This window comes from Zootoca vivipara, chromosome 10, assembly GCF_965207765.1.
Source record: "Zootoca vivipara chromosome 10, rZooViv2.hap1.1, whole genome shotgun sequence".
In the NCBI taxonomy this organism is placed as follows: Eukaryota; Metazoa; Chordata; class Lepidosauria; order Squamata; family Lacertidae; genus Zootoca; species Zootoca vivipara.
Window position 1 is genome coordinate 25,609,635 of NC_142593.1, and position 121,896 is coordinate 25,731,530.

At 41.1% G+C, this 121,896-nt stretch overlaps 2 protein-coding genes and 1 long non-coding RNA gene across 8 annotated transcripts; 1 reads left to right on the forward strand and 2 right to left on the reverse strand.

The window, feature by feature from the left end:
* Nucleotides 1-9,801: 9,801 nt before the first annotated feature.
* On the reverse strand, nucleotides 9,802-16,952 carry LOC148684401 (uncharacterized). The gene is made up of 2 exons (XR_015946077.1): nucleotides 16,703-16,952; nucleotides 9,802-10,172 (listed from the first exon to the last, which is right to left on the reverse strand). It is a non-coding gene; the product is annotated as an uncharacterized LOC148684401 (long non-coding RNA).
* Nucleotides 16,953-55,385: 38,433 nt separating this feature from the next.
* LOC118076897 (uncharacterized) lies at nucleotides 55,386-108,927 on the reverse strand. Of its 5 annotated transcripts, none has more exons than XM_088653326.1 (13): nucleotides 108,790-108,919; nucleotides 98,739-98,864; nucleotides 96,394-96,531; nucleotides 94,941-94,990; nucleotides 94,284-94,383; nucleotides 93,161-93,249; nucleotides 91,267-91,381; nucleotides 84,624-84,743; nucleotides 77,518-77,748; nucleotides 67,689-67,847; nucleotides 62,427-62,574; nucleotides 62,089-62,232; nucleotides 55,386-58,169 (listed from the first exon to the last, which is right to left on the reverse strand). In XM_088653326.1, exons 1-13 carry the CDS (start codon nucleotides 108,838-108,840, stop codon nucleotides 57,910-57,912), a joined length of 1,731 nt encoding a protein of 576 aa, XP_088509452.1. In that variant the 5' UTR covers nucleotides 108,841-108,919; the 3' UTR covers nucleotides 55,386-57,909. The 5 variants fall into 5 exon arrangements, with proteins under 5 accessions (XP_088509452.1, XP_088509450.1, XP_088509451.1 ...); XM_088653324.1 differs by lacking the exon at nucleotides 55,386-58,169 and adding an exon at nucleotides 58,190-61,070; XM_088653325.1 differs by lacking the exons at nucleotides 55,386-58,169; nucleotides 98,739-98,864 and adding exons at nucleotides 58,190-61,070; nucleotides 102,272-102,349 and having other exon boundaries at nucleotides 108,790-108,849.
* A 591-nt stretch (nucleotides 108,928-109,518) lies between these two features.
* Nucleotides 109,519-120,953, forward strand: RIOK2 (RIO kinase 2). Of its 2 annotated transcripts, none has more exons than XM_088653328.1 (10): nucleotides 109,519-109,856; nucleotides 110,341-110,479; nucleotides 111,194-111,310; nucleotides 111,628-111,803; nucleotides 112,836-112,924; nucleotides 115,413-115,604; nucleotides 115,843-115,935; nucleotides 116,937-117,455; nucleotides 118,388-118,484; nucleotides 120,721-120,953. In XM_088653328.1, exons 2-10 carry the CDS (start codon nucleotides 110,347-110,349, stop codon nucleotides 120,880-120,882), a joined length of 1,578 nt encoding a protein of 525 aa, XP_088509454.1. In that variant the 5' UTR covers nucleotides 109,519-109,856; nucleotides 110,341-110,346; the 3' UTR covers nucleotides 120,883-120,953. The 2 variants fall into 2 exon arrangements, with proteins under 2 accessions (XP_088509454.1, XP_034955993.3); XM_035100102.3 differs by having other exon boundaries at nucleotides 109,519-109,663.
* The last annotated feature ends 943 nt before the right edge of the window (nucleotides 120,954-121,896 follow it).

The window sequence follows — 121,896 nt, forward strand, 5'->3', positions numbered from 1 at the left end:
CGCATGAAGGCCGCAAATGTACTACAGCTCCTGTAAAGGCTGCCGCAATTAATATCATGTCAAATGGAGTCAAAATGGATCGTAAACAGGAAAAGCCATAAGATGAACCAACCCAATTTAAGATGCCATTTCTGGAAATGCTTCTTGTCAGCAGCCTATGGAATTTTATGTAGCAAAAATGAGGAAGACAAAAGTGAAAAGTGCCTATTCTGAATTAGGTGCTTCCTCTCTGTGGTCGGGAAGATTTCATGAAATAAACATTTCTTCTGAATTCTAAGGGTGCTTCCAAATGGGTGTGGGATTGCAGGGGTAGTTCGTTCAACAAATAAAATGTGTAGACGAAAGGGTAGAGTCACAATTGGGAGATAGAAAGAACATGTTCTCAGAGCAGATGGTATTAGTTTTAGCACTGAAAAGGAAGCAAATCTTGGGCAGAAAGCAAGGGGAAGGGTCAGAGAAGGCCTTGGTAAAGCATCAAAGGTTGAGAAGATATGCTAAGGATTCTTTGAGGAGTTGTGAATGAGAGAGAGGTGTAGATAGATGGCAGGTGGGTGGTTGGATAAAGAGATTCCTCGAAAGACAACTTTACAATTCACATTCTCCGGGGGTTGGACTAGACGAAACCCGGGTTCCCTTACATTACTACGTGTCTATGATTCTTCTGCATGACAAATGTTTTTCTTCCTCTTAAGAGGAATACTAATAAAAAAAATTATAGTTACTTTTATTTATTTTTATATGCTTCATCTGAGATTCTTAATGCAGCAGCACAACACCATCCTGGAAGTGCCACCACTGCTCTTTCAATTCCTGAAGGCAGAATTGCTTGGCTTCACCTGACAGAGAAGGTCTCTATAATCTCATCAGCTATAATAACTTCAGTCCCCAGTTGGCCATTGACCTGCTTTCATTGGCAAGAAAGTGGTACAGAATGTTCTCCTTACTGAGCTCAGGTGAGTACAGACTGTGTGGCGTTTTCACCACCAACCAAACACATACCTGCTTTTTCTGACTTTCGGTGTAATTAAAAGTGGTTGCTGATATCCTTGGTCATTGTGCTGATTTTACTTACTTATTGTTGATTATTGGCTTTATTTTATTGAAGAGGACTTTAACTAAGTATTGCTTTCATTGGATATTGCTATGTTTTATGTCTGAGCCGCTTTCATAAATACCAAGTGGTATAGACATATTTTAATAAATATAAAGTAAAATGAAATGAGATCACAAACCATTAGAAATCAATAGGAGGGAAAGCCAGAAGCTGCTTCTGAGTTTATATTCCCTGTCGAATCAGGTGGGGACCCCCTGGCCACTTTTCCCTTGCCTCTAATGACACCTACGACTTGGTTCATTTCTCTCCCTAAGAATTTGTCCAGAGAACAAACTGTTTAACTTTCCGATCCATTAAGTGAAAACTGATTAACACAAATAGGGGTTTTTATTATCATTAACCATGACTCTGTGCAGCCCACAAATCTATTAATCCTTCCCACACTGGCACCAAGCAATTTCATGGAAGGCTCTCTGGTCCACTATATAATCAAATCAACTCTGAACATTCGCCTCAGTCTCTAAGTAAATTCCCTTCTCTACGCATTGTTGCATGGAGATAGACGCTTACTGGAAAGAACTGCCCTGTTTAATTGTATCAGTTTCATGACAGTTACATTAGAAGGGAGGTATGAAGGTTGCTTTTCCAACTGTTTTCTGCATCAATGTTTATATTTTAAGAATTTGAAGGACAGAGCCTTTCCAGACGTATCTGTTATAACATTATGGCTGTTGTTATCTCTAGATTTTCCTGCATGCTTCTACATGACTTGGTTATCATTCCATTGCTATTCCGGAATACAGCAGTCATCAATTCTCTTTTTTTTTTCTATTGCAACAAAAATCACATTTGTGAAAGATGAAAAGTTATGAGATACTTTCATAGTGTGGAAGGTGTTTTGCATTTTCCAGCTTCCATACGTGCTAAGGGTCTTCTGTTTTGCTCCTTTCCCCTGTCTTTTTTGACAGGAGACTTGCCACTGCAGTCTCTAAAATGCAGTCTCTAAAATGGTGGACAGCTCAGACCTTCACAGCAAATTCAAATAGTTCTTGCTGTCTGTTCTCCTAATTTCCCACAGGGTCAGAATTCCAGAATACCAGGTGTTGTATGCCTAACCCTAGCCCTGCAAACTGGCTAGCGATAAATACGGATGTATGAACATGCCTCAAGCCTTTCCAATATCCATCCACTTGTTCATCTATTGTTTTCCATTCCACTGAAATTAGTTCATTTTGCACAAGTCTGTGTTCCACTGATGCAAAAGTTTGTTTTTAAAATGTGTATATACACAATAGACATGCTTATCTCAGCCTTCAACAGATATTTACAAATCAATTACCTTCCCTGTGTGAGCCTTTCAAAGTTAACTAATGTCCGACAAAATGCCAGACTGAGAAAGGAAGAGGTTGTACAAATCCTTGCTCCCTAAAAGACATTTTTCTCAACACACACATTCTACTCATTTATTTGCACTTAAGTGTGTTGTACAAGGTTACATTCATATCTGAAGCATACAAAATGTGGTATATGGAAAGGTAGTATCAGCTGGGAGAAAACTGAAGCAACCGTACCTGTTGCGGAGTTGCTTCACTCTAGCAGAATGAGTCCTTTCTGGAAATCGGACTCTTAGAAGAAGAAAAATCAATAACTTCCCAAGATAGTATATATCAAGGGACACAGTACGTTTAAAAGAAAATTAAACCCATGTATCTCTTGAACCAGTTCAGAAATCTTGAAGTAAACTTTTTACATCCAAGTTCTCCTTCCCAGTAGGGTGTTGGAATCTGAATAGCAGAAGGAAGGGGAATGAAACACGTTGTCATCGTGAAGTTATTTTATGAGCTTTCAGGACACGCGCTGGAATTTGTGTCAGCAAAACCAAACAAAAACTGATCCGTGGTGCTATTTTTCTGTTCAACACCATTTCAGAGGGTTGTGGGGGTTTTTTTACAGTTGTACGCTTTTATCACCCATCTGTTAATGCTTGTTGGGTTTTATGCTGCCATATTTGTGAAATAAATTTCCAAGTTTAGCACCATGTATGATTTGCTTTGACATTTATTTGTCGTTAGAAAGAAGGAGAGTGACCACAGTGAGCTCTTCCTGTTAACTTGGCAGTATAAATAGCAAGCCATTTTTAAAGAAAAAGAAGAAATAGCCTTCTCACTTTGATATGGCCATTATTTATAGAGCGGCTCCCCCCGCCCCAAGCTATTAACTAAAACTGGCTGACCCTGTAAATTACTTTTGAAAGCATATCTGACCAGGCAGTCCAATAAAGTCTTGCTCCCCCTCTTGCTGAACAGGAATCTTGCCTCCAACCCCTAGAAGACATCAGGGGGTGAGCACACCATAGATATAGGGGGTATTCAATTTGGTTCATATTTAAAGGCAAATCTGCCAAACTCCTGTTTTCCAAAAGAATATGCAACCACCCCTCAAAAACCGCACTACTTTCAATTTTGTACTGGTTCTGGAAGTCTGTACTTAACCTGAAGTGTACTTAACTTGAAGTGAACTTTCCCATAGAAAGTAATGAAAAGTGGATTAATCCGTTCCAGACGGTCCGTGGAGTACTTAAACTAAAGCGTACTTAACCTGAAGTGAACTTTCCCATTGAAAGTAATGGAAAGTGGATTACTGTAATCTGTTCCAGACGGGTCCGCGGAGTACTCAACCTGAAGCATACTTAACCCGAGGTATGAGTGTAATTGGTTCCGGAAGTCCGTACTTAACCTGAAGTGTACTTAACCTGAAGCGAACTTTCCCATTGAAAGTAATGGAAAGTGGATTAATCCGTTCCAGACAGGTCCGCGGAGTACTTACACTCAAAATACTCAAACCGAGGCGTACTTAAACCGAGGTATGACTGTACATGGGGTCACAAAGAGTCAAACACGACTAAACGACTAAACAACAAAATGAGTACAACATATCTTTAGATTCATGCCATGTAATGTTTAGATTCAAAATTTACTCAGGACCAAATTATAAATTAGGAGCAGATGTAATTAATTTATAATTTCAGTGCTTAATATATTAAGATCCAGTTTAGGAAATAAGCATGCTGAAAGGATTAATCTCAAACATGACCCAACTATTGCATAATGCATTAAGAAAAGAAAGCTCTTTGCTGTTACAGCTAAGAGAGACGGCAATAATTTTTAGTAAGTGATTTATGTCAGTTATGGAAAACACATCTACGTAACTAATAGTCCACTTACTAATGTTCTATATTTCTATTATAATGTTATTTTAAAAATAATAACCTTGACAGGGGAAAAAATAATGTGCCATGTAGTTCTATTTGACATTTCAATTGTCTTAAAAATACAATAGGGTGTGGAATAGGTCACACCTCCTTATGAAGTAAATATACTTTACATTTCTGCATTATTATTATTTTTTTAAAAACAGAAAAATGTTGACTCTCTATAGGAAGAAGAACCCAGCATTCACCTGCCCAATCCCAACACAAGATTTCCTTGCTGAGAAATGCTTTTGACTTCATGGGCAGATTGTTTGCCTGCTGTTGTTTAGTAGTTTCAGTTCTAACTGACTACCATTTCTATCTGCTCTTTTGGTACATTTTTTCCACGTGTGGAGGGCAGGGGGGAAGGTTGAATCAGAGAAAAATCACACACCCTTCTATTACATGCATAGATGCCTCTGCTGGATCAAAAACCATTCCATGAGCAGACTATAGAAAGTTTAGAAATTAGTATTTTGAACATAGATTGAAATGTAAATAATAAAGACAGCAAGCAAGAATCCTTTTTTTCTGGGACTCTTTTAAAAGCAAGAGGACGATAAAAACAATCCTGTGGCCCTGATGTGAGCACTGCAGCTGCTATATGTGCTGAAGTCTTCAGATAATTCTCTCCAGAAGAATCTTCCTCAGTTTGCTCGTAAACTAAAACAAATGTGTGTTTTCATTTTGCTTGGCCTGAGCACACATTTCCTGCCACTTGGGATCCCATTCAACATGTCTGCACATCATCCTACAAATAACATGGTCCCCTGGCCCCAGTGCTGGTTCTCAGAAAACCTCTAGGAATTGCAATATTGTCTTTGATACGGAGCATATATCGTACATGCATTAGAAGGAAAATATCCAGGATACGCCCCCACAGGAGCTCTCAAACTGCAGGTGGTTCTATGCTGGTCTGGTGTGGGGATTTGTAGAGATGGTCTACCATTTAATATTATATATATATTCGCCTAAGGTGAATATTCACTTAGCAGAAACCATTGTGTTCAGTGCTAGATAGAACAGAAAGCTATACATACTGTATACATATTTTGAGCGAACAACAGCAAGTTCTCTGGAAATCATAAACCTATCTTTACTGCTAGTGCTGTCTTGTATACACTGTTCCTGATCCAAGGCAGATTTATGCATACACATCAGGAACTGTACGTATAAATCAGATGCCCACCCGTGTGCAAAAACTGACTTCCCATGCTGCATTTCTTTCAGTTGGATGTGCATTTCAATGCACATTCTCATGACAATCCTTATCCAGCCATTAGTTCCTACTGGAACTAATAGATGACTTCCTTTTTTAGGTGTGCATGCAATTTATGGTCATAGTTCATGATATACCGGCATATGTACAGATTAGCTTACTTGCCTCAGGAAATAATTGAATCCCATGAGCATCCCATTCTCCAGTCACCTGCGGATTGACAAGGTGACTCAAGTAAATTCCTACAAAAATGGGAATACTAATAACCTTTCCCATGGTGTGAGTGTAAGGAACAACTTGGGCCCAGAATACCATAAGCACCGCCTTACCCTCTGTGTCCCAAGCCAATCAAAGAGATCATTTGGGAAAGCATGATTAGTGGTCCCATATGGACTAGAAACAAGGCTCCATGTCCATGAGGAGCCATGACTTCAAAGTACTGGTGGGCTCAGCTCTATGGATCTCTCTCATATTTTGACTCATGCAGGAATCATCCCTGCTAAATTTCAGGTTCCAAAAATAATGGACCCACAATAGCTCAGTGGGTGAAAGGTGAAATATGAATTCCTTAAATAAATAAGACAGGTGTGGGATAACCAACCTTACTAGATGCTTGTGAAACATGGACCACTTATAAATGCCATCTCCAACTCCTCGAAAGATTCCATCAACGGTGTCTCCGATAAATTTTACGCATCACTTAGGAAGACAGGCGAACTAATATCAGTGTACTGGAAGAAGCAAAGATCACCAATGTCGAAGCAATGATTCTTCAACATCAACTTCATTGGACTGGTCATGTTGTGCGGATGCCTGATGATCGTCTTCCAAAGCAGCTACTCTATTCCGAACTTAAAAATGGAAAGCGTAATGCTGGTGGTCAACAAAAGAGGTTTAAAGACTGTCTCAAGGCAAATCTTTAAAAATGTAGTATAAACACTGACAACTGGGAAACATTGGCCTGGGAACGCTCCAGTTGGAGAACAGCCTTTACCAAAGGTGTCATGGGCTTTGAAGACACTTGAACTCAGGATGCAAGGAAAAAATGTGCTAAGAGGAAGGCACGCTTGGCAAATCCACACTGTGATCAACTCCCGCCTGGAAATCAATGCCTCCACTGTGGAATGACGTGTGGATCCAGAATTGGTGTCCACAGTCACTTATGGACTCATTGTTAAAACCGTGTTCATGGAAGGCAATCTTATTTGCTACGAGTGATTGCCAAAGAAGAAGATATTAGTAATCTCTTAAACTCAAAGTAGACGAGACACCCTGATTTTCCAGGGTTCTAAAACCGGCAAATCAGAGAGGACAGCAAGGGTGTCCTTGTCCCCACAGTCCTCCCTTGCATGTTTACTTAACTCCCATGTAGAACATCTAAAAAGGACTAACAAAGAGAGAGCAAACATGTAGAAGGTAAGACAATTCGGGAGCAATAGAATGAAACAAAGGGTACTACTCTCCCGGTTTCTGTTGGAGGACTCAGGCAAACAGCTTGCTCTACAACATGTGCTGACATTTGCATCTGCTATGTGTTGACAATTAAGTGGGACTACTTGGTTTCAGTGCACAAGGGACTCCAAAGTCAAACCGTACATTCACAGTTCATCCAAGCAACATTTGCCGCAGAGTCCATCATTCAACAAACTGCTTCAGGCTAGTTATTTTATCACGGGCATGCTTTTGTGAAGATCAACAGCACAATCCACCAGGATATTTTTCTTTGGAGGTTTGTTAGGGATGAGGGAGAGGGAGAGCTTTGCGAGAGGACTTTGTTGTTGTAATACCACTATGTTTCCGAGCATCTTCCATTCAATGCAAAGGCTCTTGTGCTTCCTGGGAGATTGTGCTCAAATGCAAAGCTATCATTAAAGTACATTGTGTTGTCTATGGAAGGCCAGGGAAAGGCCATATACTTTCAGATCATAGTAGCCTTTTTTGTTCAGCATGGGGCCCTTTCACTAGTTGCTTCACAAGGTATCAAATTCACAACCTTTGGGGCATATGGTATGGCTGCAGTGTGTTGATCTTGGACCAGCAAGCCCCATAGGTGCTGAGTGTTAACTGTGGCAGACATGCAAAACTACAGCCAGTATGCTGAAAGCCCTTTCAGTAAAGACAGCTGGCTTGAGGGAATTTCCCGTCTTTTTACTCCCTCTGAAAAGAACCCTTATGCATCCTCTGTTTAACAGTGCACTTGGTTTTAAAACAAATTTGTGCTTCTTAGAAACAGAAAACCTTTACTATGGATAGGTTTTTTTAAAAAAAACAGGAGGGAAATAAGAGTGAGCTTACAGAGAGGCAAAAGGAGAAACTCCTGGCTGAACTATTTGCCCCAGAAGTTCAACACCATGAAATCATAGAATCAGAAGGCGACCTCAAAGCTGATCTAGTCCAAAGCCCTGAAGGACAGGAAAGTCACTGTTACAGCATCCCTAATTGGTCAGCATACAACCTTTAATTAAACACCTTCCGTGAAGGAGAGTCCATCACCCTCCTAGGCAGCTGGTTCCACTATCGAACAGCTCATTCTATCAGAAAGTTATTTGAACACCCCTTTCTTGTCATTTGACACCGTTGGCTTGAAACCGTTGGCTTGAGTCCTTTCTGAGCAACAACAGCAAAATTGTTCCATCATCTATCTGACAGCCCTTCAAATATTTGTAGAAAGCCGTCATATCACCATTTCATCTCCTTCAGCCAACACGGACTCAAGTTTTTCAACCTCTATATAATCACTTAAGTTTATTTGAAGTAGTAATACAATATCGGTGAGTAAAAAAAAAATGTGCAAGCTGTCCAACCATGGTGCAGAGAAATGCAAGAGGATGAAACTCATCCTTTAGTCAAGTACCTTGTCATAAGGACACCCTGTACCTATGTGATTCCCTGGCAATTGATCGTCAAATCTTTACTAAGCAATCTTTGAGCTAGCAGCTTTCATCATCTTGTGGGTTGCTCATATCATCACAGAACTGCCATTTTTGTTAGACTTCAATTTGAATACGCTGTTGCAAAATTACCATAATCGTAATCATTTATTAGATTCCTCACCTGCCCTTTGCTGTGAGATTCCAGGGAAGGTTACATCAATTAAAAAATGCAACATGCTAGAGCAGAGGTCTCGGCACTGCCACAAGAGAAACTTTGTTCTGTTGCTGTGAAACAGCTCCACAAGACTGTCACACAAAGGAATGGTTTTTTCCACAGCAGATCAATCCCTGAGCGATCCCAGGTGGGGCTGGGAAAGATTTGCTGAGCTGTTGCCAGACAAAGCTGAACAAGAAGAGGGACCAGTTGGTCTCAACTAGTATAAGGCAAATTCCTATCTATATTTTTACACAATAATTATCCTTTTTCAATTCCTGCTCTCCTTCTTGGATAGCAGATATAAATAGAAACTTCATGCAATCCAACTCTAGAAATTATACGTGATTCTTGTAACTTGATCAGTATTAGTACACCAAGTGGTAGTGGACAGTAGTATCATTAAACTTTCACACACACACATACACAATTTGTTTCTGTTAGTCTTAAAATACTGAAGATTACCTGTGCATATTTCAACTAGTGCTAAACCTGTATATATTTATCAAAATATTTTTAGTTTAGTTTTTATTAAAGATTTTTTGTGATACAAATAAATAAACAGGGAAAAGTACATGTAGCATCTCTGGTTTCCCAGACCTACCTAGTTGTTTAATTCCCATTATTTTTTTAGACAAGCCAGTCATTCTTTTATATATATATAAGTTTATTTATAGTTTTCATTTATATACATGTCAATAGTTTAACAATAGTTCTAACATTTCAAACCCCAACTTCCTTCCTCCTCTTTCTGCTGTTCCTTAAATTTATTTTATCATAACCTGCATATTCTAAATTAACTTCTTCTTTTATTCATTTGGTTTGTTTCTATATTCTTTTGAAACTGCGGGTTATTACAGCAATCCTGCCAATGTCTTTAGCTGTTTACAATTTGTTTGTAGATATTCAATAAACCATTTCCATTCTTTTATTAAAAAAAAGTTTGTTATCTTGATTTCTCATTCTTCTGGTAAGTTTTGCCATTTCTGCAAAATCCGTAAGTTTTTGTATCCACTCATCTCTCGTCGGGACTTCATCTTTCCATTTTTGGACAAGTAACATTCTTACAGTTGTAGTTACATACATAAATTTCTATACTGTTTGGGTAGTTCTACACCTATAATTCCCAAGAGAAAAGCTTCTGGGGTTGTTGATTTTTTGTACAAATGTTCAAACCAGTCATTCTTGGGATTATTTTGTACTGTTTTAATTTACAGTATTTTATTTTTGCAGTATTTGCATGTGCTGCTGTGCACTGCCTTGACCTGTTATACAAGTGGGTGGTGTAAAAAATACTTTTGTAAATAAAGCAAATGAATGCCAGCAACAGCAACATAAAGCAAAACAGCAAAAGATTTTACAGGGACCAATGAAATTCAATAAAATGCACAACAAACAACTGGGCACACACTGAAAACGCACAGTGGTTGGCACACGACCCTTGTTTCCATGGCAGAGCCATATGGTGCCCTGTCCCTGAGGTCTTTTGATGTCACGACTGGGTAGATTGCTGCTGTGTTCAGGTCCTGCTTGTAGGCATCCCATAGGCATCTGGTTGGCCACTGAGAAAACAAGAAAACTAGACTAGAAAGGGTGCCTTGCCAGATCCAGCTGTGCTCTTCTTATTTGCTTATGAAAACAGTGAATTTACAAAGCGGGTGGGGAGTAGCAAGATGGCAAACAAACCCTACAGTCGCCGTTAAAATAAGATGTTTATACATTTAATTCTTTTTCGGTCATTTATTCTTTTTATCTTATAATAATAATAATAATTTATTATTTATACCCCGCCCATCTGGCCGGGTTCCCCCAGCCACTCTGGGCGGCTTCCAACAAAACAGAAATTCTAAAATACAGAGATCCATCAAACATTAAAATACAGAAATCCATCAAACATTAAAAGCTTCCCTAAACAGGGCTGCCTTGAGATGCCTTCTAAAGGTCTGGTAATTGTTGTTCTCTTTGACCTCTAGTGGGAGGGCATTCCACAGGGTGGGTGCCACTACCGAGAAGGCCCTCTGCCTGGTTCCCTGTAACTTGGCTTCTCGTAGTGAGGGAACCGCCAGAAGGCCCTCGGAGCTGGACCTCAGTGTCCGGGCAGAACGATGGGGGTGGAGACGCTCCTTCAGGTATACCGGACCGAGGCCGTTTAGGGCTTTAAAGGTCAACACCAACACTTTGAATTGTGCTCGGAAACGTACTGGGAGCCAATGTAGGTCTTTCAGGACCGGTGTTATGTGGTCTCGGCGGCCGCTCCCAGTCACCAGTCTAGCTGCCGCATTCTGGATTAGTTGTAGTTTCCGGGTCACCTTCAAAGGTAGCCCCACGTAGAGCGCATTGCAGTAGTCCAAGCGAGAGATAACTAGAGCATGCACCACTCTGGAGAGACAGTCAGTGGGCAGGTAGGGACTCAGCCTGCGTACCAGATGGAGCTGATAAACAGCTGTCTTGGACACAGAGTTGACCTGTGCCTCCATGGACAGCTGTGAGTCTAAGATGACTCCCAGGCTGCGCACCTGGTCTTTCAGGGGCACAGTTACCCCATTCAGGACCAGGGAGTCCTCCACACCCGCCCGCCTCCTGTCCCCCACAAACAGTACTTCTGTCTTGTCAGGATTCAATCTCAATCTGTTAGCCGCCATCCATCCTCCAACCGCCTCCAAGCACTCACACAGGACCTTCACCGCCTTCACTGGTTCTGATTTAAAAGAGAGGTAGAGCTGGGTATCATCAGCATACTGATGGACACCCAGCCCAAACCCCCTGATGATCTCTCCCAGCGGCTGCATATAGATGTTAAAAAGCATGGGGGAGAGGACAGAACCCTGAGGCACCCCACAAGTGAGAGCCCAGGGGTCTGAACACTCATCCCCCACCACCACTTTCTGAACACGGCCCAGGAGGAAGGAGCGGAACCACTGCATGACGGTGCCCCCAGCTCCCAAACCCTCTAGACGATCCAGAAGGATGTTATGGTCGATGGTGTCAAAAGCCGCTGAGAGATCCAGCAGAACAAGGAAACAGCTGTTACCTTTGTCCCTAGCCCGCCGGAGATCATCGACCAGTGCGACCAAGGCAGTTTCAGTCCCATGATGAGGCCTGAATCCTGACTGGAAGGGATCCAAATGGTCCGCTTCTTCCAGGCGTGCCTGAAGTTGTTCAGCAACCACTCGCTCAATCACCTTGCCCAAGAATGGAAGATTTGAGACTGGGCGATAGTTGGCCATATTGGCCGGATCTAAAGATGGTTTTTTAAGAAGCGGTTTAATAACCGCCTCTTTCAGCGGGTCTGGGAAGGCTCCCTCATGGAGAGAAGCATTTACCAACCCGCGAAGCCCATCGCCCAGCCCTTCCTGGCTAGCTTTTATAAGCCAGGATGGGCAAGGATCAAGGAGACAGGTGGTTGGTTTCACTCGTCGAAGCAGCCTGTCCACATCCTCGGAGGTAACAGATTGAAATTGATCCCACAAAACTTGACTAGACAGGACTCTAGCACTCCCCCGCCCCGGCCCTGCTCCCACGGTGGAGTCTACCTCTTCCCGAATCTGAGCGACTTTATCTGCAAAAAACTTTGCAAAATCATTGCAGGAGATCATGTGGCCCGTACTGGGCCCGGATGGAGCAGGTGGTTCCGCTAAATTGCGAACCACCTGGAAGAGTCTCCTGCTGCTGTTTTCTGCAGATGCGATGGAGACGGTGAAGAAGGTCCTCTTCGCTGTCGCCATTGCCACTTGGTAGGCTCGAAGTTGAGCTCTAGCCCGTGTCCGGTCTGATTCAAAATGAGTTTTCCGCCACCGGCGCTCTAGCCGTCTCAACGACTGTTTCATCGCCCTCAGCGCCGGGGAAAACCACGGGGCTGTCCGGGCTCCATGCAATCTGAGAGGGTGCTTCGGAGCCAGACAGTCAATAGCGCTGGTTAACTCCGCATTCCAGCGGGCCACCAGGGAATCAGCTGAAAGGCCATCGACATGGGATAAAACATCCCCTACCACTCTCTGGAAGCCAATTGGATCCATTAAGTAGCGGGGGCGGACCATCCGAATCGGTCCCACCTCCCTGCAGAGGGGAAGGGTTGCGGAGAAGTCCAGTTGCACCAGAAAGTGATCTGACCATGGCACTTCTTTTGTTTCGCTTTTACTTAATGTCAGATCACCAACATCCATAGAGGTGAACACCAAGTCCAAGGCATGTCCGCGGCTATGAGTTGGGCCAGACTTATTCAGGGACAGCCCCATGGTGGCCATGCTTTCCACGAAGTCCCGAGCGGCTCCTTGTAAGGTTGTGTCGGCATGGATGCTAAAATCCCCTAAGACAACCAAGCTAGGTGTCTCCAGGAGCACATCCGACACGACCTGAAGCAGCTCGGGCAGGGAATCCTTGGTGCAGCGGGGAGGTCGGTACACCAAAAGGAATCCTGTACTGCCCCTATTGCCCAACTTCCAGAACATGCACTCAGAAAACTCCGTCTTACCAATAGGACGCCTGGTGCAAACTAATGACTTCCTAAAAATCACTGCAACCCCCCCTCCCCGCCCAGATGGCCTGGGTTGCTGTGCATAAGAGAAACCTGGTGGACAAGCAGCGCCAAGAACGGGCCCATCGGCTTCATCCAACCAGGTCTCTGTCACACATGCCAGGTCAAATCCTCCATCCACAATCAGGTCGTGAATGGCAGTGGTCTTATTCATCATCGACCTGGCATTGCACAGCAGCACCTTCAGGTCATGTGGGTATCCCTTGCTGATTCCAATATCCGTCCGGTCAGGACCAGACCCGGAGGCAGGGATAGTCCTCAGACAACGACTAAGTCTGCCTCCTCGGTAACGACATGGTCTGGTCTTAGCGTAACTCCTCCTCCTACCCGTGACCACTGAGATCGGTTGTCCCAGTGCATCACCCCCTGTGGAATCTGCCCCAGCCATTTTGCTTGCTGGGACCCCCTCCCGGGCAGCCCTGACCCCTCCCCTTAAAAACAAAATAAAACCTCTGTAAAAACAGCAAAGAACAGAACAAAAGAAAAACACAAAAAACACAATAAAACAATAAAACCAAAAACAATAAAAATTACAAATACACTAAAATTTAACAGATTCCCACACCCGACTAAAAATCCCTCCCTAAAACCTATGTAAATCAAAAAATACAGTAAAACAATACAAAGACAGAAAATTACAAACTAAAATTGACCCCTCCCCTTAAAATCAAATTTAAAACCAATACAGAAAACAAACTAATGCAATAAAACAATACAAACAAAGACAGAAAATTACAAACTAAAATTAACCCCTCCCCTTAAAATCGAATTTAAAACCAATACAGAAAACAAACTAACAGACTAAACGATAAACAAAAACCAAAAACAATAAAAGTTACAAACACATCAGAATTACAAGAAAAGCAGCAGCGGCACTGTTTCAGGCCTCCTAGGAGCCTTAAAGCTGTGGTAGAGTATGGGTCCCGCCCCCGGGCCCAAGGTGGAAGTGGGCTTCAGGGGGAGCAGTCCTCCCAAACACTCCCTGGCAGGGCAGCAGCAGCAGCAATGTTCCAGGCCTCCCAGGAGCCTTAAAAGCTGTGGTGGAGTGGGGGACCCGCCCCAAGCCCAAGGTGGAAGTGGGCTTCAGGGGGAGCAGTCCTTCCAGTACTCACAGCAGCACTGATGTTCCAGGCCTCCCAGGAGCCTTAAAAGCTGTGGTGGAGTGGGGGACCCGCCCCAAGCCCCAGGTGGAAGTGGGCTTCAGGGGGAGCAGTCCTCCCAAACACTCCCTGGCAGAGCAGCAGCAGCAGCAATGTTCCAGGCCTCCCAGGAGCCTTAAAAGCTGTGGTGGAGTGGGGGACCCGCCCCAAGCCCCAGGTGGAAGTGGGCTTCAGGGGGAGCAGTCCTCCCAAACACTCCCTGGCAGAGCAGCAGCAATGTTCCAGGCCTCCCAGGAGCCTTAAAAGCTGTGGTGGAGTGGGGGACCCGCCCCAAGCCCCAGGTGGAAGTGGGCTTCAGGGGGAGCAGTCCTCCCAAACACTCCCTGGCAGGGCAGCAGCAGCAGCAGCAGCAGCAATGTTCCAGGCCTCCCAGGAGCCTTAAAAGCTGTGGTGGAGTGGGGGACCCGCCCCAAGCCCCAGGTGGAAGTGGGCTTCAGGGGGAGCAGTCCTCCCAAACACTCCCTGGCAGGGCAGCAGCAGCAGCAATGTTCCAGGCCTCCCAGGAGCCTTAAAAGCTGTGGTGGAGTGGGGGACCCGCCCCAAGCCCCAGGTGGAAGTGGGCTTCAGGGGGAGCAGTCCTCCCAAACACTCCCTGGCAGGGCAGCAGCAGCAGCAATGTTCCAGGCCTCCCAGGAGCCTTAAAAGCTGTGGTGGAGTGGGGGACCCGCCCCAAGCCCAAGGTGGAAGTGGGCTTCAGGGGGAGCAGTCCTCCCAAACACTCCCTGGCAGAGCAGCAGCAGCAGCGTTGGAGGGGGGTGGGGCAGAGAACAAGCTTCCACGAATTCCATAAAAATACATTTAGAAGATTGAGTTTTTCTTCTCCTTAGTAACATGAGTTGTTCTAGTTAAGAAAAGCTCCCGCTTCCAGGAAGAAGAAGAAGAAGAAGAAGAAGAAGAAGAAGAAGAAGAAGAAGAAGAAGAAGAAGAAGAAGAAGAAGAAGAAGAAGAAGAAGAAGAAGAAGAAGAAGAAGAAGAAGTAGTTTTAAAACTAACTCTTCAGTGGTGTAACCTCTGTTAAACCTCTGTACTAAATTTAGACAGGCACTTAACACGCCTAGGGATTGAAAAACAGAAATCCTGCATTTTTATTCAGTCCTGGCATCACTAAAAAAAAACCTGGAAAGAATGTTGATTCTGCAGAAGTCTGCAATTATTCAAGCTACTTTAGAGCACTTGACTTCCCTCTTCTACCATTTTTACATTACTATTCTGCTTTTACGCACGCAAGTTTGCTTTGTGCGTTCAGCGAGTGGCAGCCAGGCCTGATCACAGGCAGATGAAGGAGATCGCTTTGCAAATCCAGAGCCAAAAAAATCACAGTCCCATTGATCATATAGTCCCATACATGTTGGAAATGTATGTCATCAACCACTTGGGCTACCCTATGTTACGCCGCTTTGAGAAGGATCAGTTTTGGCAAGTACAGCAAGTTTTCTATGTTGTTCAAACGTACAACGGTTGCCATCATTGGCACACCGAGGACGAGAGCTTTATAAATGGATGGTCCATTGGAAATTCCAGTTACTTAGAATTAAGATTGCCAGGTTGCAATCTGGAGAGTCACTCTTTGTCCTTAAACCAGCCATTTACATATGAGGAGATTTAAGAGCTGTGATTTATTTCCTCTTAACTCCTGCCGTCTTACTGTGTGGCACTTCAGTACCCTTGTATACTACAACAAATGGTGGAGTGGGTGACAAGAGGTGAATGGAGAACCCATGGCTGCCAGGTTTGGCTTCCATTTGGATAACATAGGCCATGATGTCCTTCTGGAGATTCTGGTCAATAGGGCTTGGATAACGCCATTGTTATGACGGCTACAGTCCTATCTAGTTGGGTATTGTCAGGGACTGAAAGGATGCTAGAAGCGGGGCTGGAGTCTGACTCTGGAGAGGGGGTCAGTGATTTGTGGGGAACTGTTCCAAACAGGGCTTTTTTTTCCAGCCAGAAATCACCGGAACTCAATTCTGGCACCTCTCAGTTGGGCGTCATTGCCATTATAAGAGAACACGGGAGGCATTCGTGATGAGTTCTGACACCTCTTTTTCTAGAAAAATAGCACTAGTTCCGGCCAAGAGGCAAGAGTTGGAGGCTAGGGGAAGCTTCCAGGCTGGAGGGTGGAGTACAGGATGGGTTGGAAGAAGAGGCAGATCAGGCAAGTGAAGGGCCAGATGCTTCCCCACCCTCTCCTGCACCACTATCTCCCAGAACCAGAAGAGGATTGAAAAGGGATGAGCAGAGGAAGCTTCCATGCAGACACAGCCTCTGGCTGCATGCACACAGCCCATCGGAGGAAGATACCATATTAGGCTGAATATAAGCCACACCCAAATATAAGCCGCACCCTTAAAATTGGAGGGGGGGAGGAAAAAAGGAAAAATACTGAAATATAACCCACTTTCTTCCTTGCTGCTCCTGGCTGCATACTGCAGGGAGGGAAGCTGCGCCGTGTTGCTGGCGGCCTTTCCCCTTCCTCGCTCTCTCCCTTTCTGGCCTTGGGGGAGAGGACAGGGGGACTACGCGCGAGGTGTGCACTGCTTTGCCACGCTCCTGCTGGTGGTTGCCCTGCACAGTGGCATAGTAATGGGGGGCGGGGCGCACCGCCCTGGGCGGCAGGCTGGACGGGGGGCAGCAGGCTGGATGGGGCTGACCACCTCTGATGGCCGCCGCCATCGAGGAGAAGCCCCAATGCAAGTGAGACTGCCTCCCTCCGCGGCTTGCTCGTGGGGTTTGCCACGACGCTGCGTCATATGCCTCCTGTGTGTGCATGCGTTGCGTGTGTCATCTGTCGTGCATCATGACACATGTGTCATGCGTCATGACACATGCGTCATGATGTGCGCCGCATGCGTGCGACGGACACACACCCCTGGCGGGGTGCCTTCGGGTTCGCCGCCCCGAGCAGCCAGGCGGCTAGCTACGCCGCTGGCCCTGCGCTCCTGCCTGCATACTGTAATGTCGCAAATATAAGCCGCACTTTCACTTTTCAAGGTCAGAATTTGGGGGGGGGTGGCTTGTATTTGGGCCAATACGGTACATAAACTGGTGGAGAAGTGGTCCCCAGTTTCTAGGGAACGTCTTGGGACTCTTTTCTGTTCCCTGTGACATAATTCCCTGCTGCGAAAAGGCATCAATATATATTTTTTGGGGGGGGGGGTTGCATGCCATCACAATGCTGATGACATTCAGTTCTGTCTCTTATGTGCAACGAATGGCATGGAGGCTGAACACAAGCCTGGATTGAATACAATTACCAGTAACTTTCTCATCATTTTTGCACCCGTCAAATCTGATTGATATGTCCAGGCCTTTGAAGTTTTGTAAGCTGATTTTTTCCTCTATTGTATTTAGGGGAAGGTTGGGTTTTTTTTATAGCATATATCGTTGTTATTACATTATTTGGTTGGCTCTTTTAATTCTGTGCTCTGTATCTAACCCTGCCTGTGTCTGTGTTGAAGGCAAATCAATAAATAAATCCAGAACAGAGGTGACAAACTGGGCCAGTTTCCAAAGTCTCAAACCAAGGTCTGAACTGAATCTTGGGGCTGGCGCACCACCCCTAATACATACAGGTATCTAAACTGGCTGCTGTTATGCTGGAATGAGATTATTTGACATGCACGGCCTGCCAAAAACAATTCAGGTCCAGACTATTTGCACGGAAACACCAATCAGGATTTAAATCACATCGCAGTTCTGCGGCCAAAAGGTTATTTGCAAAAGAAATTAAATTAACTGCAAGCTGCGGATGCCTTTGAATGATAACTTGTGTAGCAGCTTTCTTCATATTATTGCCACAAAAGGTAGAATGTTTGGCTACTCATGTTTTATATGCAAGTCAAACAAGCCAGACTTCTGCAAAACTTGGTTCATTCTGCTCCATTGCCTGAAGTTCTGCTTCCCCAAATGTTTAGAGCATCTGATTAGGTCTCTGAGGTAATAGTGACGACACCGTACCTTCAGACACAATGTAAAGAACACCGAGAACTCTGAAGCTTCTCATCTGTTGGTTTCCCCTCCCCAAATTTCGAATAATGACCATATTTATATGCAGGTGGTTTCAAGCTTTGTATAATTAGGAGAGGGGGGAGGGAAACACACCCAGTATTATGTGTGCATACTTTTTTCATTTAAGCGCATTAGGGCATTCAAGTAATTTATATAAAATGAATAATGCATTTCAGGATAGCTAATTAGCAAGAGGAATGCTGTAATTTCATTACTTTATTCTATGAGTGCCTGCTGAGAGGGAAAGCAATTTGCCGAGCCCCAGAGTTTTAGATTTTAAAATAGGCAAAGGGAGGAAGCCTGAAAACAGCCACGAGGGGATACAATACCAAGACGATGTATTCCGTGTGCGCACTGTGCGAGTCATCTAAATGAGAGGACAAATCTTATGTACAAGCTGTCATCTTTCACTTGTAGTTCAGTACTCTGAACTCAAGAAACTGTGTGTGTTTGGTTGGTTGGTTGGTTGTTGTTGTTGTTGTTGTTGTTGTTTGGGATGCTTGTGTATCTGTTATGTACTGAGCTGAATCATAGAACAATAGGATCCAGAATCAGCAGTCTGATTGGTCCGCAGGAGCCACCCAATCCAACTCCAGGTGGAAGTGAATCCGCAACCTGATTGGCCTGCAGGAGCAGCCAATCAGGCTGCTGGGAGAAGTCAATCCACAAACTGATTGGCCCACAGGTGTAGCCCTGAAGTAGCCAATCACGCAAAGCCCATTGTGTAAATAATGTATATAAGCAGATGGGTTTGGGGAAAGGGCATTCTTCTCTTCTTCTCCTTGATGACTATGACTATGAGCTGAATAAAGAGCATGAAATTCACTCTCGACTCCGAGTATATTTCAGTATCCTTCCTTCCAATGAGGCTGGGGAAGAGCCACAGCTCAAACAATCCAAGGTTCAGATTCTGACATTTTCAGAAAGTTCTGGGAAAGACCCCTATCAGACACCCCAGGGAGCCACTACCCGACAGACTGGACAATGCTGGGTTAGATGAGCCAAGGATATGATCTGACATAGGGCAGCTTCTTCATGGCTCCATCATCAGCTGCAAGCAATGTTCATATTTAGATGATGGGTTCTGCAGCACGCCAGGCCTTGGGTTCATTTTTGGAACAGCAGTCTCACGTGGCACCTCACTTTTCAAACTCTCACGTGCAGATTGCACAGGCTTCTTCACATATTGCAAGGAACACAGGCGCAAGCTGTCTCTACACATTTACAAGTGTTTGTGTGAAAGGGTGTACAGCTGCCTATTTGTGCAGCTCAAGGGTTGAGTGCACACAGGTACACAGACTCATTGAATGCGACGTGCAAACATTCTTGATATGATATGGGGGCTCTGCTGATCTGTGGGTTTAGTTTTCCTGGAATTCTTTCAAATGCGCTGCCTCCCCCTCAAATCTTCCGTATATTCCGATTTATCTTTGTAATCCTGGCAGCTGAGGGAAGTGGAAGATGAGCTCATAGGCCATATATAATGTGCACCCTGAACTGCCCACCCCGTTACTAAGACTCAACTCAAGGTTATAGCCAACAGCTCCGATTGTCAAGAGCTGTTTGTATGCTGAACCTTTCACATCACAAAGGAATCACATTTATTACACTGTAATTGTCAGCCTCGGTCCCCAGAGAGGCTGAGCTAGCATGGAGACTTAATAGCCTATCATTATACATACCCACTAACATGAGAATCTTGGCTTCTCCTCTTCAATAAATAAAAAAAAAGCACCATGCGGTTTCACTGTGTGTTTTTCAGGATTCATTAATTCTTTGCATCCTCTCTCTGCAAACGACTCCCATCTCCATTTTCAGTCTTGCGGGTTATCATTTGGGAGAGGCACCTAGCTATACATATTTGCTGCACAGCTGTAGACAGGTGCTATTTTACCATCCCCAACTGCACCGAACGAGATGGGAAACAACAGATCTTACGAAAGGGGGGGGGGAATTGCAAGAAGGAGCCGAGGACCTCCAAGAGGAAAGGTTGCAGGGGAGGAGAGAGAAAGAGTCAGATGAAAGATAATGAATGCTATACAGGCTGCCTAATGGCACACTTCAGAGCTTTCGCCCCCGCCTTTGTAAGTACAAGGAATAAGATGCCACGTTCAGAAGGCAGCTGGGATGTGCCTAATGTAGCACTTGCCTGCTGAGCTGTCATTCAGCAGCCACTGTGAGAGAGCAGCAAAAGGCTGTCTCACAAAATTCCACTGTGGTGGCTGTGGAGGGCGTGACAATGCCTGAAAACAGAGAGTTTGGCTTCACAATCTGCTTTTTACCTGCTTTTTAATTTTATTTTTAAAGAAAACTTTGACACGATTTTGAAGAAGCAAATCTCTACTGCCACCCCTTCTACTGCTCACACAAAGAACACTGTGGCATCACCTTCTGACCTTGCCGCTGCCGTCACCTGTCACCTAAGCTCATGTCACTTCCTCTTCCTATGATGTAGGGATGCGGGAGGAATTCAGTTCGTTCCACATTTTAAGGCAAACGTACGTCGTCTGCACCATCCAAAACAAGATGCGGACTGAAGTAATTCGCTCTTCCTCAAATTTTGCTGTGTACTTCTCCAGTCAAAGAGCGTGGACAATAAGGCATAATAATGTACATGTTTTTAACTTCTTTCATATTGTTTGTATGCATTTTTGTTGTAAACTGCTTTGATGCTTTTTTAATGAAATAGTATTCTATGTTTTAATATACAGTGGTACCTTGGTTCTCAAACGCCTTGGTACTCAAACAACGTGGAACCCAAACACTGCAAACCCGGAGGTGTTCCGGTTTGCGAACCTTTTTCAGAAGCCGAACGTGCTCCGTTTTTAGTGTTACGCTTCTGAGTTGAGTGCCACACTTCCGTTTTGAATGCCACTCTTCTGCTTTGAGTGTTACGCGGAGGTCTGTCTTACTGGTGAAACTCGGAAAATTAGAATATTGTCGAAAAGTGCATTTATTTCAGAAATGCAACTTAAAAGGTGAAACCAATATATGAGATAGATGCATGACCTGCAAAGCAAGATATGTCAAGCCTTTATTTGTTGTAATTGTAATTATTTGCCATTAGGTGGGTCAATTATAAATGGAATGTGACTAATGAAATGTAATAGCGATGTTTATTTTTGTATTTTTGTAACTATTTGTTTTATTACTGTAGAAATTCCAAAAGAAAGCATTTGTAAAAATTAAAAGAAAAAGAAAAATAATAAGTTGCATTACTGAAATAAATGCACTTTTCGACGATATTCTAATTTTCCAAGTTTCACCTGTATTTTCCTTCTTGTTTTTTTGCTTTTCTGTTTTTGCGGCTCTTTTTGTTTTGTTTTTGTGACTGTGTGGAACCCAGTTCAGCTACTGATTGATTGATTATATGACTGCTGTACATTGTTTATTACTTTTATTTTATGGATCAATGGTCTCGTTAGATAGTGAAAATCATGTTAAATTGCTGTTTTCGGGATTGTTTTTAAAAGTCTGGAATGGATTGATCCCTTTTTGGAACCAAGGTACCGCTGTATTAAAATAACATTCAAAATGCATATTAGAGGAAACTGCTTTGCAAAAATGTGTACATTCAGCGAAATTGCATACAAAATGTGCATCTCTGGAGGAATTTGCACTAAAATACCAATGAGTTTTTGAAAAGCAATAATAATGCAAGCTGATGTGGAAATGTGGGGAAGCAACTTTATGATTGGAAAAATGTGAAACTGTGAGAAAGCGAAATTGAAATTGAAATTCAGCTATCAATACTCTCTCTCTCTCTCTCTCTCTCTCTCACACACACACACACACACACACACACACACACACACACATCACCTCCATTTCTGGCAGCTGTCCTCTAAAGCCAGAGAAGCTGTCACCAGGGCCTGCATCATTTCCCTTTGTTAACAATGTTTTTGTTTTATGCATCTCACCTTTGCTTGCTCCGCATCATTTTCTCTTCAAGCCAGTCACTCAGCGAGTGGCAGGAACTAATTTCACCCACCCTTAATTATTCATGGCTATTTACAATCAGACATCGCCGAGGATATGAGATACACATTCTGCTAAGGAACTGCACCCTCACTTCCCACTTACAGCTTTGGCCGTAAAAAATGAAGAGGCCTGATTATGACATTCATATAGCAAAGAATGAAATTATACAACTCATAAAACCGAGAGATCTCCCAGGATATCTAGCTAGAAACACCAAATGCAACAAATTTATGGAAAACATGCTGGGGGGGGGATATGACTCAGTTGGTTAGTGTGTGGTTCTGACAACACCAAAGTTGCAGGTTCGATCCCCGTATGGGACAGCTGCATATTCCTGCATTGCAGGGGGTTGGACTAGATGATCCTCAGGGTCCCTTCCAATTCTATGATTCTATTTTTCCTATTTTACTTACAAAACATTTCCATCAGGGCTGCAGTTCTTAGCAGTCTTAACAAATGGCAATTCCCAGGACTCTTTGGGGGAAGCCATATGTTTTTAAATGTGCTTCAAATGTATTGTGTGTGCACAGCCTTACTGCAAAGCTGTTGATCGATCCGATCCACAAGGGCTTGGGCCCCGAGTTCCTGTGAATGGAATGAGACACACAGAATACTTCCTGCTGGACGAAAAGTGGGCTGACGTGGCTTTTTTTGTGTCCTCCTCCCAGAAACCCTGGAACCTAATAAACAAACAACCTATCTTCCTTACAAGCTGGCTCCGGACGCATTTCAGTGGAATGAGACTGTCCAAATTGAAACAAAGAGTGAATTTGGGAAGGCAATCTCAGTAACCATTTCTGACCTAGAGAGGATGAGAAAGTTTATTATTCTATTGAGGAGAAATAAAAAAGCAATCCTCATTATCCTCTTCAATCCACTAACTTTGTCGTCTATCCATTTCAGACCTGCAGTCCTCCTTTAAACCCATCCTAGTAATGGGACCCAATTCCATTTTAAAAAATATATATTTGCTTTTCTATTATATGTTCCACATTTGTTTGTTCACCAATATGACAACACATTACTTAGGAGTTCCCTTCCATGGTCCCTTCAGTTTCCCATCATCATCGCATATTCAGAATACTCCCTATCTTCCCCCCCACACACACACACACAATCATTTTATGTCAGTTTAACTTATTCTGTTGAATCTATTCTAATCCTATTTACCTGTTTACACTAACATTTCAAATAATCCATAAATATCCTCCTTATATGATGATGTCCCAGCAGATGTCAAGGCAATAAGTAACTATTTTACTTTTAGAAGACAACTGAAGGCGGTCATGTCTAGGGAAGTTTTTAATGTTTGATGCTGTACTGTTTTTAATATTCAGTTGGAAGCCGCCCAGAGTGGCTGGGGAAACCCAGCCAGATGGGCGGGGTATAAATAATATATTATTGATGTTGTTGTTGTTGTTGTTGTTGTTGTTGTTGTTGTTGTTGTTGTTGTTGTTGTTGTTATTTCTGTCATCTTGATCTCTTATCCTGCTAGCCAGTCCTGCTAACTCTGCATATTCCAACATCTTAAGATACCATTCCTCCTTATTTGGCTCCTCATCAGTTCTCCATTTTGGGGCAAACAAAATTCAAGCTGCTGTATTTGCATACATAAACTATTTTTTCTGGGTCTTAGGGACCTCTGTCCCAATTCTATTTCTTGATCATATACACCCAACTTTCTCCTCTCTTCCATTCTTTTTTTTTGGGGGGGGGATATTGGAAGCTTGGTGGTGTCATTGGTATGTATGTCTCAGTTTAGGATGGGCCATGATCTCATTATTGGGCATGATCCATCAGTTGGCCCAATATTTTAAACTACTGCTGCAGCAAACTAAATACATTTTATCATTGTAGTGCAGACTCTTTTTTCAACTGTAGAAATCCTAATGGAAGACAATGTAAGGCTTTGGGGGAGAGAGGAATTGCACTGATTCCCCCCCCCCCAACATTTCCCATTTAAAAATATAGTCTTTATAAAGACAGCAAATCTTCTAGAAAAATAATTAATAGCCAATTTACCTTGCAATTCATTTGCCATGGGCTGAGAGCCATGGTGAGAATGTTAGGCTAGGACTTGAGAGGCCCAGGTTCAAATCCATGAAGCTCACTGGGTGATCTTGGGCCTGATCTTACCTGTACAAAGGATAAGATATGCGGGTAAAGAGGGAAATCACATACACTACCCTGGCTGAGTTCCTTGGAGAAAAAGGGAAAACTGTGACCAGCACAATTCTGATGGAATTCTGGTAGGAGCTTAGGTGACAGGTGACGGCAGGTGACTTTCATGGAAAAGAGGGCCTGGTCCTTTCTGAGTGTTCACGAGGACCCATGTTGAACACAGTTTTGCCTTTAACCTGCCAGTGCAATAACTTTTTGGTGTGCAACTGGAAGACTTCCAACAGACAGCCGGAAACTCACCAAGTAGCCTTAGATGTAAAATAGGAATAATACATCTAAGGCTACTTGGTGAGTTTCCGGCTGTCTGTTGGAAGTAAAATAGGAATAATATGCTGACGAGAAAAGCCCCCCTCTAGTTGGATGGGAGGAGTGCCTGGACGCGTTCGGAGGATTTATGAGTTGTGACGCACTTTGAATTGGAGCAGCGACCTGAAGCTAAGTTCAGCTATAGGGCAAGGAGATCCATTAATTTACCAAGAGTCTATGCATGGTGTGAGGTCTGGTTCTTCTGCCTGGAAAAGCTGTAAATTTTATAAAGATCATTAATCTATGAGAGAAAACGAAAGTGATTTGAGTTTCTTTAAGATGGCGCTGCTCCGTGTTGAGAGTCGACGCAATAGGGACGCTCCAGACCAAGAAGATTTATGGGGAGGCTGGACTGATTAACTCACACAGGAGAAAGAACATTTGTGAAACTTTGTTTGACATTTATCTCAGCAGCTGGGAAATAATCGGTTGAAAGAGGAAAACATCTATGTGACTGTAAGGGAAAGATCTGGATTATTATGAACTCGGAGAGACGATTTGAACTTTAGAAAAAAGACGGCAGTGGACGGTTGCGAGGAATCCCCAATTTCTTGAAGCATGGGAACCCAAAAAAATTTTTCTAGATGATTTGGCATAACATTCGGTTTGATTGATATATATGTGTATAATTTGAAATAATGAATGTGATATAATTGGTTTTAATTGGAAAATTAATAAAAATATATTTTTTAAAAAATAGATGTAAAATAGGAATAATAGTCACTTTATGCCCTATAATATAGGGTGAACAAGCAGTGGCGGAGCTTCATACTCCGGCACCGGGGGGGCTGGCGCCCGTTCTGGGGGTGGGGCGCACCTCCCGGAGGGGCAGAACGTGTGTTCCAGGGGTGGGGCGCACCTCCCGGAGGGGCAGGGCATACGTTCCAGGGCTATGGCGTGCCTCCCGGAGGGCTGTGGCACACCTCCCGGAGGGGCGTGACAAACATTCCGGGGGTGGGGCGCACGTTTTGGGGGCGAAGTGGGCGCCCGCGATGGCGCCCCTTGGAGCCCGCCGCTCGGGGAGGCCCGCCCCCACCGCCCCTATCTTCCTACGCCCCTGTGAACAAGAGAACAAGAAAGGGACTGCAAAAGGTTCTGCACAATTGAAATGATGATCAATGTCCAGGAAATTAGAGCTCTCCAATTACCTTCTGCCTCTGTTGAAAGCTACTGCTTTATAAGTCAATGGCAATCTGCTTCGAATTGTTTTGACAAATTCCACCAGAAATATTATCTGCCTCTATTCCCACAACACAATCTACACCAATCATTAAGGGTACCATGAGCAAGTCCTACTGTTTGTAATAAACGTTTTAACTCTGAACACCAAAACAGCTCCAAAGGAACCATTACAGCAGCTGCTTCAAATGTATATTAAGAATGAAACGCAAACCCCATAGGCTTTCACAAGATAACCCATAAGCGACTTTAAGGACACATTACAGACTATTGTATCAAGCAGCTCTGCAATAAAAGAACTCCTCCTTGGCTTGTATATATGCAAACATAGATTCCCATTAGAGTAATATTGTGCACATCTTACACGGCTCAGAGTTTATAAGTAAGTCAATCCTGTTTTTTGCCAGACCAATACCACCCTTAGGATGATTATGGAGAGTTTTATAAAGAATTGCCTTTCGTAGGTTTACCCTCTTTTGAATATTTATTTGCCTTAGTGTAAGAGAATCCTAAAATACAGATATTAATTGATTTTTGAATTGGTTTTAATTAGCTGATTTTATTGATGTCTTACCTGCCTTTCTCTGTGTTTGCTTTTACATTGCAGGTGAAACTCGAAAAATTAGAACATCGTCGAAAAGTTCATTTACAGGTGAAACTCGAAAAATTAGAATATCGTCGAAAAGTGCATTTATTTCAGTAATGCAACTTAAAAGGCAAAACCAATATATGAGATAGATGCATGACCTGCAAAGCAAGATATGTCAAGCCTTTATTTGTTGTAATTGTAACTATTTGTCATTAGGCGGGTCAATTATAAATGGAATGTAACTAATGAAATGTAATAGCGATGTTTATTTTTGTATTATTGTAACTATTTGTTTTATTACTGTAGAATTTCCAAAAGAAAGCATTTGTAAAAATTAAAAGAAAAAGAAAAAATAATAAGTTGCATTACTGAAATAAATGCACTTTTCGATGATATTCTAATTTTCCGAGTTTCACCTGTATTTCAGTAATTCAACTTAAAAGGTGAAACCAATATAGGAGGTAGACTCATGACATGCAAAGCGAGATATGTCAAACCTTTATTTGTTGTAATTGTGATGATTATGGATTAGAAGTCACTGCTTGTAGGTGGTCGATCTGGATCTGAGGTTCCCCACACCTGCTTTAGGGAGAGTTTTTAACCACTCATCTTGGTGAACTAACCATCCACCAACTTGTCCTGTCTTGATTAAGTCTCGATTTATTCATCCCCATGCAGTCCACTACAGTGCCTCACCTGCATCTGATGTTAAAAGAGATAAATCTCAGTGTCCTGGGACACCTCAGACCAAAGCAGTTTCATGTTATTCTTCTTTTTCTTTGGCTATCATTTGTAGCCGAGTAAGATTGTCTTCCATGAACACAGATGAGTTTCTGGAAGACGCCTGTGCCTGAATTTGTTTTATATGTGTGTACATCAGTGCACGCTGACCAACGCACAGTCTTCGCAGTAAGACTCTATTCCGATGGCCTGAATATCATGACGGCCGGTAGATTCTTATCTGCTGCAACCTTCATCCGCCTTCACAGCCATTGTAACATACCGCTTGTTATCATCCACCGGAGGACTTCTTGCATCATTCTTTGTCTAGCTCCTTCCTTTTAACCTTGCTGCCTTGGGTGACCCTGCTGGGGGTACGAGACTCCCGACGGCTTTACTCACAAGGGTCGTAGGAACCTGCAAGCTACGACAGGGTGATGATCCATGGGGAAAAGGATAGGACTCTGAGAGAGACCAGAGCATATTTGCCAGGAGGTTGAGCCGTGGTCTCCAAGCACCGCCTTCTGGATTGACCCCCCCAGTTGGAGTGCTACCTACAAGCAGTGACTTCTAATACAACTCAGAGAAGCTTATTAAGAAGGGTAGTGTGAGGGGTGGTGTTGAATCCATAGAGAGATAAAAAAACAACAGGGTCACAGTCCCTCCATCTCTCTCTAAACCTGGACCAGGTTTAGAATTTTTGCCGTTGATTTGCAAAGCTGTAAACAACCTAGGACTGGGTTTCCTGAGGGACCACCTCTCTTATTCTTTGCTTATTCTTTGAGATCTTCAGATGAATCCCTCCTGGTTATTCTGCAGCTGCTGAAATTAACCTTGCAGCAACCTGACACAGAGCCTTGTCTCTGATGGTGTCCATCCCTCTTCTGGAATAGGGCAAGTTCCAACTCTCATGCATTTCCAGCCATTGCTAAAGCCTGGTTTGTTTCCCCAAACATTTTGTCCTTCCTAGCATTTATCTGGTTTACCAGATGTATTTGTTTTTAAGGTATTGGGGTCAGAGTATATCGATCTCAATGAGACGGTATGTATGTGGTAAACTGCCCTTGAATTTTTCATGAAGGATGGTATAGAAAAGTTCTAAATAAATAAAGCAAACTCTACAGGACATAATTGCTTCTCGGTAAGTTATTCTAGTGTAGCTTTTGCCAGGCTGACAAACTACAGCTTTCAAAGCTGTGCTGCCTGGGGCTGCTGGGAGCTGTAGTTCATAACAGGTGGATGGAAGCAGCTTGTCGAAGGTTTTTTCTTGTGGGTTGGGATACTGTATTGCATACAAACAAGACGGAGTTATTGTTATTTGTCCAGGGTCTGAACCGGGGATGCAAAAGTTGGCGTTTAACCCACTGTCTTTTTTTGTCTTCTGAGAGGGATCTTGAGCATACAAAATCCAGCCTTGCGCCTGGGTAGAAAGGTTAAGTAAGCGTCGGACTTGTTTCTAAAGATGTACAGCAATGATACAACTTATTGGAATTTCCTTTCTCCCTGAAATGGAGAAGATCATTTCAGTTATCCTTTGGCTAGAATCTGATTGAATGCAGATAGTTACTTCTTAAGCCGCTGGTGCCTTATCCTTTTGACCATTTCTCTGAACATCACGGCCATTAGAATTACTATACAAAAGTAATTCTAATTATCATAAAGAGAGAGAGAGAGAGAGAGAGAGAGAGAGAGAGAGAGAGAGAGAGAGAGAGAGAGAGGCATGCAGACTACATTTGTGCAAAAGCAACACTCTGCTTGCGGGAAGAGCAAACAGATCCATTTCATCTTTTAAGGACAAGCTCCCTCAAGGTTTAAGCTCTGTCATATCTGATTTTGCAAATGCCAACTCTGCCTAATATAGCCTTAATACAAAACACAGCTCAATCTGCAGTAAATAAAAACTGCTTATCTCTCCTGGGCAGCATTATAAGGATGTCATATAGGCACAGATAAGCTCTGCATGCGTCAAAATACCTCAGGCATTTGGGGCATCCATGATATTAAGAAAAAACCTTTGCAAAGTGCTCCAACTTGATACGTCTTTTCAAATAGCATTTCTTAACCAGACTTACATGAAACATAATTTCACTTCTGAACTAAATACCCAGTGAGAGTTCTTTCAGAGACAAAAAAATACTCTATTTCAGGCCTGTCTAATTAATTTTTTTAAGGGGGGGGGTCAGAGTATCAATTGGTGTTAATATGGGTCCCAGTCTGTCTCTGTCTAAAACATATCAAACTGGATATACAGTGGTACCTCAGTTTACAAACACAATTGGTTCCGAAAGGCTGTACTTAACCTGAAGCGTACTTAACCTGAAGCGAACTTTCCCATTGAAAGTAATGGAAAGTGGATTAATCCGTTCCAGGCGGTCCGTGGAGTACTTAGCCTGAAGCGAACTTTCCCATGGAAAGTAATGGAAAGTGGATTACTGTAATCTGTTCCAGACGGGTCCGCGGAGTACTCAACCTGAAGCGTACTTAACCCGAGGTATGAGTGTAATTGGTTCCAGAAGTCCGTACTTAACCTGAAGCGTACTTAACCTGAAGCAATCTTTCCCATTAAAAATAATGGAAAGTGGATTAATCCGTTCCAGATGGGTCTGCGGAGTACTTAAACTGAAAGTACTCAAACCGAAGCGTACTTAAACCGAGGTGTGACTGTACAGTTCAGCTGTCTTGTGTTATGCTTTTAATAGTAATAGACCTGGAATAAGAATACTGCATTAAACAGAAGAATAAAGGAAGGTCATCAACATTTTGGGGCAAAGAGAAACCTGAGGAACCCCACACATCAGAGAAACCACCAACCAGAAGCAACCACACACTGCAGCCTGTTCTGCTGGCTACTACAACAGAATAAAACCTAGGAGCCAGGAAACAGGAGCCAGGAAACGCCTCTGAAGCCCCCCCCCCCCAGGCCCCCTTGCAGTAGAGGGCATGTAATGAGTCACCCTCCAAGTTCTTAGAAATATGAGATTAGTGGTTATGTCTAGCCTCTGAAACGTTCTCATCTGGGAAGTCCACCATGCTTCCTCTTTAATTAAGTACAGTGGTACCTCAACTTACGAATTTAATGTGTTCCAAACACACATTCATAAGTCAAAAAAAATTGTAAGTTGAATCCCATAGGAATGCATTGGGAGAAAAAATTCGTAAGTAGAAGCAACCCTATCTAAAAATTCGTAAGTAGAAAAAATCCTATCTAAACCGCATCCATGATGGCGGACGGAGCTCCATTCGTAAGTAGAAACATTCATAAGTAGAGTTATTCGTAAGTAGAGGTACCACTGTATGCTATTGTTGGTATATTACTGGAAGGTGATTAGTTGCTTTGGATTGCTGTCTTGCAGCTTCTTCTGTCCTGCTGGTTGTTTTTAGTATTTTTTATTATTTTTCCAGTTCGTCCTCCTTTTTCCCCCATCACAGAGACTGAGCTTAGTGAGTCGTGAAGAGAAATCAGCTCATCACCAATTACATTTCCCTTACTAATATGGCTTGGCTTGTAACAATATTACATTTTTTTATTTTTTTAAAAAAAAGCCTAAAGGTAACCACGTCTCCCTCATTTATCCATATCGCTAACAGCTATGCATACCCAAACTCAGAAGAAATGTCACTCTCACAAACCGCCATGTTTGCACAGTGAGAAGCACTCGTGGCTCTCAGCATCTCTCATTTGAATTGGAGGCAAATGTCAGGGCATCGAGATTAATCCAGCATAAAAGGGCCATGACAGAGAATGAAAACAAAGAGTTCAGATAAAAGGTCACATCCGACGAAACCATTGTGTGTGCAGGACGACTTCCGTGAGCACCAATGAAACTTTCCCCTCTCTTCTCCCTCTCTGTTCTGGGGGTGGCGGTGTAGGGGGCACATGCGAGGGAGGAGAGAATGATCTGTTGGCTCATAGAAGTCATCCACATACGCAGTCATTTTTAGCTGGATACAAGCCAGAGTTATTTCTTAACCATTATGGAAAAAACAAACATTCTAGGAATTGCATTTGGGGTTATTTTGTATTTAGCTGTCTACCAACTGCAATTAGCGCCCTGTAAAACCTTGTAGAATGTTGTGGCCTTCAGATTAATCTTTCACATTTTTTATAAATTCCTTCCTGCCCTCTAAAGAAACGGCATATGTTGTTATATTTATGTAGGCATGTTAGACACTTGCTTATGTACAAAGAAAAAGGTGCTGTGTTATAGCCAGGGGCAGAGTGACGGGGGTGCGGTAGGGGCGATGCACCCCGGGTGCCACCACTGAGGGGGGTGACAAATCCCAGGCGGCATTCACTGTGTGGGGCCTGCAGTGTGCCTGAGCCACACATCTCCTGGGAGAGACGCAGTGGCTTGGGCGTGCACAGGTCCCCCTGCCTAAAAGGGCCGCCTCCTGCCTCCCTCCCAGCTGTAGGGCGGCTGAGGGGGAGGAGGCAGGCAGACTCCTTGGAGCCCTGCGGCAGCTGGCCCCGCCCCCACGCACCGCTGGCCCTGCCCCCACCCCCGCATGCCGCTTGCCCCCCCTTGCCCCCCTGGGCACCCAATCGGCTTGCTCCGACGCTGGTTATTGCTACTTATTCTAGGCAAGAGGCCTCCTTTCTGTAACTCACCAGTGGCAGGTCCTTGTATGATATCCCTCTAATTAAGTATATCCAAGTTAATTGAGCAAAAGGTCAGCAAGCTAAAGATGAGACGAAATGGCTTCAATTCAGAACTTTGAGGGGAAATTCTCATTTTAAATGTTGTGCCTGGATCAATAATTTCAAAATCAACCAGAAATTCAGCACTATAGCTGTTATTTATCCCTCTTCCTAACCTTCATGCCTGTTATCTTTGTCCATAGAGTTTTCTTGGCAGGGATACTGGAGTGGCTTGCCAATTCCTTCTCCAGGTGGATCACGTTTGGTCAAAACATAACTTCTCTAAGTTATTTAAGCCCCTTCGCCACGGCAAGGCAGTGATCCATGAAGGGGTGGAAAAGACCTTGATGTTGGGAAAGATGGAGGGCACTTGGAGAAGGGGATGACAGAGAACGAGATGGTTGGACAGTGTTCTCGAAGCTACGAACATGAGTTTGACCAAACTGCGGGAGGCAGTGCAAGACAGGAGTGCCTGGCGTGCTATGGTCCATGGGGTCACGAAGAGTCGGACATGACTAAACGACTAAACAACAACAACAACCTTCATAGCAGATGTGAGTAACCAAATTCAGAGAAAGAGACCACTCAGAAACTCAAGAGACTGACAGAGAAAGGGACAGTCACATACTGCCACGTTCACTCATCAAAAAACATGAGGAAGTATTCAACCGAATAACTGCAGGAACAGAATGACTTCCCTTTGTGCTTTGGGGCTTTTCTTCCCCCTGCGCGTTCCCACAGCACACTCCAATTTGCTCCGGAGGATTAGGGAAAACACCAGAACAGATTTAGGGGGCACACAATTATTTGTTGACTATTTCCCTGTTCTTGTTTTGTTTTTTCTTTCTTTCTCTTTTCATATATTTTTTCCTCCTTTTTATGCTCTTTTGTGTTATGTTATATTATGGGAATGAATGAGTATTTGAGTGTAATTTCTCTTTGTTTTATGTTCTTTTTTTCTTTTCCTTTTGTTATCCTGTTATCCTGATTTTGTCACGATTATGAGTATTGTGATTATTTAAGTTTAACCTAAGTTTGAGTGGAGGTTAATTTTTATGTTATATTTTCATTATTATTTCATTATATGTTATACCTTCAATATTATTTCATTATATATGATTTTGTATGTTATGATTTCTTTATTATTTATATTATTGTTTTGTTTGGGTATGTATGAACTTAAGAAAGTGTATTTTAATATGAACTTCAATAAAGCTTATTTTAAACTTAAAAAAAAAAATATTTGCTGACTATTTCCCATGGAGCTGTGAGGACAAAACACATGTGCCTCTCTGTTGTTCATGTATAAGTGGAATTGGCCCCTTAAAGATACTTGGAAGATGTGGCCCCATCTTTCCCCAGTAGCCGCTGGAGAGCATTCTAAGAATATTCAGAAACCCCTGCGGCATTTTACGCACAACATTCAAGGTTTCGTTTCGGGAACCCTGCCCAAGCACAAAACATAAAGTGGGTCTAAGCAGAGCTGGAACAGGGTAAGAAGTACCACAGGTGTGTCTATGTGTGTATATATAACTGCCAGGGAGGATTCATATTAGATTTTTAAGATCAGGTTGCTTGAAGTATGTGATGAATAGTTTGGCTTTAATCTAGGTTCATTATTTCTATTCTAGCCATCTTCCCCTAGTAATATTGCATCATGCAATGGTAGCAACAGATGTAGCTTTTATGATACTTCAGGATTTAATCAGGCAGTATTTTTAGATCCTTGATTTTTCTTTTTTCAATCTAGGTATCTCAATTGTGGCAATGAGTTTTCAGGCAAGCAAAAGAAGAAGTCTCAAAATGGCACCGAGGAAGAGGGATATTTATCAGACCTTCAACTTACGCCCCTGACGGCATCAACCAAAATGTGCTGGGTATATTATTGTTTTATTGGGGTTGTTGTTACTATTATTAAATTCTTATTAAAGATTTTCTTGAATTACAACGGAATGTGCAATGTCTCTTTTTTCAGATCATAGAGTCTCTTAGTTACATTCAATGTAAGACAATGTTGTAACTAGTATAAGGTTCAAGGGTCAATTTTTTCTGCTTTGAATGGCAGGTGGTCACTAACAATCAGATATGCTAGGTTCCATGTGCAAAGCAGAAACTGCAGCGAGAAGTTAAATTGTAAATATTCTTGGGCCAGCTTAAAGGTAAAGGACCCCTGACATTTAAGTCTAGCCGTGAATGACTCTGGGGTTGCGGCGCTCATCTCGCTTTACTGGCTGAGGGAGCTGGCGTACAGCTTCTGGGTCATGTGGCCAGCATGACTAAGCCACTTCTGGCGAAACCAGAGCAACGCACGGAAACACCATTTACCTTCCCGCCGGAGCGGTACCTATTTATCTACGTGCACTTTGACGTGCTATGTTGCTGTTAATAATGAGCAAATTTTAAATATACTCAGAAATCACCCCCAAAATGTGTCTGCTATGTAAAACATTTGCAAATGGATGCTTGCTTTTTGCATCAGGTTGCCTAATGCCATTTGTATTCCATACAGAAATATTGACTGGTTATAGCCAAATGACCCATCTACTCTCATCCTTGTCTTTGAACCATGTCTTTGATAGGCACTCAAAGTGGGTTTCTTCTCTTCTTCCTTTTTATGGGGGGAAAAATGAAATCTATACATATTGGCTCAAAAGGATTTTTCTCCCCCAAGCTGCTTGCTGAATTTCTAATGCATCTCTGTGCTCTTTCAACTCGGCTAAAGGTGATTTTAACTACAAAACCAGCTTGTGTCAAGTCCTCTGAAGTGGCAGAGAGGGCCAACACACTCATCTTTATGGTTCATTAAAAAAAAATAGTACTGATGACATGCCCTCATTTTAAAGGAGCCCATCCGCGGCACCCTGAAGCCTTGAGCAGCTTTTCATTTTCAGTATATATTATCCAGAGAAAAGCTCCTGTTTCACAAAGCTTTTGACATCTCTGAATCCTTAGGTCTCTACAGCCCTTTGAGATTTAAACTATGACATTTGAAGTCTGGGTGTCTGCATCTCCCACCTCACAGCACCAACCCAATAAATATCATGGACAAAAAAATAAGCCTGAGAAGGGAATGGTAACTCTGGCACAAAAGCACCATCTTTGTCAAATGTGCGGGATGTAGGGCATGAAAATATGAAAGCAGCTGTCTTTCCCTCTGATATTGGAGAATTAAAATGACTATTTGTATTCAGGACAAGGCATCTCCAAGATTGTAATCCTACACCACGCATTTGCTGGGGAGCCTATCCTTGGTTTAGAACAGGCACCCCCAAACTGCGGCCCTCCAGATGTTTTGGCCTACAACTCCCATGATACCTAGGTAACATGACCAGTGGTCAGGGATGATGGGAATTGTAGTCCCAAAACATCTGGAGGGCTGAGGTTTTGGGGTGCCTGGTTTAGAATGACTTATTTCAGAGTAAGTCAAGGCTATCAGGAATGGAAATGACAGACTCTGCACCGTACATGCAAAAAGAAAAGAAAATTGCCCTAGATTTATCAAGGGGCTTTTTTTTAAAGGATTTCAGATCCTAGTGTCTAAACTAAAGGTTCTGGTGAAAAAAAATTATACGTGTTCACATGCTGATTTATTCCGGATAATAAAGATTGGGGGTGTTTTCATAGCTACTGTGCATACAAATACAAAGTCATATTGAGAAAGAAAGAAATTGATAGACACACCCTAGGCTACCAGGCTAGCTTTAGGAGGTAAAGGGCTGGCTGCTGGGCTGACATATCAACACCTTGTCGTCAGTCCATGTCCCTCAGTATCTGTTGCCTGAGACATCTGTCTCATTCTGCCCAATGGTAGGACTGGCTGCAATGTTCACTATCACTTATGTAATTTGTGGTAGCACAGTGTTTGATTATTCTGTCAACAAGCACAGTTTTCTGTAAAAACAGAAATGAAAACTGCATCCATCTAGCAGATTCCAGAAGGTGAGGGGGTCATCAGTTTTACTTAGTGACATCCTGGGGGTGCTATTTGCATAGTTTGGGAGTCCAAGTTATCTCCACACAAATTTCTCAAACTGATGTTCTCATTTCATTAAACTAATTTAGTTACCGGTATATGCTCAGACAAGAGCTTTGATATGTTACGATATAAGTGTTGCTGTTAAAACTGAATCTGCCCCAACCCTGTCAGCACCACATAAAGAAAACAATTTAGTGACTTTAGGGCTCGTTCTGATCTCACACCAATTTGATACTAGGGCTATGCTAATATCAACTGAAAATAAATAAAAAAAATGGCAAACACTAATTAGAATTTGTTGCTGATTTTTAGGGAGGGGGAATAACAATGGTGAATTGTTCACAGATAATGAGAACATAATTTTATATCATGCTTAGAAACACTTGGCTTCTTTGTCAAGCTACCATAAAATAAAAATGCAAATTGCTGCATGATGTGCCTTTTTCAAATGCTGTTTATAGGCCCAACCATCTGCAAGAAAATCGTATGTAGGAATGGATTCCAACGTAAGCGCAAACAGATGTCAGCTTTTTCAGCTGTCATCTAAGCACCAATTTGTGAGCATGAAATTTTAATAATTGCCACCGAGTTTTGCTTATTTATTCCTTTGATATAAGAACTCTGGATTTCTGTATCAATGCACAGAGAGTGCAGCAGGCCACCTTACGGAAACACGCATTTGCTAAACCAGAAGAGCTGTGAATATCAGGGATGTGCTTAACAGAATGAGCATATCCTTCACAAAACGCTAATGCTTAATCAAGAAATTATTTATCTATTCATATATATAAAAATGACTTTATCGTGAAATGCTATAATCTCAACAAAGCATCCGTGGGGTTGTCCCATTCATGGAAGGCATTTTGATTCAGAGAAGCAAAGCCCATTTTTGTCAATCTCCCAGCCCTGCTTTCCCGTGCAACCTCAACTTCCATCTACCATGCTAGCCCCCTTGCAGATTTGGGGGAAAGCTCAGGGGTATAACGTGGGAATCAGCAAAAATACACACACACCACTTGGGTCTAGGAACTTGGGTCTGTGTTCATTTGGAGAACTGAGACATGGCGGAGGCTGTTGTAGCTTTGAGGAGTATGGTTTATTCACCTATTTACACCTTCAGTGCACATGGAGGGAGTCCGGCTCTTACAGCATGGTCATTTCAAGAGGGGCTTGTCCTTCACAGTAGTGAAGCCTTGGAGTCAAAGGCATCTCTCCCAGTCAACCTTCAGCCTACCTGCCCAAGATGGATACCAGTCTTTTCTCTCTCCCTTCTTCTTCTTTTCAGCACACCTTGCTAAAAACATTCTTTTCCTGTCACCTCACACCCAGTTACACTCGCAACCTTCCAAATTTGCAGTCTCTGTTCACACCTCAGGGCAAGGGAGGAGGACAATTCTCTTTCATTGCCAATGGCCCTTAATGTCTCTGTATTGGAATTCCTCTGCAGCCTGTATTTCTTCACATCCCAAATAATAAAAATCCTATCATTTATTAATTTCTAGGGTTCAAGGGTGTCTCCCCCAAATCTATGACAATGTTTTTTTATTTGTATTTACATTGGCTGAATACATTCTGCAATTCTATATACGTTTTCAGAACTCACTAGGGTTTACTTCTGAATTGAGATGGGATTGCACTGTGAGACGACTTCCTGATCATGCTAGGGTAGCTGTGCCCACAACATCCTAAATATTCATGGATCTCTTTCTGAAATGCTACGCCTGACGATATTATTCTCAGTTCCAGTTTCATAGGTTGAAATCAATTTGAGTATTTGATTCAACACTTTCAGCATCCCATTGATTTCTAACAAAAATAATGCAGCTTTTTATTTTTTTTTGAAAAAAGGTTTACTTGATACTCACCTAGGGTTTTTATGTTTGTGAGAAAGCCCTGTGTGTATTGATTTCTCACACTGTAAAGCAAAACACTGTTGATTTAAATGAATCAATTATTCTTTACAAACAGAAAGAAAGGTCAGCTGTAGTAACCTAATCAGGTTTTCTAAGAGTATGGGTGACTCAAAGGTTTAAAACTGGGGGGAAAGATATGAAATTATGTCACTGGTTCAATTATTAAATTGTTACTAAAAGGTGTCATGGTCCTGATTGTACACCTATATAGCTGAAATAAAGCATCAACAACTGTTTATAATAGCCATCGAGAACCAAAGGATGATGGAACATATGAATTTGATTAGCAATTACATTTTAGCAGGGATTTAGAATCACACTCATAGAATTGTGAGCTGTAAGAGGCCACCAGGTCTTCTAGTCGAACTCCCTGCACTGCTGGGCTCTCAACTAAATTATACATGACAGGTGGCCATGTGACCTCTACTCAAAAACCTCCAGTGAAGGAGAGTCCACCACTGTAGTCTGTTCCACTGTCGAACAGCTCTTTCCATCAGGAAGTTCTTGTTTAGTCGGAATCTCCTTTCTTGTAACTTGAAGCTATTCGTGTCCAGAGCAGGAGAAAGCAAGCTTGCTCCATCTTCCATGTGACAGCCCTTTAGATATTTGAAGATGGCTATCATATCTCCTCACTTGTTTTCCATGCTAAACAAACCCAAACCCCCCCCCCCAATAATCCTCACCAATCTTGGTTTCCAGACCCTGGATCATGTTGGTCACCCTCCTCTGCACACATTCCAGCTTTCAATATCCTTCTTAAATTGCAGTGCTCAAAACTGAACACAGTAGTCAAGGTGTAGTCTGCCCAAGGCAGAATAGAGCAGTATTATCACTAGACTTTTATTGATACAGCCTAGAGTAGCTTTTTTTCCCTTTTTTTTTCTTCCCCCTTTATTTGCTGCACCACACTGTTGACTTTTATTCAGCTTGCAGTCTAATAAGACTCCTCAATCCTTTTCACATGTACTATTGGCAAGCCAGGTGTCTCCCACCTTATATTTGTGCAGCTGGTTCTTCCTGCCTAAGTGTAGAACCTTCAGGTGCGTAGCAAGGAGGGCGGGCCGCCCCGGGCTCCACTCGGTGAGGGGCCCCGTTATGGGCCACTGTGTGCGAGCAGCAGCACGTACTTACTGCGCATGTGCAGCATCCCGGCACGTGCACACTCCATGCGCCGTTCGTCCTTACACGTGCGTCATGACCCCAGGGGGTGCCTCCGTGTTTGCCGCCCTGGGCAGCCAAGCGGCACCATTCGTCACTGAGAACCTTACATTTGTTCCTGTTGAAATTGACTTTGTTAGCTTTGGCCCAGTTCTCCAATCTGTTAAGGTCATCTTGAGTCCCAATTCTGTCTTCTGTGGCATTAGCTACCCCTCCCAGTTTAGTGTCATCTGCAGATTTGATGAGCGCCCCCTCAATTCCTCTATCCAAGTCATTGAACAACAACAGGCCAAGACAGAACCCTGCAGCACCCCACTTGTCACTTTCTTCCAGAATGACAGGGAACCATTAGTGAGAACTGTTCCGGGTTGGTCAGTCAACCAGCTACAAATTCACCTAACCAAGCTTGTAACTCCATCAATGAGAGAGAGAGAGAGAGAGAGAGAGAGAGAGAGAGAGAGAGAGAGAGAGAGAGAGAGAGAGAGAGAGAGAATTGTCTGCCATGACTTGTTTTTGACAAACCCATGCCTGGTCTTAGAGCATCCTTTTTCTAAGTGCTCACAGACTGTTTAATTATCTGTTCTAGGACCTTTCCAGGTATCAGCATAAAGCTCAACAGTCAGTAGTTACCTGGGTCTTCTCTCCCCTCCCCTTTTGAAAATGGGGACATTTGTCTGCCTCCCATCTGCAGCAACCTCACCTGTTCTCCAATAATTCTCAAAAATTAGAGACAGAGGCTCTGAGATTACTCCTACAAGCTCCTTTAGTACCCTTGGGTGCAGTTTATCAGACCCTTGAGATCTGACTTATCTAAAATAGCTAGGTGTTCCCTTACCACCTGGGACCCAGGTGGCGCTGTGGTTAAACCACTGAGCCTAGGGGCTTGCTGATCAGAAGGTCGGCGGTTCGAAACCCTGTGACGGGGTGAGCTCCCGTTGCTCGGTCCCAGCTCCTGCCAACCTAGCAGTTCGAAAGCACGTCAAAATGCAAGTAGATAAATAGGAACCGCTACAGCGGGAAGGTAAACGGCGTTTCCATGTGCTGCTCTGGTTTGCCAGAAGCGGCTTTGTCATGCTGGCCACATGACCTGGAAGCTATACGCTGGCTCCCTCGGCCAATAATGCGAGATGAGCGCGCAACCCCAGAGTCGGTCACGACTGGACCTAATGGTCAGGGGTCCCTTTACCTTTACCCTTACCACCTATTTTCCTACCTTGGACAGCAGCTCCCTCTTTGCCTCATTTATTCTGTTATCACCAGGTTGGGCACTGCTTTTCTTTTGGGGGAGGAAGAGGCAAGGAATCTCAAATCTCTAATTTGCACAGCAAATAGGCCTTAAAATGGGCTATTTCTGGTGTTTATGTGTTTATATAGAAATCACATTATACTTGAAGCACTGGAAACACTTTATAACCCTTGATTTATCTCCACAAAAATTCTGCTTTATAACTAATTACCTTTACCATTTCACAGAAGGAATGCAGAGAGGGAATGAAAGCAGCAGAGCTTTCTTTGTGGTGGCCCCGCAACTGTTGAAAACTATCCCTGCAAGCTCAGACAGCAGAGGCTCTGAAGAGTTTTATGCTATCAAGTGAAAACATTATTCACCTAGGCATTCAGGGTGACCTTCTGTTTTATTTATTGAACAAAATGGATATATCACGATAAAAACCTCTAAGCAGCTTACAAAAAATATAAAAATTATCAGGGAAAACAGTTAAAAACCATTAAAAGCATTTAAAGATAAAAAATTAAGAGTGATCCCCCCCAACACTGATTATGAAACTGATGCTGTCAGTAGATGAACATTCCAAGTCTCTAAAACTGCCCTGCTAATTGGAGCCAAATAGAACGGTAGCCTTGCTATCAATTATTGATGTAGCCAACATTCTATTATGGGATATTCACTGAACTCCATTTGCTGCATAATTCTGAACGCCATCCTTACTTCTTATTTCCAAGCTGCTTGAAGGGAATGGCAGCTTCTAATAAATAATTGCTTGTGAAAACCTGCTACCAGAATCTGCCAGAAATGACATAGGAGAGGGAGAGGATGAAGGGATAATAATAAATGTGCAAGGTTACCTTATAGTTATTGTACATGCGTTTAATAGCTACGACATTTCAGAGCCAGATTTGGCCGACATTCACACTATATGTTTAAAGGACTATGATACCACTTGAAGCTGTTATTACTCACCTGCCAAAGAATTCTGGGACCTGTAGTTTAGACCCAGGGGAGTGGAATTGATTGGTAAACTACTCTGGGAATGTTATTTAGTATTACTTTCCTATCCTACTGTTATGTACTGAGCTGAATCCTAGAACAATAGGATCCAAAACGCAGCAGTCTGATTGGTTCGCCGGAGCCACCCAATCCAGCTTCAGGTGGAAGTAAATCCACAACATGATTGGCCTGCAGGAGCAGCCAATCCGGCTGCTGGCAGAAATGAATCTGCAACGCGATTGGCCTACAGGTGCAGCCCTGAAGTAGCCAATCACGCAAGGCCCATTGTGTAAATAATGTGTATAAGCAGACGTTTTGGGAAAAGAGACATTCTTCCCTTCTTCACCTTTTGCTACTACAAGCTGAATAAAGAGCATGAAATTCACTCTCTACTCTGAGTATATTTCACCCACCATTTTCCCAAGGAGTTCAAAGTGACATACACAACACTCCCACTCCCCAATTTATCCTAACTTCCTTACATCCTGCGATGTAAGTTATACTGAGAGGCAGTGATTGGCATAAGGGGACTCAGTGAGCTTCATGATTGAGTAGTAATTTGGCCCTTGTGGTCTCTTCCAACTCTACGATTCTATGATTCTATGACCCCTGGTCTCCCAGGTTCTAGTCTACTACAACACTATGTTAGCTCTCCAGAGAAACACAAGGTTTGTTTATTTTTTATTAATTTTGTCTATCACTTTATCTTGCCCAGGGCAAACCAAAGCAACTTACAACCAAATAAACAGACAATAAACCCTACATAGATAATCACTAAACCACTGAGCCTCTTGGGCTTGCTGATCAGAAGGTCAGTGGTTCGAATCCCCGCAATGGGGTGAGCTCCCATTGCTCTGTCCCAGCTCCTGCCAACCTAGCAGTTTGAAAGCACACCAGTGCAAGTAGATAAATAGGTACCGCTGCGACGGGAAGGTAAACAGCGTTTCCATGCGCTGCTCTGGTTCACCAGAAGCGTCTTAGTCATGCTGGCCACATGATCTGGAAAGCTGAATGTGGACAAACGCTGGCGCCCTTGACCTGAAAGCAAGATCAGTGCCACAACTCCATAGTCACCTTTGACTGGACTTAACCATCCAGGGGTCCTTTACCTTTACCTACATAGATAACAAATTGCAAATGATACCCCTTAATAGTTTGAATGCATAACTGAAAGTAAGCCCGTGTGTGTGTGTGTGTGTGTGTGTGTGTGTGTGTGTGTGTAGAGCTTGAGCTCATAAACACCGCTAGTGGAGCCATATTAAGGTCTAGAACCATGATGCCTAAATCAAATTGGTTTACGTGGACAGGATTAGGCATCCATCTTTCCCACCTCTGGGTCTCCCATTATCTCAGTAAACATGGAGTTAGGACCAGGCACGGATGAGAGAATGAAGTTTGCCCCCCATTTGTCAGCATCTGAGATTTAAAACAAGCAAATGTCACAGCGGCCATACAAACATGTTAAAAAGAAAACAAAGCTCACAAACTTTCAATTATTTATCTTCCATTTGCTGTCCTTACGCCATAGGAAATGGGATATTTTTTAAAAAAAGAGAGAGAGAGAGACATATTTTGGACAGTGGACTGACAGGCGCCTCAATATTTAATTCATATGACATGGCTTTATCTTTCACTTCCTAAAAGCAAATTACAGATCCAATCTTTTTGCATGTTGATTCGGCATACAGTATATATTTCCAGAAAGAATAACAGGATTATTTTTGTGGGCAGGAGGGAGGAATTCAATCTTTTGTAGTGTTTAATTATGCATAAAGAATAAGGAATGTTTTTAGGAAATGAAGGATGAGGTTCATCGTTCACCAACAACTGTATCTTTGCCTAAGCCATGCAATTACTCCTTTATGTTAAAATATACTGGCAAAATATGCAATTGTCAGAAAAATCCAGTTATTTGACAGGCATCAAGATTAGTTCTACAGTTCTTTTCCAGAGATGAGGAGATACAAAATAATTCAAGCTACGGGGAAATTAAGATATCCAAACAGACACCCTATGGATAACGTCAGGACGGAGTCACTCCTTGAATAATGAACTCCGTTTGAAGAGACACACCATGAAATAAGCCATGATTCAAACTGCTTTTGTCATTAAGCAGTTTATTGGTTTGAAAAATAATGTCAAAGGCATATTTCTTTTCCTTCAAGCAAGCAAACAAAAAAAAATCTAAGTCATTCATCTTATTGTAATATTTCATTTGTGGTTGATGAATTCAGTCCGACAGTCACTTGACATGTGTGTGTCTTGGAATGTCTTAGACTACCTTGTTACCAATTTGGCAACCAACTTTTGACTGATCAGTGACAACCTTTCTTGATGTGCTAAGTAAATAATCATCTTTTAAAAATAAGGTAACTCACAGAGTATGTGGATAAGAATAAGCAACGCATAACTTAGAATTCAACCCTAAACATGGCTATTCCACAAGTAAATCCTATTAAGTTCCCACATACGTCTGAATACCCATCACAGCAACAGGTGCTTGCTGTTACGCTAATGTCCTGCTTGTGGGCTTCTTCCCATAGACATCTGGTTGTCCACAGCGGGAAACCGTTCCCAGACTAGACAGGCCTTTGTTCCAACCCTGCAAGGCTCTTACTATGTTCTTATTCCCAGATAAGTATCTCTAAGGGGTTTTTGGTTTGTTGTTGTTTTTGGTAAACTGCTTTAAGTTTTTTTTGCTAAAATCAATTTGTGTGTGTGTGTGTGTGTGTGTGTGTGTGTGTAACGAAATAAATAAATAAGTGTCTGAAAATAAAATCTCCCTGCATCAAAGTAAAGAAATGGTGGCGCTGGCATACGAAGCCCTTCCTATAATTTTGAAGGAAGCTGTAACCAATCCACTTTCTTTTGCTGCAATGCTTCAGCAGCCAGCCAGTTTTTAAGGAAATGTGTGGGGCGTTTATTCCCTTATTAGTAAACTGATCCTTATTACACTGTCTACTAAGAAGCAAGTCCCACCATAATCAATGGAGCTTACTCCCAAGTAACTGAGTAAAGACTCTGCAGCCTTACATTGCAATCCTAAGCATTTTTACTCAGTTCTAAGTTCCACTGAGTTCAATAGGATTTACGCTCTGGTATGTTCCTGATTATTCTCAATTCATTCATTCATTCTATCCCTTTTTTCCTGACAGGGGCTCAAGGCAGCTTACACCTTAAATTTTATTTCATTCCACTTACCTATAGGAGGTGTTGTATGTACACAATCCCTTCCCTCACACATTTTTTTTCTTTACAACAGTCCTGTAGGTTAGGTTCAGTGGGGCAGTAGCGTAGCTAGCCAGGGCCAGTGGGGTGGTGGTCTGCACTGGGCAGGGGGGATAGGGTGCCACAGGGGTCTGTACTGCCGCACGGTGGCTGCTGTGCGTCGGGGGTTGGGATTCTGGGCGGCAGGGGGGCAGAGCCATTTGCCACCCCGGAAATCGGTGGCCAGCTGCCATAAAAGAAACTCAACAATTTAAGATTTCCCAGGCGCCGTCGGGAGTTGCTATGCCACTGCAGTGGAGAGGTAGTCACTGGCTCAAGGTGACCAATGTAGATGTGTATATGATATTGATGTGTGTGGTGAGATCAAATCTGGGAGAAGCTTCCTGGTGTGGAAGAGAATGTCCCTATTTCATCAAAGAAAAGTTGGAGGGTATGTGCATGGGAGTAATTTCCCTTGACTTGTTCCTACCCCACTCCAGTAACATACTGGAGCCTAATGTGACTTGCACATTGTGGTGGTCCTTCCCTAGTCATTCCTCCATTACTACGTTGACATGGGAAGTGGCTACAGAGAAGTTCCTCCGTGCCCACCTCTCTGCTGAGAAGTGTGAGTTGGCCCCGTTTTCTGCAACATTTAAATAACTGCTTGCATAAAAGTTGCCTTTCCTTCTTAGGCCTCAGAAGAGTGTGGTTGTGGAGGTGAGCCAAATCTATACTGAATCCCATCAAGAGCGAGACCAACCTTTATGATCCTTGCAAAGCTCTGGCTTTTAGTAATGTCAGTATGGGGAATTTGAAACCTCAGTGGTGGAATAGCAGCCAAATATGGGAATATGGGTCTTACATCTGCCCACCAAAGCAAGCCAATTCCATGAGAAATAAACACAAGGCCTTCAACCATGTGGAATTTATATCATGACAGTAGATGTGTCGTTCAATAATTACTAGGCACTGGACTAAGAACCAGCACATTTATCAGGTGTTTAAAATATCTAAGTTTAGAACATGAGCGATTATATTGATTATAAATCTTGTAGCAGCAGTGTAAAATGTTGTTGTTTTTCTCCGGCTCAAAAATCTGTTGCCACAGATCTAAAATGCAGCATTCTTGGGCCCAAACAAAAAGAAACTCAAATTCATTTTTAATCTCAGTTCGGAAGATAGGAAGCTTGTTGTTTTGAATATCTGGCATTAGCTTTACCTGATAGAAAATCCATAAATCGAAAAACTCTCTGTCGGAACTCAAAATCAAATTACCCACGTTATTCAAGCAAAAGAAAGAACACACACAAATAAGCCCTTGATCAATACCATTCCATAGTAACAAAGGAATTAGATAAACCATGGCAGATTAGAATTTACAGAGCACTGCCAAGGTGATTAACAGAGGTGTTAACATAGAAGCTTTCTTACCAGACTGTGACTGCGGGAAGTGTTTGAAAAATGAAAGAAATGCTAGCTTCAGAATTATAAATGAAACAGAATAGATGGGAACAAGCAAGTGCATACAAAACATTTAGTTTAAATTTTTAAACATGAAACATGGAATTTTTTTTAAGCAGGATTATTGTGGGTCAGAATCTCAAGGCTGAAAACACTGCTATATATTGAAGTATGTACTCACTACAGCTTTGTAACATCCCTGTGCCATAGATACTATCACCAATTGATGTTTTCGGAAGTAAAAAAGGGTGACTTGCTCAAGGCCGTAGAATAAGTCCATGAGAAAGGTGAAATAGAACCCAAATCTCCCAGATTCAAGGATATACATATGGAACTACACTAGAACTCAGCATTTAACATTATTTTTAGCTTTATATATACAGTGGTACCTCGGGTTACAAACGCTTCAGGTTACAAACGCTTCAGGTTACAGACTCCGCTAACCCAGAAATAGTACCTTGGGTTAAGAACTTTGCTTCAGGATGAGAACGGAAATCGCATGGCGGCAGCGGGAGGCCCCATTAGCTAAAGTGGTACCTCAGGTTAAGAACGGTTTCAGGTTAAGAACGGACCTCCGGAACAAATGAAGTTCATAAGCAGAGGTACCACTGCAAATTATATCACCCATCTAGTCACTTCTTACTCTAGAAAACTTAATAATGACCTGGAACAAAATCAATTGAGAGAAGCCACATTGTTTTGGTTTTCTTGTGGGGTCCCCATTCAGACTCATGTTACGCTCTATCCAACTTTGTCTATTGTTCTGCCAGACATTCATTTGTTCCTGATTCATACATACTTCCTTTTTCCAGAATTGAAGACATGAATCTTCCCTAAAATTCAGAATTTATGCAATTACATCCATGCACCAATGTATACCTGAACAAATGGATTCAACTCCAGATGTTGGCCCTCAACTCCTTTCTCCCCAGCACAACCAGTAATGCTTACATCTGCTCTAATGGCAAACTTAGTTGGTCTCTAAGGTGTGCTGGAAGGAATGTTTTTATTTTGTTTCATCTGCTCTAATTGTTATTAGGGTTGGGAACAATAAAGAATTTGGGTGAGAACTCTTTCTGCTATCTTATATTCAGTCCTATAAAGTGGGGTGTAGATTAGAGTTTGCTGTAGAGCAATGACTATATTATAATGTAGCCTGTGATGAAAAGTTAATTATCCCTTTTGTTCAGGAAGAACAAGACTCAGAAGCTAATGCCACAGAGCATCTAGTCCATATTGCATACCTTATCCTTGGCAAAACAAATAAACCCAACTAGTTTGTACAGAGATTTTATCATTCTTAAAATAAATTCTTAAAATCATCATTATTATTTTTTATAACCACCCTATTTCTTTTCAAAATTCTCAGTCCTCTTTCCAAAAGTAGACACCACTGGAAGATTTCCAGAACTGCTAATGCTCATAATGGTGTGATCAGCCCCCAACACTTGCCTTCCAAAGGAAATGATTCATTTATTACGGCTGTAATTATAGGCAATGAAACAGCTGGCTATGGGGTCTTTTGCCAGACCTAAGCTACTTCCCAACATCTGTTCTTTTGAGGAAGAGCAGGGCATTGACTCATAAGATGGAAAACAGGAGTTTCTCTATTACAAAACACCACAGTGAAGAGCTGAAATAATTTTTCAACCCATTGTCCTTAAAACTCCGCAGGGGAAAAGGACCCCTTTTCCAAGCAACTTAAGATGCTACATTTACAGTTTAAGCTCCAGAATAGATTGGCTGGGCATTATTAGCATTCGGGTACCAATGCAGCATCTCTGATGCCAAGTTAATGTACTCTGGAATAAGTGATCTTCAGACATGAAGAGGTCAAATCTATTTGAGCACAGGACAGCATAATGACCATGGAGCATAGTGGTGCTCTTGTAGAAAGAAGCAGTTTTGCTGTCTCTTCCCAACTCCACGTTAACAGAGAGAAAACATTTCATAGATCACCCTGGCTGGAAAACAGAACCATTCAACACTTTGCATTTCTGAAGGGGAATACAATCTGTTATCATTGCATGGTTCTTTCCTCATGCACTTCATCAGTAGAGTATTACGTTTTTTGTTTGTTTGTTTGTTTGTTTTTAAAGGGGTTTGATCCCCTGACTCAGAGATACTAGGACAGATCTGCTGTCAGCATAGCCAATGACCAGGGATGATGGGAGTTATAGTCCAACAATATCTGGGGGGCACAACAGTCCCTACCCTGATCTGTATCGTCACAGCGGACTCTTTTAGACTTAACTCTCCAGCACATGGGAGGAGCCAACTCCTAGGGGCCAAGGAGTCTTTGGCCCCTCAATAAAATATTTGAGGGGGCCAAGACCCCAAAGTTGATTCAAATGGTGTCTGGGCACTGCATTGTGTGATCAATTATGCAGGACAGGGCTTACTTAACACACACAGACACACAAAATATTTTATTCAAGTTGGCACCCCTGCTCCAGTAATATTTATTTTTCTCAAAAAAGGGGATCCTTCTGTGCCAGACACTTCAATAATCAAGAAGATGATAAGATCATCTCTTGATATGCTCCTCAAAGGTTTCACTCTTCCAATATTGGTTCCTACTTGGCAGGTGGGTGCCTCAAATAAAGAGAGCTCGTTCTGTTAAAATTAATGTTTTCAGTTGGTGTGTGTGGAGGGGAAGGGCCACATCTAACAGTTATGCATAATTAACAACCCTCCCTATGCAGTGGTACCTCGGGTTAAGAACTTAATTCGTTCTGGAGGTCCGTTCTTAACCTGAAACTGTTCTTAACCTGAGGTACCACTTTAGCTAATGGGGCCTCTTGCTGCTGCTGCTGCGCCGCCAGCACTCGATTTCTGTTCTTATCCTGAAGCAAAGTTCTTAACCCAAGGTACTACTTCCGGGTTAGCAGAGTCTGTAACCTGAAGCGTCTGTAACCCGAGGTACCACTGTAATTATCTCCTGTGGAAGATGTCATGTTGTTAAACCCTTCCCCCAAATCCATGCCACTAGCAGTGACCAAGGAAGCACTTCTTGCTTCATTTTTCAATTTAGTTGCTACCTGTCAGGGGCTGGACTGAGGAGGAATGGTGGAAGAGGGAGACAGTATAGATTTACAACAGTGGTTTGCAGAAGGTGACAGTTCAGAGGCTGCAGAGGGGAGAAGCTGAGAAATATTGGGAGAGGAGCAGGAGAAATAAAAAGCACCAGGGGAGAGACAACTGGCAGACTCAGTGTCTTTGGAAAGCATGCCAGACCCCTCCACCCCCCACTCCCAGGTCCCGGTGGGCATTGAGGGTAGTAGAACAGAAAGCTCAGAGGCAGAAAGCAGAGATTAGCTGACATAGGAATGACATTTAATAGGAGAGACGGAGGACTTTACTCGGAGCAATGCCATTATCCAAAAGGCAATATCCTATGTGAATATTGAACAAAATATCTTGGTAAGAACTTCTTGTTTTCCCATTTCTGGCAGCCAGCTGTGAGGGAGGGGGGATCAGATTCCCTGAAGCCTGACACTACTGTAGATGTCACCGTCATTTGACTGAAAATAACCCACACCATATTTTTTCCTGGACTTTCTGTTGCCACTCCAGCTGTGAATACCAACTAAAATTGTAAAATGAAGTCAGGCAAAGTAGGGAGAAATCGAAGAGCTAATAAGAGTGGTGGAAATATCGTCAGCTCAAATGCCACATTATTTTTCAGGGAACCATCCATGCCAGGAGTGGGCGGGACCAGAGGCAAAAGTGGGTGGGGCAACAGAATTGACTTTTGCCATTGGACAGTAGGCTACATTCCAGCCACACAAAAACCACATCCAAATAAGCAAAAGGCATTTATCATAGTTTGAAAATACATTCCAGCCAAGCAAAAACACTCAAGGAATGTGCAGAGCCATGCTGGTGAGTGGTGTGGCCTGAGAAGAAGGCATGGCTAAGAAGAGTCCCAGGGATCAGAGAGAGAAAGCCCTGGAGGAACACATTTTGGTTCCTCATGCCAGCTATAAATATAAACATAAATCGTAAAATGTTGTCAGCCAAGGTATGGAGAAATCAAAGAGTAAACAGGAGGCAAACGCTCACTGAACTTAGTAGGATAGAAATCACACTTCCCAGTCACATTAATGAAATAATCCATATTCCAGATCTCTTTCAGCATAAAATATTTATCCGACATAAAAGAGAGCAATTGTATTCACTAAAGGTAATTTAGAACCTGCATTCCACCATTTACTGTTGTGTCACTGCATGTTGTGTGTCCTGCAATTAGCTGATATCCCACAACCACAAAAGCCTTTCAGAAAACATGACAAGGTCCAACCTTTCAAAACACATCTAAAGCACACAATAGAGGGGGAACAAAGTCACTGGAATTAATTGAGCTGTAAGTGCAATATGAAAGAACAAATTAAAAACGGCGATAACATTGTTAGGAGTAATTAAACCAATGTCAGTGAAAAATGAAAAGAAGTCAACGTAATAAGGACCTGTGGCAATTTGGGAGGTATTGTTTTCGAATGAATTGTATTTCTCTTCGTGTTTTATGCTAGCAGATTATCAAACAGCATTCCAGATGCAGGATCTGTAAGAGAAGCGCCATTCCCAAAAGTATCCGTTCATATGAACAGATATACAGAAAGGAGCAGGAACATAGCAACTGGATTCATGGTTGTGTTCAATAAGCATGGTCTGTGATGAGAATGATGAAGCCTGCCTGTGGATGGTTTGGATGCCTGTAGGCTTGTTCAGACCTTCTCCTGAAGGCATGAATGTGGTGGGGGAAGATTGAGCGTCCACAGTCCCGTCCCACAAGTTCTAAATCAGGCATCCCCAACCTTCGGCCCTCCAGATGTTTTGGACTACAGTTCCCATCATCCCTGACCACTAGTCCTGTTAGCTAGGGGTCATGGGAGTTGTAGGCCAAAACATCTGGAGGGCCGCAGGTTGAGGATGCCTGGTCTAAATAGTCCTTTAGCCTTCTAGGAAAGGGTTACTTGGTAGGTGGAAAGGCTGAGATTATGCCTCTGTGAACTTGGTTTTTAAGTGCAAACTAAAAACATAGGGAGTAATTTGTTCACCCAACTAGACTGAAGAACAAGGTTCACTTTTCACCCACCCACTGTTCACGCTTTTATTTTTGCCAGATCTGAGGTAAACTTTCGATTTTCAAATATCTGAAAGTGAAACATCAAATGACTGAATGGTGATGGAAACATTGCCCTCATCCCTTGACTCCAGTGAGGCAACTTTCAACCTTCCACCTATGCAAATGCACCCCAATACAGGTGAAACTCGGAAAATAGAATATTGTCGAAAAGTGCATTTATTTCAGTAATGCAACTTATTATTACTATATTATTTTATTTTAATTTTTCTTTTGGAAAATTCCACAGTAATAAAACAAATAGTTACAATAATACAAAAATAAACATCACTATTACATTTCATTAATTACATTCCATTTATAATTGACCCGCTTAACGACAAATAATTACAACAAATAAAGGCTTGACATATCTTGCTTTGCAGGTCATGCATCTATCTCATATATTGGTTTCACCTTTTAAGTTGCATTACTGAAATAATGCACTTTTCGACAATATCCTAATTTTCCGAGTTTCACCTGTAAATGAAGTTCATTAGACCATTTCATTTCATTTCTTGTTTATAGCCTACTTCCTGATGGATGCCCAACCTGCTTCCTCTCATTCCAACTTCCCCATGCCTTAAGATCTTCAATTAAGGCCCTTCATCTGCCATGTAGTGAAAGGCCACTCCATCAGCACAGCTGAGAGGCCAGCAACTTTTGGTACAGTCATTTTGGTTAACTTTCCACCCTGGCAGGTCACGAGAAGAACTTGTATCCGAGTTTGCTCAATGTCATCCTCCCTACCAATAAATTTTCCTCTTGTGTTAGGACATGCATTTTTTTGTATTTTTTGTTTTAGTGATCTACGCTGCTCTGGGAGCCTTCTTTAGCAGAAGAATGGGACAAGGTATATTTCAGGATTTAAATGAAAATAATCTTTCCTGTGACAATGAGTAAATAGTGAACAACAAATCCCATCATGAATGTCAAATATATGTTTTTGTATACCATAATAGGTAAACGCAACAAAACAGTGGATGCTATCACAATTTCTTGAAGCATGCATAGCAATGGTGACTATTTCTATCATTTTTAAAATCCTGGTGTTACTGAATTTGTGTGTGTGTGTGTACTTTTATATTTTATTATTAACACACACCCATGAGAGGGAGAGGGGGGGTAGATAAAATGGGTCTACTTCAGAAGAAAAAATTAGTTTAGTTGGGGAAGCCCATAAAAAAATCAAGGCACTGGATTCATGTACTCAACTCGTTCTGATAAAGTGAATGACACCAATTGTGTCTTATAAAAGTAAAATGAAATCAGAGTTGCCTTACTGTTAACCTTGTGCCTAGAATATGCTTTTATATTTTTAAATATTTTTGCATTTTTCAGAACTAATGACCCACATTCATAAGATCTTTTATTTAAAAGGATTGGTCCCTTTGGATATTTGGTCATGACTGAAAATCATATAGATCAAAGAAAACTGTCATTGTGAGCCACGCTGGCAATTACGGCTTCTTGTTTTCAATCTGTCAGAATAAGGGGCTTACATTGCTTTCAGGCTGCACTGATTTTCTTTGTTTCAGTTGCCCACAGTTTCTCATTTTATAACATTTGTGCAAGTTAGTGAATTCTCTCGTGGGCATGCATTATAGATGTGCATCTTTCATAAACAGAAAGTAGTGGGGCATTGTTGGACAATGCACCAAGAAGACATTAAAACCAATCTTAGCACAATGCATCTGCCAACATTTTAATGCCAAGTTACAAAAATAGGTGCCTTAACTTGCAACCTCGAATTTCTTGCCCGCATACTGTTCCTCAAAATCCAAACTGAGGCATCAAAGGTTGTGCCTGGCTATTAAGCTCAGATGGGCAAGGATTAACAAAACTGAACCTTGTTCAGCCAAGGTAAAAGTGATGGTAGTCAAAGCATGGACCCTGTTTGAGTATGAGGCCTGCGGATGTCCCAAAAAACCAGGCAGGATTTTCAGGTGGCAGATACCAGTTCTGTGACCAAGCACCTGGACCATGTGATCCAATTCCAGGGTACTCTCTTTCAGCAACCTGTGAAGGTAAGTTACATTATATGTTCTTTAGTGTGAGAAAAGATTTAGAAAATACCAATTGTGGTTTTTCATATTTGGGCCCAGCAATTAGTGCAATAACAGAGCTGCAGCAGATCGTATTCTATTCAAGAATAGGTTGTTTTAGGTATTTCCTGAAGATAACAGAATATAAGAGCTCCAACAATGTAATTTCACGCTATATTTATTTGATATGATTGTACAAAAAGTTGCATTCTTCCACTGTTGCCCAAGGTCAATAAATATCCCACAAGAGATCCTTTCTCTGTTTTTCTCATAATAGGGTGGAATTAATTAAGTCCATTTAAAAATCTAACCACGAAGGCCGATCTATGGGGAGCGCCTGAGAACTGTCAACTTAAAGAAATCTCAGCAGACAGACGTGTCACTGCTCCTAAATATGATGAGTAAATTAATGAACTATTTTTAAGAGCCGCTATATTTTAATAAAGTAATGCACAACCTACTATTGCTCAATTAATGACTTTAGGGACCTATCTGCATCTCATGTTCACTTCTTGTTTATTCAGTGGCTTTCTGAAAAGAAAAGGAAAAAATGCATTCCTTGTCTAGAATGTCATGCATGTTCTACTTGAGATGGCTTTCCAACTGTTTGCTGGTCCAATCAAATAAGCAAAATGGTTTCTTACTACCAAAGAATCCTGGCCTACAGTAACTCTCACAGTTGATGCCAATACTATCCACTGCTGTACTGCACTTCTGGCCAAACTGTATACCTTATGGACAAAAAACCCCATGCATTATACCTAACACCCTCCCCCGTCAGCCATTTTGGTTTTATATTGACTTTGCTCTATAATGAGTGGTTTGCCTCATTTTCTCATGGTGGTAACTGTTCATCCAGGTACACTGACATGGCGCACTTTCTTTGTTCTTTCTTTCTCCCAGTGAACTGAATGATGTGGTCTAAACTGCAGAGAACTGGTGTGGAGGACAAGGGGTTGGATTCCATGACCTGGTGGTCTTTTCCAGCTGTATAATTCTGTAACACTAAGGTTTCATATTTTGATCTAATACACACCACATATCACCAGAACACATTCACGACTTTATTGGTTCACTATGTGTCTGTCATTACCTTTTTTTCATTGAATGGGTGGGAATAAAACATTGCCAAAAAAATAATAATTCTAGCTGAAACTTGGGTCTTAGCAGAGAAGGAATATATTTCTTACAAGCTGACAGCAGCTGTTTTCTTTTGTTATCTTTATCCAAGCTATCAAATTCTGGAATAAACTTACTGAACTTGCTGCTGTGGGGTACAAGGGCACCTGTAAATCATGGCTAATGGAAGATGTTCATAGGGACCTTTCAGCTGAGTTCGAAAAGTGCTTGGGAAAAGGGTGTCCTACTAAGCTTGCAGAAAATATAGTAGTCGAGGGCTGCATTAACAACAGCCTTGAGCTACTGTAACGTGGCAACCTTTAACCCCAAATCAGCTTCAAATGCAACTGGTTTTTATGTCAGGATTTATTGGCAACGTTTTAAAGATGGTGGTTCAGGGAATGGATATGTAATGAAAGAATTTAATCTGAATATAGCCTTCATGCCTTCAGGTGGTTTTAACAAGGGCCAATAAAGACATACCTCTTTGAGAAACATTCACATCCATCGGTAGAGGCAATGAAGGTATGAAGATACGGCAAGCCTTGAAATGTAAGGGATGTGAGCTTAAAGTAGCTGTGGAAAACAACAGTGAACCACTGTAGAGGAAGAGGGCAATTAGATCTGATAGGATGTAGAAGCTGATATAAACTGGGAAGTCTCCAGTGAAAATTTTCAAAATATACTCAGATAATGGCAGAAAAATATATTAGGCTCAGCCTTAGTGAAAATAAGTGCTACCGGTGTAAAGATCCCTGAGATTACATATTTGAAATAAAGGGAATAGCATAAAGGCATTGCAGATTTATTAAATCAACAGTAACTGTTCTCAAAGTGTTGGACAGTGTTCTCGAAGCTACTAACATGAGTTTGACCAAACTGCGGGAGGCAGTGGAAGACAGGAGTGCCTGGTGTGCTCTGGTCCATGGGGTCACAAAGAGTCAGACACGACTAAACAACAAACAACAAAATTAGTAATTTCTATAGTTATAGAACTGAGAGGAACGTTATATTCAAAGTGGAAGGGAAATGTGTTAGAACGTGTGTGTGTGTGTGTGTGTTAGAGTTTGATAGAAGTTCTGGTAATAGATAAACTGATAGAAGGAAATAATTAGAAAATATAATCAAGAGAGGAACTTCTTAACACATCATTAGCATGTAATTAAGCACATACAGCTCTGTGTTGAATTTGTATTATACAGACCTAACTAATCTTGGCTGATACATCAGTGGCAAAATAAAGATAATTCTGATCACAAAATTACAGTCATTTTTATTAACTGAATGGAGATGCACACACATAAGTCTTGACCAATGGTTCTATTTCCAATTTCAGCCTATAGTTCTCTCTAATAGCCATCTGCTTCCTGCCAACTGCTGATTCTCTACCAGGAGACACCCAAACCCACCTGAGATCATGGCATGCCACTGCAGGGCTCAGCATAAATGTGGAGTTGCAGCAGCTACTCAATATTGGGAAATTATGAGAGGCAATGGAGCCTAGTGGCCAGCAGTATTGACTAATCTCTGGGACAATGAAGCCAACTGAATTTGTCTTTCCCTTTAAACCAGCAAATGGGTAATTGTCATGAGAGAGAAATAGTACAAGAGCTCTATGATCAGTTCTGTGGTGCTATAGACCAGGCACCCCCAAACTGTGGCCCTCCAGATGTTTTGGCCTACAGGACCAGTGGTCAGGGAAGATGGGAATTGTAGTCCAAAACATCTGGAGAGCCGAAGTTTGGGGGTGTCTGCTATAGACAAAGAATATCATCATATGATTATGCCCTGGATTCTAGTGGTCACTTAAGAATTTTGAGTCTAGTACTTCAGCATAACAGCCACACATTCATTTCCCGCTTACCCTACTGTAACCCACCAAGTTTTCTCTATACAAGGCCACAAATTATAGACTCCAATCATAAAAGCCTTTTTTTCCCTTGACTGTGTCAGGTTTCATAGGTAGCGTTTTGTTTTATAATGTGAAGGGCTACATTTAGTTTAAGAAGTTTGAGTTGTTTTTTCTAGGAGTCAGGGTGTCTTTCTGCTAGTCACAGAAGCAGATGGTAACTGTGTTTTCTGCTGGTGAATTGCAGGTCTAGCAACACAAGGCTAGGGTTTACTTTTGTAGAAGGTGCACATGCAAAGTTTTTCTATAGGTATTTTGCATAGCAATACTTCCTGCACCTAATAAATGGGGTCTGTGTGTGTGTGAGTTTGCATTTCTTAGTACAGAAAGTATTGACCTGATGTGTAGAGATCTCTCCTATTCTACTTAATTCAAGAGGGTTCTGGAAGCTTCTCTGTGTGAAAGAAGCAAGAAGAAGATTCGTGATGTTTGGGTTATTCCTTCAGAGAAGTATAGCTGGCTTAAACTGGTTCTGTAATCTCTCTCAGACAAGGCTGTTGCGTAACTCTTCTCCATCTTGATGTTTGGCAGAGCTGCCTAAGGCACAATGTGATGTCACAGGCCATTCACATGAAGTTAAAGACCTTGCCTTCAGAACGCACAGCTGAGCTCTGCTCCCTTGGCAAGAGAAGGTTGCTAGATATTCTAAAGCAGGCTTCCTCAACCTTGGCCCTCCAGATGTTTTGAGACTACAATTCCCATCATCCCTGACCACTGGTCCTGCTAGCTAGGGATCATGGGAGTTGTAGGCCAAAAACATCTGGAGGGCCGAGGTTGAGGAAGTCTGTTTTAAAGTGAGGGCCAAGAGATGCTCAGCTGCTGAATCTCAGTATGGGATGGTAAGGATGTAGAGAGTCATCATTATTTGAACTGGGGGCAGTGATATATATATACTATTACTACCACCAAGACGCAAGTGCTTTGTCACAAAGAAAACCATCATTGGCCCTCTGAATGCTTCAAAATATTGAATTCTGTTTATGCTAGTCTGCTCTGAAGCCCTATACAAAATGGGATAAGACTAGGAAAAAGCAAAGGGTCCACAGTTACAATGCCAACTAATTTGCAAAACAGGACCGCCACACTAGTGAAATGTACTGCTCCAGACTTCTGGGTGAGCCTTTCATGAAATGGCATCTTGGGAAATGCAGCAAGGTGGTTGTTAGCATGTAGCTAATTGCACTACATTTCCATAAGCCTTGCATCAGAGAATTAACATGACTGAGGACGGCATATCGTTTCTCTGGACTCACTTCAAAGGAAATGTGTAATTCAATAGCAAAGCATGGTTTGTTTTATTATTAATATGGATGCTGCAGATCATTTTCAAAGAAAGCTGTTTGCACGCTTTGAAAATTAATTATGTTAAGGTTATTATAAACTAAATGTTGGGAGTCCAAACACATGTTTCCAATATACAGATTAATTAAATCTCAATGATATGTAATATTACATAAAATGACTTTGCGATCGGCAAACTAGCATCTCTTTTCTTTCTTTTTGAAACTACTTTTCCTCCTCCTTGCTTAAAATACCCAGTAACATTACAGCAGCTATAGTTTTAGTCACGAGTAGTTAAAATCATTAATTTCCATCTGAACATATATCACATGCTAGTTAAAAAATCAGGGGGGAACCACAAGCCTAATGTAATTAAAATGCAATTCAGAGGACACAGTGGGTGGATGGCTATTTACATGTGAAAGCGCAGAATAAACGAGTCTCATAAATTATGCAAGAAAAAACAGCAGAATTTAGGAGATCAAATATATATATATTGAAATGAAGCAAGAGCTGCTGGCAGTGGGACTCCATTCTCCCCTCCCAGCAAGCTGACAGAAGAGTCTCCTTCAAACATACTAATGAATTTCAGCCCTATAACTGCTTGTGAGCAAGGCCAAGATCACCTTAAAAAGGAATAGGCAACCAATCATGCTGTCACTTGTGCTGCTGGTAGCCATCCTGCTGATCAATCTGCTACATCTGGTGCCTTTGGAGACAAGCACGACAAAAGGATGAACGGAAAGATCATGCTTCCAAAAGAGGAAGGGAAATTTCTCTCCCTCCACTGGCACTTTGTCTTCTTTCTTTCTTTCTTTCTTTCTTTCTTTCTTTCTTTCTTTCTTTCTTTCTTTCTTTCCAGAGAGAGAGAGAGAGACGGAGAGAGAGGGAAAGAAAGAAAGATTAGTTCAAGATCTGCTCTGACTTTCTTCATTTATAAAATGGTTGCACTGAGATGGTAAACTATTCATTTTCCTTGCATGATATGGATTTTATCCTGGCATGTCCATCAGAACATTACTCTCCTGTCACTGCTTACAGTACAGTTATTCTATTTCAGTAAATGGGCTTGGGGAATGTGATCATAGTTCTAGATCAAAAAGGGTGACATGAAGTGTTCCAAAGTAATCCAAATGGCCTTTTTGGCCAACAAAGTATTACGTATCATTATCAATCATTTAGACCAGGCACCCCCAAACTGCGGCCCTCCAGATGTTTTGGCCTACAACTCCCATGATCCCTAGCTAACAGGACCAGTGGTAGGGGAAGATGGGAATTGTAGTCCAAAACATCTGGAGGGCCGAAGTTTGGGGATGCCTGATTTAGACCCAAATGAGTATGTGATATACAAAGATTATTTCTTTTAATGCTTTAGAACTTTAAAGACATAAACAGTTTGGGTACCAGAAAGACAGTCTTCTTCCATATGAACCTGTGCAAAAATTGAAGATCTGTATCAGGTGCCATCCTCTGTCTGCCTACACTGGCAGATGTTAGGTGGGTAGCAACTGGAGAGAGGGGCTTTCCAAAGGTGGTACCACCTTTGCAGAATAACACCTTCTCAATCACTTTCACAGAAGGTTAAATCGTTTTTATTCTCTGATATTCATAGTAGTTTTTATTGTTGCTTTTAGAGAGCCATGCTCTGATTTAATATTCTTAAATATTAAAATAAGTCTTAACTCTTGCCTATTTTCTGGGATTTTAAGGGCAGTGTTCTTATTTATGTGAATCACTTTTCATAATTAAATATTAGAATAACTATGATAATTTAAAAACCTAAGGATTTGATGAGCACTAACTTAATAATACTTGGAAATTCATATTGACTCTCTTTAAGAGACTTCTGTAGCTATCAAGGCCACTTACCTTAGAAGGACTGTGGAAAGGAGCACAAGCCAATTGAAACAAGCTTATTTTAGTCCTTATACATTTGGAAGCACCTGTAAGAGATACTCTTAGAAAATGAAGGAAACAGGGAAAAATCATTCCACTGTTGAACCAGGTTGAACAACAAAACAAAGGTTGCATTCCATTTCTGTCATTTATTAATGAGAACAAAGAAACATTTCATCTTCGACATTTCAACCGATAGTTGATAGGGGGGGGAATAAAATATAAAATACAAATTTTAAAATACTACAGAGCATAAGTTTTTGCATCATTCTCAAAAAAAGGGGGGGTTGTCAAAACCATTCACAAGTCATAAACATTTTGAATGCTGTCCTTGATCCTCATGCTATCATTTTGGGCAGTTTTATTAGCCTCATAAGCATGAGGCCCTGAGTATTGCTTTCAGCAGGGTAGCAAGCCAAGGGGAACAATCAAGTTTCTCAGATAGCTGAGACCATTTACGGAGAACCAGACTTGGCTTTGTGGAATGCCACAAATCACAAGCCTGCTTCAAGGATTGTTTCCAAGCAAAAGCATCTGTCTAGGAAAAGGACAACGTAAAATTGTGATGAGATCGGTTCAAAGTCTCTTCCATTAAATTCCAGTGGATGCTTGGGGGACATCTGCTTAGCAACTACCTGGGTTATTGCTTCAGCACTAATAGGGAACCACCAAAAATTAAAAAAACAGTAAATGTCTTTTCCCTCTGCACTGACACCTGAAAACCAATGTCCCGATTATTTAGCTCATGGAAGTCCCACAGTGCTATTCTCCATCTGTTACATGGATCGGTGTGGAATCAGTCTGCAATGAAGCCCCTATGTGTCTGCACCACAAGTAGGAAAGTGAGGGGAAAAGAGGGGTACTGATGTGCATTCGATTACCTTCAAAGCCATTCTCTAGCTTACACTGCCTTGCATACATATAAAGCCCTGACCCAATGACAGTCAGGGATAAGTACACTTCTTAGGTTATAAAGCACTGCAAAAAGTGGCAGAAGGGGTGCAGAATTAATTTTAGAGTTGTGATGCACACAATGGCATTCATCTTCTCTCTATGCACACATTCCAGCTTTGACATTCTATCTCTTCAGAGATATGTGATTTTTCAGCATGTTCCCATGTCTTTTAACATTATGTGGAAGTTGCTTCAACAGGCCAAATGTTTTCAATTTTCTAAACAAGAAACAGTTCTAGGGATTGAAATGTGACATGTATAAAATGGCTCTCAGGAGCCACGAAGGAGTATAAAATTAACTCCCGGAGGAAAATAAGCTTATATCCCACTGATACACCCCATAGTCACAACTTCACTCCCACAGAATTCAGTTAAGAGTTGTTGACAAAGCTAAGGCTGTCAGGCCCAAAGAGCTATGTCTAACTTTGCCATGGTGGCCTTTCCGTGTTTTTCATACTCTTGCTCCGGTGTAGGAACTTCCCCTTCTGCTGAACATTCACACCATCAGAGCTTTCCATTTTCTGCTTGGAAGATGGGTTGACAGATTCCCTCTCTATAACAGAAGCGTGTTTTAGCAAGAGGCCATGCCTGTCTACAGGAAATGTGGATGCTGGTTCAGGCTCAGGCTTGTGTTTTGGAAGTACATTCAAGCCCCCTTCTTCTATTCCATCTGCTCTGTCATCTTCCTGCTTTGGAAAACGCTGACTGGCTCCTGCTTTCTTCGCTTTTTGGTCCCTTAAATTCCGAAGAGTTTCGAAGGCCTGGTCCAGTTCTGTTTGCAAGGTTTCCATTTCACTGGCAGCCTTATCCCGTTGCTCTCCACAGACTTTGAGGGAACGTTCCAAAGACAGGAAGAACTCTTTTCCAAACTTTGACAAGGCTTCATCACCTTAAGGGTAAATTAAAAGAAGGTAGGGAGCTATACTGCACCATTCATTCAACCTAAACAATAGTAAGTCATAAATAAGCAGTTGATTTGAAACTGTTTGTGATAACATACCGTGTTTCTCCAAAAATAAGACACCGTCTTATATTTATTTTTCCTCAAAAAAAACCACGGTGGCTTATTTTCAGGGGATGTCTTATTTTTTTTATAAGTATGGTACAGTTTAACCTACAAGGTTAAACTGCCTATCACTATGGCTTATTTTCGGGGTATGGCTTCTTTTCGGAGAAACACGGTAGTATTTAATGCATTTCCGTGATCAACTGTATCTTCTCAATGTGCTATTTATCATGAACCTAGAAAAAAATGGCAAGCTAGAACATTACCAAAAGCCCTCTCAGCTATTAGAAAATCAACAGGTTATAGAAGCCTTTCATTATCAAACAAAGCCCTAAATGTGTTTCTGGCATGTGCAAAATTTGAGCTTCCATTGGTGGGATATTGGATATTCCTTGCAACAAAGATGGGGAATCTCAGGCCCTCCAGATGTTGTTGGACTCCTCCAACTCGATCAGCAAACATGGTATGGGATTATGGGAGTTGTAGTCCAATAACACCTGAGAGTCAAGGTGAGCCTTACAATTTCCAAACTGTGACTGATACTTTAACTTTGAGGACACTGGTTCACAACATAATAAACCATGCATTCACATTCAAACACACCATATAAGATACATTCATTGTAGTAAAAGATAAAATCATGAACAAACCAAAGGAGGAACTTCATTTTTATTTTATTTTTTTACAAAATCTCCTCATTACTGCTCAAGTCTTGAACTAGGTTGATTGTACTAGATCAGCTATTTTCTATTTGACCTAATGCTGAGAATTAAGGAAAAATCAGTGATGCAAGATACCTAAGAGTGGCTCTCTTCCCATGCCTTTTTTTTAAAGAAACAAGATACCAAGACAAGCCTATCAAGTGCATCCTTTACCAATCCAAATTGTACAAGTAAGGTACCTTCGTGCTGCTGATTCACTGGTGGAGCCAAAGTTTCAACTGCATATTGGATCTGTTCTGCATTGTTCCTAAAAGCAGTGAGGAAGTCTCTCAAAGCTGCCTCTGAAGCTTCTGCTTTAAGTTTTGTATAAGAAGAAAAAACATCTACAAGAGAAAGTAGAAAATTATCAATTGCTCCCTGGAGACCTGTATTAAAAGTATGGAGTAGCAAGAGAGAGAGAGAGAATCTTGCATTTGAATTGTTTTCAGGTGTTTGAAACACTAAACATTTGTATTTCATGCCTGTCATTATTTTGAAATTGTTTTTGTTTATGCTGCTATTACAGACATGTATTTACCTTGTAATGGTGAACATAGAGCCATGGCAACATTATCTTGAAATGTGTGGTATGCTTGCTTTATCCCATCAAAGACAGCTTCGGTGTACTTAACTTGAAGATTATATAAATTTCTGTGGAAGTTAAGTTCAGCTTGCAAAGCAAGTATCTAGGAGGGGGGGAAGTAACAAAATTAGGCATCAATGAGCCTAATGCATATTGGCTCAATCAGATGTCATCAGATGTCACATGAACCCATGGTTTGCAAACCTTAACCATTTTTCTTTCTCGGCATCTACCTGACAAACACCATCGGTGACTGACTAGCAGGCCAGAATGTAGAAGCATGGTTTCAATCCTGGTTTGAACTTGTGCCAATTGCAGTTGATATGACATCTGAAATAATAAACCATGGCTTCAGCCATTTGCTGTGCTTTCTAATACTGCTGTGCTATAGAAAAGGAGTCCTACTAGAAAGGAAAATAAAAGCAGTCAAGCAGCTTTCACTGGTGGTTCCACAGCATGTTCTCCTCCCAACTAACCATCCTCTGCTCTGTCTCCCTGCCTAGCAGCTTTAAGTGTCTTGATCTGCTTCACTTAGCAGGTGGGCAACATTAATGTACATTCAGTGTAAAGCTTTATAGCGGATAACTGCAGATCAAGCTGATGTCAACCGCACAGCTGCAAAGGCCGGTTGAAAGCAATTGGGGGTGGAGTGGGACAGGAAATCGCTGCCCAGCTTGCAGGCTTTGACATGCTGATAACTTGCACAGAATTCAGCTCTTGTGTCTCCACTGGAGGTAGGTTAAGTATTTGCAGTCCTGAGGAAATTTGGAGTTTTACAGAATGCAATTGAAAGTGAAGAAAACTGTAGCAGGATGAGGGAAAGGTCTTGGGGTATGCAACACTCCCAATTCCTTTTCTCTTTCTTTCTTTCTTTCTTTCTTTCTTTCTTTCTTTCTCTTTCTCTTTCTCTTTCTCTTTCTCTTTCTCTTTCTCTTTCTCTCTCTCATGCACACACACACAAAAATGCAGACTTTTTTATTTTCTGATGATTTTGCCAATGCAGAACCACCTGTTGAATGTCAACCTGTTATAGAAACACTGAATAGTAAGGACACCAATTAACGAGACCACATTGCCACAACAGGCTGGGAATTTCTATTTTGTGAAGTGTAAGCACTGCATACTGTGTTTGACCATGCAAAGCACACCTGATGGCTGTAACTGTTTCTGAACAGCACAATCAATGAAATTGAGTGGCAAAATTGGTAGAGACATCAAAGACTCAATTCCTACAAGTATGCGCAAACACCCATTGCTGGGATTTTTTTTTCCTATAGCACAAAATGTCCACAATGAAAGAATATACATTATGAATTGTGCAGATGAGACTTATTCTCCCAGCCCAAGGAAGGGGCAAATGCAAAGAGTCCGCTATTAAGAAAGCAAAGAGAGGAACCGTCAAAAAACCATCCATACCGTTTGAAGTTCCTTATTGAGAATGTGGAGGACACCAAGGGAAAGGGGAATTTACTACTAATCTTCCCAACAAACCACCCTACTTGTCAACTGCTCAGAATTCTTCCTTCAGACTAAGGACATGTCTCTGAACTGCTAGGTATGTTTTTGAGATACCCACAGTCACATTCTCTCATTTCCTGTAGCCACATCACAGAAGTATATTCTCTAGAGTAAATACCTCATGAGCTAGTAGGCAGTGATAGTAATCAAACTCTTAAAAGAGTTAGTTGTACCTTTGACTAATGTTTCTGATCCTCAAACATGGCAATATTGTTAAGAAAAACAACAAAAATAATGAAATATAGAAAGAAGTTTGAGTATTTTTCTAGCAAAAAATAATAATCAGTGAATACAACATTTATATGAATTTTTTTAATGGCACCCTTTATAGACTGCTTTACAGGTTGCAAAACAGGCTTATGCAGCAAGAATCTGTTTCTATTCTAAGAAATAATCTTTGCAACACTTCCCTGTTTTATGCTCCAATTTGTACAGCTGAAGGGAAAGAGAGCCAAGAACTACAACAAAAACAAATTTATAGTTTTTTAAAGTACAAATTATTCCATGACATTTTTCATGCATTAATCTTTGGCCATGTTTGCCCTGATAATGCTTTTTAAGATGCACATGGCTCAAGATTAGCAAAGTCCTTGCCCCCAGATTATGAATGTACTGGGAAAATATGAATGTTTTACTTTTTATGTGGTTTGCTACCTTTACACTATTACTGCAACATCAAGTAGCAGGAGATAAGTGAAGGACAACAAAGGCATATTTTTTGAGGAAACTCATTAAATGGTCACTTCCTTGCCCCCCGAGGGAATCCAATAGCCCACAGAAACATAAATATTATGAAATGGGCCTTAGATAATTTTAACTTCCATGATTTTTGGCCATCTGTAGCAAGAAGTACTGAGCTAGCTGCCAGATCATCTTAGTGACCTAATGTACTTTCCCAGACACGAGATCAAATCGTTCCAAGATGAGCTGATTGAAAATGAACAAAGAGCAGCAGATTGGCTGTTCTGCTAGAAATCCCAAGAGAGCAGGCTGGCCCTTAAAGATACTGCTCCACCAGGTGTCTTCTCCTCAGTAGATTCTGGCTGTTTATGTCTCACCATAGTGTTGTAGGGGCAGAAATGAAATTAAACCAGAAGATGGTCTACTTGAGCAACCTCTTGCACAAGCAGACGCTAATGATAAGCAGTAGAACCTACCCTCCATAACACTGTGTAAGCTCTTGTTCTTCTCTTGTTCTTCCACTCAGAGTTCTTTGGGTCCAGCTAGCTGTCACTTACATCAAATCTTTCCAGTTATTACATAGTGCTGTAATAACTGCAGCTTAATGCTCTAAGGCAACTCAATGGCTGGGTTTAAAATTGTGGGTGCTTTGTCCAAAGTTCTCTCTCTAGTTATGGACCTGCGGACCTGCTGCATTTTTGGTGACTCTTGGCCTCAGTTCATCTCGTGTAGGATGGGATTTATTGAATCTTTGTGTAGAATATAGAGTGTAACAGAAAAAGTAAATGTGATGTGCAAATTAAATTATTAGAAGCTGTTGTAGTATTGCAAAGGTTAACTAAGTAACAAGCCAATGACTCAACGTGTTCAGGCAAGGTCTGACAAGCTAATGCTTTATGAGACTCCAGCTACTTCAGCATAGTTTTAAATATTCCTACCCTGCTTTCTTCCTATACTCAAAGAAACATGGAGTCCCTATTAATCAAAAGTTGTCTTCCTTGAAGACTACAAGGAGCTGGGTTATACCAAGTCAGAGCATTGTTCTATCTACCTCAGTAACTGTTTCTCCTGAGACAGGAAGTAGTTTTCCAGGTTGTCAGGCAGAGATTCTTCTCAATCCTACTCTTTTATCTGGAAATGCCAAGGACTGAACTTAAGACCTTTCTTACATAGCATGAGCTCTAAAATTGGCTTATGGTTCTCCCTGTTCAACACAAATAAAGACTACTAACCTTAATTAACTTAAATAGAGAGGACTGGAATTCCTTGATCTACTTATGCCATTAAGAACAAGCCTTCCCATGCACAAAACTGGAAAGAAGAAAGGAGTCCAACAAAGAAGAATAGCTCCTAAAATCAATAGGCTATGCAGAGCTAACAGCAAGAATAAGAGATCAACATGATGGACAATTTATGGAAGAGAGGAATTTTTGGCTTATTTTAAAATATATATACCGTATATAACAACCAAATGAAATCGTGGGCAGGATTTGAAATTTGAGCAATGGGAAGAAAAGATATGAACTAGAGGAATATATATTAGATGAAATGTATGATGCAATAGAGGAATACAGTCGTGCCTTGGAAGTCGAATGGAATCCGTTCCAAAACGTTCGGAAACCAAAGCGCGGCTTCTGATTGGCTGCAAGAAGTGTGGCTTCTGATTGACTGTGGGAAGTCAGAGTATAAGAGAAACGTATAAAAAAATGAAGTCTGAAATTATGTTATGAAAATCTAATTAAAAAATAAAAATCTAATTAAAAAATTAAGAACCTTCCCCCCAAAATTTTTTTTTAAAAGAATGGCCTCTCTCACTCAAGTGTTAAATGCTTCCATCAGCTAGAGTGTAATATTTCTTTCTGACATGGAACTGGAATGCAGTTTGCAGAACTTCCTTTCACACATACACACCCCAAAAGAAAAGTCAGCACTGCATGATTCATACTTAATTAAAGCTTCACTTGTCAAAGAAAAAAATAATGAATAGCTATGATTTAAAGGCATGATCCACAGATTGGAGAAATATACTTATTGCTGAAGCTTTGTTTGCTAGCATTACCACAGCAGATCCTGCTGCTAAAGAGACAAACAGAATCAACCAAAGCTCAAGCTGCCCACACAAACCCCTGCACTATGTGCATGTTAGTCTTTTGGATTGTAGCCTGTATTTTGGATAGATTCCCACTAATGATCTGGAGCAGCCTCAAGCCAGGCGATCAAAGAAGACCCACCAATAGATCCCTGCCTCAAAGAGGTCTATTAAATTGCCAGACATCTGGTAGAGACCCAAAGGGATAAGTTCTAGATTGAGAAGTCTAAATTCTAGCTCAAGCAGCATTTAACATTCAGAATAGAACATGTGAAAGGGCAAAATCATAACTGGAGGTCCATTACTTGGAAAATGGGGGATTTTAAAGAAAACATTTGTCCTCTTAACAAACTTATATATAAACGCTTTTTAAAGTTCCTGGGAAAGAAACTCTGTTATTAGCCTATTACAATTTAGCAGAATTTGACATGTTAAGCCAAGTTTTCTGAAAAATATATATGTAAGAACAGGAATTGTCTTCACGTTAGGAAACATGTAAGATACTTCCTTGTGAACTTTTGCCTTTTGTTCCATGGAAGTTTTCAAGCTCCTTCCTGCTTGTTTTAATACAGCTCTTTGGTTCCTTAAGTGGGAAGAAAGAACGAGAAAACCTCCAAATCATATTTAAGTTTCTGTTTTTAAAGGAATGGCTGGCTATTTTTCTGTGTGCCTCAGGAGCTGGCCATGAATAGAAGCATTCATAAGCTCCCATTGTACAAACCCACAAAAAAGTGGCCTTGCCAGCAGGAAGTGAGACTAATGCCTGCACAGCCACTCAACAAAAGAATTCTAACCTTTATACATTAGCTGTGCGATAAGGTTTGTACAAGGGGAAAATTGACCAGTGACTGCAAAGTAGGTCAAATCTGTTAAAAAGAAGGGCGGAGGGAGAGGATGTTAAACTGAAATAAACTCCCCCATTTCCTCACCTGTTGCATTGCCATTTGCCTGGAATAATTTTGAGCCTTTACCAGGGCTTCTGCTGCCCTTTTAGCACGTTGCTGAGGGGCACCCTTGGGGAAGGCTGGAAGCGTCGCAAGCACATTCTCCACAGTGAACTCCTGGCTCAAAGAATTCTCCAGGATTTCCTGAAAAACATTGGGGGGGGGGGAAGTAGTAGTAAAAGGAGCACTTTACCCAACGATAGTTTAAAGGAGCCATTCAATTTCTGCCCCCAATCACAGGTGTCAACAGAAAACCCTCAAAGCGTAAAGTTAACTGCTAGGCAATTTTACCATAGCTGCAGCATGTGTGATGACGGTACTCTTCCATCTTGCTTCATGTTGATGAAGCTGAAAACCACATAATTTACACGTGATCCTGTAACACAGTTAAGATGGCTGCCACTATGCCAGAGGTTACAGCAGGGTAGCTTGCTCAGATCCTGTGCTTCCCTGGCATTGACACCAAAAGCACATCAAGAACATTCGAGGAGGCAACAGAATAAATAGCATCTGTCACAATGTCACTAGCAATTTAGTCACCGTCCACCAATTACACAATGCTCAATGATGATGGAGTTGTGTAGTAGGCAAGTTTTGCAAGCTTCTTAGGGAGGTACATTTTAAGATTTGACTTATCACCTGAAATCAAGCAGTAATTAGAGTCGTATGCCAATAAATACCAAATTATAATTCAAACAGACCTTTCAAAACAACAACAACCCACAATTGTCTATTGTCACATAGCCTTCAACATAGGGTTTTTTCTATATTGAAAGCTATACGCACAAGGTTAAAATAAAAGACACTACAAAAGAAGGTATAATCCCCTGTCAGGTTCAGAATGATGGAATTTCTTCTCTGCTTCATTTGAAGTTTATGGCTACACTTAGTGCTACAAAACATTTTGAAAGTGTACAATTAATAATAAAAACCACACAGCAGGCTGTGGAGAAAATATTTTCAGCCAGGGATTTAGGTGCCATGAAGCAAAGGTCAAAACCTCAATGAACAGACTAATTTACTATAAATCTTTTCAACTTGAGTAATGTTGTTGATCCCCCGTCAGGACTAGCCTCTCATGAAGAGTGTTCATCAAATGCAATGGAACTTGGACGATAAGGTTCTGAATGTTAAGTAATAATTGGGAGTAAAAGTATAAAAGAGCAAAGAATAAACTGGGTATAGATGGCGAGAAAATTGAGGGATGTGGGAAGGAATCTAATTGGTGCATTTCCACTAACAGAAGACACCAATTGAAAACTGTCAGAAATGCTCCCCTGCCCCACCAGGGGACTCTCAAAAGCAGAAAGGGGGTGGGGTGCAGGAAAGTGTGAGAAAAAGGTTGTGCAAGTTATTGCCACAAGTAGAAGAACATTATTAGATTTAGCTTTACTCTCCCCCCCCCCCCGGCAACACTGGATTCTAGTGCATGGAAAAGAAACGGAATAATACATTTTCCACACATCGAAAGCACCTTTGAATCCATTTCCTTTTGCCATTTTAGCTGTATTAATTGTGTAATGGATTGCATTCACAATCCACAATTACCCATGTGTGAAATTGAGCAAGCACTTCTTGGCATCTTTATACAAGCAGCATTATGGATAAACAACAGTATGCATCCAAGAGATGTAAAAAATAACTATTACCAAACCTATTAAAATAAACACAAAACATTGCTGATCTTGAAGTCATCTACAAGGTGTAACAGTGGAACAACAAGCAAGAGGGTGATTTGTAACTTATAAAGTATAACAAAGAATTTTCGTAGATTTGACTGTGGTTTTACTGTATGTGTAGCGACTGCTGATGTTTATGCGTGATACCATGGCCTTTGGTTAGTCAGGTGCAATAAAAGTTTATGACACTGATGATGACATTCTCATTTAAATAATAACAATAATTCTTGCTCTCCCTAAATTCCCTCTAGGGGACAGTATACAGATAAGGATACACCTGCCACTGGTGCAAGACAATGGAGGAACAGGAGCCATTGTTCCCTGAAAACCAGGTTGAAATTTGCTTTTTTTCATACTCAACAGCAAGCAGAAGGTAACAGGCATTGTCTCCCAGTTCATCATCCTGACAGGCCCTTCACTAACGATGATCTACCTGAACTTTCAAGGATTTGCTGTGCATTTTCTTGATACAAATTAAATGCTAGTTTATGCTTTGCATCCTACACCCAACACAACACAATGGATTCACTGGAAGATGTTAAGCCCTACATTTCCCCTTACAGGTAAGGCATTTCAGTCAATACTAAAGAGCAATGGGCATCATTTTTCATCATAATGCTGCTTCTCAGGAATGCAGCTTTAACAAATGAAAGTATGAGATCTCAGGCAGGGAGGAATGTAGGCAATATTTCTGCCAATACAGGAGAAAAGTCATTAAGATGGTGGGCAGCTTCCTATGTTCAGTTTGGGGCTTGTCTTCTCCCTTCTGTCTGGGTCTTGCAGAGTAGTGCTTCTATAGCATGCAATGACCAAATCTACTTTTTACCCAAATGCTTCTGGTAGGCAGTGTGAGCCCACTTATAGCTGTCATGTGATCCAGGAGCATATTAAAATTGATAAAATTAGAGTACAGTGCTTTACAAAAGCACCTCTCGGAACGGTGAGGAACAAAGTGCAGGGATGAGATAAGAAGCAAAGCGATAACAGTGAAACTCCACTTCAACAGAACATAAAACGTGGTCGAAAGCTCTGACATAGATACACTATGAAATGTAGCTGGTTGCAGTGCTGGAAATTATTTATAGAAAAGTCAGGTTTTTAAAAGCAGTGACCTGGGAGGTTCAGTGCACCGCTTCTCCATCTTCCCTTGTCCACAAAACTGCAGCGTGCTTAATATATCTTATCTTAGAAAACCCTTTTGAAGAAAGTCAGTGTTGCCATTATTTTTTTTTAAAAAGATAAAGAACTGAAGCTGATAGATCACAGCCTGCAACTTGCCACCAAGCAGGGCTGAACAGAAATTTGAATTTGGGCCTCCTGTATCCAAGTTCAGTACACTTGTCTCTTGGAAGACACTGGCCATATGAGTTGGTTTAATTTATATGTTTTATCAGTCAAAGCATTTAAATCTTCAGTTAAATAGGAAAGCCGGGAAAGCCATTATGGTGGCAGGTTACTGCCATCTACAGACCAAAGTTAGTAGCATTTACATCACAGATAAGCAACTACTTCTGCTAGTTGATAATGCAGGTGGTAACAGCCTGCTCTAACCCACATCACAGAGAGATGTGAGAGAGAGAGATTGAAGCTAGAGATCTGCTTCCTCTACAAATTCAGATTCAATGTTTACTAATATTTGACCCTGATAGTTCATCTTGTACTCTGTTGTACTTTAATAGAACAGGAACAATTGAATCTGCTATTCTGAGTGGCCTGCAAGACCAACTCACCAATGGAGCTTGGGTGTTTTCAATTGCTTTGGGACATATTGCAGTCTTTTAAATTACCAACTGATTGCTGTGTTTATTTTAGCCACTTTTTAAAAAAGGTTATTAGATTGTGCATAATTGTTCACAGAAAGGCAAGTGATGAAATTCTAAAAACAAATTAATATTTTAATCAATTGAAAGAATTTATTTGCTTAAAAGTAATCTCATTGGTCAATCACCACTTCTAAACCAGATGAAAAGCAATTAAGATAGTACCATGCAGTTTCTTTTGTTGTTGTAGCATTGGTGTATATTTGTAGCATTGGTATTAGCACAGCTTGATTATGCCTAAATTGATGCTCAAACAATATGAGCTGGAATACTAATCTGACAATAGATCACAGCAATCAGTGTGAATATGTGCATTACAACTGTGTGGTTTTAAAACAAATACATGTTATCTGGTGAGCATACAACTGATATTAATTGGTAATAGCACCATGGATTTCTGTTAGCAACCTTCATATTTAAGGCTCTTTTATGAATAATCAAACAAATCCATCAAATATAACCATTTTCCCATTGAAATTGTTACAACCCAGTGATCTGGATTTAAATATGTATATTTCAGAAAACTTCCATTTTAAATATTCCTTATTTTGGACTCCTGGGAATGGCGATTGCTTGTAGCAGTAGATTACACATTCTAATCTGTTTGCACCACGTGAACCTAGTTTTTAATTGGAAAAACCTAATATATACATTCTATAGATTTAAAAAAACATTTATATGTCTGATTGTAGAGTAAACTAAAACCAACATTCTCCCAGGAGGCCAATAAGGAGGAGGAAACTGCATGGAAACGGCATCCATGCTAAGCCCAGTAATAACTTGCAGGTGGGAGGGAGATTGATAGAACATTATTTTACGGTACAGTTCTCATGTTAAAATGCTCATGCTGTTTTGATAGATACACATGATATATTACTTCCCTGAAAGTGAAAACACAATTCTTTCATGTATCATCTAAGGCAAAATTGCCTCTGGAGGTGTCCAGAGCACATAGGAATTCTATTCATTAGGTTGAGGCTGCAATTCTTCAGGAAGCATTAACAGAAGAACTGCTAGAGATCCGGGTAACAACAGTGCCATTGCTTCTTGCTGTTCCAAAATCCATGTTGTAAAAAGAGCCCTTCATTTATTGAATCCCAGAACATTTCTTGTTTCACAGGTTTAAGCATCCTTGCAGATCCCAATTCAGTTATCCTCAGGGTGCATTCAGACACGGGGAACATTGTGTTAGTTTTCCTGATTATAGTGCTAGCACTTCTGTTTTCTAACATTCCTTTCACACCGCAGTACCTTTGTGTCGGTCTAAACCACCGAGCCTCTTGGGCTTGCTGATCGTAAGGTTGGCAGTTCAAATCCACATGACAGGATGAGCTCCCATTGCTTTGTCCCAGCTCCTGACAACCTAGCAGTTCGAAAGCATACCAGCACAAGTACGGTAGAGGAAGAGGTACCGTTACGGCGCAAAGGTAAACTGCATTTCCACCCACTCTGGCTTCCATCAGGGTGTCCCATTGCGCCAGAAGTGGTATAGTCATGCTGGCCACATGACCTGGAAAAGCTGTCTGTAGACAAATGCTGGCTCCCTCTGCCTGAAAGCAGAGATGAAAGCCGCATCCAATAGTTGAATTCGACTGTAATTAACCGTCCAGGCATGTGAGCCCAAGGTTTCTACCTAGGCTGAAAGTTGTCTAATCAGAGCCTAGGATTTGACATTAGAATGTTAGTGTGTTTGAATTACTGTAATGAATGAGTGATTCATCTGTAGGGGAGGGGCCTGCAACAAATACTGGGCAGGTTGACAGTTTCTAAGATGCAGACAGAATGAGACAGAATGAGACAGCAGAAAGTGTTAGGGGTTTAAGAGTATTTTTCTGGGGAACTGCTGCATTGTAGAAATAAATGCTTGTTAGTTGCCATTTATAATCTGCTTTCAGATTTGTAAATAAAGTAAATATTAGAAAGGCAAAAAAAGGAAAGAGAGTTTATTTATTTCACAAACTGCTCGTGTCACCTTTGAGAACTGGGAAGCTAGATTTTAAAATGTGTATGTTATGTACAATTTTTTTATAATATGGGTTGTAGTCAGCTAAGTTTAACTCAAAGTAGACCTGTTGAAAGTAATAGCCCATGAGTACCTAAGATCCATTAATTTCAATGAGTCTACTCTGAGTAAAAGATCTTTGTTCACATCCCACAAATGTGATTTACAATCTCTCTGTTGCTTGCTCACATGTGACCTTTAAGACTCAACATCTAATACACCCAGGCAGAGGAGGTACTGCAAATGTTTCTAGAAATTCTAGCAATAAAAATACAAAATTCATATTCTCTGATTGACAGTTGAGTTAATTTTCCTCTGCCAGCTTGATTCCGTAGATGAATTATATAATGGAAACAGGTAGGTAGCCGTGTTGGTCTGGATCGAAGTAAAATAAAAAAATTCCTTCAGTAGCACCTTAAAGACCAACTAAGTTTTTATTTTGGTATGAGCTTTCGTGTGCATGCACATCTGAAGAAGTGTGCATGCACACGAAAGCTCATACCAAAATAAAAACTTAGTTGGTCTTTAAGGTGCTACTGAAGGAATTTTTTTTATTTTATATAATGGAAAGATATTTTATAGCACAATTTAGCCAAACTAGTGAATTTCCTGGAAGACCCAATAGAACTCAAGGAATTTTGCTAAATCACCACATCAAACTAGTGGTCAAAAGCATCAGCTGTCAGCTGCTAATTCCTTTCCCTTTGATTCTTGCACTCCCCGGTGTACACGCTTATTCATGAGACTTCAGGAAACCCCTTTTGTCTCCATCTCCATGGAAGAAGCCATAAAGAGACTACTAAATAATTCATCATAGCCACCCACTTACCAGTATCTCACTAACCTAAGGCACTAAATGTCCTTGCTTACTAACACCATAAATATCTGTTCGTAGCTCTCTAGAGGAGGTTAGGTGCTCATGTTCTCATATAAGGCGGATATTGCATTCAGAAAACAAATTAGAGATAATTAGGCCTGCATCTCTCTTAATTATTCATTAATACATTTTATTTGCTAGGTCAGCTGATTCAAAATACAACCTCAGAATAAATGCCAGCAAAATGATATATAATGTAGAAGATAGGCAAGACTTATATATCATATAAGCTTTTTTATGCTATTTGCTTCTGAAAGAATAAACATCTTTTTTCAAAATAATGTTAAGGTTATTCAAAAACGAAATATGAAGTTGATTTTATACCAAAAAAGTAACTGCATACAGAGAAACACCACCCCATATACTTCTCCATCTCCTCCTTTCCAAAGCTTCCAACTCATGAAAGGCTTCTCTGACTAGTTTTCAAGGCTCCCTCAACCCACCCCATTCAGTAGGCTCCCTGAACCCCAGTAGAGCATTTGGGGAGGGTGGTCCTTGGGGAGGAGGGGGCAAAGAACTCGGCTTCCATCAGACTTCTTATACACATTTAACTCTGGATCCATGGGTGTGTTGGAGTCTTGAGCCTACAGATTATTGCTACAAGCTTCCATAGTTAGACAATTTGTGGTGTAACTGCTCTTCCCATTTATTGTTTATTTGCTTACTTATAACTTCCTGGATATGGCCTCCATAGTGTTTGCAATCAATAAAGTAGGCTACATTGTCAATCCGAATTTGGTGTGATTATTTAATATGCAAGGGAGATTTCTGTTCTTTCCTCAAAGGAAGATATTACCATAGATGTGTAATACAATCCAAACCATGGCTACTTGGGAGTGGGGCCAATTGTATTAAATGGAGGGCTTACTCTCAAGTAAAGGCTTCTGGGACTGCAGCCTTAATTATTTAAGATTCAATCAAAAAAACAAATTAAAAACAGAAAGTGTGACTTTAATTCTACTTAAAATGCAAATAATGGCAGCTAAGCTATGAAGTTGCTAATAAAGCCTCAGCCACAATAAAGATAAAGGACAAATGGGGAAAATTAATTTCAAATGAGATTATTATAGTCTTTTTTTTAGTTTTCTTCATTTGTTAGGCACCCAATTATCACATGGCTAATTAGACTGCATTATAACACACTTTAAACAATGCCCAGATATCTAACACAATGCCACACTCTATTGCCTTGGTGGGGGAAAGGAAAATTGCTTACCGATATGCTCATTTGGTCTCACTGGCTTGAGGACCAAAGAGAATCTTGCTGGAAAATTATCAGGCTTGAAAGTTCCCTATCATCCCCTTTTCCTGAGCCACAATTGGCTTTCTCCTCCCATCAATCTCTATATAAAAAGGTGAAACAATTAAATTTCATATTTTTTCCTGCTCAAGCTACTCCTTTCACTGGCATCCTATTCCTTCAAGGGAAGAAGCTGTTGGAAGCACTTTGTCAGTTTAGATGTACATTTGAGTTTTTATAAGTGTTGAGGCCATTCCAATGTTTGCTCTTTGTGAGGTGTTGCCAGAGGGTGGGGTGGTTGTGGGGGTGGGTGCGGCTGCGGCTGCTGCTTTGTTTTGGGGGGTTTTTAAAGAATGTTTTCTGCAATTCATACACCATTTGCTAAAAATATATATATAATTTGACAGTGTTAAGAAAGGTTTCTATGTTTCCATAAATCACAGCAGGCAGGCATCGAGGGAAGAATGCTCAAAATTTCATGTATATTCATTCAGGATTCTCGCCTACAGCAAGTTTGGAATATGCTGCCACATGTTCAGCAACACAGGTATCATTGAGAGGACACAACCTGTGCTTCATCCTCTAAGAATGTTTAGCCTAAAAATGGTGTCTAATTCCCAGCACGAAGGAAGAGGATCCCTGAGCAGATCTAGTCAAATCACTGTCAATGGAGTGGAATGAAAAAATCCAAGCACATGGGCTTGGGGAACTTGGAACTGGAAATCATCAGGTGGGTTCTGATAACAAGAGGGCTGTTGCACTCACTTGCAGGCTTCTGATGGCATCTGGTTGGCACCTGTAACACCAATGAACTAGATGGGCCTTTGGTCTGATCCAGCAGGCCTCTTCTTATAATTTTAACAAAGCTTTTTGAAAGTCTCTGTAAGCATTGTCAACTGGATCTCCTCTATCAACATGCTTGCTGCCTCTGAAAGAACTCCAAAAGATTGGTGAGGCCAAACTGACCCTTGTAGAAAGCATGGTAACTCTGTTTCAGCAGAGCTCTGTTCTTTTATATGCCTTATAATCATATCTTTAACCACTGTTTCCACCGTTTTTTCGCCCAAAAGAGGCATTAAGCTAACCATGCTGTAAATGATCTGGTTCTCATCTAGATTCCTTTTTTAAAAATAAAAAATAGTGTTATATTGGCCATTTTCCCATCCTCCATTATGGCAGCTCATCTTAGGAACAAGTTACATATTGTCAAATGAGAAATTTCTGGCCATCTGAGTGTTTTAAGAACTCTTAGGTGGATGTCATCTGAACCCAGTGATTTGTCAGTTTTCAGTTTGTCAATAAGGCCTGAAACTTAATCTCTTGTCACAACTATTTGCTTCACGCACCCTTTCTAAGGGGGTCTGCCCTAAGTCTTCTGCTGTGAAGACAGAGGCAAAAATAATAATTTCATTTCTGTGCATTCTCATTTTCCTGCTTTAGCATTCCAACAGTAAACAAATGGGCACCACTATATCAGAAGGACTCTCCATTTGGAACCACACAGGAAATATAGGTGAACTTTAGCAGCAGCTGTGGGGAAAGGTGGAGCACCAGCTTATTCTCTTTGATGCTGGTTTAACTTTCTGTGTTCAGTAAATAAACATTAACTGATGGTAGGTTGTTTGGTATCAACTTCTCTAACTGGCAGCTGTTCTCCAGTTTTACAGATAGGGATCCTTTGTTCAACATCAAATATGAGAGACCCCTTTCCACATCATACTGCCAATATGGAATCTGATGGAACCTAGCTCCTTCCTGCATCACTGAGGAATGATGAGAAGCTCACACTTCATTGTCCACTTTCTGGAAAGACTCTGGTGTGAGTAGGAATAATCCTGCAGTGGCTCCCAGGGTATACATGTAAGAACAGGTTTAAGTGAAAAATATATTTGGACACACTTGCTTGTCATCAAATAGTTCTGTACATAGTGATACATCTGCAAAAGATGCCCGTGCAACATTATGAATTGATGATAACTACAAGACACCAGCAAATTTATTTCATTTTCTGCCTGAAAAGAATGGGGAGGGGACAGCACTTTCCCCCTCCATCGAATAAACAGGAATGAAGTATGAATAAGAGCCAGAGGCAGACTAGACCTTGATTATACATATCTAGGAGAGTGTAGCATTTTGGATAGCTTTTAAAATTGTTCTGAAACAATCCCTCTCCAACCTGCCAAGCACAACACTCACCCAAGGTGCTGAAGGTACCAGAAGTGTCAAAGTGAGCAAATCATTGCAACATTCCTCCACAGACTGCTGACACTGAGTTGCATGATTTATCAGCCGAGCATAAACAGCAGTTGGTAGGATGTGCTGAGCTGCCTCGGAGGACATCTGTCCTGGGGCAAGAACAAAACCCAGATTTTGCCTCATGGCAAGCAGGTGTCTCCGCAGCTTGCTAAGTTTTCCTTCAAGAGCGCTCTGCAAAAACAAGAAAGGTTAAGATGAGAAATGGTAAACATTGAGGAAATAAAAACAAGCATGCCAGGTGAAAGGCCACATGCCCTCACTAGGTACCTGCAAGGCACCACAGTGGGTAGGCTGACATTTCCAAAACAATCACTTGGGAACTGTAGTGGAGACATCAAACCCCAGGCATTCCACTGCCGTTCCCTCCACCCTTCCAAGCCATCTGTGGAAAACATGTGTTGAGGGGGCATGATCTGACAAAGCATGAAACACAACAAATTGCCAGAATTCTAGCTTCTTAAAACAAATAAGAAAACAGAGATCAAAGCTACCCTCCCAACAGGGCTGATTGTTTTTCCAAAAGAACAGCTCAGAGCTAGAGTAGTAAAAAGGATTTTTTGGAGAGGGTGGGGGAATCAAACTTCTAAACAGAGTATTAGAAAACCATAAACAAGCCAATGTTTATCTTCTACCTACCACAGAATCCTGTGTCCTTTTCCTGTTTAAACCTTTAGCCAGCTGTATTTGCCATTTATTGAACAGCATGTTTTCATTTAGTATAGACTAAGAAGTCATTGCTAAGATCAAGCACTCATTTTGAAGCAATTAGCACAAAAAGATTAAAATGTATAAATGCTAAGGTAAAGAAGAAGAAGAAGAAAAGAATGTGCAGTTGTACTGCCAAATAACACCCCCAAATAAGACTGGTATACATTCTGAGAATATTTACATATTTAAAAGAATTTGCCAAGAGAAAAACATTTGGATGCAAGTGTTTATGCAAATTTCTTCATAATACACACAGCATCTTGAATGCTACAATATGAGCTGTTTCTCTCATCTTTTATGTACAACTTTGAATACTTCATTTTCATTCAGCACTTATCTGATGCTTCTAACTGTTACACATGATTATGCATTTTGGAGCTGACATTGTTCTAAACTTCATATAAGCGACAACTTCGAATGAAAAATAGGTTTTTAATTCATGGATACTTTGCACATACTTACAAACAGAAAGGAAGTAGTTATAGTCATTTTGCTTCCAAAGGGAAACCAGGCATCACAAAAAAACCTCAGGTTCTACAGAATTAAAAAGTAGCTCATCCCAGTTACTCTAGTCCCTTGCAGATAAGAATACAAAGTATTTAAAACATCCTGAGGTGGCCTATACAGTCATACCTCGACAACTGAATGCTTCGACTTCCGAAGTCGACAACCTCCGGAAGTCTTTTAGCCGCGCGCACATGTTCTGCACCTGCGCAGAGCGGCGCATGCGCAGAAGTGCGAAATCGCACTTCGTGCATGTGCCAAAGCGGCGCTTCAACATCCGAAAACCTTGACTTACGAAGACGGCCGCGGAACGGATCGTCTTCGTAAGTCGAGGTACCACTGTACAGTATATAATTTTCCATCCCTCTGGAAGTGAGCAAGCATATCTCTTTGCATGGCGCACCTGAGCAGGAGAACAACCAACAGAAACTCACAGGGAGAGAACAAATTACATGCTAGGTTTGGTAACCCTCTGACACATCATCTCTGAACTGCATATAAGTACCAATTGAGTTTAGAGATACAAATTCAAGCTTAAGCTCGGTAAAGTCACACATAAATTGACTCCACTGAAATCAAAGTAATTCCTGAACACAACTGCAAACCTCATTTTATCTCAGCTCTTTACAGAAGATATGAAGGCAGGATGAAAGCTAGCTTTTGTCTGCCCTCAGTCCTTCTCTCCTGGCAACTGCTACACAGATCAGAAAAGAAATAGAAGCCAAAAGGAGTGTGTGCTGATGGGAAAGCGTCAGAGATGTGAGGAAGACTCAATTTTAGATGCAGAGTCAAAACTTGAACTGTAGGCAAAGACTCTCTGTTCACTTCTGGACAGCTAATGAGTCACAACAGCTGATCGTCAACACAATAGCTAACAGAGGAACCTGTGTGTGTTGCATAGGATCCTGTAGCTTACTTAGGCTTACTTAGAGTGCATGTGTAACACTGACCAGGTCCTCGTTGGCACTGGGTGCAAACTAAGCATGCATTCTAGAGCACATCCCACACTACCCAGTGAATGATTACAATGAAAAGCAAGCTGTCTGGCATGGAAGCTTAACTGTCATTACTGACCTTCTCACTAAGGAACCCCTGATAAGCCCTCTAAGGAACTTTGAGACTTTCTAGTACACAGCTTGAATATCATGATCTGATATTTGAATTTAGGTTTTTTCTGTCCTCTAATACTTTTAAAATTCCAAGGACTTGACACCCACTGAATACATTGTATCCTCATGTCTTTCTTTCTTCAAGCGGGTGGGTAGCAGGTCCTCAACTCACAATAACTTCTGTGAAAACACCCCAACAGGGAGATTGTTCCAGACTTTACAATCTATAATGGATAAAGAGTACTTTGTACTATATTTCTGTATTTTACAAAACACTATTAGCATTTCTGAAAGCATTTTATATATAAGCTTTACATGAATTTGAAGACTAAATATCTGACACTTATATTATTATTTTGCTCAAGTATCCTTGATTTTCATAAATATTCTTGATATGATATTTTTCATTGTGTCCTTCCATTGTCTATGGTTTTCAGTGAATGCTTTTCTTTCTCTAGACGGGATTGTGCATACCAAACAAACAGTGAAACCTATCCAGATGTTGAATGAATCTTTATTTGCATCAGCCATCGGGCCATAGCAATAAAACAACAATATGATATACAAAAAATAAAAAGTCAATTATCTAAAATACATTTTAGGTTTTGAATCAATAGTCAAATAGTGGATCTTATTCTAATTGCCTCAACTAAAAACTTTGCAACCATACCTATCCAGATATGTCAAGCTGCCCTTGTAGTTTCAAGTAAGCACAAAAGTACCGGTATTAAGAAAACACCTGTGGTATTTATAGATGCTTGGAGGTTGAGACCAAGTTCTCACTATTACTGATTTGAGTATGTTCATGTCTGAGTGCACCTGGCTTTACAGTCTAGAGCAGGCATCCCCAAACTTTGGCCCTCCAGATGTTGTGGACTACAACTCCCATCTTCCCCGACCACTGGTCCTGTTAGCTAGGGATCATGGGAGTTGTAGGCCAAAACATCTGGAGGGCCGCAGTTTGGGGATGCCTGGTCTAGAGGTTGAGATACTGTATATGGCCGCTAAGAGGATGCCTCCTCCCCTGTTCTCCTCAGTCAGTACAGCATGAGACTCTTGATCTCAGGGTCATGGGTTCGAGCCCCGTGTTGGGCAACAGATCCTTGCATTGCAGGGCATTGGACTAAAAGACCCTTGGAGACCCTTCCAACTCTACACTTCTATGATTCTATTGCTAGGTTCAGCAATTTAGAATGAGAAGCCTACACAGGAAAAAATATCACTACCCACCCCCCAAAAAGAGGGCTTTCACTGACTGATCTTCAACTCCAAAATGTACATGTGTGCATACATTCCATTCCTCCCTGAGGAATCAAAGTCAAAAACAGCTGATGGTCTGATGGTAAGTTATGCATTGCTACAGCTAAAGTTATGTTTTGTGGTTGAGATAGCACCTGGAAGCCATCTCCAGGCTCTCTGGCAAAGTGCATGATTTAGTAGTTGAATAAAGAAAATGAACCAAGGCATCCTGCAAAAGCAGTGTGAAACATGTTTGTTTAAGCCAGGCATAGGCAACCTTGGCTCTCCAGATGTTTTGGAACTACAACTCCCATGATCCCTAGCTAACAGAGCCAGTGGTCAGGGATCATCGGAGTTGTAGTTCCAAAACATCTGGAGAGCCAAGGTTGCCTGTGCCTGGTTTAAGCCAAGGGTAACCAATGTTGTGTCCTCAATATGCTGTTGGACTACAACTCCCATCATCCCTTACCTTGAGCAGGATGGATGGGGCAGATGAGAGCTGGAATGCTACAACTTCTAGAGGGTGGACACCACAGCAACCCCCCCCCCGATTTAAACATTTCCAGTTAGAATCAGGATAATCTAGCAGTTTATATTTTAAATAATATCTTTGATTTTTTTGTAACTCACCCTAAGCATGAGGGGTTGTACTTTCTAGAAACCTAGGCAATGTTAGAATAAGAAGAAGAAGAAGAAGAAGAAGAAGAAGAAGAAGAAGAAGAAGAAGAAGAAGAAGAAGAAGTCGTCTCTGCATTTTATTCTAGTTCCTTCATTCAACATGGTGCTTTAATACTTTTTTATTAACAAAGTCCTTCCCAAATAGCTCTAACTTAGTACATCTCCATTTGCAGGGTTCCAGCCCCGGTAAGTGGAGCAGGATGAGCAAATAGATTTAACCTTCAACTGATAGAAAAAAGCAACAATGGAGCATAATAAGCTAGAACCACACTTGATCTACAAAGAACAAGTAGGAAAGGTTACCCAATCAAATCAGCTTTCATTAGCATCACAAAAGGTTTTTCAAGAGTTTCTAAATAACATCTAGTGTTAGCTCACCTATTTGAGTGTATTTCACTCTAATTGAAGGCTTCGTTTTTGAAGTTTCTCACTATATGATTTCAAACAAAGATCTAAGAGTTTCCATGTTAAAAGCTGCTCTTTCATGCCAAATGTTTCCAATAGCCAATTCTCACTACAGCCTTCATTAGAGAAATTAAGCAAGTTTTATTTATTTTTTACACAAGTGGCTGTATGAATTTGCATTTTACTTGTTAGCACATTATCTCAAGGAAAGGGAAATGTGTGCAATATTTACCGTGAAAAATAGGCACAACTGTACATGGAAAATAAATTACTCAGGCTAGAGAAAATATTTTCCCTCTTTAAGAACATTTGCTGCCTTCTGTCCTTCTGAGAGCCAGAGGTTTCATCCCATTATGTGCACACATGGAACCGCATATGAGGGGCTACACAGAGCCAACAATGAAGAACTGCATACATTTCTTGACTGTAACTCCAGCATGCACCTAAATAGCCTAATATTTATATGGAAACAAGTTCCATTTAAATTAAAAGGATTTAAATTCAAGTACATGTGTTCATTATTACTGAGTATCTACTGTTGGTCTAAAGATTGCACATTATCTTCAGAGTTCTATTTAAGCAAGTACCATGCACCAGCCAGATTTGCAGGACATAGAGACTAAAATGAAAGGAGAAGTGTGAGAATTATTGATATGCTTTGGAAAAAGACTGAATGTAGCTCCCTTTGTGTTGCTGAAAGGTGACCTTTCCGCAGAACCAATTAAAATTATGAAATGCTCCAAGAATGTAAACCCGTATTTGTCATTGCCTTTAGCATGGCGCATTATAACAACTGTCATAGCAAACAGGGTTCTGATACCGGGGCTTTAATTGCAAAGCTTAATACATGTATGTTAATATGCAACGCAAGCGCTTCTCAGCAGGTGTTCTATGTGATGAAGTTAGCTTCATGAATAATTCATCACAAAAGCCACTTCTGCCGAGATACAATTTGCATTGTTTTTCAAGTGAGATCAGTGAAAATCAGGAGCTGTCATTGCCAATTTGTTTCAGTCCAGATTCAGAAGGTCACACCCTTGACATGCTACAGAGGTTAGAAATGCCCTTTTCTTCTTTTACATGTCAGCCATCATATATACTTTTATTTCCCTCCTTGCCTCCCTAGAACTTAGAATGCCTGGTATTATCTGGACAGTTCACACCAAAAAAAAACCCAAGCTCATGAAAAGCAGAGCTTTCTGTCAAATTTGAATAAATTTTTGCTTCTCCTGTTTGCAAACGTGAATTCCTGCTCTGAATCATGAAGTTAAACCAGATCCCCAAAACATCTTATATTTGGCCCAGTTCATTTATAATGTCACGTTTGCATATTCCACTCAAGCAAATACATCTGCATAACATGAAATTATGGTTTAATGTTGCCTCCAAACAAGCCCATGCCATATTAAAATGGAGGATTCTACTTCATCCACCCTTTTTTTTCTTATTTTGTTATTAAACAGTAGCCACAACCTAGAGATACATTTCCAAAATCTGTTTAAATTTAGACATAAAATGTAGAGATACAAAAATTTTGAACATCTTAGTTGTGGAGAACAAGAGGGATGCAGAAAAGAGTCATTCTGTGTCTCTTAATATTTTCTTATTTTATGTAACTTATTGAGAAACATCTATCTTCTGATCTGACCTGCACCCTATACTTCTGCCAAGCATGTCTTTGTCCTCAGCCAGTGGTGTTCCTTTATGAAACCACTGCTCAGTGGTGGCTGATGAAAAACATGGCAAATACGGTTGAATCCAACACATCATACTTAACATCCCTGAAAAGAACTCCATTGTACGCAAGAGCACAAAAAGTTTTATCAGGCAACATTGTGGCAATAATTCAGAAAACAAAAGACTGTCAATGTACAGACATTGATTTGGTGCCAAGCCAGTATAGAAGTTTATCATCATACTGGCAGCCCCAGAGCTAGGCTGAGAAATGCTCTTGAACAAGATGCCGAAGCTATCCTTCTCATGTCATGTGGTATCCAGCACATTCATGCTGGCATCACAACAAGGTTCTGACTGGGATATCTAAAAGCAGATTATCTTTTTGAATATTCTATTGCACTTAGATATGTCTTGTACAGTAATAATATAAAAAAGAGTTATATTTGCATAAGTCACTTTTTTTGGTTCTAGTAACAATGTTATTCTGTAAAAGCAAATATCTCTGCCTTTAATTGAGCATCCCTTGATGGAAATCAATATCCCCTCAAGGATACTTTTAATCATATGGGATTTGAGTCATTAACCAGTCTGAAATAAGAGGGGCAAATAATTCATACTAATGCTAATTAATTTTAATATTTTAAGGAACGAAAAAAGACAGTCAAAGTAAAAGTCGGGGAAGAAATGAAGCATTCTTCTTTGTATTTCAATTCATTAAGTCCTTACCACATATCTGAGATTTAAATTTTCTATTTTGCCATAGCAGACATCCAAAAGGGTAACTGGCTGTGTAACAAGGTTCCCTCCCATTGTCCAAGGCAATGCAAGTTTTGACAGATCAGAAATCTGAAAAAGAGGGACAGTAGGAATTAAAAAAAAAAAATCAGTTACATTGATTAAGTTTGTGTTTCATAGATAAACCCTCCCAAAATTTAGTTCATCTCAATTTACAAAAATGTACATTTTAATAAATAGTTCTTACCTTCAAGAAATCAAAGTATTTTCTCATTGGTCTGTTACTTTCAATAATCAGATCTGGCCAATTTCTATGCTTCTGACAGAGCACTGGAGAGGTGGAATTCCTATGGATGGGATTCCCTTTTTGTGTAAGGTTGTCCCCAAAAGAATTACAATAGCCTAACAAACCCTAGGCTGACCAGCTGTTGAGGGATAGCCCAGGGGATAGAGACTTCAACCAAACCTTGTAAAATGCCCTTACGGAACTTAAGGTTTAGCTTAACATGCAGTCCAGCATCTGATGAAGTTTCTACCAAGAAATTCCAAAGATGTGTATTTTTAAAATCATCTAATAGTGAGTTCATAGCACAAGCAAGATATGTTTGGGAACTTCCCAAAACATAGCTCCATATCTTAGCCATCTTGCTGCAGAGGTTCTCAATAACAGGAAGACAGGAAGCTGCCTTATACTGAATCAGATCATTCATCCATCTAGCTAGCTCAATATTGTCTATGCTGACTGGGCAACTGCCCAATGTTTCAGACAGGAGTCTCTTCCCCTACTAGTTGGAGATGCCAGTGATCGACTATGGCACCTTCTGCATGTGAAACACATACTCTACTACTAAGCTGTAGCCCTTCCCTGACAATAGTAAAAGAAGAAGAAGCAGTTGTCACAAATCCCAATTTTTCTTATCCCCATTCAAAAAGAAATCTTTGGATATCGAACTGATAAAGGAGAAAGGCATTCATGGAACATGTGGCTTATTATTCTGTTGCTATTCCAGGAAGCCCTTAACTTGTTCAAGTCTGGAGTAGCTCAGAGGCTCTTAAATGTCTACTGTGCAAGGCTCCCCAAATAAACCACAAGGCCAAAGCCAAGAGGCTGCTTAACTGTTAATAGTGTAAACCAGGCACATCCAACAGGTAGATCACTTGATGTCTGTGGTAGATCACTGGTAGATCACTGGCTCCCCCCCAAACAAGCTCAACAACTTTGGCTCCCCTAAAAAAGTTCAACAGTGTGGCCTGCACCCACAAAAAAAACAGGGCTTTCTTTCCTAAAAAATAAAAAGGCTCAACAACTTTGACCTGAACCACAAAAAAGGGGGTAGATCACTGCCAGGTTTTTTTTACTCTATGAGGTCTTGGGAGTTGGCCACCCCGGTGTAAACTATGGTTTATTGAAACAGGCTAGGATCAACTTATAGTTCATGATTCTCACAAGGATTACAAGCGATACAGTTGGTGCCTCCAGCCTTAATGATCATATCTTATTGCAGCTCACTCATTTAAGATATCACAGCATGGAATACATTATGTTTCTCACTAAATAAACAACAGGTTTGGAGCCCAGTGAAAGCTCTTAGGGTCTCAGATGTTTTAAATAAGAAATGGAACCCTAACACTTCTACAGCACCTGTTGCCAACAGAAGGTGAAATCACAAATGGCATATGCTAATTTATGATTTCACCTTCAGCTGGCCCTAGATGCTAAAGTAGATTCCACCGTGCCGTGCTGGGGTGCAGGACTTTGAGTAGGCAAGATGCACAGTTGGTTGTGGTTGGATGCCAAAGAGCAAGATACCAAGCAAAACAACACAAGCACAAGATGTAATGGCAATATAAAGCTCTTTGTGCTGTAACATGTGCAAGCCCAAAATGTAATAGTAATAATGCAATGATTTAGAATTTAAAATTGGGTCAAAGTGGCCACAACACTGCAACTTAATAAAAACAAAAAACAAAAGTGTAGATAAAATTCCCAATGGAAACTGTGTTGATCTCAATATATATAGACTTGCCCCAGTTCATGAAAATAATGAATGCATGAACCTTTATTGCAAAGATAACAGAATATTTATTACAAGGGCAGTCAAATCCTGAGATCACAGAGACTTACTAATGGCAATGCTACAATGGCAATTTAAGCATTCTAATTCTTGCACCTGACACCCTCATTTAACCTTCTGCCCACTGACTATATTAGGTGTACCATATGCAATTGTACATTTCTGAATATGGAGCAAATCAGTTTTGAATTAACAGCTGAAATGTAGGACATGGTACAACGGCAGCCCTCCTAAGAAGCCAGGCCCCTCGTATGAGATACATATTAATGAGTCACTCATGTGCACCAGGCTATCTGTATACACCAAGGGAGCGGGGATGAAGCCTCAATTGCTTCTTGAACCAATTTTGTTTCTTGGTTTTCTTTGTTGCATTAAAGCATCTAGCCATTGGCAGCTAGGGCTGGGCGATAACTGGTTTTCAACATTGTGATATATCAGCAGCTTCTTCCTCCCCACCTTAGCTGAGCAAGCCCTGGTGCCTCTCCAGCTCCATGAGCCAGAAGAACGGGGTGGAGCTTCCAAAAAAGGGGCAGGCAGGCAGGCAGGCAGGATGGAGTCCAAGATGGTGCTCGCCTGGAACCATCTCTTCTCAGGCTCCTTCTGCCTGCCTGCCTGCTTACCCCTTTGCCTTCTGCATGCAATTTGAGCTGGCGCAATGTATTTCCAGCTCAAATTGTCTGAAACCGGTATCGCAACCCTGAATGCCATACTGGTTTCAGACAATTTACCAATATATTGCTCAGCTCCAATGGCAGACAGAGAAGGTTGTCACCCAGGCCCACTACAGAACGGCCAATGCATCAAGAGTATTGAATGCATAAAATAGGCCTGCACACAAGTCCTACCCAATGCCCTTGCGTGGATGTCTGGGGTTATCAAAACCAAGGCAGGAACATCATGAGGGCAAGGATGGTAGATACCCTCTGTCCACCATGTGCATGGAACAGATCCAGGAATAGGTATCATCTGGTCTGGTCCTTTATAGTCAGAAGTTCCTGAACAAGTCCAAAGCTGTTGGATTGCTTCTGAAATAGAAAAATCACCAAATTCCACTGCCCAATTGTTTATTCCGCGGGGGGGGGGACTATTGCCGCTGTGGGTGGGCATATGGAGCATTGGTTTCTCAAGCTGCTTTTACCTGGCCAATGTAAGTGAAAATAATAATAATATTTATTTATTTATTTATTTATTTATTTATACCCCGCCCATCTGGCTTAGTTACCCCAACCACTCTGGGCGGCTATGCTTCTATTATATGCTTCTATTGTGTTTTATTTTGCTTCTGCCTGCATAACTGGAATTAGTTGCTATGTGACTGCATGACAGTCATTATGCTAGCCAGTATGCATCAGGGCAAGTGAAACTCAAACCTTGAAGACAACCACATTGTCAACTCAGAGCTGTAACCATGGCAACAGCCATGCTGCTTCAAAGGGATAAAGAAAGACATAATAATATATCTGATATACTATTACTGTAGAAAATAAAAGATAAGATTTAAAAGATGTTTGGATCAACTTCCTAAATTCATGGCAAATTGTACTTTTTGTAACTAACCACTTTGATCACTTCATTATTTTAATTAAAATTTCCCCCCACCCAAACACACCATTGTAGGTTTGAGTATTTCCAAACCTAATATTTCCAACTGAGTCATATTCTCTGTAGATCTACTGAAATAAATAGACTAACACCATAAGTCCATTGGTATCAATGGGTTTACTCTAAGCATGGCTAATGTTGGATACCAGCCCTATTATGTGATAGGAAATATGGCATGCTGTGTTTTTGTAGTACTTTTTCTTTGTAGATTCATTTAATAAAGTGGTATTTATTTAAAACTCATTAGGATAATTTGTAACCTGCTAATCATCTTTCCCACTAGGTCCACTGATGTCCATGCTGACTTTTTTGTTCTTTGATTTTATGAAAATTAGTCCATAATCTAGCCTTTTCTTTTATGTATAGCTACATTTTTTAAAAACCTAAATTTAACATTCAAAGCACAGTTATCCTATCCTACACTTAATTAGGCTGGAGTTCTCTGTATCTCTCTATTATACATTAGCTAAAAATGTGTATCACCTTAAACATTTTCCACCCCACTCTTCTCAAGAAAGACTGGCTTTTGTAAAATGATTTTATAGAATTTAATTTATTTCAGTTCTCACCCTTTCCTATAGGCTCACTAACATCTACAGTCTCCATTTTCTTTTTCTAATTGAGTTTTTGGGGTGCATTTGAGATATGAGAGATTCTAATACACCGAGAAGTGATATTACACCAAATTAACCTACACAAGAACCACCAGGCATTTCCTGCTGCTTCTTGAAGAATTCAATTACTTTGACACAGACTATGAAAAAGTGATTTCCAGTATAGGACAAGAGTAAACTGAGCTGGGTTTCTTGAAAGAAATCTAGGAGATTTTCTTTTTTTAAAAAAACAACAACAACCGTTGCTCCTGCTTGATTGACAGCAGAGAAATGAAAATTTGTCAGGCTAGAAAGGCTAAAGTTTATGTGTTGTACTATGATAAACTATAAAACTTTTAACAGGAAAAAAGCACAATGTAAGCAAGGAACTAACCTGGGCTCTCTCCAAAACCATTTCATAAGGCTAATTAAGATTTATATTAAAAAATATTTCCTGTTTTTTCCTTTTGTATTCTTAATACATTTTTCTTTCCTTTACCACATTTCTATCCTTTCCTTTAAGACAGGGCCTGGGAACTCGTGGCTCCCCAAATCTTATTGGCTACAGCACTAATCATCCCTGCTGGCTGGGGCTGATGGGAGTTGTGATCCAACAATTCCTGGAAGGCCACAGGTTCCGCACCAAAGGTGTTTCTTGGAGCTGTGTGTATGGGAGCTTTCAAATTTCATCCTCAAAACAACCATAGTAGCCTAGGATGAGATAGTGAGTTATCCCAATCCACCCAACAGAAAATATTTATTTGCCAACTAATTTTCAGCCCTCTGGATCAAACCATAGCACAATGTCCAAACAGATGCCTATGGGAAGCCCACAAAGAGGACACTACAAAATGAATAGATTTCTTTTTTTATTTCCACACTTGCAAGGACACTATGCAAGATAATCCCCTATGTCTAGGTGCGCTGGATAATGGGCTACATGCTCAGAAATGCAGTAAAGGACAACTGAAATGATCAAGTAACTAGAGGAAAAATTTCAGCATTCAGCTGTTTTAGTTTGACAAAAAAAGACAAGTAAAAGGAAACATTGTATTTATTTATAGACTGCTTAATGTAAAATAATATAAAAACCTTTTAAGCAGCTTGAAATGGGAAAATAGAATTTTATGGAGGATAAGGCTGTCCGTGGCTGCTAAACACATTGGCTATGTCCTACCTCCACTGTTACGAGGCAGCCTGCCTTTGAATACCAGTTATTGGAGAGCATGAGCAGAAGAGGGTTTTTACAGCTCAGTCTTTATTAATTATTATTATTATTAGATACAACTTTGAAGGACAATTTGCTGAACCAACAGACTTGATATGTGAGAGAGAGGAAGAGGAAGAAGAAATTACTGTTCCACCAGTGGGAGAGGTGGAACGGGGAGGGTATCAAGAAGAAACCACTGTTTCACTGGTGGGAGAGGTGAAACAGCGGAGGGTGGGAACTCAAAAGCCCCCCAAAAAGGTTAATACCCCAGTGAGAGAGGGGAAGAAGCAAGTAGGTGGGGGGCAGAAAGAGAATGAGAATGGAAATAAAGTGTGGGAGTTACAGAAGAGGGGGGAAAGGGTCCGGCAAAATTTGGATTGGAACAGATTAGGAGTGGGTTGAGGGAGAACTGTATTAATCTGTATTGACTGATAAAAAATGGTCTGAATTCGGAATGCATTAAGGAACTGGCTGATGCCTCTGGAGATACCGATTCCAAGGAAAGGGGGACAGATTTGGTTTTGTGGGTGGGAACAATAGGGGGTAAAAGATTTTGATAGATAAATTGGAATATTTTTGGGTAAAGGGTAGAGATTAGTAGATAAATAATAGCAATGTGAAGTGTGAAGGGTTATTAGCAATAAAGAAGTTACAACCTGGAAAAAAGAATGTGTTTTTAGAATTGGGAACTGCAAGAGTTAGTGTATTATTTAGAACTCAAGAAGGGGGAATGAGGAAGTCAGAAATGTTTAGATTTGAAGTTATAGAGTTGAATTTTTTATTTTTACCTTTTTATTTTTTTATTTTTCTACTTTATTGTTATTGATATGTGAAGAATTTTGGGGAATAAGATTTGTTGAAATTGCCTTATATTTTTCCTTTTTTGTATTTTTCCATGGTTCTTTTTTCTCTATATAAAATCCAATAAAAATCATTCAAAAATATTATTATTAGTAGTAGTAGTAGTAGTAGTAGTAGTACTATACCACCCTTCATCTGCTCCAGAGGGTCAGGCAACCCTCCAGAACAACAGGGAGCTTCAGGGAGGAAGAGAGGTAGGGGAATTCCAGCTGGATGAGGCAAAGGTAGGAAATCACACATTTAAAAAATCATTAAAAATACACAAATATAAACCTGATGTTGTCATAACTCACCTGCTGGTTTCTTTGAAGTTTTAGTCTCATTGCTTCACATATCTCAATTACTTGAAGAAGTTCTGGACGTGGAATGGTTACTTCAGTTGCAGTTCCTTCAGCACTGAGAAAAAAACTGTAAAGTACAATGCATTATTATAGTCACATTTTTCACTTTTTAATACTGTAAAGGAAAACACGGATTGTTTTCATTATTTGCATGCTTTTTATAATAGTGCGTATTTTGCAAGTGAAATAGGCACTAACAAAGAATTCAAAGAGCACATTTATATAGTCAAGTGTTTTAAGTTATCTTGAATACCAATTATGAAAGCATCCCTCACTACTATTTAAGTTATCTCCTTGAGCCTTAGTAATAGTTAAGAAATGTATTTTCCTTTAGTGCCAGGCATATTTTACCACTACTGTACATGCTAGCATACCTATACTAATCGGAAATAAAAATACTCCAGTACTGTATCTTGAAGAATAGTTCCCTTGGCCAAGATGCAAAGAAATGTGGGCAGTAAGCTACTTCTACACACAACTAGGAGAGGCAGCAATTTACCACCACCAATGGACTGTTTTCCCCCCACCTCACACACACAAATACCAATACAAGAACTGCAATAATTTATTGCATAGTAAATTAATCTGGAGGATTCCCACCCCCTAAACCTCAAGTGCAGCTTTTAAGGGAGCAATAGGAGATTTTTAAAAACTACAGTGCACCAAGAAAATACAGTCCTTGGCATCCCAATCCTCGCTCCCTGCATTTCAGAATGAAGTTTTTGTTGCTGTTGTTATTATTATTAATGTTTCTTTTTTGTAACTGTAAGACCTGCAGCAAAACAAGTTTTGGAAACATGAAATACACTAAGAAAATTATTCACCAGTTCTATCTCAGATATTTATACAACTCCCTGCAACACATCTGAAACTCATTTTCTTCTTTTCTCTCCCCTCTCCAATTATTTTTTTTAATGCAGCGTAGGGAAACAGCCCTAAAAAGCTAGGGATCTTGATAACTTAAGGACCACCTTCGCCAATATGAACCTGCCTGCTCTGCACCCCCTTTCCTTTAAAATGTAGGGGAGTGAGGGCACAAGACAGAGCCTTCTCAGCAAGTGGGCTCAGGAGCTGGAATTTCCTGCAGCCAAAGGTTTGCTCTCAGACTATATTCAAAAATATAAAAAATAGAGTAGAAGCTTCAAATAATTCCCATTGTGTGCATTGTTCTCCTTTCACTCATACCTTTGTCAGATAATGCTCACAGAAATCAAATACGTGAGTTGTGCTTAAATGGCAAGCCTCTCAGCCATCCAAAGAACAAGCAAAACTGAATAAATTGTCCCATTTATTAACAAAAGGTTTTTACTACATATCATTTTAGGATTTGCAGTAATGAAACTTGACAACCCACATTTAAGTTCTTATTCAGAGATCATTGTTTTCTCCATTCATCCCACCCCCTACTCCTTATTTTGCATGCTGACCACTTAGTGGACCGACCTCCCAGCCCCACCTTTCCCTCAGTAAGCCTCATCCATTCCCAGGCTTTTAGCAAAGGGGGAAAATATGAAGAAAGGCAAAAGGGAAACTGAGTCAGGAGGGCAGGATAAGCACTCAATTGACATCAAAACACTGAAGGAATGGTGACCACGTACCCTTACCTCAATTCTGTGGGTCACTTTTGACGCAAGTTTAAGGATCTGTGCAGTAAGAGATACAATTTCTCTGAGTATTTTTGGTAGCGTTCAAGAATGATATGTAAGTTTACTTTAGGGAAGGGGGGGACAGGACCCCATAATCCTCTAATCCTCAACACAACACAGATGCTGGTCACCATTTTATTCAGGATATCTCCTTTTGGATCAATTTCATTCACAATATCAAATGTCTCTCTACTGCTTACCTAAGCTTGTCAGTAAGCACTTCTAAAGAATTGTTTGACTGCAACATAAGAGCAGCTCGAGAACTTAATCCTTCTGTAAGCAGCAGCACCTGTGGAAGAAGTCATATACAAAATTATTCCTAAAATCACCTGTTTCTCTTTTTTCTTTGTTAAAATCTTACTTTTAAAAAAAATGAAGCTACACACTATGGTGACATCTGACAAAAGAAAAATGGTGTTTAAATGGAAGGTGTGTGTTGACTGTACAGTGGGAGAGTGGAGGAATATCTGAAACTGTATGCCTGTGCTATTGGTGTTTTTGCCCTTGGTGATTTATGTGTCTTTCACTTTGTTTCTTTGGGCTCGACTTTTTGGGTTCAATGCTTCATATAACCTTCCGGCCTACTTTGCCCAATTCTACATCCTCAACCTTCTATGTATGCACCCCGGTATCTATTTCAGGATCTATTTCAATCTCCACAATGTCTGGGTCTGGCTTCAGTAGAAACAAATTAAGTGAACTAATGAAATGTTCCATGCAAAACAATAATCGCCCAGATTACAGCACAGCCCTGGCAGAGGGAAACCATGTGGACCAGGACCCAAAGATGGGTATCCTCAAATACAGGGGATTTTCCCCTACAATTGTCAATATGGGGACAGAATTGCAATGCAGGCACATCATCTCTGCTTCCTTTTATCAATTCCTATGCAACCCCACTTGAACTTCCTTAGTGGTGGATCCTGTTTACATACCCTCCTTTTAATCTCATGCCCCCACTGTATGCAAACCTTTTAAGTTCGTGCATTTGACCCAAATGCCCCTTAAAAATGTGCATTCCCCTCAATTAAGAGCTTTACACTTACTTTCTAATATACATTTTAACAAGGTGTATTTAACGAAAAGTTAAGAAACTCTCAACTACTCCCTCTCTCATCCCACTACCAACCAAGCCCTCAATCAAATTATCAATGTATGTTGGTAGGTTAGGAAAAAGAACGTGAAATGAACCCCCCCCCCCCAACAGCTCCAGGAAATCTGAACACCTATTTTTGAAAGGAGAAAAAAAGCCCTTTTCATGGTCCCATATATATGCTGATGCCTTTCAAAATGTACTGAGGTGAATTTTGTATACCACTTTACCTGCCTTTCCAGCTGTAGTACTTGAGCCTTCAGAAAATTAACACGTCTTTCCTCAAAGCATTCATTCTTCCCTTCCTTTATGAGCTGCTCATATTGGCTTCTAAGAAATAAAATGTATTTCCTTATTAGGAACGTCAAACAAACACATAATGCTACATTGATATTTAATAAGTACAATTTATTGGAACAACTGGAAATGATGTTAAACACAGAAAAGAGATTTCTTTTTGTCTCCTGCTTTTAGCCAATTATTCCAAAATCCTGTTACTTTTCTGAAAATTGCCTCCGATCTGTTTTATTGTACTACAAATAACTTATTGCCTTGAAAAGCCTTAAATGTTTCTGAAGTATCTGTTCATTTCTCACCACCTCCATGCGGGAAGCAACTCTTGAATACACAAATACTAACTACTTTTGTCCTCAAATACATGCTGGCAAAGAAATGAGCAGCTATATAAATCATAGATTGGGGAGATTCAAACCGATTTCTAACATTATGGGCTCACACAAGAACTGAATAACTAATTTTCCTTCTATAAATTTCTCAGTATTCTCTGCCATAATTTTGTCATCCTTAGCTTTCAATACACGTCCTCACAGATAAAACAAAAGCTGTTTTCATAAATCCAGGGCTTTGTTATCAATTTCTTTCAGTACCTTAAATCTTCTAATTCATACTTTAATCTTAGATTTTCCTCTTGCAGTTTCTAATAAAAAATAAAAAATACTATGGTTAAATATACTATTAGGTCTTGTAAATAGTGTTTTTAAGTTATACAAACAGTAGTTTATATTCACTTTTATATAAACATTAGTCACGTATAAATAGAAAAATTTTACACCCAAAAAAAGATTTCAACTAGTTGTAAACTAAGATTTCAAAGCTATATGAATGTAATCATGACTGCATCACATATAATTATTATCACAAGCATGTGTTAACAGTTTATAAAGACCCTTATTTCATCCCAAAGGGAAATATTTATATAAAAGAAGTTTAAACTTAATCAACGTCATGTATTCCAACTTCCCCTCATGCAACAAGAATTGCTGTCTCCTCCCTGCGCCCATACAAATCTGTCCCAGAGGAAGAACACAGGAAGAAGGGAATTCCCACTGCAGTACAGAAATCCATTCTGCTTGCACAATACTGGTACCATTAGATTTCATTCAATAGGAAGAAATAAAAGATGGTGAAATATGGTGAAATAAAAAATAACATCATAAAGCACCATCTAAAAAGATTTGTTGAAGACTTCAGTGTTACTTTAATGTCAATGATAGTTCCAAATAAAGCAGATACAAATCTGGGTTCTCAGAGAACAATCCATGTATTAAGTTCTTGTGGGGAGAAGACTTGGAAAAGAAGTATAATTAAGTGCTGCCCTAATCCTAATAATTTATAACATCTGCACTCATATCTCCTTGCATGCACACCAAATATATCTGTAATTCCATAATATTATGGTTGACACCTAATCTGCAAAGCAGACCTGTTGAAATAAATGGATTTAAGTAACCATTCATTTCAATTGGTCTAATCTGATTACTCCTTAGTAGGATCTCACCCTATGTTTTAATTACCCAGCTGAAACGCAACTCATCTGAAAATACTGTTGTTGTTGTTGTTTAGTCATTTAGTCGTGTCCGACTCTTTGTGACCCCATGGAACAGAGCACACCAGGCACTCCTGTCTTCCACTGCCTCCCACAGTTTGGTCAGACTCATGTTGGTAGCTTCGAGAACACTGTCCAACCATCTCGTCCTCTGTCGTCCCCTTCTCTTTGTGCCCTCCCTCTTTCCCAACATCAGGGTCTTTTCCAGGGAGTCTTCTCTTCTCATGAGGTGGCCAAAGTATTGGAGCCTCAGCTTCACGATCTGTCCTTCCAGTAAGCACTCAGGGCTGATTTCCTTCAGAATGGATAGGTTTGATCTTCTTGCAATCCATGGGACTCTCAAGAATCTCCTCCAGCACCGTAATTCAAAAGCATCAATTCTTTGGCAAGTCTTCAGTCTTCTTTATGGTGAAATACTACTTTGCTAAAATATCAAGTCCTGTTGTTTTTTTATGCAAACAACTGTATACGAATACAACCTTCTTCTTTTTTACCTTTTGCTCACTCCTGTTCATAAAAGGAGTGTGAAGTTCATTGTTCTGTTTATCCCCTCTCAACAGTGAATTATCTTGACATGCTGAACCCTCAGACGTGAGGCTGCCTGCAGGGAGCTTGGGCATGGGCCTTCCAACCTTTAAAATAAACACAGACACATTTTAATGGTGTTTTTTTTAAAAAAAAACCTAGACTTCACAAACACAGACATCAACAAAAGTAGGCAACATTAGACAAAACTGTGTAAGGAGCACTTTCAAGCAATTGTACTCCTAAAATTAATAATGGTTTTCTTTAAAATGACTTACGTCTCCATTTCTTTTTGCTACAATTCTTGAAAAATATGTAGAGTCAACCTTAATATGCAGTTGCATAATATGAGTTTTAAAATGCAGGCTAGTTATTCTGTTTGTATGTAATAATCTTCTGCTTAGATCAGTGAAAGAATCCTGATAAATGTTTATCTCAAACAATGACTGAGCCATACTTAGCTCTGTGCTGCAGCGATGAAAGATTACCAACTACAATGAGCAGGGCTGGATTAACCATTGTGCTAAATAACTTTACTAATGAGCCCCACCAGCATAAATGTATCACGGTTTCTTCAATATGAAGAATATTATACTCATCCCATCCTTGCACTGAGTTCTTTTGTTAACATCATTCTACAATTTACTAAGCAGACAAGCCGTAGCCACATCCCCGGTGATAGGAAAACTGAGAATAATGAGAATAATCTCTTCTAACAAGATCACAAAAAAGGATTGAGAAAGCCTATGGATGCATTCATCTATTACAGATTAACAAAGTATTATTTAATTCTCCTTTTATGTCCCTAAAGTAGTGGTTTTGAAACTGGATTCCTCAAAAACATAGAAGGCTCCTCAATCAGAAGATGGATAATTGCTATTTATATATTTTAAGGTATCCTAGGATGCTTTTCTGGAGAATGCCCTTCCAAAATGGTTTAAAAATGTAATAAACAACATGAAGGAAAAAGTGACACAGCAAAAGATAAAAAGAAAACACCCAATTACCTCAGAAAATCCAATAAAACATAATTAGAAAATAGCCACAATCACAATCACTTATTATTACCTACAAAGAGAGAAAGATTACAACCAATTAACCATCATTCATTGAAGGCCTGTTGGAAAATATAGGTCTTTAAGCTTTCCAGAATCCCTGAAAAATGAAAGCTAGTCACAGGTCTGATACAAGGAAGTTCTAAAGCCGTGGGGTCACCTCGGAAAAGGCCCTCTTCCTTGTGGCCTCCAGCCTCACTGGCCTAGGGGATGGACTCACCAGGAGGGGGTCCCAATGCAGATCTCACCATGCAAACAGGATGGTACACATGCAGGAAGTCCAACAAACAGCTTGAACCCAATATTTAGGGCCTTAAATGTTACTCTACTCTAAACTGGCTGTGGAAATGAACCAGAAACCATTGGAGCCGATACACCAGGGCTGTGGCAGATGTACTCTGGACCAGCTGAGGTTTCCAAACTAGCTTTAAAGGTAGCCCCACATGCAATGCATTACAGTGGTCTAATCTGGACATGACTAGATCACGGAGTACTGGGGCTATGGCACATCTCTCTGGACCTGCTGTAGAGCATTTCTCTAAAGTCATTTACCTATTATCTACATGGTTAGGTTCAAGATGCTGGTCTTGGTGTATAAAGGCCTATACAGCTTGGGAACAGGATACCTCTAAGTGTGTCTCACCACTATTTACCCATTCAACCACTGCACTCTGCAAGTAATGGCCTCATGTTCAACACAATATAGGAATCAGGCCTTTAGCATCTATCTGTTGGAATCTCCTCTCCTTAAATACTAGACAAGTGGTATTGTCTAGTATTATTTTTTGTGTGCCTACAAAAGCCCTTTTTCTTCCAACACAACTTTTAAGTTGAGAGCTTTCTCAGTCTCCATCTGTATTGGTATTGTTTTTAAGAAGCTTTTGTTGTTTTATTATTGCTTGTTGTTTGCCACCCTGAGCTCCTTGTTGGATAGAAATTTATTTTATTTATTTATTTATTTATTTATTTATGTGTTTGTTTGCTTGTTTATTAGATTTCTATACCACCCTTCACCATAAGGTCTCAAGACAGTTCACAGAATAAAATACAGGATAAAAACAAGTTAATTCAACAAATAAACCAATGTTATTTACAATATTCATATCCCTTTCTGAATGACAATTGGTCTTCAAGATGAAGAACAATAAATGAAAACTGACACATAACAATACGATAATAAATTTCTATTAAAAAGCAATAGCAATTTATAAAGGCTCGTGGGGAGAGCAGGGGAGAGCTCGGAATAAAGCATCTGAGACCTTAAGCTGCTTGTATGACTGTTCCAGCTGCCGGTCTTCAAAGTTGGTACCAGCTGTTTCAGTCTCTGAGAGAACAGGGCATCTCCTTATACAGGCAACTAAAGAGTCTGAAGCTCCTGGCTCTTCCTAGTTACAGGGAGGTTAAAGAGAGGGATAAAAGTGTTTACTTCTCAGGGCAGAATAATCAGGAAAGACTCAAATCTTCACTAGCAAGTTAACCAGCTTAGGGAGACTTAATTCAAATTCTGAGAACTGGAGTCTGAGGAACAGTTATTATCCTTGTAAAGAAATAATAATAATAATAATAATAATAATAATAATAATAATAATAATTTATTATTTATACCCCGCCCATCTGGCCGGGTTCCCCCAGCCACTCTGGGCGGCTTCCAACAAAACACTAAAATACAGAAATCCATCAAACATTAAAAGCTTCCCTAAACAGGGCTGCCTTGAGATGCCTTCTAAAGGTCTGGTAATTGTTGTTCTCTTTGACCTCTAGTGGGAGGGCATTCCACAGGGTGGGTGCCACTACCGAGAAGGCCCTCTGCCTGGTTCCCTGTAACTTGGCTTCTCGTAGCGAGGGAACCGCCAGAAGGCCCTCGGAGCTGGACCTCAGTGTCCGGGCAGAACGATGGGGGTGGAGACGCTCATTCAGGTATACCGGACCGAGGCCGTTTAGGGCTTTAAAGGTCAACACCAACACTTTGAATTGTGCTCGGAAACGTACTGGGAGCCAATGTAGGTCTTTCAGGACTGGTGTTATGTGGTCTCGGCGGCCGCTCCCAGTCACCAGTCTAGCTGCCGCATTCTGGATTAGTTGTAGTTTCCGGGTCACCTTCAAAGGTAGCCCCATGTAGAGCGCATTGCAGTAGTCCAAGCGAGAGATAACTAGAGCATGCACCACTCTGGAGAGACAGTCAGTGGGCAGGTAGGGACTCAGCCTGCGTACCAGATGGAGCTGATAAACAGCTGCCCTGGACACAGAGTTGACCTGTGCCTCCATGGACAGCTGTGAGTCTAAAATGACTCCCAGGCTGCGCACCTGGTCTTTCAGGGGCACAGTTACCCCATTCAGGACCAGGGAGTCCTCCACACCCACCCGCCTCCTGTCCCCCACAAACAGTACTTCTGTCTTGTCAGGATTCAATCTCAATCTGTTAGCCGCCATCCATCCTCCAACCGCCTCCAGACACTCACACAGGACCTTCACCGCCCTCACTGGTTCTGATTTAAAAGAGAGGTAGAGCTGGGTATCATCAGCATACTGATGGACACCCAGCCCAAACCCCCTGATGATCTCTCCCAGCGGCTGCATATAGATGTTAAAAAGCATGGGGGAGAGGACAGAACCCTGAGGCACCCCACAAGTGAGAGCCCAGGGGTCTGAACACTCATCCCCCACCACCACTTTCTGAACACGGCCCAGGAGGAAGGAGCGGAACCACTGTATGACAGTGCCCCCAGCTCCCAAGCCCTCTAGACGGTCCAGAAGGATGTTATGGTCAATGGTGTCAAAAGCAGCTGAGAGATCCAGCAGAACAAGGAAACAGCTCTCACCTTTGTCCCTAGCCCGCCGGAGATCATCGACCAGTGCGACCAAGGCAGTTTCAGTCCCATGATGAGGCCTGAATCCTGACTGGAAGGGATCCAAATGCTCCGCTTCTTCCAGGCGTGCCTGGAGTTGTTCAGCAACCACTCGCTTAATCACCTTGTCCAAGAATGGAAGATTTGACACTGGGCCATATTGGCCGGATCTAACGATGGTTTTTTAAGAAGCGGTTTAATAACCACCTCTTTCAGCGGGTCTGGGAAGGCTCCCTCATGGAGAGAAGCATTTACCAACCCGCGAAGCCCATCGCCCAGCCCTTCCCAGCCCTTCCCGGCTAGCTTTTATAAAGAAAGAACAAAGCATACAGTATTGTTCAGATGTAGAGACACTTTAGCAAGTAGCACAAACCAATCGTGACATTTGCACAGTGATCTAAGACATGAGAATTTAAAGATCAAGACAACAGAAGATTACAAACTTGAACAAATACAGAAAATAATTCAGATTGCCTAGTGACAAGCCTTGCAAGAATCTTGACCAACAGTTACATATCATTTTATTTTGCTCGTTCTGAGAATGTCTCCATTTTATAAGGGCACATATTCATTTCCACAAGCTATGTTGGTAGTTTTTCACCGAGGCTTGCATCTATTGTACATTTATGGTAGTGAACACAAATGCCATTGATCTCAGTAGGAAGGCTTGCAGGCATGACACATTCAGTGTCAAACGAAGGTCTCTAATTAGTGAATAGTTCCGGTCTGACAGAAAAGGCCTTAACCTTCCGCAGGGAATAATGAGCTAGGCAATGTCTGAAGCACCCAAGTAAGCTTCTGTGAACAAGAATGGCACTGAGAACTGCTTTAAATGTGCTAAAATGACAGACATCAGTGACCGAACAGTGAACCGTACACTTGGCAATGAACAGGAAAGTGCCTGCTATAGGAAGGGGTGCTGGTCTTTGTTTTTTCTCTTCTGCATCTGAACTCAGGACTAAATCTGATAGACCACATTACTTGGTAGACTTATTTAAAACAAAACTGGGAGATTTGTGGAATACAGATATTGTCTGAAATCTTTGTCCTTTTAACAGTATTCATAATATGAAAGCATGTGGCAACTTCCCTGAACATCATAACAAGCTCATTTTTAAAGAACATTTATAAAAAGCTCATTAGCAAAGACAAGACTTTAATAAAAGGGTAGCACCATAAACAGTTTGAATGGCGAGTTATTAACATTGTGACTAAACAAGCTTGTGACTAAACAAGCTTGAACATGATTCTAACCGTCCAATATGTCATTAGCCAAATACTGTACAGTACATCAAAACATTTAAGAATCTCCACACATATTATTAAGAGCTGAACAACATGTGGAAGGAAGAAAAATTTTTAATAAGGAATAAATCATTCTATCTGCCACAATGCTTTGTGTCATATAAGTACAATTCAAAGAAAGATACCCTTTGGTGGCGCAGTGGGTCAGCATGTCCAGATGTTAATCAGAAGGTTGGTAATTCAAGCCCACCCAGGGACAGCTGTGGGCAGGATTCCTGCATTGCAGGGGTTGGACTAGATCAGTGTTTCTCAACCAGTGTGCCTCTAGATGTTTTGGGACTACAACTCCCATCATCCCTAGCTAGCAAGACCAGTGGTCAGGAATGATGGGAGTTGTAGTCCCAAAACATCTGGAGGCACACTGGTTGAGAAACACTGGACTAGATGGATTCCTTCCAACTCTACAACTATACAAGGTACCATACGCCAACACTATCCAAACCTGCAAAGTATAGCCCAACATTCAGGGTGTGTTCTAATTAGCTTCAGATTGTGGTTTGCCCAGAGTGAAACAAATGATGGTCTCAATTTCAAATGTAAAGGTAAGCCAAGGATGATGGTCTGATGCTCCACTCACTAGCAGAGAGAAGTGAAGGGAGAGCAACCTGCACATTCATGGTAAGCTAGCAACCTTCACTTACCATGACATGTGACTGCAGCCAAAACCAGTTCACTTTAGGTGTCAAAGAGAAGCAGCCTCAGAACCAGGCCTACCACTGCTGGCATAAAGAAAAGGAGAACATGTTGTCTCTGCAGTCAATGCAGTAACACAAAATTGCAGCGGCAACATAATTCATCAGCGGTTTCCCTCTCCAGCTGTGAAATGTGATTATACCTATCTCAATTTTTTTATTAACTGGAGCTGGCTGTAGCTAAGGTGGGTTGTATTCCAAAACATCTAGAGGGAACCATCTTGGCAAAGGCTGTTCTAGACAATACACAAGTAACTGTGGCTCCTAATTGCAAAGCCCTTACTGCTAAGCAGAAAACATTTTATTATAGGACCTTAAAACACAGAGGGTCAAATAATGCAATATGTACACTTCTTGCCTTGTTTAAACCATACGGAAAAGTTACAAGAATACATAAATTTGTGTATAATATACTGTATCACATGAAGAATAATCTGCATGATTTCTCACACATAGGCTTAATCTGTGCTGTTTCTTGCCCTGTCATGTTCACATCCAGGAGGTGAAGCCAGTGGCACACCCAGCAACAGGACCAGGACAAGCAGCTTGGCCCCAATCCTGGGTAACTGAGTGAAGGGGGCTTAGAGGACACCATCTTTATGATGGTGTCTGAACATGGATAAACAAACTATTTTTTGAAGCAACACACTTTCAGACCTGGGGTCACTAATAAATTCTAGCTTCTCGTTCCAGGTTTTGCTTTGTTTTTTGAAAGCAGCATAGCATTACAGCATTTCGCATATTTCAGTCATTAACACTGTATTTAATATATTTTCTCTATCTGCATACAGAAGTCAGACAGGATTTCTTAGGTTATGCTTTTCTCATCCTTCAGTACAACTTTCAAGAGTGAAGTGCTGCCCTCTAGAGGAATATTTTGCAAGGGAAAATTGTGTAACCTTCTCAGCTCCTTTCTTTTTACTGTAACAGGCAATTCCAAAATACTTTACAGCAGGGGTTTCCAAAATACTTTACAGCAGGGGTTCCCAAACTAAGGCCCGGGGGCCGGATGCGGCCCAATCGCCTTCTAAATCCAGCCCGCGGACAGTCCAGGAATCAGCATGTTTTTACATGAGTAGAATGTGTCCTTTTATTTAAAATGCATCTCTAGGTTATTTGTGGGGCATAGGAATTTGTTCATACAGTATTTTTCTTTTAAATATAGTCTGGCCCCCCCCACAAGGTCTGAGGGCAGTGGACCGCCCCCCTGCAGAAAAAGTTTGCTGACCCCTGCTTTACAGTTTGTTTATTTATTTATTTTTAAATATACTTCTTAATATAATAAAATTTCTGAGAAGTTTAAAATAAAAGTGTAACAACAAAAACGCAAACAACATACAATAAGATTTATGTTTTACTGTGGTTTTATAAATTGATGGAAGCCACCCAGAGTGGCTGGGGCAAGCTAGTCAGATGGGTGTGGTACAAAAATTAATTAGTAGTAGTAGTAGTAGTAACCTAAGAATCTTACCAATTTCTCCAAGAAAGCAGAAGATTGGTTTGACAGATTTAATAATCATTTATATATTTGCCCCATAAGACCTCAAGATTCTATCACTTATCATCAATTCAAAGAGGTATTAGAGTTTAATTTGCCATAATTTCCAATCAATGACAAAAGCACATGCCCAAATTATAAATACTGGAATACTGACAATCAAGTCACCTCTTCAAAAATATATCAAATGGTATCCAATACTTTCTATCACTAATGGAAGAAATCCAGAGTAGAGAGAGAGGCAGTTTACTGTAATTTTTCTAGACATGTATTCTATTAATTATATCAGCATACTTTTGTTCATGGTTCAGGAAATTTTCCTACTACAATTTTTGCCATCTGGTATCACATTGGTTGGCTAAGGGTTTTCTGACATGTTGACAAACCATCTGACTTTGATAACGCAGTATATTTCCTGTACAAATAAGGTATTTGTGCGCTGGAAAAGTTACACAAAAGTTAATTACCAATTCACCTATGAAATGAGTTTTAAGCCACTCGCACAGAGACTGCAGGTGCATGGCACCTTAGTTTTTTTGGTTTTATAAAAGTCTCATGTGAGGCAAAGCAGGGTAGCAACCCTCTGGCAGTGATTGCGCCACAGGTTCAATGCCTTCTGGCAGGCCACATGAGACATCAGCACAGAAATGTTATTCAGTGGCCTGAGTCCAAGATGTTTAAATGTGCCCTTACTTGCTGAACTGTGGATATATCTATTCACAGTACTTTAATAAAATAAATTCATTACCTTGCATATTTAGATCTTTATTGACAGCTGTACACTAATGATTGAAATGCTTATTCTCAGTAAGCTAAATGAAAAGATAACTATACTATGAATAACATTTGCCTAGGTTCACAGAACCAGATTGTCAAATACTCAAGTTTTAGTGTGATTAAATATCAAGCTGACTAAATATTTCTAAACCAGTAGAAACTGATTTATATCAGTTATGGATGCCACTTTCAATAACAAGGTTCTAAATCACCTTTGGTGTTCATGCCAAGTTTTGCAGCTTACATAAGTCTAGGCTACAGTCCTTGGCATCTGTATCCATTCAACTCAGAAAAAATGGCACCGTTCCACTGGAGCCCAGCAACTTGCTATACTTACAGCTTTGCATCTTCTTATAAATTCTTACTATTTGGTAAGTCAACAGAACCCTAATTATGGAACAATTAATCTATCTTGTCTTCTCACAACTAATTCTCATATACATTTAATACTAACTATGCATTTTAAACTATGCATTGTTTTTCCTCTGTATTTCATGGGTAGCCCAGGATGTAGTTCCTGGCCCAACCTGTGTAAAGACTGATACCTAATTTTTTAACAAAAAAACTGTCATTCTACTGTAGACTGGTGGTGCATCAAGCTCAGCCTTCTCAGCCATCCAAATCATAGGAGAATCATAGAATTGTAGAGTTGGAAGGGGTCCTAAGGATCATCTAGTCCAGCCCCCTGCACTGCGGCTGTCCCTTACGGGATCAAACTTGCAACCTTGGTGTTATTAGCACCATGCTCCAATCAATACAGTGGTACCTCGGGTTAAGAACTTAATTCGTTCTGGACATCCGTTCTTAACCTGGAACTGTTCTTAACCTGAGGTACCAGCTAATGGGGCCTGCTGCTGCCGCTGCGCAATATCTGTCCTCATCCTGAAGCAAAGTTCTTAACCCGAGGTACTACCGTATTTCTGGGTTAGTGGAGTCTGTAACCTGAAGCGTCTATAACCCGAGGTACCACTGTAAACATAAAAGATGAGTCTACTGGATCAAGCCAATGGCTCACCTAGTTCAGGATCCTGTTCTCACAGTGGCCAACCAGATGCCTGTGTGAAGCTTGGAAGCTGGACATGAACACAACAGCATTCTGCCCATTTACAATTTCCAGCAACTGGCATTTAGAGGCAGAATGGCAGTGGAGGTAGAACATAGCCATAGTAACTAGTAGCTTGTCCTCCATGAATTAGTGTGATCCTCTTTTACAGCCATCAAAGTTTGTGGTCATTACTTCCTCCTGCGTTAGTGAGTTCCATAGTTTAACTATAGAGGGAACTCCTGATTTAGGCATGTTTGAATGATGTGCAACTACACTGAACCCAGAGGTAGCCCCAAAACATCATAAAGATGTCATGAAAAGGGATATAACAGGGCGGAGCAGGCATACATGCTCTGCTGACATACACGGGGCTCCTAAGTAGAACCCCCGTGAAAAACAAGGATTGCCTTATACTGTATGAAGAAGTACTTTACAGTGGTACCTCGGTTTACAAACTTAATCTGTTCTGGAGGTCCACTCTTAAACTGAGGTGTGCGCTTTCCCTACTGAGGCCTCCCGTCGCTGGTGTTCAGCTTCTGTTCATCTTCTGGGGCAAAGTTCGCTAACTGGAACAACTACTTCCAGTTTTGCAAAGTTTGTTGTCCGAATCGTTCATTAACCGAGGTACCACTGTATTTTATCTCCAGCTTGGCCTTTTCTGAACCTTTCCCGATAGCTACAATATCGAGGTGCGGTAACCAGAATTGTACATATTATTTCAAATGTGGTCACAGCATAGATTTGTATAGTCACATTATGATACTGACAGTTTTTTCCCCCATTTTTGTTTTTACAAGAATAGAAAACAGTACGGTAAAGTGTATCTTGTCTGTTATTGGAATCATGTCATTCTTTTAAATAGATTCCAAAGTGTGTTTCAATGTTATATTTTTCTGAATTAAGGTTATGTACACAATTCATGTTACTGCCCGACACCTGCAAGTTATATTTAACACAAAAACCTATTTTGAGATTTTATTAAACAACAAGGCAGAAGTAGTTCTCATTTCAATGCTAGAAAATACAAAAAAATATTGGCTCGATGTATCAGACAGCTGAGCCAGAAAAAACAGCTTGAAGCTGACCTACTATAGCACCAGAAAATGCATTTACACTGTGCCCAAAACCACTGAATTGATCAAACTACTTTCTATATTTCACCAATCAAATAGAAACTGCATTGCCAAATATACCTTCAACAGTATTTTAAAATAGGAATTATGAATGCAAGCCTCAGTTCTTTATTAATGCATTTTATTTCTCTTTTTTTATTAAAAGAGCTTTATCCCACTCTTCAATATTTCTCTTTCCAAAATGAGGGGCTAAAATGCTGGACTTGAATACAAATCACCCTCAGCCACAAAGCTCACTGGATGACCCTGAACCAATCAAGTCATATTATCCTAACCTAGGACAATGATGCAACTAGAATTGTAATGCAGCCTCACCATAGATTTGGTGTGGCTGCATTTGGAATGGTGTGTACAATCTAGTAACATCACCTCAGAAAGTATATTGTGAAGTTGGAAAAGGTTCAGAAAACGGCAACCAAAACAATTCATATTCTATCCCCTGCATCTCCAGGTAAAACTGGGAAAGACTCCTGGCTGAAACCCTGCCAAGCTAGAAGAACAATGGTCTGAGTCAGTATAAGGCTGCTATCTATGTTCTTAAAAGTGTATGCTCTACCACTGAAGGATGGTCCTTGAGAAGCAACACTAAGCAATTTTAGTATTGCCAGTGGAACCACAAACCTGCTCTCCCTTTCCATTTTTTGTGATCAGAAAGCAGGAGTATCAACTGAGAAATATGGGCATTAAGATACACAGTTCAAACAGAATGCAGACTAGTGCAACCTTGCATTGCTGGTGTGACAGAAGCATCTTTGAACAGCAGCCACATTCTACCTTCTGCTATTTAATAATTTTCTCCTACGTAGCACAAAAGCGCTCAGGATGCACAACCCCAGGCCACTGGGTCTATTCTCTGGAAGGAACTACAGCTGTGCCAAGCAAACCAGTTGAAGTTGATACCCTCTTTTTGTTTATTTTTTAGCTTGAATGAAGCACTCCTATCATTTGCACTTGCTGCCCTATTTTCAACTTATATAGTTAGTAAGTCCCATTGAACTTAAAATGACTTATTTCTGGCACAGCAAGTTTAACTCTACACTGGAAGCCAGCAGGGAGTATCTCTAGGAATTAAAAGTGAGTTAACTTTCTAAACTGGGTTTTCACTTTTATTCTAGTGAAAATATTATATCAATACACACACCAGTTCTAGAACAACTCAGATTTATTTGTCATGTTCGTTTGGCTCACCTCCTAGCCTTAATGCTTAACAATGAACAACGGCCATAATTTGAGTGTGTGCTGGGTGCTACGTGTCATTTCCAGGGAGAGCTAACTTTTTCATTAAAAAATATATATTTACTGAAATTTTCTCAAACAAGTAGGCCTAATACATAACAAACAAAACATACATAGCAAATCTGGACTATGAACTTTGTTGGGGGTCCGGGGGGAGGGGAGGAAGCAACCAGAGGACACAAATAGATAAGATGCAAAGACCACCATACAGAAGACCAAAGGAAGTAATTTATAATTTTTTAAGCTAAAGGGGCCAAGGGGGCCTCCCTTCCTATTGAGTTTAGAACTCCATCCATACCGGACTTGCTTCAGAAATTCAAGAAAACCCGCCAGAGAGAATGCTTCTCTTCACATGCTGTTTGGCACCACAGAGCTGAGGGAAGGCACCCCCTGATCTCTGCCATTGGCCAAGAAACCTAGGGCCCCAGGGAGACTGCATTCACTGTCGGGGGGAAAGGTCGGGATATAGAAAGATAATAATGATGCTAATTCCCTGCATCCGAGGAAGAACCTGACAGAAAAGAGGGAGTGCTATCTAACCCTGTCTGTTGCCAGTAAAGGTGCAGCTTGCTTTCCTTTTCCCTTTTATATCGTGCTTATTAGATTGTGAGCCCATGCGCAGGGGTTGTACTGCCTCTTGACACGTATCCATCGTTCAGACGGGCGGGCCCTCTGAAGGATGGCGGGTAAAATCACAGCTTTTGTGTCACTATAAGCTACGCAGCCGCCTGCTCCACCGACTCCTGGTAAGAAGCAAAACACTCTCCCAGAACGCTACCTTGGCCGCGGCCCGAGGCAAAGGGACGGGGCGCTCGCCGCGCGAAGCCATGGCTCTCTCAACGAAAGAGGCCACCGCCAACAAGCCCTCTCCTCAGCCCGTTCCTCCCGCGCGACGCGTTTCCTAGGCAGCGGGTCCTGCCAGGTACATACAAGCATTCACGGCGTATTTAAAGGGGAGACATACTTTGGCCACCTCATGAGAAGAGAAGAATCCTTGGAAAAGACCCTGATGTTGGGAAAGATTGAGGGCACTAGGAGAAGGGGACATCAGAAGACAAGATGGTTGGACAGTGTTCTCGAAGCTACGAATATGAGTTTGACCAAACTGCGGGAGGCAGTGCAAGACAGGAGTGCCTGGAGTGCTATGGTCCATGGGGTCACGAAGAGTCGGACACGACTAAACGACTAAACAACAACAACAACAGAACTCAGGATGTTTGAGGTGTCCGCGTACAGTACTTATATTGCAGAACTTCGAATTATAAACGTGCCGTACAGCGGTAACGATGCGGGGAAAGAAAACGCGATTAGCGTCTACATAGCTGCAAGGACCTGAGAGAGAGAGAGAGAGAGAGAGAGAGAGAGAGAGAGAGCGCACGCCCACATCGAAGAACTTAACTCCTCCCTGATGGCAGGAGGCTGTTTGCGTGCGTCTTTCTGCGCGTGCGCAACAACAGACGTAGCCTGTGCGCGTGTGCGTAAGCGGAACAACGAGGAGAAAAGTTCCGGCCGACTCACGCGCGGGTTGGGTCCAGAGCGTGGCTGGGACCTTCCATTCAAGGGGGGGGGGGTAGGCGGCCGAAACCATGGGGAAATTGAACGTCGTATTGCTTCGCTATCTTTCCCGAGAACACTTCAGAGTACTAACTGCGGTAAGGATCACTTGGCGATCGGTTCCAGAGAATCATAAGAGAGGCGTGGGCCAGGGCTTGATCCCTGGTGGCCAAAAACAGGCTGAGGCCGGGTCTGGGTGGAGATCTGGGCAATCATGGCTTCCGCGGGTGTCTTTGCAAACCTCATGTGCGCTTCTGAAAGCACGCAAATTGACATTAACATTCAACATGGGTAAGTTTGGCCATCAAGCAACAAAGATAAGGAAATGTTATGTAAATTAAAAAATACGACGATTAATTATCTTGCTGAATATTATACTTTACCTTAAGAAGCGTGTGATTTAGTTTAGTTTTTCATCCGTGGTTTCCTCTCTTCTTCCAATACCTTGTGGAAGCCCACTTTATTATTTTGTTTTCTGTGGTCTTTCTGTAGAATTGCTCCCACTTGAATCTGCCTGAATCTTAAAATCATCATATGAGACCCTTCTCCGCATGGGCTGGCCTTTAGATGCCAAACTTTTTAGAACTACATATATGTCTTCATATTTGAAAAATCCATATTAACACGTGTTCTGTGAGGGCATGAGCTAGTATTTAAAGGTATTAAGTGCAAGCACCACAAAGGAGGCTAGGTGTTCAAAAACAGGAGGCATGATGTAGGAAACTATGCTTATCAAAATAAAGAGTATTAATCATGCTATGTGTTGCTGTTACAGGTGGAAATGGGCATGAAGAACCATGAAATAGTCCCTGCCAGCTTGATTGCTTCCATTGCTAGTCTCAAACATGGGGGATGTAACAAAATTTTGAGAGAATTAGCAAAGCACAGGCTCTTGGCTTATGAACGAACTAAAAGTGAGTATAAATGGAGTACCTGCCCACATTGTTGTTTCAGTGCATTTTTTATTAATGCCGCCATTGGTTGATAGCCAACATTGCACAAGTGAAATTCCCTTCCTCTCATCCCATTGTGCCCCCTTGTAAATATACTGCAAATAGTTCTCCAACACTCTCAAGCACATGTAGTGGGAAGGAGAGGTCCTGCTGCATAAGCAGAAATTGTTCTACCGGGTACCTGCAGACAGGAACCACTGGATATCACCTGTTGAAAACTAGGGGAAACCAGCAATATTTGGTATGTTTAGTTGCCAACCAAGGTGTCTTAACTAAGTTGTTTCAACTCACGATGCCCACATTTAATTCCATGTTTTTGCTCTGACTATAAAATTCCTCTTGCCTGTACAGTGGTACCTCGGTTTATGAACACAATTGGTTCCGGAAGTCTGTTCATAAACTGAAGCGTTCATAAACTGAAGCGAACTTTCCCATTGAAAGTAATGGAAGGTGAATTAATCCATTCCAGATGGGTCCGCGGCGTTCGTAAACCGAGGTGTTTGTAAACCGAGGTTCCACTGTACAATATGGATCACAGGGATTGCTGGGGGGAAAGTTCTCTTTGGAGTACTGCTAACTTAAGTAATTTTTGGTGTTTTAAAAGGACACACTGCATAATGATGATAAGCACACAGTAATACAGTGTGATGTGATACACTTATTTTACTTTTACAGCTGTCCAAGGTTATCGATTAACTAATGGAGGTTATGATTACTTAGCCTTGAAAACTCTTTCTTCTCGACAAGTTATCTGTTCTGTTGGAAACCAGATGGGCGTTGGAAAAGAATCAGGTATTTTCAAGCTTCATGATTGGGGGACGGGGTCATGAAATGTAGCAGATATATCGAAAACATTTAAATAGCCTCTATGAATTCTAGAGATTTAACATTTCATGACCATTCAGTGTTCTTAAATTGTAAAGACCATGAACAGTTTGCTGTGGTAAGCAGCTAAGCAAAAACATTCACTGGGTGAACCTGGATTTGGCACAATATTGGTAGCATTGTTTCTGCTGTTCATAGACTTTATGCACCATTCTAAAATTTGAATGTGTTAAAGGCTAATTTTTTAATCATGCTTCTCATTGGACTGAATCTTTGTTTTAAAGATATTTATATTGTTGCAAATGAAGAAGAGCAGCAACTTGCATTGAAGCTGCATAGACTTGGGAGGACATCCTTTCGGAACTTAAAAAACAAGCGTGATTACCATAAGCACAGAAACAAGATGTCCTGGCTCTACCTATCACGTCTTGCTGCAATGAAGGAGTTTGCCTACATGAAGGTACTTGTTGGCTGTTTTCCCCCTGGTTCACCAAAATCTGGGCCCATCGTGACTAGGCTTGAGCCAGGAGTTACAGAAAGGTCTACACATGCTTCCTCTAACTTTATTCTCACCTGTCAAGATGATGGGTGTGACCCATTTTTAACTGATTACTTCTTCCACATGTCCCCATCCAATTTCTAAGATTATCCACGGGCTCCTTTTAACGGCTGTATCATCTGCAGCTAGCCCAGTGGCAACTCAATATGTGTTGGCCTTGAAAAAGGTGAATTTCTTAATATAAGGGTTACCAGAAAAGGCCATGAAAATTAAAACTGGCAGCATTCTGTTGTCTGTACGTAAGTCTATATTGCAACTACATTTGGAAATCCTGTGCCTAGGTCTGATAAATCTCCACATCATGTCTGAACAGGTATTTTGAACCTAGATCTTCTCAATCCTAGTCTGTTTTAGGTGGTTTTAAAAGGGGGTAAACGTGGAAGATAAAAGTTATCAGTGACTATTTGCCATATAGCTAAGTGGAACCTCCATGTTTTTAAGTGGAACACACTGAAGGGGTAAGAGCAGGTATCCCCAAACTGCGGCCCTCCAGATGTTTTGGCCTACAACTCCCATGATCCCTAGCTACAGGACCAGTGGTCGAGGAAGATGGGAATTGTAGTCCAAAACATCTGGAGGGCCGAAGTTTGGGGGTGCCTGGGTAAGAAAAAGGGAGAGTTGTTTCGTTCGTGGTCTGTTTGTGGTTCTTCAAAACATTTGGTCAGTCCTTTGAGAAACTGGATACTGAACTTTAGTCGGATCCTGCAGGCCTCTTATGTCCATATCACATTCTTACAATATGATGGATTTTATTTAATTATCTGGTGTGCGTTTATTTGTTTTACATGAAGCTTATTTCATTTGTGCCATACACTAGTACTCAGCATTAAAACTCTGAGTGAGTACATTAACACACTGGAATATTAATACTTAACTCAAATAGAAGGACATGCACTGATGTTTTAAAATACCTTTTCCCCCTCTTTTGGCCAGGCTTTGCACGATAGAAAATTTCCTGTTCCAAAACCATATGACTACAATAGACATGCAGTAGTAATGGAACTTGTCAATGGTTACCCTTTGTAAGTATTAAGGTATTTTCTCAGGGGTGTTTCTGTTCAATATGATTTATAGATTTATAGTTTATAGATTGCTAGTAGTAGATGTTTGGACAAAGCAACAGCAGTATACTGTAATAGTAACTTTCTTGGGTATCAAAGTTAAGAAAACCCCTGTAGGAAAGACCTTAGACATCACTGCAGGCTGGGATTGACAATACTGTAATTGGTTTTCGTTAAAAGCCATTGGTCTGACTTTGTACGTAACAGGGCCTTTTTATATATATATAACTGGGAAGCAAGCTGTACCTGTATATTTCCCTTGACTTCCATTTCTTAAATAATAAAACTTAAGAATTACCAAAATCTAAGCACTGTTGAAATTGCTGATTACTTGGAAATATTCACTAGAGCCCTACATTTCATACTAAAGCATGCAGAAGAGACAATTCCTTAAGAAAGCATGTAATTATTTCCATAAACCCTGGATGATTAAGGAAAGCAGAAAAGATTAGTTATTTAAAGGGGTCTTCTAGGTGAGCTCTTTTGGCCATATAAAGCAACATGTATTGGAAGTAATTTCCTTTTTAAAATAAATGGAGCTCTTTCCCTGTCGAGCAAAATACTGTCAAAGAAATTCTGACTGCAGCATAGTATTACTTTTTTCTTCTACCTGTCTCTCCACACACCCCCAACCCCAGGCTGGGTTTTTTAAAAAACAGTTCTTCCAACACATCTGTCAGTAACATCAATATAATTCTTTGTAATGGTAATTATGCCTTCAAATTGATTAATTAACTGGAATGTCTAAAAACTTTAAATAAATACCCGTAGCCTTGCATTCTTCAAAAATGGATGTGGTTGGTATGTCTGTTCTACACATTTAGATGTTGGCACAGCAAGTCAGAAATATACTGTTGTAAGAACACAGAAGGGCCCTCCTCAAAGGCCCGTCTAGCCGATCATCCTGTTCTTACATTGACCAGTCAGATGCCTATGAAATGCTTGGTCTAGCTATCTTATTTTTTTGGAATTTTATTGCATGGTGCATGTTTTTATTATAACTAGTATTATTAATGAGACAATAAATGATAATACCACTGGTTTTATATTGTCTTTTGGATTATTATTTTTTAAACAATACGAGATCACTGAAGTTTGCCCACTAACGTGCTGACTGCGTGTATTTGCACAGCTAAAGGCATTTGTGTCCAATCTGACCTTCATTTGTCTTCCTGGATCAAAACTAAATTGGCTGCAGTTGAAAAACAAGGTCGCATTATAAATGTGATATGATAAGGCATCTGAAATGAACTGCCTAATCAAAAACGAATCTATTTCAAAACCTGAATTAATTAAACATGAATTTAGAGAAGAATGTTCCTTTTGAAGTATTCAGCAGTTCTTGTACTAAATTTTAAAAAGATTATATAGGAAAGGTATTGCAAAATAGACAAAGGATGGCTTGGTAGCATAAAAGGAGTCCTTTGTTACCTGTGAGCCATGATCATCCAAAGTCATCAGCTGAAGAAACTGCTTTGTTAGGTGAAAATGTAGGATTGGATCCTGACTTTGTTTTTGATGGAACTCCACGAACTGGAGGGAGAGCATTTTTCAATTCCCTCTGCAGTCCCCTTGTCCCCTGCCCAAAATCTGTTTCAGAGGGCTGGGGACCTTCCTGAATAGTTCATGGCACAGGGGCTAAAAATGTTCTCTCCTCTCTTCTCTCGTCAATGGGAATGAAAGCTTCCACTGGATTGGAGCAAATGGAAGGCGCCCCCTCCACAGAGGAAGATGTCTATGAGTCCAATCCATAATTGTTGACTTTCCCAAACTTTTTATTCTCGGAGGCCAGTCAGTAATTATGTTACTGTGGAGTCAGCCCCCCCCCCCAAACAGAGATGTGATTAAGGTCAATATGTGTAAAACAGAATGAGCACAGGAGGAGCATCTTTAACACATATTCTGTGACGTTGTGAGAAGGAAGGCGTGGGAAACTCTTTTCACAACTTCCTTATTTGGTGCGGCCCATTCTGCACACTTGCGCCTTAAAAATGTGTTTGTGTTACTCATTCTTTGAGAGACTCAAACATGTCTTATTTCCAGCAAAGGAGTGTGCCAGGAAAATGTGAGAAATGTTTTACAAGTTTGCTCGTGTCATTGCTGAGAAGTGATGGTGCATGATAATCCGTGTGATGGCAGTACACATTTTTCAGGCATGCTGTGTAGATCAGAGAAATCAACAAATCATACCCCCATGTAACCCTAACAAACCCCTTCTACATAAAAGTGCATTTTTGTGGGGCCTTTCGTCTAACTTTCCAGATGGCCAGCTACTGAGTAGGTTTTGTGGGTAAATTTTCAGCCGAGTTAGACTTTGATCTCTTACGCAGATTCAACAGACTACCCATTGGATCACATTGGCACATAATATTATTGGTTTTTCCCTCCTAGTTGGGGCATCCATTTGATCGCACCCGTAATATTCTGGTGGCTTTGTTTTATCACGTAGATGTCAAGTCCATCATCTCGAAGACCCTGCCTCTCTGTATAGCGAGCTAATGGAATTAATTGTGAAACTTGCCAACCACGGTTTGATCCATGGTGATTTCAATGAGTTCAATCTCATGTTGGATAATGAAGATCGAGTCACAATGATTGATTTCCCTCAGATGGTGTCAACGTCTCACCCAAATGCTGAATGGTATGTGATGGGCAGCCTGTGTGTATTATCAAGGTGTGGCCATTTGATGACATTGAGCAGGTTTGTGGGGTCCTGGTAAGCCTGCCTGTTGACTGGAGATGTTTTACGAATTCCAGAACAGAATTCAAAAACGTGAAAAGCAGAATTGATGCATGAGTAATGAAGAACCTATAGTAGTGGGATGTTTGTAAATTGAACACGCCTTTTTAAAGTAATCTGTGAAACTTCTTTTGTTCAGGTACTTTGACAGAGATGTGAAATGCATCCGTGACTTCTTTATGAAACGTTTCAGCTATGAAAGTGAACTCTATCCAACTTTCAAGGATGTTAAGTAAGTTTGTGGGCCTGTTTAGAAACCAAGAGTTGTTTCGCACCTCAGATTCTACCTCTGCACCAGTGTTTCCCAAAATTGGGTATCCAGCTGCTTTCGGACTACAATTCCCATCATCCCTGACCACTGGTTTTGCTAGCCAGGGATGATGGCAGTTGTAGTCCCAAAACCAGCTGGAGACCCAAGTTTGAGAAACGCTGCTCTTCACAATGCATTCAGGTTGTTCCCAGAGAGGCATTTGCCCTCTTGGAAGTTAAGCCTGAACCGAGGCTCCGTGGATAGAAACACAGGTCTATCACAGTAACATGCATTAACTATTTTTATTTGAGGGCCTGAGTCACGCATTCCAATTCTCATCCGAATGTGTCTCTGGAGAGAGTAGAAGTTAAGTCACTTTAGTGCCAGATACAGATCAGATTAATGTTTGCTATTGGTGTATGCATCTGTCTTACGCTAAATATATATGTCATTTTCTAATGCTCTCTTAAGCTGTATGGCAGAGAGGCAGTTGTTTTGCATCATGTGCTGTTTGATAATCGTGAAATGACGGATGTCATTCAATCCACTGAACTGCATCTTTTTTCATATTTATTCTTCTATATCTTGTTCTTCAATAAAGGCTCTCTTCTAGATCTGGAGGAGGTCTCGCACTGTTCCTCATTCCAGTCATTATCCAATCCCTTTCAGAATCTGATCCTCTTCCCCCTCCTTTTAAAAAAAGAGCTGAATTTATTTGCAACAGACAGCTAATCTTTTTATTGGATTACAGAATGCAGCTGCTTCAGAATTGCACCTTAGGATTCCAGTTCTTTCACTCCTTACCGTACCCTGGGGGGGGGGGGCATTTTTCGTCAAAGTATATCCCATCAGGCTGTGCTTCAGTGTATGGGTATAAAATCACAAGTCCAGCATTACTTTAGGTTAACTTTGTTCTAAAAGTGTACTTGCATTAAATGGAGACTCAGTTCATGTTTGACTTTTCTCTTTTCCTGCATTGCCAGGAGGGCATGTTCTCTTGATGTCGAAATTGCTGCCAGCGGTTACACCAAAGAAATGCAGGAAGATGATGAGCTTCTTCACCCAGCTGGCCCTCGTGATGAGGGCAATGAAACTGCCTGTTCTCCCGGCGCACAAGATTCTGAAGGGGGAGAAACACTATGTAGCGGCACAGATCAAAAGACCGAAGGGGACTTCACAGGGGAGGTTGACGATGCCACCGAAGATTTGGGGCAAAGCAGCGAAGAAGATGATAGCGCAGATGAAAGTGAGCAGAGTTTAGATTTGCGGGAGTTCGCCTGTGCCTTACAACAAGCTGAAGGGCAAATTATTGCTGCTCAAGACAGGGCTAATGCAGGCTGCTCTGTAATTGATTTTTCTGAGGATGAAAAGAAAATTGAAAAATCTACCAAAACTGAAGATCAAACAGGGCAGGGAGAAGAGCCTGCTGACAAGGAGTGCGAAGATGAATGCCCTGATCTGGTTGACTTGTCAACATTAAACAGAGAATTCAGGCCTTTCAGGTATGAATTTATATTGATCATTCAGGGTTCTTCAGATACTGGGTTTTTTTTTTTCATCTTTCCAAAACGGAAGCTCCCCAAGCATTGGGCAGATTTCTTTTTCAAAACTCTTCCATCAGATTCAAAGCAATGGGTGTGTTTTAAATAGTAGCATGTGTAAATGACCTTTTTATTACAATGTAATATTCAGGGACTAATGGATTAGAAATGTTATACATTACTTGATTCCTCACTGGCATGCTTTAACCCTCATGGAGAAATTAAAAAATGGTACCAGCTATAATCTCTCATACATTTTGTACTTATGTAAACTTGCTCCTACTTGATTTGCTCTACTAGTGGAGGGAGCACAAATTATTCATTGCATCAGACTGTGCTGGCCCTTCCTTATTGCTGCTTTCAGATACTGTTCCCGCTTCATCAGTTCTGTTGGCCAGCAAAACCTTCGCTAACAAAATTGCCTAAGCTGAGTAGTTAACCACACTGCCCAGCCTGCATTTTGTTTAATGAAATGAGACATTTATTGGCTTCTTGCATAGAAAACCAAGATTGCAAAAGGAGGCTGACAGGTCCTTATGCTGCCTTTGTTGGAAGTGATGTCACTCAAGGCATGGCAGGCTAGGGCAGAGAGTGAGCCTGTGTCAATCTTAGTGCCTGTTTGCAAGCAATAAAGATTCAAGAGCACCTTTGGGTCAACGAAATTCATGCCATATGAAACGAACGTCCTTGAGACTGGAAGGTCTCCCATTTCATTCTCGCAAAATTCGTGTAGGTGAATATCCTGGTGGATTGTGTCCATTATCAATGTCTGTCTGGGTGAAATAGTTTACTGTTTCTAAATGTAAATGTTGCAACTGAATCATCTCGGAAGAGTTGATTGGTAAAACTTGGGTTAAAAATGGCTGACTACAAGCATCTGTTCTGTATTGCAGAAATGAGGAAAGCCTATGTCACATCAATGACCACAGGACAAGAACTACTAGCATGACTTCAGCAGGCAGTATGGGAAGTCGTTCCACAATTCCTCCAGTAAGTCCTACATAAGTAATGAGAAAACGGTGGCCCTCCAGAAATTCATTGGACTGCTGCTCCCATCATCCCTGGCCTTGCAGCTTGGGGCTGGTGGAAGTTGTAGTTCAACATCCCCTTCCTACTTTATATAATGCTCAAAGACTTAGAGCTCAGTCCCACAAAATCTTCCCCAGCACAACTGCTGTTTATTTCATTAGGACATTGCAGGCCAGTGTATTATGCCTTTATTAAACTTGCTACGTCTCTCACTGAGCTATGACCCTTCTTTCACCTGATACTGATCAGGTGGTGAAGAAAAACAGGGTTCTTTCTCTCTATTCATAAGTGGGGATTTTTGAAAGCGCAATTAGAATTATTCTAAAACTTGCAAAAGTTGTCACCTTCTAGTCAAACCCAAATCCGTTATTGCTCCTGAAAGCCTAAGATAATGAACTGTTGTCATTGTCTCTAAAGGTCATTAGTTTCTGCTGTTAAAGATATAAAATAAAATAAAATATTGGTTCCAGTGCTTCAGCCACTGTTGTGTGTAACCCAGTTTTGAATCACTGCCACCTCTGCTTTCCAAGCAGCTGATATACTGCATACAATCAAAGGGTGGGGGAAGTTTCCCCAGACACCAAACAGCCTATTAGCAGCTTTGGTTAATGCTTCATGTGTATACTCCATAGGTCTTTATTGAGCTGTGGTGGTTTCATTTATCCTAAAGTGCCTCTATGTGGCTTGTATAAGTCACTGAGCACCTTGGGATACTGGGTGGAGAAAGGTTAGAGGAAAACATGGGGTGTGAAGATTCGTATTTCATTATTATTTTTTTAACATAGGCGATCAAGGAATACTTTTATTAACAGGTTCTAAAAGAGCCTTGCATTCTTAAATAGTTGCAACAGGAGGAATCTGTTGAAACTCCCCCCAAACTTCATCCAAGCTAAATTAAATTTTGCAATTAGAGATCATGAACATAAACAGAAGGGTCCTTACGCCTTCCTCGGCCAGATTGAATCACCAGCTTATCCGAAAGGGGGTGAAGGAATCTGCTTCTTTATTTTCTTGGACACCCACCAGGACACTCAAGAGCACTCTGTCTGACAAAGGCACTGCTCTCTTCTTTTTTCATTACCAACTGGGAATAGTATACCAGACCCTAAGAGTACAATCTGAAAGGGCCAGCGCATTCCACTCCTGGAGCCCAGCAATCTGCTGACAAAAGGGATGGACTGAAAACAATTGTCTTCCAGATTCTTTAAATTCCTAGTAAATGATTGCTGCTAGACTGACCAAAAGGAGGGAAGTATTTCTGCAGAAAGGGGGTGGAGGAAGCAACAACTCAAAAATAAAAGAATTCTAATTGCACATAGACACTGTTCTTAAGTCTCATTGAAACAGATCGGTTTCAGTACTCAAAAACAGTTGCTTGCACACCTGTGTAGGAGATCTTTTTAAGGAAAGGCTGGGACAGAAAGGCAGGTTGGAAAAAGGCAGGCAAAAAGGGCACAGAACCTGCCCTATCAAATGCTTCCCTCCCTTGCACTCTGTAGAAATGCCTTCCTTTGGTCATCTTTGCAATGAATGGAGCGTTGTGTTGTGAGCTGCATTTTAGCCCTTGAACCATGCTCATATGTGCGCTCCTATATTGAGCCTGAGGAATATGGCAAGCTATAAATCGGGGGGGGGGGTTTCTTGCCAACCCCATCCAGTGCCCATTTTCTCACCATTCTAGATACAGGTCCAGCTAACAGCTGGGTCACTTGCATTTTCCCCAATTTTCTTGTTTGCATCAGTGGGTGATAGGGATGTGTATATCAGTTTATTTCTCACCGGAAGGTCACATCCCTTCCAACTCTTGATTCTCTGACACGTGCAAACAAATGTCCAAGTTAGATCAGTGCAGTTTGTGACAGATTCATTACTTGTCTCAGCCACAAGGAGGAGCAGTATTCTTCCAAACTAGCTCAAAATTCTCAAGATCCCAAAAAATGTTCCGGTTTGCTTTTGCGTGTCTTCCCTCTGTCGTTGCACAATGCCACTGGCCAGTTTTATGGCCCTGCCCAGGTTGTTTAGACTGAGAAACTATTGTTCATTAATTCCAGAAAAGCCGCTGCCTCTTAAAGCTCATTAAACCGTGCATTTGTTTTGTGCCATGTCACCCCTTGTATCCAACCTATTTTGAGTTCTCAGAGGGTCACTTGACTTGGCAAGCAAGACCTAATGTCTGGGTTTTGAAAATGTCTTGCAGGAGCTGATAAAACAAAAGATCAAGCGCCAGCTGACAAAACAGCAAAAAGCCGCTCTGAGACGGCGGTTGCAGAAAGGAGAAGCAAACGTTTACACGAAACAGCGACGGGAACACATGCACAACATCAAGTCGAGTTTGGACACAGCCAGCTTCTGGGGCTGACATCCTACAGAAAGATCTTCCTTCTTTCCCCATGCCTTGCAAATCAATGAAAGAGATGGCTTTCTGCTTAACCAACATGTCAAGTTGTGTTCTTTCTGTTGTAGCCTGAGACAAGCCTTCAAGGCCTACTCTGTGGCAGCCCCAAGTTCAGATGTGCCCCGTGAGATTTCTTATTTGATTTGTTTTTTTACTATGCTTGTTGAGAGCAGGAGGCTCCACCTTGCATGGCTGTACGGCGGCCCAGATCCTGCCCCAGGAGCCAGCTGGCTATGTCACTTGGCTTTCAGGAAGCCCGCTTCTAGAGGATTCCACTCACCATTTGCTACACCGCTTTTTTCAGAAACAGAAGCCAAAAACTTCCACAAGCAATAAAATTGTCAGAGAAAGCAAACTTAGGGCAGCGAACTCCCAGTTTTCAGGTGGCTAGACTGAAAATATAGCCCATCTGATACTATGCATATAGACACAAGGCTCGGTGAGTTCAGTTTAGCACTCTCCCTGGATTGGGTGCATAGGATTGTATTGCTTAGATGCCCATTTAAGCCTGCAATCCACCTAAACGTGCTTTTCAGATAGTAGGGTCCATTAGATGAGGCGTAAAATAAGCACGGGCGCAGGTGGCTTGCCGATCAGAAGGTCGGTGGTTCAAATCCCCACGACAGGGTGAGCTCCCGTTGCTTGGTCCCAGCTCCTGCCAACCTAGCAGTTCGAAAGCACGTCAAAGTGTAAGTAGATAAATAGGTACTGCTCCAGCGGGAAGGTAAACGGCGTTTCCATGCGCTGCTCTGGTTCGCCAGAAGCGGCTTAGTCATGCTGGCCACATGACCTGGAAGCTGACTCGGCCAGTAAAGCGAGATGAGCGCCGCAACTCCAGAGTCGGTCACGACTGGACCTAATGGTCAGGGGTCCCTTTACCTCTACCTTTAAAAGAAGCACAAGTTTACAAAACATGGGATCAAACTGCAATAATCTTAAGGAGATGGTTTTAAGGCTAGTGCAAATCCTTGGGCTGAA

What these genes read in the sequence shown, in the direction of transcription:
- RIOK2 (XM_035100102.3), top strand. Translation starts at nt 109,598, where the DNA reads ATGGGGAAATTGAACGTCGTATTGCTTCGCTATCTTTCCCGAGAACAC. An exon ending in ACTTCAGAGTACTAACTGCG is followed by an intron (nt 109,664 to 110,340) that starts GTAAGGATCACT and finishes TTGCTGTTACAG; the next exon opens with GTGGAAATGGGCATGAAGAA. An exon ending in GGGCGTTGGAAAAGAATCAG is followed by an intron (nt 111,311 to 111,627) that starts GTATTTTCAAGC and finishes TTTGTTTTAAAG; the next exon opens with ATATTTATATTGTTGCAAAT.
- LOC118076897 (XM_088653324.1), bottom strand. Translation starts at nt 108,840, where the DNA reads ATGGCTTCGCGCGGCGAGCGCCCCGTCCCTTTGCCTCGGGCCGCGGCC. An exon ending in AGTCATACAAGCAGCTTAAG is followed by an intron (nt 96,532 to 98,738) that starts GTCTCAGATGCT and finishes TTTATTTTAAAG; the next exon opens with GTTGGAAGGCCCATGCCCAA. An exon ending in AACTTCAAAGAAACCAGCAG is followed by an intron (nt 84,744 to 91,266) that starts GTGAGTTATGAC and finishes CCTCTTTTTCAG; the next exon opens with ATTTCTGATCTGTCAAAACT.